General features: G+C 42.1%; 5 protein-coding genes across 10 annotated transcripts; 3 read left to right on the plus strand and 2 right to left on the minus strand.

The window, feature by feature from the left end:
* The first annotated feature begins 8,442 nt into the window (after positions 1–8,442).
* On the plus strand, positions 8,443–15,699 carry SRP9 (signal recognition particle 9). The gene is made up of 3 exons (XM_027713019.2): positions 8,443–8,552; positions 11,264–11,332; positions 13,166–15,699. Exons 1-3 carry the CDS (start codon positions 8,481–8,483, stop codon positions 13,283–13,285), a joined length of 261 nt encoding a protein of 86 aa, XP_027568820.1. The 5' UTR covers positions 8,443–8,480; the 3' UTR covers positions 13,286–15,699.
* An 8,353-nt stretch (positions 15,700–24,052) lies between these two features.
* On the plus strand, positions 24,053–49,859 carry EPHX1 (epoxide hydrolase 1). 4 transcript variants are annotated; one of them, XM_027712978.2, is made up of 9 exons: positions 24,053–24,135; positions 37,360–37,544; positions 39,360–39,540; positions 41,695–41,922; positions 42,963–43,092; positions 43,771–43,985; positions 46,117–46,225; positions 47,186–47,311; positions 48,784–49,859. In XM_027712978.2, exons 2-9 carry the CDS (start codon positions 37,365–37,367, stop codon positions 49,007–49,009), a joined length of 1,395 nt encoding a protein of 464 aa, XP_027568779.1. In that variant the 5' UTR covers positions 24,053–24,135; positions 37,360–37,364; the 3' UTR covers positions 49,010–49,859. The 4 variants fall into 4 exon arrangements, with proteins under 4 accessions (XP_027568779.1, XP_039234608.1, XP_039234609.1 ...); XM_039378674.1 differs by lacking the exon at positions 24,053–24,135 and adding an exon at positions 24,492–24,576; XM_039378675.1 differs by lacking the exon at positions 24,053–24,135 and adding an exon at positions 27,753–27,864.
* Positions 49,860–59,659: 9,800 nt separating this feature from the next.
* TMEM63A (transmembrane protein 63A) lies at positions 59,660–94,541 on the minus strand. 3 transcript variants are annotated; one of them, XM_039378677.1, is made up of 24 exons: positions 94,524–94,541; positions 94,340–94,400; positions 90,552–90,748; positions 88,242–88,321; positions 86,675–86,738; positions 85,461–85,498; positions 84,192–84,334; positions 81,707–81,758; positions 80,389–80,497; positions 79,934–80,004; positions 79,079–79,159; positions 78,298–78,421; positions 77,794–77,927; positions 75,461–75,598; positions 73,531–73,684; positions 72,680–72,786; positions 70,890–70,976; positions 70,213–70,275; positions 69,130–69,292; positions 67,883–67,988; positions 65,876–66,043; positions 62,388–62,503; positions 61,361–61,423; positions 59,660–60,770 (listed from the first exon to the last, which is right to left on the minus strand). In XM_039378677.1, exons 1-24 carry the CDS (start codon positions 94,524–94,526, stop codon positions 60,600–60,602), a joined length of 2,493 nt encoding a protein of 830 aa, XP_039234611.1. In that variant the 5' UTR covers positions 94,527–94,541; the 3' UTR covers positions 59,660–60,599. The 3 variants fall into 3 exon arrangements, with proteins under 3 accessions (XP_039234611.1, XP_039234612.1, XP_027568772.1); XM_039378678.1 differs by having other exon boundaries at positions 61,354–61,423; XM_027712971.2 differs by lacking the exons at positions 94,340–94,400; positions 94,524–94,541 and adding an exon at positions 92,571–92,633.
* A 14,065-nt stretch (positions 94,542–108,606) lies between these two features.
* LOC113983639 (left-right determination factor 2-like) lies at positions 108,607–113,164 on the plus strand. Its single transcript, XM_027712974.2, has 4 exons — positions 108,607–109,378; positions 110,284–110,530; positions 111,334–111,573; positions 111,885–113,164. Exons 1-4 carry the CDS (start codon positions 109,114–109,116, stop codon positions 112,222–112,224), a joined length of 1,092 nt encoding a protein of 363 aa, XP_027568775.2. The 5' UTR covers positions 108,607–109,113; the 3' UTR covers positions 112,225–113,164.
* Positions 113,165–120,049: 6,885 nt separating this feature from the next.
* On the minus strand, positions 120,050–128,198 carry SDE2 (SDE2 telomere maintenance homolog). The gene is made up of 7 exons (XM_027713025.2): positions 127,893–128,198; positions 126,182–126,299; positions 124,440–124,551; positions 123,741–123,910; positions 122,916–123,027; positions 121,775–122,300; positions 120,050–120,338 (listed from the first exon to the last, which is right to left on the minus strand). The coding sequence occupies exons 1-7, from the start codon at positions 128,181–128,183 to the stop codon at positions 120,120–120,122; spliced, it is 1,548 nt and encodes a 515-aa protein (XP_027568826.2). The 5' UTR covers positions 128,184–128,198; the 3' UTR covers positions 120,050–120,119.
* Between the last annotated feature and the right edge of the window lie 14,982 nt (positions 128,199–143,180).

Genomic DNA, 143,180 nt, shown 5'->3' on the forward strand with positions numbered 1-143,180 from the left:
ATGAACAGAATACCTAATAAGATTTATGGGGCATCAAACTGATCCTGCTCCTAAGGGGAAAAGCATCCGCTTGCTAAAGTTAACATCGCCACCAAGGTGTGAGGAGGTTCCTGTGTCAACCAGGAGACATCTTCACCTCACCTGTAAGCGACCTGCATTACCTTAATTGCTTTAGTTCCCTTACATGCCTAAACAACAAACCACTTGTTTACTGCTCTGGCCCTGGATTAGATCATGGTTTCATTACCCAAAAAAACTATCAGTGTCAACAGATTCTCAGCTTCCGTGAAACTGGTCAGGCTGGAGTCAGGTAGGGCAAGACTTATCCTCCTAGAAAGTACCAGCATTTGATTTGCAAACAGCCTTCAAATACTACTGATCATATTCTTGATCTATAAGACTAGATTTGTCATTCAGCCTACAACTCCAGAACTGAAATGGAATTGCTGGAAAAATTTGCCCACATATGGAGAAACGTGTTGCCCCACAGAAGAGAAATAAGCATCAAAATCTACACAAATTCACATGCTTTTGCTGTTTGCAGCTCGAGAGACGAGTTTTCCTTACCTCCAAAAAGTAATCAGTCACTTCAGTGGCAGATATTTGTAAGCAAAACTAATTAACTTCCTAGGTCCAGAAGAATCCCCTCCCAAAAGCTGTCTCAGTGGGATTGGAGAAGGATAGTACAGTCCTAGCTGACTGGGAAGGATCTCTGGAGAAGTACATATGATGCAGATTTCTGTCTGCAAAAAAAACAGTAGTCTGCTAAGATCTGGAAGCCTCAAAATCCTTTCACTTCTGCTGGGAATTTAGTTCAAAGCAGCTGCATGTATATGTTGCATAGCAAATGCTATGCTGGCAAACCTTTCTCATGATTCTTGTTTTTAAATCAACAAGAGTAAGCTATATAGAAGCTTTAGGGCAGCCAGATTTACTCTGTTTTAGAATAAAAGTGAAAACAACCCTACAGAAAAAAAAAAAAAAAGAAAGAGATTTGAAATATGTATGAGCAGCCTCAATGCCCTGCCTCATCTCTTTGTGCTGCATAAAGGGGACACAGATTGGCTGAATCCTTTATACAGAGAGATCAGGTACAGAGATTCATCAGAAAACATGCAGCTACCATTTCCAGTTCCTCTCCCTCCCAACCAGGAGTGGGTAAGAGGCAGGGAGACAAAGCAGGAGGGTCAGCAGCAGTCTGGGAATTGCCTGAAGGCCCTTCATCTTTCTCCAGGGCCTGAAACTGTGAGAGCAGTGAGTGTTTCCTCCTTCATTCACATCCACTGCCTGTGTGTTCCTGGTATCTGTGCGACCTCTCAACTTTTGTCTCATCTAAAAGAAAGGAGAATTTTGTCATTAATTCCTGAAGGAGGAAGATCACTTCAACCTTTGACCAACTTAGTGTTAAGAAAAATGAGATCAGTAAAAGTTGCTAATGGAGAGGGAAAAAACACCGCAGCACGAATGCAATGGTTAGGGCACATTTCAAATCTTATTAGTGGTTATCCCTTCAACATAAAGTCACAGTAATAGAGTGTAATTTATACAGATATTCTCCCTGCCCCCACTCCTAAACACCACCTAGAACTCCTTTCATATTTTTTATCTACTCCAAATCTTATGAAAATGCTAAACTTAGAGATTTGAGGTTAAAATTCCTCTGCAGATCCAAACCAACCAAAGGGCCAGGTAAATACTTGCAACCTCTGTGACGAGGATCTTAACAGCAGCACCATGTTGGAAATAAGGAAGCTCTTCTCAGCACAGATCCTAGCTCTTACATATGCTTTATGTGGGCCTGCAAACCCATGGCTACACAAGCTCTGTATCAGACATCTTTTATAGAAAGCTGCCATACTGCAGACATCAAAGGAATGTGTGTGCTCGTAGCTGTTCCAGGAATTGGCAACACTAGAATTCACTTTTACACTAATTTGACCATAATTCGGACCTCCATCTCCACCAATGTTTGACCAAGGACAAAGACTCGAACAGGAGAGCTTGAGGAGCTTGCAGAAGCTCTATTCTGCTGTGCATTCTTGGCCATAGCTGCTTGGTACAAAGTTCTTCTACTGTTGTAACCATGGGAAGGGGTGTATGGGAGAACAGCTGCACTGCTGTGGCTTCCCGAGTTCCACCTGCCCGCCAAGCTGCCCAACACTCCTGTGTGGGCGCAGCTGGTGTCCTCCTCTGCCTGCAGCCAAAGGATGGGAGAAGCTGCTGATTCAGATCCACTACCCCTGCTCAGCCCGTCCTGCTTCTTGTGGAAATTACTACCTCTTCGGATCTGCCTGCAGAGTAGGCTCGTGTGGACACCCCCTAACCTACTTTGGTCAACCTGAGCCAGACTTAGCTTAAATGGATTAAGTAGGAGGTTTTTGCTAACTCAGTTTGATTGAAGTGGGTTAAGGGGCACTCACACAAGCATCTCTGCAAACACCCCATGAGAAGGCATTAATTCCTGGGGAAAGGCAACAACAAGTGGCTGGGACTACCAGTCCCTTTTACTAACACAGCTAAACCAAGAGTCCATTGAAATGAGGTCTCCCGACTTCAGGGACAGGCATGAATTTACTTTGTAAACAGTAGAAGTTACTGTTTCCCACCAGCTTCAGGTTGCTTGGCTTGCCACAGCATGGGGGAAGGGGGAGCAGGTTACTCTAACTTAAGCAAGAAGTTGGCAGGGTTCACCTGCCAGGAAAGTCCAGACTTTAGCATTACAGCAGGTTAGGAGCTGCTCATGTCTCCCTTTCTGCAGGCTGAACTAAGAAGGAAGCAATTTCCATTTGATCTGGGCTGAGACATGTAGTTTAGAATTAGAAGCCAACTTAGTTAAAAAGTCCAAAAGCCTTTCCACCCCAGCTGCAGTTACACTGCTCCAGAGGCCTTCGGAAGGTATCGCTACAAGCATTTAATCTCGCTTGTCTGTTCTGGTTGTTTGTACTCTTCAATTACGTCAGCCACGGCAGTATGAACAGCACAGGTAAACCAGCCTTAAGTCATGCCTATCAAATAAAAAGCTTTTCTACTTAAAGATTAATGTAAGAAATCAATGTGCTTCCAGTGTCTGCCAGCAGATGATCTAACCCCGTCTTAAGCAGGCTCAGAAAATCCACGTAATGGTGATACAAAATCTATGAGTGGTTAACGCTGAGAGTGTCTGTCTGCTTCCCGAGCGCTTCCAATGCTGGTTCATGAGCTGGCTACCAGATGTGCTCTTCTTTTCCCTGAAGGCCATCACGAGGACTGCTATTTCATTCTCAAACCTCAACAGGCAGTGAGTGTTGTGACAATATAGAGTCTGCTCTCTAGCATATGTCTCTTGCATGACACCAGATTCATTTGAATATGTTATCATGCTGAAGGGACTAAACTGACCACTTAACAGGAAGGGATGAATCTTTCTAGCTATCAAAACCAAGCAGCTTAACAAGAACGCTGTCAGAACAGCATCCAAAAATGAAAGGGCAGTTTTCTACTAAGGGCAGAAGATAGCCACATGCAGGAACGGCTCTCTTGCTACAGTAAGGGCTATTGACATCCACACATATAAACTCCCTCACATAAATCAAGATCAGATTAGACCACATTAAACGACATTTTCTTTTCTAATAGTTAAAGCAAACCAGGAAACAATGCTGCCTTGGGCAAGGTCATTGCTAAAAGGTATGGCAAGTGTGAATCACCGTGTGCGTGAGGCTGTGGGCTCCCCAGTGGCCCTGGTCAAGGACATGTTTGGAGTGTGCTTCCTTTCAAAGGAGCAAGGGCACTGGGGAAAAGGAATGAGCATAGCAACAGGCATCCAGGTCTCACCCTGCCTTGAAGCTGTGACTTGGCTGTGACAGAGACCAGGATAGGGCCCCAGAATCCTGCTGTCCACATACAGCCTTAACTGTCCTGAACTGTCTTTTAACAACAGTGACACCACTATTGTATTACCCTGTTATGACAGTATGAGCCTGAATCACTCAGTAAGTGCAAAAGAAATAGAAAATTAGCACTGATGTAATTAACTGTGTATGGCTCAACCTGGCAAAACCATCAGCCAAGCTGCGTAAAACATAAAACCCACAGAAAGGAGACGCGTGTTTTGTGCTCCTTCAAGAGCTGTGGAGTGAAACCTGTGGCTCAGTTTGGCATGTTATAACCCATCCAGAAGCAAATCCAAACTGCTTCTGACTGCAGACTTGGTTCTCATGGGCACTGAGATGCAGAAGCCGGTGAGATGTCAAAGACCTTGGATCTTAGTGTATTCAAGATTTATCTGCACCCCTATGCACATAAATGCCCTTTCAAAGCAAAGAATAACCCTGTGTGACTGAAGTCTGCATCAGTACAAATCCCAGGCTGGTTCAGACACACAAGAATGGAATGTATAATCACAATGCTCAGGATTCTCCTCAACTTTACTGAGGGATGGGTTGAAGCTATTTTGAAAGAAGCAACTATATCTCCTTTAAGCACTAAGCATTCCTGGCAGTAGTAATTGCCTTGTAACTAACTCCTCATTAACACTCTCTCAGACCTGAATGACTGCGTTGACTTTCTGTTGCTCCTAGTCCAAGAACAGGATTAACATCTCAGCACCAAAGTCTGCTCTTAATTATACTGTTAAAGACACACACACACAAAAAGCCAATCAAATAAACTGAATAACTCTGGATTTACAGCAGCATGACTGAGATCAGAGTTTGTGCTATTGTTTCCCATCAAATCCATAGTTTAGCTTGACAGAGTACAGTGTTCTATACACACCTTCTTTTAGCTGGGCAGACCAGCTTTTTATACCCATGGTGATAGATAACTATTTTAATGAATTTAATACTCTTATCTTAGTTTCTTATCCAGGAAAGAAAAGTAGTTTTGCAAATAAGAATATGGCATCTGCTTTGGATCGAATAAAAACTTTAATGTGAAGAACAAGAAACCAAATATCTGACCCTGAATGATGCTGAGCAGCTGCAACTTCCACGAACTTTGTAGGAGTTGCAAGAACTCAAGATCTCCGTGGATGATATTTTAAGATATGATGCAAGGTCTTTTTCTCCTCTTTTATTTCAGTTTGTCATTTATGCAAAGGAAGATTCTAGATAAAAAAACCTAAAGAAATCACCATGTGCAATCCAGATGCCCGAATGTTACTTTACGAAGCAAAACTTGCAGTGGCAATGCATGTAGAAGCTTGATCAAAGAGAGGTCATTAATCATGTACATACAGGTTGGATGAGGGGAAAAGGCCTGAGGAAAAACCACATGAAAAATCTTCATCACACAAGTACTTACGTTATTGCTTCATAGCTTTTTATGGTCTTAAATCCAAGCAAAAAAAGAAATTATCTAGGGTGGTCTAGGGAATACAGCAAGGATATACAATGAGAGACTGAGGAAAGGGTAAATGAGGTTTTATAGCATTCCAGATTTGACTTGCAAGTGATGGAATGGCCATTAAGACCATTGGAATGATTTCTTGCATGGCAGAAAGTAGAAACTCAAGAAAAGAAAGCAAGATAAGTATGTATGTTTTAGCAGAATTCTTACTAACTACTAAATTATTATTGGCTGCATACCAAACACTCCACACAGTGATAAACAACTGTTCATTTTATTTCACTAAACAGAAAGCCCATTGAAAGATTTCTGCTATTACTGCATTCACTGGAGCTCACTTGAAAAATACAGTTTTGGACATACATCAAGTACAACTTACAGCTGAATAACTGCAGTGGTCTAACTTACTTTCCAAACATGTCAAGAAAATGTTCTGTTCTCCAGGCAAGAGGAGAACAACAGAGCGAAGCAGCACACTAACTACAGGTATGAGACATTCCCCGAGGCTCAGAAATAGCTTCTCTAGTTAATTGCTGAGATTTCAGCAACTGGCCTTGCTTTCAGGATAACCGGGAGTGGGGGTGGTTTCACATACAGTCCCTCTTTTTTGGTGGCAAGCCAGCAAAAACAGTAGGAATTCCCATATCCTGTCTTGCCACCAAAAAAGGTACGTTTTCAACAGCTGTGTCAGCACAGCAGTATGTAAGGCCACACAGTAAACTGGAAAAACGAACTGATCTCAGTTAAAAAAACGTGTTGCTAAAAACGGTGCTGCTTTTAATCCCAGCACTGGTTTGATCCCCAGTGCAGTTACAAACAACTGTGGCAGTGCAATGCGAGGCCATAGGTGGTGGTGGCAGTGGCAGGGAAGACAAAATCCTTAAGATCTGCAGCCAGGAACCAGCTATGCAGCACTGTGTATTAGGCTGTATATAACTGTCATAGTAACACATCACATTTTCCTCAGAGGCAAGGCCAATTACAAAATCCCTCTCTCTGTTCCTTGCCCTGGCTGCTGCAGTTTGTCACCTGTAAAGCTGTGCATATAGAGCAGTTTTAGAAGATCCATCCTGAAATGGATCACAGAAATAATCTAGGTAAAGGAAAAAGAAATACCAAAATGGATTTGGATTTGTTTTTTAATCTTGCTTTGTTGCATTAGCTCAACTGCAGACATGGTGAATTACAGGGCTAATGACTGGACATTGGCAAGCTCCTAAGGCAGCTCTGTATCAACACATAAAAGATCCTGAATGTTTAAGTCAAAACTAAAATCCTCCGAAAAGCAACTCTAAAGTGCTTATGACGGGACAGCCCAAAACTGAGACTCTTTTTTCAGAAAGAATATCCCTGTCCCACTGGAAAACCTGAATCCAAATTTGGTGAACAATGGTTCTGTAAAAAGTTATACCTGTTGTGCTCCCCCACATCTTTTGTTTTCACATATTTGCATCTTCTACATGTTTGTAAAACTCTACCAAACACAATTCCCACTTTGTTGTTATAAATAGCTACCCAAAACCTAATGTAGTGAAGAAACAGTCCCTCCAGTGCTTCCAGCGTTTGGGCTGATTGCTTTAGGCTCTGTCAATGCCTCTATCACCTGAATGAGATCTGTTGATTATCAGCATCTCTGAAAGACAACTCTTATATTTCTACAGCTGAGTTCTCAGACACACAAGCATCTAAACTTTGTGAGCTAATCTAGAAAGAAAAAAAACCCCAGATTCTTAAATCTTTCCACTCTCCATAACCTCCACTCATTGGTGCAAAGCCCTTTAACAGAAGTGTTTAGGCCGCATAACACCCACAAGTTGCAGTTTATGAAGTTTGGCAGCCTAATCGCTGAAGATTTTTTCAGAGTTGATCCCCACAGTAACAATTATTTTCTGCTTTACTGACTCAGGGAAATTCATTCTAGTTTTTTTCTCCTTACCTCCCATCCACCCTTTTATTTCTATGCCACATTTCTTCGTTTTCTCTTGGGCCTATTATGCCTTTTGTGGTCAAAAAAACCTCCAGCTATAGTATTTCCCCATGTTGCTAGTGGAGACTGCAACAGCCTGCATAATTTGTCCCCTCACATGCAGATCTACCCTAAACCTTCCAGATTATTTGTTTGGCCACACTGTTGAGGTTTCAGGCATTCAGTAAAACTAAATTGAAGTTGTGAGTCATTATCAGGAGCTTTTGGGTTCTCAGTGTGTCCCCATGAAATAGAGAATAGAGACTGCAAGTTTTACGTGTTTATTGTCATCGCAGCAGTTACACAAGCTGTGTGACATGATCAGAGCTTAGCTCTGTGGCTGGCTACAAGCTTTGTGCTATGAAGGCATAAAAATCACTTCAGGAAATGGAATTTTAAAATATAATGGGAGAAATCTTGGAATTTTTTTCCCTCTCCCTCATTTCCCTTTTGACATGAATGTTAGTAAGTTTTATGTAAATGCTTTACACACGCACACACACAACTGAAAAGCAGGGCTCCCCAAGACCTTATTTCATAATTTTATTTTATGCCGCTGAGCCGCTTTCCCAAACCAGCAGCTTCAGTTCCAGTGCAATCCTTTCCTGAGCACCTCCCAGCCAGGACCAGGGAAACCTGCGAGGGCTCCTAAATACCCTTTTTGTTCCATACAAAGCCAACATCCAGCCTCAGAAAGGACCTCGCAGCCTGGGAAAACCCGGGAATTGATGTAGTTGCGAGCGCCAGCCGAGCTCACACAGCACCTCAGACACACGGCCCGGGGCCCTGCGCTCACCTCCCGTCATAACCTCCAGGCTCCACGCCGGCTCACCCGTGTGTCCGCCGCCTCCGTGGGCTGAAGGTGGGAGGCTGAGGTGGACAGAGCCCGCACGTGGCCTGGCCTGGCCTGGCCTGGCCTGGCCGAGACCCGCAGGTCCGGCCCCGGGCAGCCGCTCCACCTGTGGCGGGACTCGAACCTGCGGCCCCGGGGCCGGCAGCCCTCCCGCTGCCGCCATGCCGCCGCGCCTCCAGGGGGCGCTGTGGCGACGAGCGCCGAGTCACGAGCATCGCGATTGGGCGGTGCTTTCCCGCGGGCCAATGGGAGGCGCCGTCTCACGCGGCCGCCCCCCCCTCCCCGCCCTGGGCGCCATCTTTCCGCGGCCGCGGGAGCGGAGTGAGCCCGGCCATGCCGCACTTCCAGGCCTGGGAGGAGTTCACCCGCGCCGCCGAGAAGCTCTACCTCGCCGACCCCATGAAGGTGGGACAGCCCGGGTCGCGAAGGGAGGAGCGCGTCCCGGCCGCGGGAGCGGCGCTCCGTAGGCGGCCCCGGCTGCGCGCAGCTCGGCGGGGGCGGCGGGCGGTGTCGGGCTCGGGGGGCTTTCTGTGGTGCAGGGCTGGTGAAGGCACGGGGGAGGCAGAAACACAGAATCACAGGATGAATTAGGTTGGAAAAGACCTCTGAGATCATCGAGTCTAACCTATGGCCTAGCACACCACCACGTCAACCAGACCATGGCACTCAGTGCCACGTCCTGTCTTTCCTTAAACACCTCCAGGGACGGTGACTCCACCACCTCCCTGGGCAGCCCGTTCCAATGTCTAATCACCCTTTCTGTGAAGAAATTTCTTCTGATGTCCAACCTAAACCTCCCCTAGTGTAGCTCGAGGCCATGTCGTCTTCTCCTGTCACTGGTTGCCTGGGAGAAGAGACCGACCCCCACCTGGCTACAGCCTCCTTTCAGGCAGTTGTAGAGAGCGATAAGGTCACCCTTGAGCGTTCTCCAGGCTGAACACCCCTGATTCCCTCAGCTGCACCTTGTAAGACTTGTGCTCCAGACCCTTCACCAGCGGTGTTGCCCTTCTGTGGACTCGCTTCATAACATCAGTGTCCTTCCTGAATTGAGGGACCCAGAACTGGGCACAGCTCTCGAGGTGTGGCCTTACCAGTGCTGAGTACAGGGGTAAAAGCAGCTCCAGGGACAGGTTACTTGCTGGTGTTGCACCTGACTGTCCTTTTCTACAAAACATGGGGCAGTTCTCGTTTATCACCCCAAAAACGTGTTTTGGGTGGTGGTGTCAGCAACTGGGATGAACCTTGAGAGCCTAACTTCAGAGCCATTGTGCTTATTCACAGTGTACCTGTCTGGTAGAAACCGAGGTTCAGTTCTGCTGAATGAAGAACGTATCGGTAATTGGTTTGTTTTATGAGTTCACATGTAAGACTGTATCATTTGAATTTGTCTTCCTGAAAAAGTTAAAAGAAAGCTTTTATTAGCTCTTACATTGCGTTGTTGTCTGCAGTGACGTTTCAGACTGGAAGGTGTTTGCTTCCCAAAGAGGAATTGCTCAAGGATTTAACTTCTTGGTATATGTGACTGTTTCTTGTTTTCAGTGACTTTTTCTGGAGTACTGTTTTTATATAAATATTAAAAGTAACCTCAGTCTTCAGAAAAGGCATTATAATTCAGCTACAAAGGAGCGCAAAAATGTAATGTGGAATTCACACCTGAGAAAACTTCAGTAAAAAAGGCCTAGTTTCCTTCACCAAAAATAGGTGACGTGGAGTAACCTTCAGAAGATTGAATTAACATCTGATGATTTAAGGCAGATGAACATATGCCTTTTAATTAGCACAGAGACACCATATGTAATTGCCACCCATCTGTGATAATAAAATTGCCCAGTTTTGCCTTCTTGTGCTCTGTGACATTTGATTAAGTGAAAGAGGAGGGATGTCTCTGCAGCCAGGAGTTGCTCTTCCCCTTTTCTTAAAGGAAATCTCTTTTCATCCATGGCAATAAACTCATCTATTTACAAAGGAGTTTATATGGGCCCCAGAATCATAACACAAGTACCCTCCTTTTAATTTGGCAAAGGATTAGCCTGAGGAGCTTTTGTATGTAATTGAGCTTGCTGGGAAACAGAAGGAAGAAGAGCTGGGGGAGGTGGGTGAGTGTTCTCCACCCAGGCAATAAGTGGTCTCGCCTTTGGGGAGAGCAAGTTCTCAATGTATCAAGTCTGTGCCTGCTGCTTGTGGCAGCCTCTCCTGTGTATTAGGGCCTGCTCAGCAGGGATGTGTTCTGTGGTCAGAAGGTGACAGCTTGTTAAACAGAAAGGGTACATCTGTGATGAGATCCATCCTGGAGCAGGAATTTCAAAATGTGTTTTACAGTGAAGGAGCTGGTTGACTGTTAGCAAAGTCCTGTTTACAGTGTGAGTTCAGAATGTTCTCAAAGGCCACCTTGCTTTGTTTCTAGTTACTGGTGCTAACTGAGGCTAGAAACAATAGATACAAAGTCTCTATGGCTGTCTGTGCTCAAGAGGAACCATTTAATAGTCAGAATCTGAGGGTGTGGATTTTTATCGCTGTGGCTTTGGGAACTTTGGTGATTTGAGGGTCCAGAGGCACTGGGTAGGTTTGGGCTCAGGGCAGATGGCTGCAGGAGGAACTGTGATAACAGTTCAGGTACTGTAGAAAAGTGGTGATGTTGAGCTTACCTCATTCAGTTAATCCCTTTCAGGTCTTCATGAAGAGCTAATTTTTTTTTTTTTAAGTATTTCAAGCTTATAAACACAAGCTTCCAGTTAGTTTTTCTGTAGTGCGATACATAGCGAGGGGGTGTCTTGTATCGACTGGCTCTCACAGTTTATCCTGCCTGTCACTGAGGTCTCTGCAACTGCCATTGCTGTTTTGACTGTGCTTTTGAATGTGCCCAATGTTAACCTTGCTGATGCTGCTAGAAAACCAGTTTAACGTTTTAGGCAGGGAAATGTGTTGGCTCAACTTCCACACCACCCTGGCTGTAGGATTAGTGGCCACCGGAGCTGAGGACCACCACAGAGGTGGTGAAAACAGGAAGTAGTACATAATTATAATAAAAGGTAGTCTGAATGTGGACAGATTTCCTTCAATATGTTCTGAAAATTGTTAGCTCTAGGTGCTAATTCTTGAAGTGTTTGTCATTTCAGGTGCGGGTTGTTCTGAAATACCGACATTGTGATGGGAACCTCTGCATCAAAGTAACAGATGACGTAGCTGTAAGTACAGAAACATTCCCCTTTCAGGGTTTGTTGTACTCTCATAGACTTGCATTTTGCTGTCAGTCAACTTAGGAGCTCTTAGCCACTGCCTTGGGAGTGCCTGACAGTTTTCTAAAACCTTTTGCTCAGCCTTCCCTAGTTGCTGTGTTTGTGATTGACACTGACCTGTGGTTCAACTCTGTGCAGTCCAGGAAAGTTCTAACACTTCACTGTTCTTTATAGATTTCAACAGAATTATTGTAGGATTCTGTCAAATCAAGGAAAACGAGCGCTACAGAAATCTTGGACTCACTCCATCTGAACTTGCTTCATGGAACAACATTGGTAGCTTCTGCTGAAGCAATTCAGGAGCATTTTCAAACATATGTTTACTTGTGTGAGTGTGGGCCTTATTTGCTTAGAGTGGTGACAGCTTCCAACCACAGGTTCAGCTCCTTCTTTGTGATTTCAAAACTAACCAACAGTGGTGTTATAGCTGAGGAGCTGTTTTTCTGCAGTCCAGGGTGGGCAGCAGTATTCTGCCCTTCTCTTCAGACTTGGAAAAAATCAGGTTTCTTCTTTCCTTGACAAGTAGTCTGGCATTGGTATTTCAAGTGCCTGAGAGGGATGTGAAACTACAGTAATGGCACTTCTTGGTAGGGTAATAGGACTTAATGTGGGAGAGATGTGGAGTGTGGGGTGCTGATAACAGGGGAAAGTGAAGGGCAATTTCGCTGAAATCTTCCATAGGGGAAGTTGGAGTCAGGTGATTCACAAATGTGAACTCTTCCGGGGTATATATAAGGCTGCCTTACCTGCTTCCATTCACAGATGTTACACCAGGTGGGGGGAAATGGGGATTGGTTTTGTTTTTTTGGTTTTTTGTTTGTTTGTTTGTTTTTGTGATGGCTTTGGCAGGTTTTTTTGTTGTTGGCTTTTTTGGGGGGTGGGTTGTTTTGGTTTTTTTGTGTTTTGTTGTGGTTTTTTTTTCTAAAGGTGGTAAAGGAAGTTTCCTCAATGCTCAATCTGTAGAACTAATATAGCTGAAGGACAAACTGTTTCCTTCTGTCTTCCTCTGAATTAAAATAGGAATTCAATGCTGACAAAAGTCGCTGAAGAATGGAGTATTCTGGGTGGTTTTGGTTTTTTGCTACATCAGCCTGGGCAGTCATACTCATGCTGTACAGGTATAAGGAATTGCTTAGTCTCCAAGCAGAAAAACAAACTACCACAGTCTTTCTGTGATAAGTCACTGGCATATTACCCTTGTCCCTTGCTATTAAAGGCATGTCACATGAAGCAGTTTCTTTTTATCCTAATCAGATGCTATGTTCCTTATTTAGGCTGTCTTAGAAACAGATCTTGTTGAGGGAGGGGATCCCTTTCAGTGGGAAATACTATCTGATTTTATGTCCCTGGCAGTGTAACATTAAGGACTGTGAAAGGCAAAATGAACTTGCTTTCAGAATACAGAGAATAGGGAAGTAACTTCAGTTTTAAAATCTGGCTCTATGTTTAGACAACACAAAGAGGAGTGTCTTTAAAGACAGCTTTAAATCCCAATCTTTAACAGACTTTTTGAGCTAGAAGAAATTAGTATAAATTATAAGCTTCCCTGTTTTCAAAATGGAAGGCATGAATGTTTAGGAGAAACTGAAATGTGAACACTGATAATGTGTATATGTTGAAACAGCGTGGATGTGTTGCTGCTGCCTCATGGTAACAACATGCCACAAATGAACATTTAAGTACTCTCCTTGTTTTGTGTGTTCTAAGCACAAATGTGTTGCAACTATAAACAAGATAAAACAGTTCAAGTGAAATGTGATACTCAGCAACTTTCTCTTGCAGTGTTTGCTGTACAGAACAGACCAGGCACAAGACGTAAAGAAGATCGAGAAATTCCACAGTCAGCTCATGCGGCTCATGGTGGCCAAGGAATCCCGCAGTGCTGCCATGGAAACAGACTGAATTGCTGAAAATAAAATGAGTGCTCCGGTCATATTTCACTGGAAGAAAATATCTCTTGGATTTGAACGGATACTGGGACAGGAGATGCTTTTATGTACTGAAGTGGACCGATGACGTGTCTGAAGCGTTTTCGCCCCTCAGGCTCCGCTTTGGAAAACTCGGAAAATAAATGCTTTCAGTTGAAAGCTTATATTTATTTTTGGGTATCAAACAAGCAGCTATTCTTACACATTAGGTATGCTAAGAAGACAAGTAAATATTTTAAATCTGCAGTATGTTAGTATGAATTTGATGGGCCACAAGCGTATCTCTGTAAAGATACTATAAAATTTCATATAGATTTCATTATGTTCATACCTTATGCTGGTATATTCTTACAGTGAGACGGTTTATTAACCTAATACTGTAGCATGATGACTGGACTTAAAAAATATTTACATAAATTATATTAATTGGTGGAGTTTAGAGGAACAGATGTTTTCTGAACTGAAATGATGAAATTGCCAATCTGTATTACCACAGTCACTAGCAACATTTTAGCTTTTAGTATTGCTCTTGATCATAAGTTGTGCAGCATTATCCGTGATGCAGTTTACAGAACTGTTACATTGGCTAAATAATTAAACTTCTGTATTTTAAAAATTAAAGTAGAACTTCACTTGAATATTGCTAGAGATGGATGAGAAACTGAAAGGGTTTTTTTTTCTGCTTATGCAAACACTGTTACTAAAAAAATAGTCAGTTGCTTTTTAACATACTTGAACTATTTTGTACTAGCAGGGGTACCTTTTCCCATCCTTGCTTCAGGCAGGATTGAAGTGTATCAGCAAGATAAATTCCAGAAGTTCTTGCCTATTATGTTAATAGAAAGAAATCCAACCAAATGCTATCCAGATTCCTTAGTTTAGCAGCTTGTTAATTGCATTTTCAAATGTTACATGTGGCAGATGGATGTCAGCCAACTGAATAAATGGATGAAAACCAGCTTAATAAATACTTAAATACCACTGTCAAAAATAGACCAATGCTCCTGTGGCTTAGACTTGTTTCTCATACTTACCTCTGGTAGGGTGATGGAAGCCTTAATTGTCTCTTGCAAAGGATTTTGCTTCACAACCCAGTAGCTAAAATTGATACTTGCTTTGACTGCTTAAGACCAGATGAACATTTTCATGTAATGAGGCCATTGGTATAACTAGATGTTTTCAGAACTAATGTTTTGGCTTAAACCAAGCCATGAAAGTAAAGCAGAGGCATACATGTAGTGGCACTTATATATAACAAAACAATCTACTTAAATAGCTACCTGCTGGCACTTACATAAAAATAATGGAGCTACTCAGAAGTAGTACTCCATGTGGAGTTTCCACATTTGCCAAAGGCTTGGAAAAAACCCCAGGCTGGAATATTGCATTAGAGGACCCTTTTAGCTGAACATAAAATGTTGCACGTTGTTGGAAAACACTGCAGTGCTAAATTCCCAGTGACTACTCAAGTTCTAGTCTACAGGAGTGACTGGTATGTATGTAACATTTTTGTATTGGCTTTTGAAATGCAAATAAATCCAGAGAGAAGGCTGGACTGTGTTCACTGTTAAACTTTTATTAAGATACTATAATTCTGATTTTTTTTCCTTGATGGTCCAAATTACTTTCTTAACATTTTCAATATAGTATATGAAGTACTTAAACCACTTCTGTCTGAAGCACTGTTCTGCAGTATAAGTGGTTGCTACACCAAGTCATAAAAGTGGAGCTGTTAAATTGGCAGATGAAAAGGCTGCAGCAATTTTGGTGTAACTTCTGGACCTGTCCTGTAAATTGGTTTGGCAGGTTAATGTGTGAGCTGAGGTACAGGAAGCCTTCAGTGGTATTGCTTCTGCACAGAGGATCAAATAGAGACGAGACTGTGGACAGACTTGGTGTACCAAGTGGCTGAAAGGCTTAAGCTTTATACTTAAGCAGGTTTTAGAGAGGGGCAATTACAATACTATTTAGCAAAACAGGCAAAGTTTCTAAAAAAAATTTCTAGTTTTCTAAATTGAGAAATTATTTCCGTAAAACCATAAGGAAATATTGATGCTACTTCTTTAAGAGTATGTGTTGTTAAGCTTGTTCTTCATATACTGACAGAAAAACTAGAATGGTTCTGTGCCATCAGAATACACAAGAAAATACGATAAAACTGCTGCTTAAAAAAAAAATAAATGTTTTGGAAACTTCTTTAGGAACAGACAGGTGCTTCTTTACTTTGTCCTGGAATTTTCAGCAACTTCAGTACTGTGTTCATGGAGCAGTGGAGAAGCTCCAAACTCCAAGCTCTGTCTTTTCATGCTTATACTGTTGTTGAGAGTGTGCTCATGCTTTTGTACACGGATCGCTGTCCTAATAAACACTCAGTGAGTTAGTCCATCACATTGCCAACTACTTGAATGTATCCCCTGGTATGTGATAAAAAAATCAGTTTAATGTGGCTGCTGCTCCGAAGGGGTGCTTGAATGCCTGTGTTGGGCAGCCCAGCATGTCAGCGAATGCTTCTGATCACCAGCCAGGAGCTGGTGCCAATTCCAGGCTGCAAACAGGCAGTGCCGGAGCAGATGGGCAACCTGTGCAGTTACAGACAGGTGACCTTGGCAGAAGTGAAAAGTTGTTGAAAAAAGTGGGACACTTTCCTCTGCTATAGCTCGTTTTGCTGCTGCATGTTAGTTATCTTCAGCAATTGTTCTGTTTTGTAGGGATAGTTTAATAAAAAATACAGGCATTTTTATTGTGCAAAGGAATTGGGTTAGTTTACCCATGGAATTTATTCTGTTTTTCTGGTGTTCTCATTTCCTGGATTCTCTGAGCATTTTGGTTTCAATTCTTCCTTTGTGCACAGCGCTTAAGCTGACTTTGTGTCTGAGCTCTCTCTTATGTGCAACTACACCACTTCTGTTTTCCATTTTAGGGTTTTGAACCTTGAGCTTCTCTGTATGCAGTCTGTTGTCGAAATGTATTCTGGATTACAGGAAGATTTAAAAATTATTTGTAGAAGTGAGAATTTGGTTTCAGGTCTTTTGTCTGAGAGCCTTATGAAAGAGACCTTTCCAGTAAAGTCCTGACTTAACACTTTTAGGAGTCTGTCAAAATGGGAAATGGAACTGAAGCCAAGCAGGGGCTTTTAAAAGTGTTTTAACATGTCAAAATAATTATATTTCATCTCAGTAAGTTCCTTCCTGCAGTATAAAAGTGGGTAATATTCAACGTGAAGAAACCCTGGTTTCTGCCAGGTGTGGTCAGTAGGACTTGGATGATGACTTATTCCCATAGGCTGATCTTAAAGAATTAGGTCATCTGAAAAGTGTGTTTGCTTCCTGCTGCAGGCAGAATGAATCCCCTCACTTCAATTACCTGGAAGAAGGATGGCAACACAGTTACCCCCAATACACCTGGGATTTTTTCTCTTCTGGCTTAGGGGAAGACAAAACTAAAACATGGAAATTATACTGTAACCACCTTTTAAATGAAGTTTGAGATCTGAATTGGATCAGATCTCCCCCCACCATAGCAAATAGGTGGGTTTTTTTCTGTGAATTTACCTAGTGTGCAGATTATGCACAAGTCCAGTTTCTTTCAAGAGTCTGTGAGCATTAGCATGTGTCCTCAGGAAGGAGGAGCAGCTTAGCTGAAAACTATTTTTCTTTGTACAGAGCTCTGTGTTGAGGTAACTTCTAATTGACGGAAACAAAGCAATTTTGATCAAACCTAAGGAGTCCTTTTGATAGATTACTTTCTTAAAGGTTCTTCACTTTTTTTTTTTTAATAGGAAACTAGTCTATGAAGAACTATATCAACTAGTCTATGAAGAACTATATCTAGTTTTTTGCTTAAGAGTGTTTTGCTTTTCAAGACATGGGGGTGTCTGTTCTGAAATGTCGATAGTCCTTTAAAGGTGGATGCTGCATGACTCAGATGTTTGTTTATAAAGATACTATCTTTTAGGAAGGCTTTGAGAGTTCAAGGATTGTTTAAGTACTAGCAGAAGTTGAATTGTCTTTGTTGCTGGGGAAGACATAAAAACATGCCTTTCATCTCTTACTGCTTTTACATAAGTAGATCTTTAGACTAAGTAGACTCTTTAGACAGGCTTCCAGATAAACATCCCCACCATGATGCTGGGCTGAAGTATTTAATTTGAATCACTGCAGACTGGAGGCAGATGTGGGCTTTTTAGTCTATAGAAATATTATTTTTGAGATGAGAATGATGCCACAGTATTTTAGAAGCAGATTAGTTACTCGGCAGAATACAAAGCGTGGTAGTTTGTTAGCCCCTGCTTACTATGCAAACCTATGTGTGTGTGTCCTGTAACTATTCTACCGGACTAAATGCTCTGGGGAGAATGTGGGCTTAAATTGGACCATGTGAAACTGAAGTCTGTGGGAACTGAACAAATAAAAGCATGGTCATACCACGATAGCAGAATTAACTGCCTTCATGCAAGTACAGGCCCATGTCTATGTTGAACATAGTCTTTGTTCCTGGTGAGGATGTATAAGTCCTTATTTTCTTACACTGTGCCAAAGTTAGTTATAGGGGTGTGTTCTCGGAGTCCTGTAATGGGAACGCAATTACTCTCTGCCATTCTAAAAGCATCTTAAGTTCTGAGTGCCATCTCTGAGTGCCCTTACGTGGAAATGGCCAATCTTCTAGCAAAAACCAGTGTACTTGACCCATTATTACTCCTCAGACAGTTTCTAGGTGTTGTAAATATTGGTATTATAAAACTAAGAGTATAGTGTTTCTCTTAAACTGCACAATATGTTGGTATTTCTGAAAGTGTTTTCTATTAAAATCAAGACCAGCTCTGATGATATTTTGCTTTTTTAGCAAGTTTTGATTTTGTGCTCACATTCTTCTGTCTCTCTTTTTTTTTTTTTTTTTTTTTTGTGGTAAGTCTGACTAATTTCTTTTGGAACTTAAAATATCAGGCATACCGAGAGGTCCAGGACAGATTGATCTTTTTATTTCCTTTGAAGTTGTATTTGCCTGCTGGGTTCATTTTTTGTCTAGAAGAAGTGATATCTGTTCATAAAAGGACTAGTCTGCATTGTTCTGCTTCTACTGAGCAGAACCTTTCTGAGTACAGGCAAGTGTTTATAGCAAGATTTCAAAGACTGTTTTTGGGGAGAGGGGTTTGAGTTTTCTGAACACCTACTGGCTGTGCTGACTGGTAGTGAGCAAAGGAGAGTTTGCTGGTGCTTTGGCTAGCAAAAATATGCATTTTAACCGGATTGCTCATGCATGTAAATACAGCCACCTCTAATGCAGTTCTGCTATCATTATGTGGCTGAAAGATGAAAGGCTTGCCTCAGGGCGCTGACAAATGAGCTCTGGCAAACGGTGTGTGGCTTAAAGATGTTACTTTCCAAAGGCATCTGCTCCGTTAAGGAGTCAGCAGGCAGGAGGGTGAACTAATGCCTCAGACATGCCCGTGTGAAATTCAGTGTCTTATTTTAAATTAACTTAAAAGATAGTTTTTAAATTTGGGGTCAGGAGGGAAACTGACCTTTTCAAGGAGCGATTGACAGCTGGGGAGGTGTTATTTATTTTTTGAGCACATTTCTGTGGCAGTGCTACCATATAGCTGAGGGCAGTAACCGAAGAAATAAACAAGTTTCATCGGGGATTGTTCCTTTGTGCCCAGAGGCAAACCTTCTGTGCTTGGTCACACAGCAGACCCAGGTAACACGTGAGTAAAAACGTGCAAATGACCAACCATAATTTTTAGCAGAGCAAACAGCTGCTTTGCAAATAGCTTCATAACCACCGCAGATGTTGATCATCTAATAAATGTGCAGACTGGGATTCCACACCAGCCTTGGTCAGTATAACAGCTGGCTCCTGACTCCTGTTGCCCCTTGCATGGATTCCAGTGTGCCTCAGAGCCTCAGCTGAACCATTTCTATTTACCAGTGCATCAGAAAACCCCTCCCTGTTCTGGGGAGCTGCTGGTTTGGTATTCTGCCTGGTTAGTGTGCTGAGATGGCTTCACAAAAGGTCAACTGAGCGCTGCAGGGAGTGAATGTTGAGAGCTCCCAAGAGGGGTGAGGAGAATGATGGGAGTAAAAGAACCAGCAGTTAGATTGGCTTAGGCTGCCATGGAACCACAACCTAAATAACTTGCACTTCGGAGCTTCTCTCACTTGCTTGTAAAAACCTCCCATCTGACCCATTACATACCCTGTAATGTTCATGCTATACAATATTAACCCAAAAACTAGATATATCTAACTCGTTTCTGTATTGTTCTAGTTGGTATGGATGATACAGAAAGTGTGGAACCAAAGGTTGTAGATTTTATTCTTCCTAAAAGCCTCTAACACTCTGGTAGTCTCTCAAACAGAGTAGCCACAACTGAACACGATACAAGGTGAAACTTATATCATGGATTTATCAAACTGAGTTTTAATTCTTAACATTCTTAAAGTGCCGATGTTGGGGCAGGGGTTTGAGAAGGGATCAGCATGTTTAAAGGCTTAAGTGATTCCAACAGTAATGGTTCAGTGAGCTGTAGCTGCTCCAAACTATAAATTCTTAAGATGCCTCCAGAATACATCCAGGTGGCCAACCCTTGAAACACAAATCCTGAAACACCTCGTGGATAGGATTTCAGTGGTGGTGAGAACGGACTATTCTGATTTCACAGAAAAGAGTTTTTCTTCCCTCATTCTTTTGACTTCTGTATTAAGCTTCCTTCTTTTCTGATTCTTCAGTACTTTCTTCATTTTCATTTGTTTTAAACTTATTCTTTCTCTTTAGATCTTTCACATTCCTCTTATTTTCCTCTATACAGTTGATGATAGTGCCTTTTTAGTTGGCTTAGGAGAAGAGGATTGTTATACAGTTGCATCTTTACCACCTTCTACTTGTGGGTTCTGATAGAAGATTTCATTCTCAAAGCTGATCTTCAGTAGAGGGAGATTCTGCATTGTCACATTTGTGAAGAGCATGTGTGTAGGTGTCACAGAAACATTAATAGTAAATGGGATGACCACCTTCCTTATCCAATAATAGTATAAGAAAATAGTTTTTCTGGATATAAACAAACAACACCTGGACTTTAGTGAATAAAAAGATCCTTCAGCTCACACTATGTGTTGGAGAATCTACCTAGATTGTAGCAGTTCATTTACTTTCCTGTAATGCAAATTGCATACTATACTTGGCATTATTTTATTTGTCTGATGACTGTCCACCAGTCTACAACTTGTAATTATTAGATATCAGCACTTCTCCATGATAATTTCTCATCAATATCTGTCTCACAACATAAGGAATGATTTTAGAGATAAAAACTGTTCTCCAGCCGCATCTGTTGTTGTCAGTTTCTCTGTGCTTATACGGATCTTTGTTTGAACTCCCTGCAGTTCCCCTCACACCAGCAGTCCCATAAGGTTCTATAATGGCCACATCCTGCCCTTAATTTTTGTAACAAACTCCAGCTGCGCTAAAGGTGGATATAATGCCGTGTATTGTTGCTCTACCTCAGCTCGACTCTTAAAGCAAAAATAACTTTGAGGAATGCCAGACCATGGAGTTGCTAATGTTTTCCATTTCTCTTATTTAAAATAACAGAATCTCTCAAGTTGGAAGGAACCCATAAGGATCATTGAGTCCAACTCCCTGCTCCTCCCAGGACTACCTAAAACTAAACCACATGACTCAGAGCATTGTCCAGATGGTCCTTGAGCTCTAGCAGGCTGGATGCCATGGCCACTTCCCTAAGGAGCCTGTTTCAGTGGCTGACTACTCTGTGAAGAACCTTATCCTAATGTCCAATCTGAACTTCTCCTGATGCAGCTTCATTCCATTTCCTTTTATCCTATTGCTGATCACCAGAGAGAGGAGATCAGCACCTCCCTCTCCACTGTTCCCTGTGAGGGAGTTGTTTGATTGTGATGAGGTCATCCCTCAGACTTCTCTTCCCCAAGCTGAACAAACCAAGTGACCTCAGCTGCTCCTACTAAGTCTTCCCCCTGAGGGCTTTCACCAGGGTGGTCACCCTCCTCTGGACACACTCTTAGTTTTACGTTGTTCTTACACCGTGGTGCCCAAAGTTGCACACAGTATTCAAGGTGAGACCACACCAGTGCAAAGCAGAGTGGGACAATCACCTCCCTCGACTGGCTGGTGATGCTGATGACTGGCTGGTGACTGGCTGGCTGATGCCCCCCAGGACATGGTTTGTCACTTTGGCTTTAGCGGCATTTGCATCTCTGTATTTTCCTCTGATAGGCTGTAGGAGTTGTACAATTTTCACAGTAAGCAGCCCAACCAGTTCCAGTTAGGAGGAATGCATGTAGGAACTAAACCTTATATAAGCTTCCTCTGTTCTCACTGTGTTTGAGGTACCAACTTTGCTCATTGCTTCTTACTGCTGCTACTGCTATAGGGAATCACAGAATTTTTTAGGTTGGAAAAGGTCTAAGATCATGAAGTCAAGCCATTAACCTAGCACGGCCGAGCCCACCACTAAACCATCTCTCTAAGTGTTCGGTCCTGTTAAAGCACAGAAAAAAACTAATATTAAGTGAATTGGCAATTTACGAGGGTGGACACCCACAGGAAGACGTGTCAGAGGGATATCTGCACAATACGTACTTTAGGTACTTTGATTGACCCTGTCCACTTCAAAAAAGGAAGAACTGTAAGGCCATCAGAGGTAACAGGGTACCTTTCTGGATAACTGAAGACACCTGTTTCCAGAACATGGGACAGCCTGGATAAAATATGACACTACCTCTTCAGCAACCTGCAGAGGCTGGAGTTACTGGCTAACTAGAGATTGGAATTGGCATCTTTATAACAAATAGGGGATAGAAGAAATGCAATTTTTCATTAGTTAAAACAGTCCAATAGAATATTGTGCTGGTTTTGGCTGGGGTAATTTTCTTCACAGTAGCTAGTATGGAGTTTTGGTTTGGATTTGTGCTGGAAACAGTGTTGATAATATAGAGATGTTTTTGTTATTGTTGAGCAGTGTTTGCACAGCATCAAGGCCTTTTCTGCTTCTCTCGCCATCTTACCAGCAAGGAGGTTGGGAGTGCACAAGGAATTTGGAGGGGATACAGCCAAGCCAGCTGACCCCCACTGACCAAAGGGATATTCCACACCAAATGGCATCATGCTTAGCATATAAAGCTGGGCGAAGAAGGAGGAAGGGAGGGGCATTTGGAATTACTATTTTCCCAGTAAATGTTAGATGATAGAGCCCTGCTTCCCTGGAGAGGACTGAACACCTGCCTGCCTATGGGAAGGCAGGTCTTTGTCTTGCTTTTCTTCTGTGTGCAGCTTTTGCTTTACCTCTTAAAGTGTCTTTATTTCAATTCATAAGTTTTCTGACTTCTCCTGTTCTGATTCTCTCCCTGATCCTGCTGGTGGGGGAGTGAGTGGCTGCATGGGGCTTGGTTGCCAGCTGGAGTTTAAACCATGACAATTATCTATACGGTAGCTGTAATAAAGTGTTATGACAGTGGCACATAATCCAATTGCATTTTTATCTGTCATCCTATAAAAGTTATGTTTACTGTGAAATTCAACATAGTCTTATTTGTACGTTTGTGAAATCCCTGTAGTCCTACAGAAGAAAGATGGATTACTACTAACACTTTTGGTGTCTCAAGAAAAGTACTATGGAGCTGCTTGTGAAGACAGATGCCCCAGAAGGGGCAGAACTCAGCAGCACATTTGGTGTGGAAGAAGAAAACAACAAAAAAGGACAAGCCTTGCTTGCAGAACAATTTAGGCATGTGTTGCTTTAAAGCAGATTACATTTTAAATTTACCTACTATTGCTGCTCATAGCAAAAGATCATGAGAACTACACCCAGTACTCTGAGCAAAGGACTACTTGAGCAGACTGGGGTGATTGGATACAAGAGGTTGGAAAAGATGTGAAAGGAATCATTGTCTGTGATCACAAGTCCATCTGTTGAGCCTTCCACAATACAAACAAGAGAACTGAGATGGCATGGAGGTGATGAAAAGAGGAAGATTGGAATTTAGGAGTGAAACGATAGATGAAAACTGAGATTGAATGGAAAAACCTTGAAGAGTCGATCAAGAATTTAACATTTTCTTGTTATGTTTTTACTGATGGGCTTAGTTGCTACGGCTTGACCTTCTGAGGCTTGCTGAGATCTCCCTGACCAAGTTTGGAAGACAGGCCTTGAACAGTACAGGTTCAGAAAAAAACCACCCTGTCAGATGCATTCTCGGTGTGTTTTCTGTTGGGCACGTAGTCATGCTGCAAAGCACAGGAGCTGGGGAGGTGCAGCAATCTAAAACGTGATTCTCTCAGTCAGCCCTACCACAACAGTCTAAAACGTGATTCTCTCAGTCGGCTCTACTCCAGCGCACCGAGCGCGGGCGAGATTGGCTGGGAGGCCATTTAGGAAGCTCACAGGTGGCACCAGTTGGTGGCTGCCCGGCCGTGCCCGAACTCTGGCATTGCAATGGTAGGTCAGTGTTGGCTGGGCTGGGCTCTCTAACCCGCCGGGAGCCCCGTGCTCCGGAGCCCAGGCTGAGCTCCCATCTGCCTGAGAGCTCCAGGGATCCACCAGCGCGGTGGACAAAGGGGACAAAGCCTTCGCATCCCTGGGCTCGTCCGGGCACAGCTGCGGCAGCGGTGGCCGGGAAGAATCCCGGTCAGCGCCCGGGTCGCCCCGGAGCTCCCGCCCCCGCGGCAGGACTACATCTCCCGGCGGGCCCGGCCAGGGCCGTGCCCCTCTCCCGGCGTGCCGGGGGCGGCCCCGGCGGCAGCCAAGGGAGGCGAGGGGAGGAGTGGGAAGCGCGGTCCCGACCGCGGCAGGTGAGAGCGGGAGGGTCCCGGTGTCCCCCCCGGGGCGGGTCCCGTTATATCCCTGGGCTGGGAGCGGGGGGGTCCCCGCGCTGCTGCGGGGGTTGTGGAGTTCCCAAACGGGAGGCGAACGGTGCCCCGGCAGGCGGAAGAGCCGCAAACTTCCCATCCAGTAAGCGGAATTACTTTTCCAAGCGATTCCGCGTGCCGAAGCCTGCGGGCACCGAACTGCTGGACAGCGGGCGCTGCGCCTGCGTGCCGAAAATGCCAGTGTTTTGGAAAGCGAAGCCGGAGGTATCCACGCATTAACAGTGCGAATTACTGAAGTCTGGATAACCCCGGGTGGGGATACTTAGGTTGATTTGGGAACAGGAAAACCCTAATCTGCGTTTCTGTGGGGAGCGTAGATGTGACATTCCCGAGGGCTTGCTGCAGCCAGGGATGCTTGTCCAGGTAAAGGTTCCCGATAAGCTGGCCTTAATGCTGACACTGCTTACGGCAGCAACGATTTTATTTAACGTTCCTTGGGAATGCGGCCTGGTTTCCCAGTTTAGTTAGAGTAAGTTGCTTAAACTATTGGCATATAAGTGGTTTTGGTTTGGTTTTGTTGCTCATCTCAAAATGGGGATATGAAATTGAACTTTTATTTGTTTATTTAGTTTATGGGTAATTTGCCAAACCTGAAAATTGTTTGATTGAGTACTGTATACATAGTTCCCTTTGCTGAGCAAGGCTTTTAGGGATGAGAAGAAAACCTTTTAAGTTTAATGAGCGTATTTTGTTGCGTAACTGAGCAATCTGCAAAGACTAAGCAAATGACATACTCCCCTCAAGTTTGGCTCAGTTTGTGAGAATTCAGTTGGGATTTTGACTGCCCAGCAGTTATAACATACCATAATCAAGTACATTGCTTAAGTTTCCCACTCTGTTGAATTAAGGCGCTCTCTCTTCTCTTCATAGCATAGCTTTATCAAAAATAAGACAACTTGCCTAGTTATTGTAGGTGAACCTACAAGATAGGATCAGTTTTAGAGGCCAGTGTCTCAAGTTTACTTACAGAGCGACAAGTGCAGGGTTAATATTTTGATTGGCATTACTCCTCGGAGAAGCCATGCCTCTCCCCTGAAGCGGATATTACTCCTGTCTGAAGTAAGCTAAAACTGAGACTTGAGTGCACAAATTGCTAATGGTTACTGAAAATCGATGGAAGATAGGCCCCAAAAGCAATTAAGCAGCTTTGAAAATCGATCCACAGTTGAAGTTGTCCAAGGACAAGGATTAGATCTTTGTCAGGGCTGAAGTCCTTGTGGGGAAGGTCCTGGCACAGTGTCAAGTTCGTGGCTCTTTGTTCTACATCTTTTTCAGTCTGATTTCATATATAATAATGTGCGTGTGATTTGCTTAAACTCTGCTTCTTTGTTATTTCTTCCAGAGTTTGTTATTTTTTTCATATGTGTAATCATGGTGTTGAAGTAAATAATTTGAAATAGAGCATAGTTGGTAATAACCAGTGCAGCCAAAATCCACATGCAATTTGTCTGTATGAATTGTCCAAAATAGATTTTTGATTACTGGGTGCTTTAAAAGGCCTTTTTCCCCCCTCCCCTGTTGGTCTACTGTACTTTATATATTTGGTCATTCTGTAGGGCAATACCGTGCTTTCAGCCTGTTTGTTTATTTGGGTTTCAGCAAAACCTTCAGGCTTACCTAGTATTTTAGGCATAAAATGTCAATGTTTTAATCTGGTAAGCACTGTGAAAGAAGCTCAGGCTCCTTAGTAGAATATACATGGCCAATTTGTTCTGAGTAATTACAACAGGTAAATAAAAGGTTTGGGGTAATAATTCTGGAATGGTAATACTCCCAGAAATTCTTGTTGCTTCAGTAATAGTTTGTCAAGTAATTTGTCAGTGGAGAAGTAATAAAGCAGGGATGGGGGTGGTAGGTGAAGTACAGCTTATAGCTCTAGGCAAAATGAATTGATTATCTCACATATTCCTATGCACATTTCATGTATTTTAGTTGGAGTAGTCAAATTTTGTGGCCATATGAGCAGAGGTAAAGCCTCTGCCACAAGAAAGAGCGTGAAAGAGGTAAAGAGATGAATAACCATCTCTTGTGGCAGAGCGTGCACTACTTCATTGGGCTTGCAAGAGTATTTTCTTCATGCAATGAACAATCCCAGAACCAGGGCAGTCTTCTTTAAAGTACAAGCTCCGAATGTGGCAAATACTTCTCTAATTACTGTGTGAGTCCCTAAAGAAAAGTCACTTGGAAAGTAGAGCATCTTGCTTCTCTCTGAAGAGCTTTGGTCTGCTTGTAATTAATGTTGAAAATACTGTTTCCCCTTCTGAATACTACTGCTGGAAAAGTCCTGGATTCTTCCTCTGAACACATTATTTTTAATTAAAAGCATCATTGTGTGTGTAAATGGATATTTACATAAATAGTAAAGCACAAAAAAACCTACCTCTAAAATGACATTTGCTTTAATATCTTAGTCATGCTAGACATAGCAGGATGGCTGACAGTGATTTGAATATACCCTGGGGTTTATGGTTGTTTTTCTAAAGCAGCATTATCAGCTTTTATATATATATTTAAACGTATTGTTATTGATTGAATGCTTTCTGACTGGCAGGGCTGGGAATATTTCTGTGGGAATTGTGGTAGCCATGCTTTTTTAAGGTGCTTTTTTCAATAGTGTATTTGCCAGAATGTTTATGAAGGGATCATAAATGTTTATGAAGGGATCCTGCTGGGTTAAAAAAGAGGAGCTGTTTTCTAGATTTCTTCTCTGAAAAGTGAGCTGTTCTTGAACATTCCTCCAACTTTTTTTTGGAACATCTCTGTTGGAGATTATTAGGTGTAACCCACAACACAAGTAAACGCTCAGCAAACTTTTTTTTTTGTTCTTTCTTTATCTCAAGCAATTCTTCTCATATTTATTGCACCCAGCAGTAAAACTTTTTAATCTTGTGAATTCTGTAATGAAGACACGTAATTATTGCTCTCCCAGTTTTTTCTGTGTCTGTAGCCTGTGTATGTTTTGCTCTCTGATGGAGGACAACTCTTTCTCAGGTTAAATGGTGATGGGTTATGAATCAAAACCAAAGCTCTGTTGAAGGACCTAGTACTCTTGATTGCTTCATCAAGAGTGTTAATTGCTCTAATCTGGTGGGTACAGGTAGTGCACTGTTCTAGATGAAGCCAATAAATCCAAAGAGAACTTAAATATTTAGTTGTTATTAAGAGAGAGATAAAGTAGCAAGAATTTTTCTTGTTACATGTTTACTCTGGCACATCCTTTTGGTGTTGCAGTTATTTGACAGAAGATGATGACTACCATCTGTTCCCCTCCTCTGTCATCATTCAGAGTTCCTTTTCTCATTGAGAATGAAGTCTTCACAGAGAGATAACAAATTTTGATCTCTTCCTGTTTCCATAGACACAATTAATAATTTTTTTCTTTTTACACTTATACCTCTGGGCAAAATGAATTGATTATCTTACGTATTCTTATGTACATTTCTTGTATTATAGTTGGAATATTCCAACTTTGTGGCCAGGGAGTCTGACATTCTAGAAAAAGAGGAAATCAGAAATAATAGAGGAAGGAAGGAGTCTCATCACAGAGGTAAGAATGATTATGGCATCATGAAGGAAGAAGAGACTCTGGCATCCAAGAGGAAGAAGAGAGTCTATCATCACAGAGGAAGTAGAGATTGTGGCATCACAGAGGTAAGAGGGAATCTGGCATCATAAAGAAAGGAGTGAGTCTGGCAGGATTGAGGAAGGAAGCAAGAAAGGAAGGAATCCGTGATAATAGAGGAAAGAGGGACTCTCATCACAGAGGTCGGATGGAGTCTGGCATCATGAAGGAAGGAGAGAGTCTGGCATGATTGAGGAAAGGAAGGAAGGAGTCTATCATAATACAGGTAAGAGGGAGTCTGACATCAAAGAGGACGAGAGGGAGCATGGCATAGAGGTAGGAGGGAGTCTGGAATCATAGTGGAAAGAAGGAGACTTAGAAAGGTAAGAGGGATTGTGGCATCATGAAGGAAGGAGAGAATCTGGCATGCAAGAGGAAGAAGAGAGTCTGGTATCATTGAGGAAGGAAGGAGGCTATCATCATAGAGATAATAGGTTGTCTGGCATCATAGAGGAAGGAGGGAGTCTGGAATTGTAGAGGAAGGAGGGAGGCTGGAATTACAGAAGTAAGAGGGATTGTGGCATCATGAAGGAAGGAAATGAGTCTGGGATCAGAAAGGAAGAAGATAGTCTGGCATCATCTAAAGAAGGGAGAAGTTGGTCATAGTACAGGTAAGAGAGAGTCTGGCATCATAGAGGCAGGAGGGAGTCTTGTGTCAAAGAGGAAGGAGGGAGTGGCATCAAACAGGAAGGGAGAAGTGTGGGATCGTAGAGGTGGGAGGGAGTCTCATCATAGAGATAAGAGGCATTGTGGCATCATGAAGAAGAGAGTCTGGCATCACTGAGGAAGGAGGGAAGGAAGGAGTTTATCATAATACACATAAGAGGGAGTCTGGCATCAGAGAGGATGTAGGGAGCCAGCCATCACACAGACAAGGGGTTTCTGGAATCATGAAGGAAAGAGAGATTCTGGCATCATAGAGGAAGGAGGGAATCTCATCACAGAGGTAAGAGGGGGTGAGGCATCACAGAGGATGTGGCATTGTTGCAAAATAACTGAAGTTTAGTAATTGGTAGTAGAATGGCTAAGGCTTAGTAGGAGAGTAGGCCTAGAAAGCAACACTCCAAAGTAGTAAGTTAGCAACCTTGTTTGTGAGAGTGGAATGTACTGAAGAAGTGGAAACAGTAATCAAAGGATTTAGTCAAGCATGTATATAATGATTTGTTACCTAGGATGTGGTAAGGGTCTGTTAAACAGTTTCTAGGAGTAAGACAACATAAGCAGATTTATGATTAGAGTAGATGATTATTAATTGTTATCAGAATGAAGTATGAGCTTGTTTGTAACTGTACCTGGTTTGCTGTGGAAACTGTAACTGTTTTGCTGTGGAAACTGCTCGTAAACTTGTTTGTGTATAAAAGCTGAACTGAGAATGAGGGTCTTTGGAATCCTGACTTGGGACGCTAGTCCTCAGATTCCCGGGCCCCGAATAAAGCACCGCATAAACCGGCACTCTGTTGGTTTGTGTTTTTGGTTACGGGCAACAGCATCACCGTCCCTGGAGGTTTTTAAGATGAGACTGGATGTGTTACTTAGTGCCATGGTCTAGTAACCACGGCGGTGTTGGATCAAGGATTGGACTTGATGATCTCGGAGGTCTTTTCCAACCTGTTTGATTCTATGATTCTATGAAAGAGTCTGGCATCATAGAAAAATGAGGAAATCTGGAAAAATAGAGCAAGGAAGGAGTCTCATTTAAGAGGGATTGTGGCATCCTGAAGGAAGGAGAGAGTCTGGCACCCACGAGGAAGGAGTGAGAGTCTGGCATCACTGGGGAAGGAGGAAAGGAAGGAAGGAAGGAGTCTGACATGACAGAGAATGAAGGGAGTCTGGCATCGTACAGATAAGAGGTATTCTGGGATCGAGAAGGAAGTGGGATCCTGGCATTATGAAGTAAGGTAAGAGTGTGTCATCATAGATGTACAAGGGAGTCTGGTGTCATAGGGGAAAGAGAGTCTGGCATTGTAGAAAAAGAAGGAAATGGGGGGAAAATAGAGGAAGGAAGGAGTCTCATCATAGAGGTAAGAGAGATTGTGGCATCAAGAAGGAAGGAGAGGATCTGGTATCCAAGAGGAATAGAAGAGTCTGGCATCATTAAGGAAGGAAGGAAGGAGTCTGTCATCATAGAGGTAATGGGATGTCTGGCATCATAGAGGATCAGGGGAGTCCGGTATCATAGAAGTAGTAGGAAGTCTGAAATCGTAGAGTAATGAGAAGGAGTCTGGCATAATAGAGGGAGGAGGGAGTCTGATATCTTAGAGGATGGAGGTCATTTTGCATCACACAGGAATGATGGAGTTTGACTTCAATGAGGGTGGAGGTAATTTGGCATCACAGAGGTAACAGGGTGTCTGGCAGCATGAAGGAGGGAATCTGGCATCACTGTGGAAGGAGTCATGGAGGGAATCTCATCGTAAAGGTAAGTGGGAGACTGGTGTGATAGAGGTAAGGGAAAGTCTGGCATCACAGAGGAAGGAGGGAGTCTGGTATCATAGAAGAAGGGTAGAGTTTGACATCATAAATGTCAGAGAGAGTCTCGCATCATGGGGGAAGCAGCACGTTTTCATTCATGCTGCTCTTTCTACCTGGAGTCACGATCCTCATTTAAATTCGCAGTGCGCACCTCATCTGTTTTGCCTGTTGCCAGAAAATTCCTCTGGCAGTCTTTATATTCATCGTTTCCATCTCCACACCTTCTTTTAACTGAAAGATTGTCATGTACTCTCTTGTTATGTACTTCAAACTACTTGCACTCTTCCCCCCCTGCCAAAGCACCACATATACGTCAATTCTGCATGTTTTAATAATTAAAGGTTTTAGTAACACAGTTTTCTAACAGTTCTAATTCAAAAAGCTTGTAGATCTGCCAGTAAAAGAAGATCTTTCACTCTCTAATTTCATGGAAGAATCTTAAGATACTTAGACTAATGGAAAATCCTACAGGAAACAGGAGGACACATGCTGTGCTGTACCACAGCAGTGCGGGATGAAACTGAGTCTTATCTAGAGATCAGACTGGGCAAAACATTAGCAATAATACCATGGCAGGGAAGGAAGGTAACCTTTTACTCTTCAGTACTGGACGATTTGGTGAAGCTAAAAATAGAGCCCTTATTTACCTTAAGGCCTGAAGAACAATTACCTCGATCTCATTTCCTTATCTGTAATATCTTAGCTCTTTTGGTTCATCTGTGATTTTTTTTTTTTCCCTACCCTCACTGTAAAATGCAGATACTGGCATAGTATGAGGAGGTTAACCTCAGTATTGCTAGAAACTCTAGTGGAAAGCAAAACAGAACAATGTGTTATTCATCATTTCTTTTAAGACATTAGGTATGAAACATTGAAGTAAAGCTCAAGATGTGTTTTGGACTCTGTTTTGCTGGACTGTGTAATTTAGTTGGCTGGATACTGGCTAAGAACTGTTTTAAAAACTTCTTACTGGCATGATATCCTTCCCTTTTTTAACATGTAATTTGAGAGAGCACTCTGTCTTGGAGACCTGGCTTTCAGCTGTGTCCACCCTCCAGTTGTATGCCAGGCTTCTGTGGCTTCTTTGCATGGATGCTAAAAACCTCTTCTTGTTGGAATTTGAGGGACATGGAATAGAGTAAACACTGAATATGATAAATAGGATAAAATCTTTGCATGATCTAACCTTAGTGCATTATTATGGTAGTTTAAACAGTTGTTTCACCCTGAATACATGTTCAGGGTGTTCACATGAATTATCGTGACTGAACAGTGGTGATTTAAGAATCCTGTTGTTGCCTTTCTGTCTTAAACAGAAATTATTGCGGATGGAGAGTAGATCTGCTTTCCTCTGAATCATGCACAGTCATTAGGTCACAATAACAGGCATCACACAGATCCCAAGTTGGATTCTGCCAGTTTGCTTTTCTGTAACCCAGAGGCTTTTTTTTATACTCTTGGAAGGAAGTGGGTTTGTTGAAGCATAATAGAAGCGAAATAAGGAAAATTGAGATAAACAAGACATGTTTTTAAGCAGCACGGAAGAATGTGTTGGGCATGGCTTTGAAAGAGCAAGTAATGTTGCTAAAATAAGTGTTCTTGTAAACTGAGTTTTTTCCTCTTAAAAATGTGGCATGCAGTATTTTAAATTATGATTGTGATATGAGCTTTGACCAGCCAGTGGTTACATAAATATGCTGACTCTGGGTGAGGCAAAGTGGATAACAGTGAACTTAGTCCCATACTACTTTTCTTTCATGCTTAGCTGTGTCTTGGTGCCTGTCAGCTTTCAGTGTAGTACTGGAGAGTTAACAATTGTCACAGGATCATAGGAATATGTTGTCTAAGGTGCTCAACTACTCCCCTGGAATGACGTGCCTCAGGGACTAACTGCCCTAAATAAAACTTCTGGGTGATGCATATGGGAACCTCCGGACCCTAAACTGGCCCTGTTGATTGTTCCTGTTGTCCAAGGGACAAAGCAGTGAAGAGCTGGCAGAGAGCAGTGCCTCAGTGCCACAGGTGTGGGGTGTTCCTCAGCAGTGATGGAAGTGTACCCCTGACCCTGTCCTGGGAGCAGCATACCCTGCTCCTGGGAGAGGCCTGAGAGACTGTGGTTTCCCCTGCTTTGGGAAGGTGACCTCATTCCTTGCTTGTAGCCTTCTAATTAGGTTGCTGCTGTACTGGCTAATTTCTGATTGTGAACGGTCTAGAAAAAGACTGTAAAATAGAATGATATCATCTCTTCCTGCTGTTTTGGAGATAGCATTGTGTGCCACCTCCCTATGGCAATAAAAAATGTAAATGCTAAATTTCTTATCGAGACAAGGCAGCAACTCTGTTGGATTTGTACTTCCTGTCTTTGATTCACTTCCCAGCGTAGGATGCTTTATTTCATCTGATGCCTACCTCTCCTCCTTTCCTACAGTGTTAATGTATCATTTTATGCTCACCTGGGAGATGTTATCAGTTGTATGCAAAGCAATTTCTGTGTTGCTAAGCTATTTTGAAGCTTGTCATAATGCTCCATAGACTACAGAAATAGTAAGCTTTTCTTATACAAGTGTCTTGACTTGATGATTTTCTGCCTGTTCCTGGTGCTACATAATGACAAAAACGTGATGCCTGGAGATGGTAGCAGGTAGACTGAGGGTGAAGCTTCGGGGCCTGTGCCATGTGTTAGTCCCTTTCAAGCTGTCAGTGCTAAGGGGCCCTGTTACAGGTGCCATGGACTTTTGAAGTCCTTCCGTGGGTTGTTTTTCCTTCAGGTCTCTTGGGAAGAGTAACCTGCAACTGCTGCTCTTCAGGCAAACCAATGGGTAAACAAAGATGCTGCAGCAAAGGGTTGCCTTTTCGGTAAAACCTAATGGGGGACTTTATGTAACAGAACAAAAATAAACAGAAACATCACTTCTAAATTGAGCTGTTATTTCTCCTGCAGAGTAATTATTAATCAATAAACCTTGTGTCTGACAGCATCAGAGCATGCCAAGTGCTCTGAGCTACCTTGCAGTCTGCTAGTAAACCAACCCTGGAGGGAAAATGTTACTAACCTTAAGCCGTGATTACCTCTGGCATGTGTCTGAACGCAGCACGGTCTCTCATGTCTTTTGCTTAACCCACACCCCACTCATAGGGTTTGATAGCACCACTTGGAGTTGTGGGTATTGTGCATCATTCAGGCCGTGGTAGCTGGGTTGCAAAATGGGTTTCCAGTGTTAGGTTGAAAGTCTGCACAGTTGCTTATTTCTCCAGTAACACGTGTCAGATGTATTCTAATGCTGCAAGGCAAAGATGGATGGTTACTAGTAGGATGAGATGGGGATTTTACCTTTAAGCTATTTCAGAGGTGACATCTCTAAAGATAAATAGCAGTGTTCTCTGGGGCATCTGCTACTGGGTACTGATGAAGACAAGGTGTGAGACAGGACGTAGCTTTGATGTAAATAATAATTGCTCTGTTCTGTGGAGCTCTTAGCTCTGCTGCTAATGCACGAACAGAGGACAGTGCAAATCAAAATGCAAAAAAGTGCCGAAAACCAAGAGTGTTTTCAAGAGGGAGCAGTATCTTTACTGTAAGAAAGTTTAGGGGTCTTCTTGCAAACGCGTTTCTTGAGATGCACTTGGCCTTCTTCAAGAGGAGCTAGTTCTTAGGCTATTTTCTGAACCCATCGCATTTCAACATTTTTCTTTTAAACCATGGTTTTAAAGCAGCAAACCAAAAGCATTCTTCCTTGAACTCTTTAGGATAAAAGTACTGTCTAAGGTATTTAAGGGCTGTCTATAAACAATATCCACCCTGGGGTACAGCAAAGTCTCAGAGCCTAAGTACTTGACCATGGAATAAATGGAAATATTTTGTTCTAAGGTTTTGCCTTTGTTGCATAAAAAGAGGAAAAAGCCAAACCAAAACATGAACTCCCTTTGAAGTACTCAGCTATAAAGGCAACATGCCAGTGTGGTTGCATGAAGAGACTTCAGAAAATAAAAACACCAGCACTTTGTTGTTGACATCTCTGAGAACTGTGAATATAGAAAAGTGTTATTGTACCTGTTTGTCCTTCCACATTTGTGGTTGCTACTGTGTTGCTGCACCTTGGAACAAGTGTAAGGAGCTGATAACTTCCATTTCACAACAGATCTCAGTAATGATTAGCAGAGGAAATTCTGGTGCAGATGCATCACGACTGAGGCTGCTTTATGCCGTTCAAATAACACACCAGAGTTTTAGAGAACCAGCTTGAATAGCAGACTTGGGAAATCACCGAGTGCATTTGCTCTAAGTGGTCTCCTCTCGGCACAGGCTGGAGCGGTTGGTAGGAACATGCTGTGTTCCAGCAACTCATCACCAGCAAAACAATCCCTTTGAGCGTGCTGTGAACTGGTGCAAGTCAAAATACTGCTGACGCACTTTGCCCTTTTCTTCCTGTGCACTCAGAAAAAAAATGTAGCGTAGTTGGAGCTCTAGGCCCCTGTGCTTGTTGTAATGAGGAATTTTACAGGCACTTTCAAGGGAAGTGAGGTTGGATATAGAGGGTCTCTCTGTTAGCAGAAAATAATCCAACCAATATCAGAGGCAGCTTCTTCGAGTCAAAATGACATCTCATGCAAATCAATTTGTCACCAGTCCCAATTCTCTGCAATAGGAGACAGAATTGTTGTGAGACCTGAAGATGATTTTGGCACTTATTGCTGGTTTGTAAACAAGCTCATCCTCAAGTCTGTTTGGAATTAATTGCAAAAATGGGTGTCTGTTCGCACAGTGAATTCTTTCCACACAAGGTCCAGGGTGAATGCAAAATAAACATATTTGCGTGCAATTCCTCCCATATCTTCTACTGCAAAAATTCTGGTTTCTCAAGTATCCTTGAGAGCAGATGGGGGAAGCAGAAATGTTTTTTGTAGCTCTGAGGACTCCGGTGACTTAGGACATAAGAGTTTCTTGCTAGAGAATGGGCTGAGGTTCTGTTCTTGGGCAGTTCTGCATTAGGTGCTGTGCCTCTGTCACTGTGTTGGCATAAGCCAGGAGAAAGAATCCTCTGTTTTTCTAGGTACCCCAACCATTCTGCCTGAATGACAGGGCTGGCGCTGACAGCAGCTTTTTTGTTTGTTGTGGGCCTTTGTAAACGTCTTGAAGTTGGCCAAGAGTCTGAATTTTTCTGTGTGGTGTTTACACAGTTATGCTGGTGAACCTTTGTAGTCTAGGCATGGCCTGAGTTCTGTTGTGATTTCAGGGAAGTTGCTGTTTTTCTCTATGAAGACTTAGTAGTAGAACTGTCATTAAATACTGTAGTAGGTATCATTTCTATGTGAAGTGCTTTGACGTTTCTAGAAGCCCCTCCAGTTGTCCTTTGCAGTAAAATTTAATTGTGCTCAGGATGTTCCTAGACTACGCTGGTTTATGTGTTGAGGCAAGCTGAAATTGGATAAACTTTTTAATTCTGGGGTAAGTTATAGCCTGAGTTTGGTGAGGTGGGAAAAGAGTGTTGTCTTGTGCTCCAGAGAACACGGTGAAGAAAAACAAGCAACAGAAATTATGGAAGCACCAGTGAAACAAGTAAACATTAAGTTTTCTCAGTGCCCATCATTTCCAATAGCTCCAGCCTCTGAGGATTCAGGCACTTTTCAAGGGTGAAGCACTTGCATATATAAGCAATAGATTTTTCTGTAGCTTGCTGTCCTATCTGCACAGTTCCTGACTTCTGTACAGATGTTTTAGTGGGTGCTTATTTTTACCATTTATTAATTTATTGTCAGCCATAAGAAAATTAAAGCCAAGAAGTTGATTAAAATGTGTCCTGTCACATAAAGGCACTTACCACACAGATCAGCTTCATTCCTGCTATAATCCTGTGAGCTCCCATTAACTTGTGTTAAAATTTCTGTTTTGATGCAGGAGTAAATTTGGTGCATTCTTGATGACTCTTTGAGCCATTTCAGAGCATCAAATTACTCTGCAGCAGTAAAACCAACAAAACCTTCTGGCTCTAGAGAGAATGAAGACATTCTGGGTCATAAAAAATCCTTGCCCTACAGAAGTTTTGAAATACTTCATGTCTTAGCAATTCCCCAGCAAATGAATGTTTGAAACACAACATTCTTTAAAATTATGCATTAAAATGATGACAGTACTGTTCCCCAAACCACTTTATAAACGTTTCTTATACTTAAAGGCATGCTTGAAAACATTAATTATTAAAGACTCTGAATATTTTTTTCTACTTGCAGCATAAACCAGTTCAAATATATTTAAAAGGGATTATTTTTTTTTGCTTAGGTGTTCTGTTTGACTGAAGCACAACAGCCCTGCAGCTGGCTTATGCAGATGTGCTGTGAAATCAAGTTCTTCTTCACTTTGACAGAATTTTGTCACTTGGGGTAGTGATCATATTCTAGAGCCAGGAGAGCATGCATGTGGTTTTCTCTTTAAAACAGTTCAGAGGGAGAAAGAAAGGGAAGGTCCTATTACCCTTTGCACTGGTGTTCAAGGGTTATGCAAATATATCCCCGCCCCACTCTCCCAGGGTGACTGGAAGGTACAAGGTGGCTGCCTTCATGCTCTTCACTTTTTATTCTGTATATATATATATGTCTTGTTTTTCTTTCCCTACAGATTTATAGCAGTAGATATATAAGCCTTACTGAAGAGATGCTCTGCATTTGAGTTTGTGGGAAGTATAGAGCTTCAGAGGAAGAGAAAGCATTAAACCTCCTTTACCCTTGAAGCTTAACTGCAGTTGTGGACCACTGAGGAAGCCAACGTGGCATGTTTCATCAGTGAACTATTTGATTATGAAGCCATCTCTTGACTTGCTTTGAGTTCTGTTTTTGTTATATGTCTTTTATTTAAAGCAATTCTTCCCCACTTGAGTTGCGTAGGCTAAAACATTCTATTTCTGAAATTTTACAGGAGTGTTGATACACTGCGAGTGACAGAACTTCATGTAGATGGAATCTTGTCTAAAAAGGGAATAACCTTCTATAGTCTTTACAAAGTATGTGTGTGTTTATTAACTGATTAGGTTTACCCCAGTTCTATTCTTCTCTTGCAGGCATTATGCTGCTTGAAGTATTCCTGGTTCTGGGGACAGTCATTATCTACTTCTTATTTTCCAAGAAGAAAGAAGAGACATTGCCCTTCAAAGATGGATGGTGGGGCAAGGGACAAAAGCCTGACACTGAAGAAGATACAACTATTCGGCCATTTAAGGTGGAAACTACAGAAGAAGAGCTGAGTGTAAGCAAATCTCTGGGCTGGGGAGAGAGAAATAAGAAATGGCCAAATAAATGCAGAACTTGCTTGGAAGTAATTTTTAAATTGAACCAATAGTTACACTTGTGAGAATGAGCAATGATGTCCAGGTCTTGGGGGAAGGGACTTCTAGTACTTCAGAAAATTGGTATGGATAGGCAGGTTTTATACACTGCTGTACAATTCTGTTCTCAGCTGGCTGTAGCAAGATTGCTGGTAAATAAACCTACTCTGCAGAGCCTAATAAACATAAAAATCATATTACAGATTACTCAACTCTGTTTTTCTGTTTGTGCACTTTGCTCAGTTTGTGTAGATGAGAATAAGAACAATGTCTTTTTTTTTTTCTTTCTTTCTTTCTTTCCAAAGCAATTACGAATACCTCATTTTCTTGACTGCTTTATGTTTGCAGCTGTGTTGGATGCTGATTCTTCTGTAATTAATAGTCTACTTTGGTCAACACTAAATTACTGTGGTAATTACAGTAAACATGCGTTGCAGAATTTGTTGGATAGAAAGATTTTGATTGTGTGTGTTTAAGCCAGGGATTGAACAATTTCACAGATCTGTGTGGAGTCATGGTTTAAACAATACTCATGGGATTGCTCATATTATTCATTTATAATAGCTTCCTAATTTCTCAGAAAGTCCTGGGTTTTTTAACACTTTGCTTGCCCTTCATAGTAATATCAATGGACATTGATCTCCATTATGTTTTCCCCTTACGCTGCAGACATTAAGCTAGATAATTTCTAACTTACAAATATTTTTGAAACATGCCATTCTGTATTGTGACAGCTCTTGCAACATAATCCATGGGTAGAAAACTCTGATTTTAAATATAAACTAGGAGTTAGTTGTGCTAGTGCACGTTACTAAAACATTTTAAAAGGTGTTGAGCATAGAAAAAAAGCATGTATGTAAAGACATGTTAAAAACTCCATTTAGAAATCCATGCTTTCTGAACATGGATTTCAAAACAGTGAGTTCACGTTCTGACATCTTCTCTGGGCTGAGACTGCCTGTTCAGTGAGGCCTGAGCCAGTGCTTACATTTAACTCATCTTGGTCAGAGTGGGAGTTATCTCTGTTGCTCTATTGGAAAATGCTGTTCAGGTTTAAACCCCAGCATTGGATTTCCAGACCTGCCTTCCACCCTCAGCTGCTCTGTTCACAGTAGGAAGGGGCTCTGGGCTGTCCTTCCCTGCAGAGTGATTTTGGACTGATTTTTGTCAGCATCCCGTGTAACCTTGAAGTGCAGTGGGAAGGTCACTTACATAGTTATTCCAGACTGGGAAACTTTAATTTCAGTCTAGTTTCACCAGCTTTGTGTCCATGCAAAATCCTTCAGAGTGTTTCCCAATGAAAACATCCCACCCCTTGATTTGGGAAGGAAAACAAAAGGTTTGGGCCAGATCCTTGCCTTGATTGTGACGTTGGGCTCACAGGTAACCTAGGGAACAAAGTACCCTGGAAAGGCAACAAGACTTAAACTGGGAAGCCACAGTAGTGTCAGCAGAGCATATTGCCCTCTGTGGTTATCAGCCTGGCAAACAGGTTATCCAGCCCTGCAGAACAAAGACAGTGTTAAGAACAGCTGTAAATGGAAGAGGAAGGAGGCCATCTGGAGGAGGAAAAGAATTGGAACAGCTGATGGAGCATCAGCAAAAGGCACAGGTGTCTAATTAGAGATGTTATTTTCATTGTTCTCATTTCTCTTGGGCATTACTAGAAACCGTGCACGGGAGAGCCCAAGACAGCAGGCACAAGTGTTTTAATGTCTCTTTCTTTTTCCCTGTAGGACTTATTTAGGAGACTTGACCAGGCTCGGTTCACTGAGCCACTGGAGAACAGTTGCTTCCATTATGGGATTAACTCTGTGTATCTCAGGAAGGTTGTCTCCTACTGGAAAAACCAGTTCAATTGGAAGAAACAAGTTGAAGTCCTCAACAAGTACCCACATTTCAAAACAAAGATTCAAGGTGTGTAGCTTTTCCCCTTAAAAAGTAAACAGTAATACTTAATCTTATCTGCAAGGGATCTTGGTGGTGAGAATGCTCTGGTTGTGTTGGATGGGCCTTCCCTCCCTGGCTGCCCTAGAATGGATCATTGGCATCACTGCTGAAGCAGCAAGAAATTCCTTCATTGTAACTGAAGCCTTTAGGACAAGGAATGACAAATGGAATTCCCTATGCATGAGTGGGTTGTCAGCTGGTGTTAACAGGAGCCAAGCACGGGCATTTGGAAACAGAACTGGATCTTAAGACGTACACATGTTCCCTGACTTGCATGCAGTCATGCAAAAATACCCACAGATGTCTCCTCATGCTCCGTGTAGTTCCCCAGCTGCCGCTGTCACAGCGATGCCTTCAGCCTGGCAGCCTCCTCAGCTGGGTGTGCTGGCCACTCAGGTTTGTCCCTGCTTGGCAGGACAGATGTGCTCTGCTGCACCATTTCAAGCATTCGTGGACTAGGAATGCAGAATGCCTTTCCCTTGGGGTTGATGTGCTGCCAGGTGTGAGAGAATGGTTTGTCTTTTTATTCAGAGCACACACACGTGTTGGAAGAGGTTGTTCAGGTAAGGTCTGCTGGTGCTGGAGCTTGGTCAAACTGGGCGTTTTAAGATGTTTGATTTAGGGTTGTGCTTGGGTCATTTGGGAGTGCAGCTGTAGATCTAGAGCACAGCAGGCAATTGTCTCACTTGATGGCAAAATTCAAGCTTAAGAGTATGTTGTACACTTTTGCATCCATAATTTTGTATATTATTTCAAGTGGTGCAGTTTGCCATAATATTTAAAATGGATTTGGGACAATAAATGGTTATTACATAGTGGTTAGATCATAAAGCTTTTATTTAAATGTATACAACATGGTTACTGCTGAAAAAGATATAACCAAAAAAGTTTTCCCTTAAAAAAGGAAAAAAAATACCTGAGACAAGAAAGGGAGAAGCAGCTAAGGACATTGCACTATGTATAGCAATGGGAAGAGCAATTTCAGTGTTAGGAAAGATTACGGAGAGGAGACATGAAAAGACAAGGTCAAACTTGCTGTATATCAGATTCCTACCTTCTGTCATCACTTGAAAGTTTTTCAGAGAATACAGAGATTCACAGAATTGTCAAGGATGGGGAAATCTCAGTCAGTGAAAGAAGGTGGGATCACTTGTGACCTGGAGTTGATGTGAGTAAAATGTGCTTAAATACATCAAGCAAATTACTGTTTCTTGGAAAGCAAAGCCCTGAATGGGGCTTTGGGAAGAGCAATTCACCTGAAGCACATAGTGCAATGCTGTGTGAAGCCTACTGCTTACTTAGAGAAAGGATCACCGAGGAAACTGGACTGCAATTTTTACCTTTTTACTTAACCAGGAAGAGACTGCTACTAGAACACAGTCTCCTGTTATGGTTTACACACTGAGAGATACTGAAAGCTTTGGACAAAAGATAGAAAAGAACTACAAAAATTAACTCTCTTTTAGGAAGGCATTTTGTCAAGTCCTTGATTTGGCATGACTGGTTTATCTGGCTTGATTACAGGAGGCCTCCATAGACAGAGAATTCCTTTTGCTGTAACATTTAGGATCAGTGGCTGGAGACAGAAGCCAGACATGTTCAAGTGTAAAGTAAGGCATGCACAAAACGAGGAAAGTGATTAACACCCCCAAACAAACAACTGCTAGTTGAGATGAATTCCCTATCTCTTGGTGCCTTCAAGTTGCAATTTATGCCTTCAGGAAGAAAAATCTGGGGTTGACTGGAGCCTATCCCATGCCATATAGGGACATTTGGGTAAAAATTTAAGGGCACTTGGACGAAATGATGTAATTGACTCTTCTGCCTTTAAGCTGTGTGAGTCACTGTGTTACCGTTAGTAGATTGGCAAATTAAGACATAGCAGTGAAGCAATTTATTTTAAAACAGAAATACACCAACCTCATTTGGCTGCTGTGATGCTTAATTACCCATCATAAAGTACTTTAAGGTCCTTGGATAAATGTATCCAGAGAAGTGCAGTGTTTTTGCATCCTCACTAAAAAAAAGACTTCAGAAAAGCTTTATTCTTAATCTGTTCTGTGAATAGTTTCAGCGCTGTGGTAAATTTGAGCATGCTAATTAATTATTTTATTTTTACAGGCATTGATATCCATTTTGTTCATGTAAAGCCTCCTCGTTTGTCTGAAGGCCAGTCTGCAAAGCCATTATTAATGGTTCATGGTTGGCCTGGCTCATTTTATGAGTTTTACAAAATTATCCCTCTCCTGACGGATCCTGCAAGCCATGGCCTCAGTGATGAACACGTTTTTGAAGTCATTTGCCCATCTATCCCTGGTTATGGTTTCTCAGAAGCACCCCACAAAAAAGGTATGATGCACGAGGAGAAACTGAGCTACCACAAACCCGGTCTCACAGTGAGATGGCCCCTGCTAGCAGCACAGTAACTCCTCTTACACACTTTTTGTTTTCTCACTGTAGAAACAGAGATCCTGTGTGTCATGTGGGAAGAGGGAGATAAGAGGGTGACTTTAGGTGACATCACTGAGTTGTTTCTGGAGCAACATATAGATAAGTTTAAAAGAACTATAAAAAGCTATGAAGTGACAACTCAGGAATTGTAATTGAGTCGGTGAATTGTCTGTGAGTGAGCCGGCAGAGTAAATTTAATTTATTACTGTTCCTTTTGGGTGTTTTGAATTCAGCGTTACATTCAACGGCATTATACAGGTAGGTGAGAAGCATCAGTTGAAACAAATCAGGTCATATTATCTACAAGGCACATTGCAGCCTGCTCATTCAGCTTGTGCTTTCAGTTATGCAAACACAAGCTGCATCAAATTGAAGCAAGGTAGTATTTAAAGTCGTACTGAGTTTCGTATTTAATTATGTGTGCAGGTGAATGATGTGGGGAAGGTTGGTTTTGCTTTTCTCTACTTCCCCATTTACAATTTATGTCGTCAGTGTCTAATGAAGTGGAGAACTGCATTACTAGTGGAAACTTAGAGTTTCCAGCTGTCATTAAGAGGAGAGTGTGCCCACAGTAGACAAAATAGAAACACGCTCCCTGGGCAATGCTCTGTGCCTCTGATGGGGCTCAGCTGCAGTATGACCACAGTTTAGTTTAAAGGGAGTCTGGCAACCCCTTGGTGGGGCGAGTGCATGGGCAAGTGGTGGGATTAGAAGAACACTAGTCTGCAACAAAGGCTGGACTTGGTCCTTTCTGCTTGCTCTCTAGACCTTGCCTAGATGGTGTGCAAAGGCTTCCGTATAGTCTGTTGGACAGGCGAGGAGAAACGGACTTGTAGCTTTTTAGGAACTTGAATGTTGCCTTTATGTGGAGAATAAATGCTGCAGGGTGAGCATTGTAGGTGGAATTAATACAACAGTGTTCTTTTCTTTTAATGCAGACTTTAATTCTGTAAGTGCTGCTTCTGTTTTTTATGAATTGATGCTCAGACTGGGATTCAATGAGTTCTATGCCCAAGGTGGTGACTGGGGCTGGCTCATCTGCACCAACCTGGCCCAAATAGCTCCCAAGTGAGTATCCCTTTGGTGGAGCACTGCAAAGCTGTTTTATTCTGTGAGTAGTTATTTCTTGTGCACTTGAAAGTTCCTCTCCAAGTCCTCACATGAGCACTGCGTAATTTCTTTCATTGCCGTTCAGTGTTCAGCAGTGATCCAAAATTACATACCTTAATTTATATTATATACCTGTTCTTTCAAACTGTTGTGCAGTAGTTTTGTAATGGCCCCGCTGATGTCTGGAGTGGGATAAGTGCTTGTAAGTTAAAAAAAAAAAGAGGTTTGTGGCTTAATGCCCAGGAGTGTGTGCTGATTACTGACTGTTGTCCCTTTGACTTGTCATTTTTGTGTGAAAACCACACTGGAAAGTACAGCTGAGGTCATGGTGTAATTAGCAGGTTGGAATTTAAGGGCATGCATTTTTGTTAATAACATTTTAAATGTTAGTGGTCACAGCACCAAGCCTGCCAGAGTTCAGAAACATTTGGACAACACTGCCAGGCACATGGTGTGATTTTTTTTTTTTTTTTTTTTTGGTGTCATCCTGTGCAAGGCCAGGAGTTGGACTTCAGTGATCTTTGTGGGTCCCTTCCAACTTGGGATACTCTATGATTCTCTGATTCTAAATGTAACAACTTTAAACCCTTTCTGATTTTTGTTAATTTGTGGGGCTTTTTCTGTTTTTACTTTTAGCCATATGAAAGGTCTCCATTTAAATCTAGCGTCGGTTTCGAAGATGGGATTCACTCACCTGCTCTCCATTCTGCTGGGCCGCTACTTTCCAGGGCTCTTTGGTTTCCAGGAGGAAGATATTAGGCGGATGTTTCCCTTCTTGGAAAAGGGGCTCTACAGGATCTTGTCGGAGTCTGGCTATGCTCACATACAGGCTACAAAGCCGGATACTGTTGGTAAAACAAACAAGCAAAACCCCAACCTTTTGAGCTCAGAATACTTAGTCTGTTCATTTTAGCTGTACTTCTGTAGAAACAAAATGTCCCATTTAAAATACGCAGAAAATATTTTTTTTCTTTGAAGTGGGAAGGTTGGAGGTTTTAAAAGATGGGCTCTTTTCTCTATCCAAGTCAGAAAGGGTTACATATGTGTATATAGCATTACACTCACTTCTGCATGCAGAAGCATCGTATCTGCACATCAAAACTGAGCATGCTCTAAGTGCCACTGACCTCATTTCTAGTTTTCATAAATAAAATAGATTGTTTAATACTTTTCCACTTCTGCTGCCACTGGGGACTGTAATTCCATTTCAAACGCAGCTAGGCTGAGAGCAAAAGAGAGTTTCTTCTCAGAGAATGGATCACATTCAAATGATGTAAACCATGAGAAGCTTTTAGCTGTCTCAACACGCAGTGTAACTTATTTACTATAGAGATAAGTAATATCTGAGAAGTGAAATCACATTTCATTTTCACTCATTGTTCTGAATCACTTGCAGACTTTCAAGGAAAAAAAAAGTGTGGCTATGAATGTTCTTCCTAGATGAGCTAGTCACTCAGATTGCTTAACTACTTTAAGTATCTGGATATTAAGTGTTTCTATTTTAAAAACATCTTTTATGACTGAATTGGACAACCGAGTCAAGAATACTGACTACATTTTAGTTTAGTGCAGGACCAATTCACTCATGGATTTTATTAAAAACATAGCTAAGGAAAATATTTCTTAATGGTCTTCCATAAGCTTACCTACAGAGGCAGGTATGTTCTTAAAATGTGTAGGCAAAATGATAATTTTATGGATTTAAAATAATTTTGCTCCCACTGAGTTTTGATTTCTAAAACTTGCTAGTCTTTTGTACTTTAGGAAAGAGGGGGAAGCTGACAGCCATGCTCCCTCTGCTGTGCTTTTTTGGCTGATTTTTGTCCCTACCAGTAGTGTGTGGTCTGTCAGAGCAGACTGTGCAGACTGGGAACCAGCAGCCACTTCATGCTTTGGGAGCTGGAGCATTCCTGCAGTTCTGAGGACAAAGGAGAGAGGAGTTGTGTACAGTGGCAGGTTCCTGTAAGGAGGAAATCACTCTGAAGAAGGAGATGTAAGGTTGCTGGAAGCTCCTCTTTGGGAAACCTGCATGGAGAGTGGTTTCATTTTCAACTGAGGGAAATAGGCAGCACCTGTATTCCAAGTGCTGTTAGGATCAGTGCTAGTTTTTCCTATATGTAAACAGATGTCCTCTTCTTTACTCACAGGCTATTGCTTTTTAGTTCAGCAGATCTGGAACATGTGCTAAATAGAACTTTTTCAAACCCTTGCTATTTCAGTTATCAATATTGGTTGTTTGATAACTGAAATTTCACTGTCATGTTTAAATAGCAATTACTGATGACATTGTGCCAACTGCAGTGTTAGGCATCTTTCAGGAAGGTTCAGTTGCATGCATGGAACTTCAAATATACTGCTGTTCCTTGGGAACAGCTTTTTCTCAGGTTTTACTGAGCAGCTGGGACAGTTTATGGTCCCTGTATTTCACAGCACTAGAATGTGTGAGCAGAGTTCCAGGTGCAGGTGTGTTTTTCCTGTCCAAGCAAAACAAACTGTAGAAACTATATTAATGCTTGTTCTACATGAAGGCAGTTGGTTGTTGCTAATTCAGAAGATGGACTTTTAGTCAAGTCTTGCTCTTCCTTAATGACTTTCTAATAATCCTTAAAGTGTTTTTGCTGTTAGGTAATGCTGCAAATCCTCCTGGTCATGTGTAGGCATGTGGGGTTTGGCCCTACAATACTGTTTAATACATGACAACTTCCAGATTAATGGAAGCAAACCCTACTTGGCACATAGAGCTTAATCTTATTAGCTTACAAGAAAAAATAAAAAGCCAGCAGAAATCCAGTACTGTTACATCAGTGCAGGATTAAGTGGTTCCAAGTCATTGCACTGTTTTATTTATTTATTTCAGAACACAGCTGCTGGGAGACCTTTGTCAAGTTACATCTGCTGTATTGTAACAGGCTGCTTCTATAATAGTCTGAGTTCAGTAGCTGGATATCACAATTTCAGTTAATTTTTCCTCCTCCTTTTCAGGCTGTGGTTTGAATGACTCTCCTGTAGGACTGGCTGCATATATCCTGGAGAAGTTTTCTTCCTGGACTGATATGGAATTCCAGAATTTAGAGGATGGAGGGCTAGAGAGGTAAGCCTTTTCTCTTATGCCATTTTGGATGAGGTGACTCAGCCCCGAGTCATAGCTAAAGAGGTTTGTCTGATCGCCTCGCAGGGAGCCTGTGATGACCACAGATGGTGCAGGGCTGTACTACAGCATGCAGAGAAGCAAATAGGCCATGGAGGCTGATGTATTCCCTTCCCACTTTGATCTCCTAGAAAAAAAATACACCCTGCAACTTCGGGATATTAAAAACTGACTTAGGGGGAAGAATCTCATTAGGATAAAAAATCCAAAAGTTTAACTTCCATTAAGATGCTGGGAAACAAAACTCTTGATTTGTTTTAATACTAATAATTAACTCTCTATGAATTTGCTTTGGATTCATTGGTTTTGCTTCATCTACCTACCATTTGCTAATACAGGACCATTCTTAGTGTGCAGCAGAAATCCAAGATGAAATCCCATTTGAGAACTACCTGGCAGGAATGGAGCGAAGTGGCATGTTATGAAAAGGCCCATTTGAATGGAATGTTTGCACTTCATACAGCTAATAATTATATATGAAACATGCATTGTTTACAGCACATGTTGGTGTGTGATGGCTCTGTTGAAGGCTCACGGTAGCATTTCACATTATCATTAGTAAATGGCACAAGCTGTTCCATGTGCTGTTCTGCTCCCACCCTCCCAGTCTATGGACAGGATAGACAGCTATGCTGGAGCATAAGGTGCTCATTGGAGTCTGCCTTCCGTGTAGGAGTTAAAATGTCACTTCCCAGTTTGTGTCTGAAAGCCTTTAACATCCTTAATTGGTCACTGACAGACAGGGGGAGTAGTACACTTCACCTCTCCACTCTCAACCAAGTTAATTGTTTTTTTCCTGTAACGTTTTTTTTTCTTGCAACCAAACCAAAGTCAAGCCCCTACTAAAGTAATGCAAATTGATATTCAGTTCTAACTAAGCAACCTCTGGGCTTACCTATTCAGGAAGTTTAACCTGGATGATCTGCTCACCAATATCATGATCTACTGGGTGTCAGGCTGTATAGTCTCCTCAATGCGTTTCTACAAAGAAAACTTGCAGAAGGGGATAGGCACACAGAAACATGAAAAGTAAGTGGTGTTTTTTTTCTCTTTAAATATTTTGCCCTGATCTTAATTTTATGGTTGCAGACAGACTGTTGCCTTATAGATGCTGCAGGTTTCTGAATGTATCACAATGTTCCTCTGCAGGACAGGCCTGGTAGTTGATGAACTGTGTTGTGCTTGGAAAATGCAGTAATTAGGTAGGAATCCTGAACCATCAGTAAGAACACCTGACTGGAAGTGCTGCTTGAGGACCTCCCATTCATGGCATATCCATGTACTTCCAGATTTTATTTCAGCTACTAAATTAGCCTGTGACTGACTCATGCAGTCAGTTTTGTTTAGTTTGGTTTGTAGTTTTAGTACTTTTCTGGACACACTTTGCCTATTTCTGCAAAAGTCTTAAGTCCTGCCTTTGGAAGTCCAGGCTTCAGCATACTGACAAAAGGGGTAAGTCAGAAGTCAGTAAGACTGATGTGCCTGCTCCACAGACACTAAAGACAGCAGCTTGGTTGCATATACTTGTGTCAGCTTGAGTATTAGTGAAGGCTTAAACCTGCCCTGAGGTACTTGCACCGACAGCTTACTGCTATGGGATTCATTTAGCTGTGAAATGATGCTCTCAGGAAGCTGACTCAGTTCTTGGAGCTGTAGTGGCTACACTGTGAGCAGTATCTTGCTCTGGTTCTGCCTCCATGAGATGATGTATATGAGCTTCTATGTGCCTAGAGGACAGTCTCAAAGTCTTGTGTAAAATTAGGCACTCTGATCTCAGGCTTCTAGGGGTTATGTGCCCAACACTTTTTGTATCTACATTTTAAAGTCTGTCACTTCTGACAGTGCAGCTTATGTGTATGAGATATTTAAACCTAGAAAATGTGTCTCTTCTTATAACAAGCACACATCGTTTCCCTTTCTAAGAGACTCTTTCCCTCAAATCCATTTGCTTTCTTACACTTCCTAATGCACTGAATATTTTGTAGAGTGCATTTGTGCCACTTAAAAGCAAGAGCTACTTTACAGGGTAAAGTCTCACATTCAGAAGCATTTCTTCTGACCTAGTCTAGATTTACTCTCTGTTTTCTACTCCTCCCTTCCACTTTGCAGCACTTTGAAGTAATTCTTCCCTTGCCTACCCTCCAAGTTGTCCTGCCAGGGTCAACATGTTTGAGTTGTAATCTTCACTGTAAATCTCTTGAGCATGAGTGCAGCATGAAGAAATTTGCTGCCCACCACCTCCTAGAGCTCTCTTCTCCATTTCCATGCTTTTAACTCTCATGCCCTTGAAAAATTGCCTTAATGTAAATGTATGCCAAAAAAAAATATTTTTTTTCTTCAGGAATTACAGTCTTGTCTTCAATTTTAGGATCTGGAAGTCAAATTATAATTGTCTAACAACAGTGTGCCCAGCTGTTTAAGAACACCATTTTCTTGGGACTTTTCACTTCTTGCAGATTTAAGTGTTTGAAAGATTAAAACTATTTTCTCTCCTCTCTCAGGCTCACAGTACAAGTACCTACTGGCATTGCCTCCTTCCCTAATGAAATCATGCACACACCCCAGGCTTGGGCCCAGAAGAAATACACCAATATAGTTTCCTTCCATTTCATGCCTCGAGGGGGCCATTTCGCAGCTTTGGAGGAACCTGAACTTCTTGCTAAGGATATTCTGCAATTTGTTGGGAAAGTAGAGAAAGAGCAACTTTGGAAAAAGAAAAGGGAATAACTTCCCGTACAAACAGCAGGGTAATTACTTTTAGCTTAGCACATGTACAGGGCTTACTAAGTCTACTGTAATCCATGTAATTAGATCTTATTACTGACCAGACATGAGAGAGGACAGCAAGAAAAATGGAGTATATCTCCATGAGATACTGTCATAGGGACCTACTGATTTTGGTTGTTTTTTGTTTTGTGGGGGGTTTTTTGTTTGTTTTTGTTTGTTTTTGTTTAGCTAGGCTAAGAAAGCAGCAGGAAGATTACTTGGCTATCTTCTAAAATGTGTTCTGTAGTATTCCTGACTCTTGCTTTGAGATTAAAATATAGACCTTACAACATAACTAACAACAGTTTAATTGTTATGAAAGGCTTTTTTTTTTTTTTTTCATGGCAGCAGTAAAACTTGAGTTGCTGTAAGCATGACGTTCCTCACATAAAGAATGGGGAGCAGCCTAGCAAGCCCTAACTTGCATGAGTGCATCAGGTAATCAGCATCAATGATCTACAGTACCTTTAAACGAGCCCCTTGCCTACTGCTGGCTGCCTTTCTCTTCCAGCCTGGGCTGTTAAGCAGCTTCCTGGCTGTGAAGAAGCTCAGCTCCTCTGTGCCAGGCTCCTGGGATAGCACCATGCAAAGAGCAGCTGGAACACACAGGTGCCTGTAGGTCGGACCAAAAGGAGGGGCTGGGTAGGAGTAATTATAGCCCAAGCTACCTCTGCACTGAGTTTGTACTCGTAACTTAAATCATAGCCCAGGGTAAGCTCGACACACTGTGGTTTTGCACGGCATTGTAAATACTCTTACTGAAGAATAAAAATTTGGTTAATTTGAAATTAAAAGAAATTTGCATTAAAAATTTGAATAATTCCTGTGTGTTTTTCTTTTAAATTTTTAATAACTGAGATGATTTTTTTTTGGTATCAGCTAAGAGTAGCATCAGTTCACAACCAATCAATTTTGTACTGCGTCTGGCACAAAGATCAGATGGAAGGTAAACTACTCAAAGTTGAACTTGAAGAGCTGTATCGTTTTGCCAGCAACTGCCCTTATTGTGCACAGTTGAGCTTCAAAGAGTCTTAAACCATATCCAGATGACTGATTTCAGTTTGGTTTTGTTCTGCAGTCACTTCTGATGTATTTCTCTACTTCTGCAAGCACAGGGAAATACAATTTACTGATAACACTTGCATGGATTAGCATTATTTCACAATATGAATTGAAATGGAAGCTGTTAAATAAGAGCTGCTCCAGCAGAGCTCTGCTCCATCCCACAGGGCTTTAGACTCAAGCATGCCATGTAGTTTGTTTCACAGAAGGCCAGTGGACACTCCTGCTGGGCACGTTCAAATCCTAATGCTGAAAGCCACCATCAGCTGTGACAGAAAATCGTTAGGGCAGACGGGTTATGTACCAGCCTGGATCAGTTTTCTGATCAGAGAAGAGACCTCTTTTGCTCCCCTTCCTCTGCCTGCTGCACCTGGGTGCCCACAGAGCGAGGTAGAGGAGCTCTCAGGTCTCCCTCCCACATTTGACTCTCAAGTTGTACTTGAATTCTTTAAGACTTCACCTGCTTCCAGATTAGTAGTGAGCACTAATTCTATGTTTACTTGTAAATGCTTTCATTAGTCAAAATATGTGTTCTCACTTGCAAAATATTGCGTGATTCAGTCCAGTCTGTTTTGAACAGTCAGGAAAAAAACACAGAATCATTCACTTTGAAGTAGACTCTTCTCAGAGAAGAGCCATCCCCAGACTTGTTTCAGGTGCTGTATATTGAGAGAAGGTTGCTTATTCAGGAGGAATCAGCTCACCTCTGACTACAACATCTGTTTACAGGCACCACTATGCAGCCTCCTGCACAAGTCCTGATCTTTGACCATTTGGTTTTGCCTTTCCTCTGTCCCCTGTGTGGCCTTATATTTCAGAGCTGGAGACCATCCCCTCTCATCTTTAACGCACATGCAGACATCTGCTGTGGTGCGAGGGAGCTCTGCCATATACTGAGATAACTGAACACTTCCCCAGGGGCTGCTCAGTCACAGTGCAGATAAAGGAAGTGGGAAGGAAGTTTGCTATGTGATACCTGCCAAACTGATTTTCAGATGTGAGTCGAAGGCTTGAAGCGTTTTCTCTCTCCCTTCTGGAGCAGATCTGCTTGAAGGGGCCCAGACTCAATGAGAGGAGGCACAACAAGATTCTGTTTTGTGATCTTACATTACAGCAGCTCATCCAGGCTCAGTCAGTCATCAGTGAGAGCTGGACAGAAAAACAACTGCCTGTAGAACCTTTCTATTTTTAAATATGCCTCTCAGTGCTCAGCACTCTGTTCATGATAATGAACAGAGGCAGTACATGAGCATATCCTTGCCCTGCTCTGCACACCAGGTAAGGGCACTTCAGCCAACTACAAACATGAGCTGTCCCCACTGTCGGTATAACTGGGTACAGGAGATAGGCACCAGGGCACTTAAATCCAGCACAAAAATGGGTTTGATTAGCTACTGTCTGAGAGAGAAAAAATCTGGACCTAAAAGGTGTAGACTTTAGAAGCTTAAAAATTATAATTAAACACCTGATATACAGCAGTTTATTCTGAATTCTTACATCGCACTTCTGAAACCTTAAGTCCACAGCTATCAGCAGCTGTAGCTCTTCACTTGCTTACCTAACTTAGATACAAAGATACAGTGAAATACTATGACAGTGTGAAAAAGTGTAAAATTCAGCTGTGTGGCAGCTGTAAAACCTGCCATCAATTCCTCTCCCTTTTTCAAAATAATCCCCTGGTTTTAGCACAACAGCCAATCCCACCACCTGTAGTGCAAGGTTTAATACTAATGAAGTGTCTGTGGGCTAGTGAGAGCATCTGCATCTTGTCCTGTAGCGAGCAACTCTCCCAAGAGCCTGAGATTTGGATTTGACAACCACCTTGAGTGAATCCAGATTCACTTCTGATACGCTCTGGTATTGGCTAACAGGCAGTTATTCGGTACAGATAATCAGAAACAGTTTTAACATTTCTGTTAGCAAGTAACTGCATATCAGGTTATTGCAATAGCAATAAGCAGTACAAAAGGACTCCCTGCTCTGTTACAATTGTTCTCATTTATGTGAGCCAGCTGAGTACCTGCCATTCAGACAGGGAGTTTTCTCTAACGAGGCCAAATGCGCTGCTGTTGGGCTGGCTCTGAGCAGTTTCTTGGGAATAAGGCTCTGAAAGAGTTGCTACAGCCTCCAAGAGAACCCAGAGACACTTTGACACTCAAAACATTTTGTTTTGCTCCAGAGCCATTTCTTAGTGAAGCTTCCATTTCTGGACCAAAGTTGCCCCAAAGTCCCTGCCCAAAGAAATTGCTGTCCTAAAAGCCATGCCACGATAAGTTGCTCCAAAACATGCATTTATCCCACACTGAAACCAGAAGTAGCTGACTCATACTCTGATTCTTAATTACCCAGTTACAGTCCATGAAGAGTCTAGATAAGGGGTTTGGAACCACGGAGATGTCACTTAAAATAAACAAACTTGCACTCTGTCTCCCCAGCTGAAGTGCTTTGGAAAGTATCTGCTTCTGGTATGGAAAAACACAAGTAAGGTCATAATGTTCTCATACAGCTCCAGCTAAACTAACTTCCACTACACCCAAATTGGACTTCTGATTTTTAAACTACAAATCATAATGTTCTGAAAGATCCAAGCCACTGTATGCAGCCTGTGGACATCTTACACAACTACACAAGATAAGACTTCATGTACATTAAACAAAAAAGTCAGGCATTACTCAAATTATAAATGAAAGAAATACGAATAGAAATCACACTTTCATATGAGAAAGGAAGTTAAACCATCATTTAGTGAAAAATAGAATCTGTTAAGCCTAGCATCAGCATTAGCTCTAGATCCATGAGAGGCACTATTCATCACCACTGAGTCAGCTGCAATTGCTTGGGGGCAGGACTGGGGTTCAAGAGAGTCAATCGAATATAAATTCTGGTTTACAGCAGGTGCAATACATAATATGCATTAAATGAAGACACACATTTGTCAGAAAGAGGAATGGAAAAATCCTTCTGGATACTGTGGAAAGAGACAAGGAATAAATCCATATTGATTTCAGGGTAGCTTATTTTAAAACACCGAGAAATGATGCCACTTGTTTTACTTGCTGTAATAGCACTTCAAGGAACATAATTCACACTAAAACCGTCTTGCTAAGGATTAGTTTTCTTTCATGGAAGAAATATCCTGTGCAGCGCCAGACAGCCCTGATGGTGTTATGCCAATGCTGGTAGAAGAATTAGCCCCATTACAATTGTCAGTTGTCTTCTGGAGAACAGTATTTATAAACAGATCTGTGCTGAGTGACAGCTCTTTCCCCTTGCTAGATGTAGTCCAACCATCAGTCTTTGAAATACCTTCCTGACTGGATTTAAAGATGCTGAGGATGCTCATGCTCTCCCCGTGTTTAATAACTGAATGTCTGCAGTTTTGAGGATATGATGAACAATAAAAGAGATTTAAATGATGAGTTTCCATCTTCTTAAATGAAAGATAATCCTCCTTTGCAGCAGTAGTTCAAACCACTGCAGATGATCAATGCTGAGGGAGCACAGTAAAGGGCGGAGGTGAACAGAAACACAAAAAGACAAAATGTCCCTCAAGCTCCTAGTACTGAGTCAAAGATACCAACGTGACAAACATTAACTGTGTGTGAACAGTGACTCATGACTGTTTGAGCAGCAGAGAGAGGTGCAAGGAGGGAGGCTGACTGCTCCACCTTGCCTGTGCTGCCCCTCCCAGCAGCTGCAAGGGGCCCAGCATCCTGCCTGGCCCCCAAGGCCTCCTGCCCCCAGCCCAGCTGCCTGTCCATTGCAGCACCAGCAGCTGCCCCCTGCTCTGGGCCCAGGAAGGGCCCGGCCCTGAGGGCAGGTGAAAAGAGAAGACATACCTTTAGCTCTGAAATTCCTGCCAGATCCTTACTTGCCCCCCTCTGGTATCCACTCCACAGCCAAGGCAAAAACACCTTTTGCCCATCCTGCTGATACTGGCTTCCTGATAATACCCCATCCTTCCTTCTTAACCTGATCCACCTACTGTTCCTTCACTCCTAGTTGTCCACTGCAGAAGGGAACATGAATGTGTCCCACCTGAGGCATTCAGATAAGTGATGGGCGTAAACAACTTCCCTCTGCACAGGGGAAAGGCCTAGCCCAACTAACATTGTTCCCACTGTGTCTGTATGGCATTCCTTACTCAGGACAATTTCCTGAGCTTGGGTTATAGCTCTGCTCCAGCTGTGCCAAAGTAGTCCCACTCACTTTTGGACTATGGCCATTGCTGCCTTGTAGGATCTCTTCTCTGCTCAGTAACCTTTCAACTTCCCCAAAGGCAGGAAAGTCTGAGAATAGCTTTATTTTCAGCAGTTCTTAAATTCTTTTGCAGCCAAGCCTGCATTGTTGGGGTGGTTTTGAATGCAAACAGATTTGTACCTCTTGAGTTCTAGGAATTCTTGTACGGACCCAAGGGAACTGAGGTCCACCCCTGCATTTTTGTCTCAATGGAAATTTTCTTGTTTCACTCCAAGTCTTTTGTGGCTGATAAAGCCTTTTGCAGTGATCAGAAGATATTCATAATGTTTTAGAGAAACCAGAGACAAAGAAGGTTTAAGTGAATATCTCACACAAACTAAGCAGAAGAACCCACTGCAGAACACAGATGATGTAATTCTTCCAACTTCACCACTATGTCTTTTCTTTTTTGAAGCTAAATAACAGAAATTATTACTTAAATGATTCCTCTTAAAGGTGCTCAATTGATTTAGTTCTCAATTTTTGCCCTTTTTTCCCCATCAAATTCTGATTTCTCATCTCAGAAGGGAATGAATTTTTCTTATTTTATGAACATTTTTGAAGTTACAGATGTCAAATATAAAAGAATAAGAAAACCCTACTTCATTTTCTAATGAATCCTGTCATAAAAACATTCAATGCCTGCAACCAAATTATGGTACTTAGCAATGCTTTAAATCACTTCTTTTTCCATTTCTGTCAATGGAGATAGCTGCTGGTTTTATTTCTCTATGTCTATGGATGGAGGGAAAAAATACCAATAATTTGCCTTAGGAAAAAAACCCTATTTAGAATTAAAAATAAGTTTTGACGTGGAACATCTTCACTTGAAAGAAGCAACTTGGTGCTTTACATTTCAGGAGAGCAGGCTATAAAAAAGCTAATGAGTCTGAAAAGCCAAGTATAAACCACAACCAAATGCATGAAACATCTTCATACAGAAGGAAGGCGAGCTGTGTACAAAAATACATCTCTCTTACGTTCCCTCAGCTCTCAGTCTTCCTCCTGTACTGCAACTTTTTTAAAAAATGTCAATAAACATCTGAGAAGAACAACAGACAGATACCTTTCAAAACCGGTCACTAACTTCCATCACAAACTTTTGCCCTTTTGTGTCACTACATAAAAATGGGAGGTTCACAACCACACAGCAGTAATGATATGAGACAGCAACAAATTCTGGCTCCTATTTTATTCAGGAGTACCTTATGACATACCATACATTGGACTTTCAGAACTCTATCTTCAACATCACTTTTGAGGAGAGTGCCTTCATTAATTATTAACCAGCACTTAGTTAACCACTGAGTCTAGGAGCAGATACAAAAATTTCCCCCTCTCCTTAGCTATTTACAGTTCCATTTCCACTTGAATATCACACATAAATCTAGGACAGAACATTCAAGGATATCAGATCTTGAAACCACTGTTCTGTGACTTCTCAGAAAAAGCTATTTTATTTCAAGATCTAAACTTAATCATCAGTCTGGAAGATAAAAAGTGTTTTAATGCCCTAAAACAACACTATCATGTCTGTGTTACATGTATCACATATAATTTCCCTAAGAAGTGATAGATAAGATAGGATGAAGCTCAGGACTGCTGTAGAGCAGAAACTTTGCATCAGTAGACATTTCCAAACACAACTTTAATGGAAAGAGAACCCCATCCCAAATTGAAGCTGGAAATATATTTAGCTCATTAGGTTCGTGAAATTCTTACTTAACACACAGAACATTACCTTCCACTAGCCATAAAAGTTGCAAGTCATGAGGTGGGACTTTCAATCCATTCAAAAGTGAGAAGATCAGATTCATGTTACACTGGAACACACCTAGGAAGGCAGGAAATAAGCTGCTACAGAAGGGAAGAAATCCCCCTCCAGGAAAGCAATGTATCTCTTCAACCACGAGTCCAGAGTCAACCTGGAGGCTGCAGGAGTCTGCAGGCTCCTGGTTGGAAGAGATTAGTAATGGAGGCACGCTGAGTAGGGAGAAGCAGGTTGTTATACTACACCAGTTAACTTGTGGGGCCACATTCATTGTTTCCTCAAAAGAATTAAAAGCTAACTGTGGTACATATTCTAAAAAGAGCTGATCTTGACATATCTTCTCCCCAAGCTACAAATGGTTAGGCTCTTCTGACAAAGAAAGGTGAGGATAACTTAGGAGCTCTGTGTTTGAGCACAGAAAACTTGTGAAGTTGCCCCTGCTGCAGTTGAGATGCTACATTCTAACCAACAGGATGTGTGATACAAAGCAAGAACCAGGAGTTAACCCAAGAGCAAAAAGTAAAGGGAAGAATGTTCCATTATAATGACCCAATTTTCAGTCTCTCCATTTTGGTAATTTCCTTTCTGTTTTTATCCATCAGACAGCTGGCCTCAGAAAGAAAAAAAAAACAAATTCTATACCTCTGAAATATCTGAAACAGGCACTTGCAGCTGCTGCAGACAGGTGACAAGCAGAATCATTCAAGAAGTTCGTCTAGATAAGACAGAGAAGGAATTTGCAAGACCGCTTTAAGAAAATAAGACACATGACCTTGGCCATCATTTGGAGTTGAAATTGTGTATTTCCTTATATTGTTGCAGTTTAGAGACAATAAAGTGTCTTTTTTTTGTACTCAATAGACTTGGGTTTATGTTAGTGACTGAAAAAGATCCCTCCTCCCCTAATCTTCCCATGCCTCTCACCTCACTTTGGCTAAGACCCAGGAGAAAACTCTGTGGTCCACAGCTTCTAAGACAAGCCCACCTTCTTGAAGACGAGAACAGTAAAAGACTTCCAAACACTCATAAACAAATTATTCGTAGAACAGACACAAGAAAGCTTTCAGTTGTGCTGCCAGCATCTGTGGGTAAGCAGAGCTGGGAACTGGATTTCTGTGAAGAGACAGAAAGAACACGGTCTAGTGCTACACTAGAGCATTTGGAAACTTAGCCAGCACAAAGATCTGTTTTTGGCTCAGGATATGGGAAAAGCCCAAAGGAAAACAAAGCATGAACATGTGCACCTAATGCAAATGAGAAATTGCAATAATTTGGGTGTTGAGGATGTGTTGTAACAGGGCTGGAGGTGAGCCAGGCTGGCCTCGCATACAGAATAAGCTCTAACTGGCACAGAGCTCCGTATATCTAAACAAGCCAAGGTTTTTGAGTCTCAGAATACCATGTAGCATTTCCTTCACTATAGAAGAAATTCATCTTTACTGAAGTCTTTGCAGAAGTGTACTGAATTGTACAATGTCAAATGAGCTCCATTCTTCAAACTGTAAGAGGTTGCCCCCTCAGCTGTGTCACAGAGAATCCCATCACAGACCACGCTGTAGGGCTGATTCATGCTTGAGTGTCAGACTTGTCCGGGATTCCTGCTCCCCAGGAGCACTGCTGGTGGCGGCTGCTAAAATGCAGGAAGGACTTAGCAAGGAGCGAGGTGGGGGAGGCGTTGTTCCAACTGAGCAATGCAAGGCAAGCAGCAGGCGCTGGATCTCAACAAATATGGGAGCTACAATCAGTAACTCCAGCTGGGCCATTTGCTTAGGCTTCCTGCCAAAAGGTTTATAAAAAGAACAGTAAAGAATGTGCCATGGCTTTAAATATGAATTTCAAATACAGTGCAGCCAATATCCACATTTGTTGAGGCTTCCATCCCTCAGCTTTTCTCTAAGGCTCAGTAAGGAATGCAGGGAGTTTCTTGGGCTGATCTAATTTTATCCTCTCAGAGATATCCACCAGCATGGAGGAATGAATTAGAGCCAGTGCAGTTTCCTAATTACTTCCAGCTCTCAGAGAGAGACCCAAAAGGTACTAGGGAAGCAAGCACAACACAGCAAACAGGATAAACCAGCCTGTAATTTGTGTTGCTATACACTGAGATGTTGTGATAATTTACTAATAGGTGACCCCAGCCTTTTCTCCAACTGGTGCATGTCCTAATATCATAGACATTTCTATGAGCTTAACTCAACAAAATACAGTGGCAAGCAAGAATGGCTGCTACATGATAAGTGAAATAGGCAGGTGGTTTCCCCATCAGACATGAGAACTGGTTCCTCAAATGCCAACAATGACTATTTAGCAAGATGTAACTTTCCATTACCTAGTAGGTTTTCCGTATTCTATATCTGAAGTGTCTTAGCATGACTGGAGGTGGGGTTTATGCAAGTTCACAGGAGAGATGGCCCTGCCTGTACTGAACTCGTGCCAGCCACAAGGAGCTTCATTATCACAAAAAGGAAATCAAATCATTCAAGGAGCTTCTGTCCTCAATATGACACATAGAACCTCACAGAGAATATCGAAAGTCATTTGTTCCAAAAAGTTAGTTATATCACAGGGCATAAAAATCTCACAGCGTCAGCAAAGTAAACAGGTCAAGTGTGGTAGCTGAATCATTTATTTGTTTCCTCAATTAGTACACACACAAGCAACCACTGCTGCTGCAGACAGCTGTATAAGATGGGGTACTGCAGCTAGAAATGAGATGGAACAATCACAGACTTCTGATCTAATTAACACAATGCGCTGCCTCTTCCTTCTGACCTCACATCTGTATGAGAAAGTCTGAGCCGAGTAAAGAATGTGGAGTCTGTTGGTTTTCTTTTTTCTTGGTTTGAATATCAACCTTGAATTGCAGTGTGTACCCAAGGTACACACCACCTCTATTAGCATCATGATTGCTAAAAATCAAAAGGCACACTCATATGCCCAATCCCCCAACTAAAATGCATCACTGAAGTGAGAGTATAAAGTAGTCTGTCACAAATCCATGACCCCCATTAAACAAGGCTCCTCATTTGCCTTAATAACCAGGAATTATGTGTACCTTCAAGCAAAAGATGGGCTTGTCATCAGGGGGATTGGAGCTCTGCAGGGTCCTTCTTCCAGTGGGGCAGATCTCATGCTCAGCATTTGTCCAGAGTGCTGGTCTCAGGAAGCTGGAGCCAGTTCTGCAAGACACTGAACATCTGCACACTCTCATTTATGGCACAAAGTCTCCTTCAGTCTCATGAAGGAAAGATGTTGCTGCTTCACAAACATGCTAGAAAAGGTCAAGTTCAGGAACTAACAGTTTAACAACGAGCAGGCAAACAGAGGGCTTGGCAGGGTCAAAACCTTCTCTTACAGAAAGGTCACCAAGATTCATCCCCTAGAGAAATTTAAAAGGATTCATATTTCTCATGGGATGAACTGTCATTCTAAGGCTCATGGCAGAGCTTTTATGAACAGTTCATGACCATGCTGTGAGGCAGATAGCAAAGACTGTTTCAACACACAGAGAAAAGAATAAATAAATCAAGACAGCCTGATTTTTTTCTGAACTCAGTGTTTTATTGCTCAGTGAGTATTAGTTACACTTTGACACATTGCACTTTAGAATAAATTGGCACCTATGACATAATTTAAAAACCTAGTATCTTACAACTCGTATAATTGCCACTATAGAGAAAACCCAGAGATCTGTCATTTTGACCCAAGATTAAAAGAAAGATAAAATGTTTACATCCTTTGCTGTTGGCAGGTGAACTTGCATTGTGGAAGGCCCTTAAAAATAGTGAAGAGAAACTAACAACCTAAATGCCCTCCAAAAAAAAAAAAAAAAACCAGTATCAGATAAATCACTCCCTTCTTTACACCAGTCTTTTTGTTTTAGTACTTTTAGTACCCAAGTGCACAGTAATTCCCTCATCTCTTTCAAGGAAAAAAGTAACATGCTCAAGTCTATGCTGACTACTTTGGGTGACGAGAGACTCCCACACATCATTCTCAGAGCCCATGCAAACAGCATTTTCATCAAAAGTGACATTGTCTCAGGATTTAACACATCCCAAGAGGTTTATAAATAATAAATGTTGGGGTTTTCTTTTAAAAAAAGGAAGAATTACTTTGAATAAATAAATGACAGCCGTAATAGCTGCATTTGCTTTGGTGACCACTTATCTATATGCAGCATAAGTTACTTTCATAAGGCAAGTGATGAGATAGCATAAGTGAAGTCCCTGAGGATTGGCATCTCCCTGTTCAACACATTTGTTTCACAACACGTGTAGACAGTCTGGAAAACAATCAGTCCCAAGGCATCTGCTTTTTAATCTCTGAGCACAGCTGCAGACCACACAATGAATTATTTCTGTACCTCTTCTGCAGGCAGGAATACGTAAATAAAACAGAATACTTAGTAGGTGGTGGCAGGGAATCAGTTCTCCTAAAGCTGGACCAAGTGCTCCACCTTGTGTTAGTCCTCGGCACTCAAAGCGAACCTCTCGACGCCTGCTCGATAATTGAAGGTTCAGCGGAAGAGTTTATGTCTCCTTCTGCCTGGGAACAAGTGTTGTCCATGGTGCCATATGACTGATGCTCCTTGTGGGCAAGCACCGTCCTTTCTGTGGGGTGAGGACGCAAAACTTGGGGGACGTACATCTGAAATCACAAGCGTTAAGGATTTTAGTCGTCTCTCAAAGTATAATGCTGGGATAATTCACCCAGGGTTATTTTTCCCCTTGACACTCTTCTTTTCATCCTTTTCCCATTCTTCACTTTAACACCTGAGGCCTTTTGCACCCTGATGGAGGCTTCCTGGTGCAACACTCACCTGCATTTGACGACTGTGGCACTAAGGCCTTTCCTTCTACTTGAGTCCTACATCCTTTTCAGTGACATGGCAAGTAAGACCTGTTTCATGTCACAACTTTCAAAATCAAAGCAGCGGCACCTGACTGCATTTGGCAGCTGTCCAGATGTGAGGCTCTGTCTGGTGCAAGGCACAGAACATAGCATACAGAGCTGCTGGAAGGAGCATGTCTCAACTACTCCTAAAAAGTCAGCTGAAGGTACTTCTGGAACACCACCTGGGAACAGTCAAGGAGCCCAGCTGCAGAACACTCAGGTCCCACATGCATATGGGAAAACACACAGTCCATTCAGCCTTATATGTCCTACACAAGCTCTTTGGTAAGCAGGGTGAGCAATTAAGAAATATAAGAGAATATTAGTAACTCTTAACTTCTTACAGAAGATGTTGGGACAGTTGGTACATCTGGGTCACTTCCTTTATCACTTTGTGTGTCTTCTATCTGTAACCAGCAACAGGTGGAGAAAGGAAGAGAGACAATATCAAATTAGTGAGAGAAAGCAATACAAAGGATTATAAGTACCTAAAAACCTGCACAGACAGACCAGTGCTGGTACTCTCTCCTCCAATCCTCTTAACTGAGAATCATAGAATGGTTTGAGTTGGAAGGGACCCTAAAGACCATCTATTTCCAACCTCTCAACCATGGGCAGGGACACCTTCCACTAGACCAGGTTGCTCAAAGCGCAATCCAACCTGAGCGGGAACAATTTCAGGGATGGGGCATCCACAGCTTCTCTGGGCAACCTGTTCCAGTGTCTCAGCACCCTCACAAGAAGAGGATTTCTTCCTAATATCTAATCTAAACCTACTCTCTTTCAGTTTGAACCCAATCCCCCTTGTCCTGTCATTACATGCTCTTGTGAACAGTCTCTCTCCATCTTTCTTGTAGCCTCCCTTCAGGTACTGGAAGGCTGCAATTAAGTCACCCCTAAGCCTTCTTTTTTTCCAGGTTGAACAAACCCAATTCTCTCAGCCTTTCCTCATAGGAAAGGTGCTCCATCCCTCTAATCAGCTTGGTGGCCTCCTCTGGACTCACTCTGACAGGTCCATGTCCTTTCTGTGCTGGGGACCCCAGAGCTGGAGGTGAGGTCTCACCAGAGTGGAACAGAGGGGCAGAATCACCTCCCTTGACCTGCTCGTCACACCACACTTCTTTGGATGCAGCCCAAGATACTTCCATGCTTCTCTTTGCTCCCAAATTCAGTTCCTGCAGACACTGACAGACTTTCCACTGTGCTACGAAGCCCACCCCTACTACAAGCCCTCTTCAGCCATCTTACCAGATGGACCTTTGTGAACACAGACATTGCCAGAGAGAAGGCATGGACAACCCAGCAGGAACAGCTGGTGCTACATCAAGCACAGAGGTAGGTGCTGAAAGGCATCAGGTATCCATCACTTACCTTATAATTCAGTGGACTCAGGTACTTGAAACAGCCAAAACAAGTGTAAGCCAAGCAAATAACAATTGTGATGTTGACAACGAGGAAGGTAAACATGGTCGTAGGTGCTTTAAAGCCTAGAAAAAATATCCAAAGAATACAATATAAAAATATATAGCAGAAAAAAACCAACAAAACCAAACCAAACCTGTATTTATCCTCCCCATTTTCAGAAGACTCGTGGATTTTTTTTTGTCCTTATAGGACTGGGCAGCCCACTTCCAGCCACAAAGAGGAGAACCTCACTAGGCATGAAGCTCCTTGACTGGTAAAACTGCCAAGCAAGATGTTCTCCCAGCTTTCTTAGAGGCCAAGAAAGGCTGCTGCAATACCTGAATGATAAACAAGGCACAGAGCGATTTTTCTCCTCTCAGTGATCCATTCTGGACCCACTTCTAAAATACTTTCATAAATGTAATATTAATTACATTTATTAATAATGATGACAGCACCAAATTGGATGGCTTGCAAATAGCTCAAAGGGCAGGGGGAAAGAATCAAAATGATCTTGGTAGATTAGACCACCCCACCTGCTTTCAAGGATCAAAACAAATAACAAACAGCAACATAAAACTATATGTAGAAAACTGCAAATAACTACAATTTGGAAGGAAAAATGAAATGTAGGTATGAGGGATAACAATCCTGTAGTGCTGCAGAATACAACTAATGGTTACAAGCTGGAAATAGAGTGTGATGTTATCATAGAACATGGGAAGAGAAGAAAATGAAAAAAACAACAACAAAAAAAAACAACCTCCCCCCCACAAGTCTCTGGTACCTATAAAAAATAATTTGATGCCACTGAGCCTTCAACTTGAGCAGCCTTGTCTACAATAAAATACGAACAGAACTAGGAAGAATCCAAGGAAAATGAACAAGAGAAGAAACTAAGTAAATATCAACTAAACTGAAAGGTAAGTTTCAGTTCAGAGAGTGCAATAAAACTATAGGAAAGGGCATGGTTGCAGCCTCTAGTATGGAAAAAGCTACAATGATTACAGTGACTTCTTATTCTCCAGATTCACTATGGAAATATTCTGAAAAAATTAATCTCATTTTGCAGCAAAGATTACTTGAATAAGATATTAGGGTAAAATAAACACCACCACAAAACCTAGCTTTTTCCAAGCTTCTTCAGTCAAAAGACGCAACACCAAGCCTCAAACATTTTTGTGGTAATCCCAGCATATGCAGTGACACAGAACAGACAAGTTTTATATTTCAGCAGATTATATAAGCTCTGCACAGGTCTGTTCACGAGGGGAAAAACACCGCGCACACGTGAAAAACATAACAAAAAAACCCCTACAAACATGTCACTCTTCAAGTCAAAAACAGAAGTGAAAAAACCTCCCTACAAGTATTCTGGAATGTCCTTCAGAGGAGGTTGTTTTTATAAGCATAGGTAACACCAGTATTTACCAGCTGGTGAGGTGTGTCTACATCCAAGCCAAAGTACGGTGTGAGCCACAAGGCAAATAGCAGAGATCAGGGAGGAAAAAGTCTCCAAGACCAGTTTTTCCTGCCCTGGGTCCTCAGGGCTCTTCCCTGCCAACAGCTCTAGAGAACATGGGACTCAAGTGACTATCCCAGGAGACGGGGGTTGAACTGCAGATAGTACTGTTGCCTCTTCTGTTGTGAGAGGCCCAGTGGTGCTGCAGGTGTTGGATGGATGGAGGGATGGATGGATGAAATGAGAGCCAAGGAAGAAAACAGTAACTGAGAGGGAAATAAATGACACCAGTAGAGCCTATCACCTTCTGCATGCAGTCAAGCGGTATTTGATCCTGACTGAGAACTGGGAGAAGGGTCTTTCCAGCTTTATGTTGATATCAGGAGTGAGAAAACAGAGTATTATCACTGGACTCTGCAGCGAGACTGAAACACCCATATCAGGCGAACTATAAAAGTCAATGACTAAGCAATCAAGCTTTACACCATAAACTGATCTATTCTGCAGATAAGGAAGCAGAGCACTCTTACCCTTCCTTCCTTCTCTTTGGCACAAGAGGCAGCAATGAAATCAATGGCAATGAAATAAAAATATCAAGTTCCTACCTCTCAGACTGCCCTGTACACTGACAAACCACCGAACAACATCCTGTAAACAGGATCTTCTACACTGCCCAAGCCAAAAGTGATAATCCAGACTGTATTTTCCATTATTAAGGCGTGTGACAAATGATGGTTTTACCACAGATGCAGAACTAGAAAACATTATTATAAAGATCTACCACACCAGGATTTCCTTCATTATAATTAGAGGTGCATCAGTTGCTGTGTGTTTGGAGTTGATTTTTCTAAAGCATGCTCTAGAAATTCTCCTGTCAGAGGACATAGATTTGTTGGTCTTCCTGGTTTCAAAGGCAGCTTTCAAAACAAGGGAAAAAACAAGCTCTCAAACATACCAGTAATGCAGGAACACTGCTCAAACCCAAGGACAGCCCAAAGCAATAGTTCCGAATGACTTTCACATCCACAGGGAGTTTTCCCTATAGCTTTAGCTATCCCTAAAGTTAGATGACAGCCTGCCAACAATACCTTTCTGACTACTAGAAATGCTAGAAAAACACAATGCATGGTCATTTGTCATCAGGGCACAATATGATTAGAAATCAGGAGCTTCCTTCCCAAGAAGGGAAACTCAATTCCTTTCAGCACCACTGACATCCCCGTTCCATGCCAAATGCTTCCTCCTGTATCATGGATAAAAAGCCATAAGCTGTCTCCTACCTTCTCTGACATTAAAGCTGTTAATACACCACAGCCAATAAAATCAATGCCAAGTATTTGCAAAATACAGAACGTCCCTCCCTATTTTTAAAATAAACTTCACAAAAAACACCAAGTTTAAACTAAAATATGGGGAAAAGAGTCACCATCTCACTGCAGTCTTCCATGTAAAGTTTGATGGATGATGTAGAACACTGTATGACTAGCAATAGGAAGAAAAAATGTTAAAATGTTGGCTAAGTGACACAGCTGTACAACCGAGGCAGTAGCCAATTTGCACAGGGCAAATTAAACTTATGCACAGGCATAAGTAGTATAAATGCAGGTAGTGAAGCCAGAGGCCATCCTACTACAAAGAGCTAATTCTGAACAGATTTTTTGGTTTATGTAATGATTTTTACTGTCTGTCACTCCGAAGCCCAATTGGCCAATTCAAACTCTACAGATTTAAGGAATCTCCTGCAAACTGAAGAAACATGGAGCTCCATGCTAACAGTTTAAGTTAACATATCAGCCATCTCCACCAAAGGATCTTATGTAAACTTGTGTAAGCTGCAAACCTTGTACAGTTCAGTGCCCCAGGTAACACCATGAATTCCCCTTTATGGAAGCAAAAAGGAAAGCACAGAAAGCTTCTGAAACTGCACATCTAATTTAGGGAGGCTGGCAAGTGAGCTGGGAGCAGCTTCTAGGTGGAAAAAGGTAATACTTACCTAGCCGCAAAAATGAATAAAAATAGAGCCAGAAAAGGCAGAGAATTGGAGCTGCAAGGGCCTGATTCACAGCTGCAAAGTGCATCTTCTTCTCCAGCTTGGCAGGGAGATATGCGTAGTAAAGGTTATGGCGGTCAACCATGTGCTTCAGGAGTATGTATATTAAACCTGGAAGGGAAAATGGGAGAGCCAAGGAAAGGTTGTTGGAAACTGTACAAAAAGCAGCAATTCTGTGAGGAGATCTACGTTAAAGAAGTGACTGAAAATCTAGATACCAGTGGTGGATACAGCCCAAATATGAATGGGGTACAGCTGCATGACAGCACATGCTCCTCAGGTTGTTGCATCTCCATCCTTCCCCTCCCCACACACTTCTCTATGGCGCCTCTTGTGCTCCCAGGGAGAACCCAGAGCTCCTTCCTAATGCTGGCACATGAGGCCAAGCCAGTAGGGAAGACTTGCTAACTCCTCTACCCCTGTAGTGGTAAGGAAGAAAGGTCTGTCAGTGGCTTAACTAGCCACTCAGCCTTCAGCACTTTCAAGTCAGTTATTCCTTATCCCAAAAAATAGCCAGCAACTGCTGTGGCAGCTATGAATTGCAACAGCTCTGGTATGCAGTAGCACATTCAGATATTTACAACTGCATGCAAAATGAAATGTAAGTAAATATCAATTACATTTGTTACATAAAAATTGGCCACATTCTCCTCATAATAAGGTTGTTGATTAAACCAGTTCTGAACAATATCTAATTTAGATAATTATCTTGTATCTAGCTCTGTGAAGATTTGAATTAGAAAACAAAAATACCAACTATATAAAATTATTTAGTACTACTTATGTCTGATAAACAGATCTCAAGTGGAAATATCTGTAGCTGTTGAAACGATTCTTTATACGTAATTCTTACGACAGTCTATAATCTCTGTGAATGAAAGACGAATGAAAATAAGACATAGCTCATGTCACAGTCACTGAAGATGGACAATTGTACACGAGTTCTAGACAGATGGCTAAGTTTCTTGCATACCCATACAGCATTTAATGGCTGATACAGGAAGACAGAGGTAATCAAAGATATATAGGCAACTTGAGGCAGAAATGTTGTTTAACTCATGGGACAGAGATAAACCAACTGAATAACTAGAAAAAGGTCTGTGACTCAGATCTGGAGACCTTCTCAAGGTCCTACAGGACTGTAGCACCATCTACACCACAGGGCAGCTGTGTCCCACCCATGTGCCCTAAACCAGGAATTCTACCAGAGTGTCCAACATTTCCTTTTTGGTCAAAGGGCAGCTATGGGGTTCACCTAGACCATGTCCCAGCAAAGCAGCCAGCAAGTTGTTAGGTCACATCCCCGTGGTCAGCACCACGGATCATAGAGCTGTCCATAGCACAGTGATGACCACAGCCCCTTTCCTCATTCTCATTCAGAATGTGGAATTTTAGATAAATGGTTTGCAACACAGAAGAGCTGCAGCAGTGTAAAGTACAGTAGCTTTCTAGTTTGTTGGTGCTGGACCAACACACTTATTTTTGTGTGTTGGTCCAGCTGTGATGTACATACATCAGACAAACTTTAGGACAAAAGCCTAAAGGATTTGGGGATCAGAATGTCTTGAGTCAAGTTTGGTTGTTTAGAGTGGACTTCCAGGCTGGGTATCCTCTGCAGCTTGCTTCTCCCAGACCTCAAGAACCCAGAGTTAAAAATAATCCCCTCATCCCCAAACCTACCTAAACCCCTAAACACCAACAGAGCCAATACATTCAAATTTGAGAAATAAAATAAGCATCTAATAGACATTAAATACACTCAACTTCTAAAGAGCTATGTAATTCACCATCTTCTGCACTCTTTTTCCACAAGAAAGAAAGGAAACTTGGATCCAAGTCCTAAGCATTATCAGTATTTGAACTGGAATAAGAATGCAGAGCTGGGCCTTGCAAAACTCCCACATGCCCCATCTCACTCCCACAGTGCCCACAGCTCATCAGAAAACTTACCAAATGGGACAATGATGGGACACGTGATGCTATAGGCCATGATGACAGTGAACACACACAGCATCCAGGCATACATCGCTCCAAATTCATATTCAAAAGCTTGTTGCTAGGAACAAAAACAAAACACCCAAAACTCTCAAGTCATCCATCAATGTGTCAGGAGTTAAGAATAGATTCACTAACACAACAATTCACCTTCTCTCTGTGAGAGAATTCAACTCTCTCTGTGAGAGATCAGTTATTTCCCTAAGAGGCATAAATTACATAATAAGATGAAGTATTATGCATTTTAAGTATCTGCACATACAAAAAAGATGCTGCTTCTTCAAATGCCTTAAAGTAATTCTTCAGGTAATCTGTTTGCATCTACAAGAAGCAACTCCTTAAAACCATAAGGCAGAAAATAATAGTACCAAACTCAGAACTTTCATCTCACGGCAGATTCCACTGAAACTGTACTGTTCCCTGTGTTGGCTTTTGCAGTAGGGAAAGCTCAAGATATCAAAGTTTTAGTGTGGTAGTATTCCCACTTTTCCCTCTTGGGATGAGGAAATCAGTGTAAGCCATTTCAACCAGAGTAAGGGGTAATATGGAACAGAAGTGAATCTGTTCTAAAATTTCTAAAAGAATCTTTTAGAAATGGAACACACCAATCCATTAAAAAAAAAAAAAAGAAAAAAACAAGGAAATAAGAAAAGGAAGAAGAACAGGGGCAGCTGTATACAGATATAAGTTCCCATTGTAACACCTGGAATTTCAAGCTGCAAGATGACACATCACCTGGAAGTGAAAGTCCACCACTTAAAATGGAATATAGGCAATAAGTATTTAGTTTGCTAGGTGTATGTTCAGATAAAGGTTGTACACACCCGTGGGCTGAAGAAGAAACTAACTATAGACAGATTTGAAATAAAAAACTCCCTGAAGTTTAGACTATAAGATAAAATCAGAATCATCCTATAAAATCCAAATCATAAACTCTGACTTAGGGCTATGAAGAGAATAATATCTCAAGTTCAGAGCTTGGGCTTTGATTTTTGACCATCTCTGACTTGAACAAAAACCTCCCCATTATCTGTGCTGCAAATGAAGGGAATATGAACCTGCCATGGATAAGCGAAACAAAGGCCAAAAAAAAAAACAACTGCCAGGAGATAAGAATTAATGTTATAAAGGATGGGAGCTCCTACTGTTTCTGATAGGGATCAAGCATTTAATTTTCTCTGGCTAAGGAGGGGCTCTCATACCTGTTTAATATTTTTCCTTTCTGCTGTGGACTTGGCCATTATCATGCGTATGGTGTAAAGGATGAGGCCGGGCAGGCGCAGCAGCTCCATCCCATTGCCAACGAAAGCAGAGGCAATGACATAGTTCACAAAGAAGGCTCCCTGGTCAGGCAGAAAGACACATCTGCGAGGAAAGACATCAGACACTGACTGGAAAGCAGACAAATATAACATATGCAATGGAGCCCTGAGCACTAGACACTATAGAAAGTGGCTAGAAGACTTCTGATAATCTTGAGATTATCAGAAAGATTGGGAAAGATTACTGCACAGCTACAAATACAGTGAGTGTAGTATGTAAGGGCCTGGCTGAGTTGCAGTTCAGGTGAGGAATAAACTGTTCACAAAAAGACATAGCAGTCTGATGGGAGGCTGATAACAGACAAGAGCATCATTTGATGTCTGCAACAGCAACCTAATACAAGATGAGATAAGACTGCAATAGAATAATTGTCTCTCCTAACTCAGTCTCTCCTAATTGTCTTCCTGTTACTGATTTTGCAACAGCACTTGGAAACCTATGGCCTATTAATCTCATTCTATTCTTTCCCTCCAGCCACAGTCACAAGAGCTTAAAATAATCAGTATCTGCAAATTCTCAATGCTGGTGTAAAAACATACATGTTTGTTAAAATCAAGAGTCATTGGACTTTAGAAAGAGAACTGCTGCAGCTATTCGGTCTCATTGTAATCCTTGGGAAGATCCCCTGTCCATGATATGCAACAATCCTCACCACAATTTCTGGTCCCCTCTCACTTGCATCATACCATCCCATCCTTTCTTGTCATCTACTAAATTTGTAAAGTTTTGGGAAAATAACTATCCCTTTATTGAAAGTTTGCATACATTAGGTAGCAGGAAAAAAGTATGGATTTTTGCATAGCAAAACCACTTGCATTCTCTTCCCCTTATTCAGAAGCTCAGCATCATCCCACAGAGTAGCAACCTTGAGCAAATCTGAACAAACACTAACCAAGGCTAGTCAACAGCAAAAAAATTAAAAGTTCTAAGTATTTCTTTAATGAAGAATTGCTAATACTTACTCCAGCCTAACTGCAGAATCAGATGATTCTCTGTCAAACAGCCAGCGGAAAAAAAAATCAAGGCTGAAAGAAAGATGATTATTGTAATTCAGTCTCCAACAGATTAACACTGTGTAAAATTGCTTCTCTTTTTAAGTAGTTAAAATCAAGATAGTGCATAGAAAGAATTTAATCAAATCACTACTTTAGCTTTATCACAGTTACTGATTCCTAGAGATAAGAAAAAAGATACAGAATCAAACAGAACAGAAATATCTACTTCATACTAAAGTTTTAATAATTCTTTTTTAGCAATTATTATACAGATAGGACAAATATATGTCACCCAGTTAGGCAGGGAAACAGTCAAATACTGTAGAGGTGGAAAGAAAAGGACAACTCTAACTCAAAGACATAGTCAGGAAACTGGGTTCTCAGCTGTGATGATGAGTACGGGCAACTTTCAATTATTCATTGAGCTTACAAGTCTTAAATTTCTTTGTACAAAGTCAGGCTTTGGGAACTTTAGGTGCTCTGATGCAAAATGAACATTGAAATCTAATGCATAATGACAATATAACCACATGCAACTGGAGGGGAGTGGGGGTACATCAACTATACCTCAACTAGAAAACACAAGTAAGATGCCTCATAATAAAAATATTCAACCATTACTTTGTTAAACTACGACTCTTTACCTGGTCAGACCAAGGGAGGGCAGGATCAATACCATGAAGATCAAAAATATGTAGACTTTATGCATCATTATTCTGTTCTCTGCAGATCTACCAACATAAAAAGTCATTGAGTAAGAAACTCACATGAAACACTTCCACATATGAAGGATCTTGCCCAGAGAATGTCAGCACCTGTCAGACTTCCAGCTCCCCTTACCATATCACATTGCTACAACATGCTCACAAAAGAAACATCTTTTGAGATATTCACCAATTTGGACCAAGCAGACTTTTAGTATCTTCTTGAACATTATACTGGACTCTGGATTAGCATCACTACAGGTCCGTACCACAAGCACAGGGATGTGTGACAGCCACAGCTGGTCTCTTGTCCACAGAAACTCAATCCTGCAGCAGCTTGTAAACAAACAGCTCTTCAAGTGTCATGCCAAGAGGGATTAGGCAGTTCGTAGAAGGGCACCACTGCCAAGAAACCAGACACTTACACAACCTACTTAACTGTCCTTGCCAAGCGGCAAGTCTTCAGGAACAACATGACACTGCTCATGCTATACCCCTACTACAGTAGCAGGAACATCGATCTGGTGACACTGTTGCCAGAAAAGTGGAGCCATCACTATAAACAATTCAGACTGTTGAAGGTGGAATCTGATAGGGTTTTAAAGCCACAGAGGTTTTGTTATAGGATCATGTAACCCTTGGGCACTGCAAGACGTGTCAGTGTAATTATACCAATGCTGGAAATCAAATCTGTGATCACAGATGACAAATTTTAATAAAGTCACTAGTGACTTTGGAAAACTATTTTAACTGATTGAGAAGGGCTCAAAGTTCGTGTGTGTAGTGTAACTACCCCCCCAAAAAAAAACCCAATTTGATGAAGAGCATACAACTGTGATGAATAAACAGTAGATTCTGGACACTATGTCTTAGAAAGGAATGGTACAAAAAGTTCAAAAGTGAAAAATAATTGACCTTAGAATATAAAAACAAACCAAAGAAATGGCTACAAGCTTTGTGGATAAAGATTGAGTGAAGTTTGAGTGAAGCAGGGATTCAATGTGCAGTACCATGCTTTATCTGACTGCAGGTAAACTGGGCATCAAATCTGGTATTTCAAACCAAGCTGTGCTGAGTATTCCAAGTTAGCAGCACATCAGTGGGCTTAATGTCTCCAGAGTGCTCTGGTTGTATTTGAAAATCTTATATCAACACATCTGCTGGGTACTGATCCCATAGATCTTCTCAGATCACCACTAACAATACCCAATAGCAATTGAGTTGTGCACCAAGAGTTACATCCAGACCATTTTTGTCATGCCACACAACAAAAAGATGGATGCCCCTTTTATAAGTAGCATGCTAAGAGCTGGAGCACTTTCTGTCAAGTGGGATTCTAGGGTTCTGTGATGTACTCAGTCTGCAGGGTATCCAAATCCACATGGCCTATCTACCCAGAGAGCAAGCTAGTTATGGGATCAGAGGCATTTCCCATGCTCCTGTTGAAGCATCCTGAGCCTGATCACACATTTTTTTCTGATAAAACAGAAAGAGAAGTGGGGTGGGGAGCAAGGGGAAGCATAAGCAAGTCATGTGGTTAGATTACACTTGCTGTATGGGTTAAAAATCACTTAAACCCCAAAGTGTGGTTGTAACACTAGAAAGACAAGAACATGACATTCCCTGCTATGAGAGGTCTGTGGATTTAAGAGCTCCATGAAAGATAAACAGTCTTCATTTCTTTTAGTTATTCAGCTGGTAAGGCAAAAACAGAAGAAAAGCTTGCTTACTTTGTCCAGTGGGACTCCAGCAAAGTTGAGTAATAGACGATTGTTGGTAGCAAAGCTGAGAAGGACCAGAGCAAGAGCGTTGGGAAAAACTGGCTGACGATGGGATTCTAGTAGGGGAAAAAAGAAAGAGTAAGTATTAAAAGCATTTTAATGCAGTTGTGGAGGAACAGAGGCTGCAATATTTTGCTTTTTGTAAATTACAGCAGGATAAACTAGGGAAATTATACTCAGGTGGTCTTAAACTGAGCCGTGAGTGATTAGCACTGCTGTGCAAGACAAAAAAACAAAGCAGGATTGGGAATTAAATTCCATGAGAGTGTAGTCTCCCAGGCAGTCTTTATGTCATTTACGCTATCTTGGAGAAGTATTTAAAAAGAACAGTTTGCAGGAGACTTCAGCTGCAGTCAAACTAGGATCCGAGATATATATATGCTATGTTAATTTGAACCCAATAAGCAAAATAAAAACAACATTTTTACCTCAGAGTTTAAAATCTGAATTCCTTCCATCTTATCATAAAAATCAAAATTCAAGTTGGACTCAAAATTCCATTTTTTGCAAAGCTTTTTGATTACAACATTTAGAATTATGTAAACATGGAATGCAAATTTTTACCACAAACATAGAGTTTTAGGTGAAATTAGTTCAGACTACTATCCAGGAATAAAAGAGGGCTAAAGATCCAGTTATGGCTGTTTGTTTTTCAATAAGCAACTACATAAAACAATCCTGGGAATTTCAACTGAATTTGACTTAAAGGTGTGTAGTAAGAAAATGAAACTATGTCTATCACAGTTTCCCAATATTTTGGTTTGATCCACGGCTATATCCAAATGTATGGTGGTACTCACATTAAGGTAGTGAATAGGTTTAGTGACATTGAACTTGTCCATGGTTGAGATGATTATAGAAGGAGTAGTGAGAAAAAACAGCACAATAAAAAGAAGCAAATTAATGCACACCCATCTAAACCACCATTTCAGTCCATGCACTGAAAGATTTTTCCTGGAGAAAAAAGTAAAAATAAAGGGGACATTAAAACAAGCAGTAAGCATTTGTTGCTAAAAATTATATATCCTATCTGTCAAGTAGCAGGTGGCACTGTTTTTTGTAAACTGAGCTTTTAAAGTTATATAACAAAGCACTACACAAGTTCCAGCTGCTATTAGAAATAAAGAAAACTGCAACCTCTCTTGAATGATAACATAAATTGTGCTTGCAGAAGGACGTACTCAGTCTTTCATTACAAAAACATAAACGTGTAACGTAATTAAGGTTTGGGATGAAACACTTCTCCTGTCCACTAATGCAGAAGTACTAAACAAAGAACAAGAAGAGACAGAGATAGAAGGTACAGAGAACTTCTGCAAGAAGAACAGCTATCAGAGGCAGAATCTAACAAGAAACTGTGATTTGAAAAAAAAATAATTTACAAACGTGGCATCTCTTCCTGCTATATTAAAACAGCAACTGCAGATTTTAAACATGTAAAGTTCTTAAATATTATCTGAAATGGTTCCCATAAGGACTGGAATGATTTGAACTCCAGCCAAAGCCAAGTATTTAGAACAGACAAAACAGGGATACAAAGGCTTAGTAACTTCCTAATTATGACAAGTCTTTTTGTGAACTTGGAAAATCTCTGTGCTTCCTCTTCTTCAAGGGGGAGAGGAGAGAAGAAAAAGAGGAAAACAACCCAACCCAAATTACCAAAACCCCACCATCTTCCCCTCTTAAGAGATGTTTAGAAAAAAGTTTTGCAGGGGCTTCAGTCCACTGAGTCTCACAGAACAATTCCTGTGTCCAGTGCTTGAAGAAAGGAAGAGGAAATGAAGCACATACACACGGTAGAACCCTTTCATGAAAAAGGCACATTAAACCGACCCTACCTGGAAAGCAGCTTGCAAGAGATTTTTAATTCATATCTCAAGACTGCTGCAAAAGACACAGCTAAGAATCATAGTTGTTTACTTCTTGGTTAAAGATTCTGTACTTTATTCCCAACTGCAGAATTGTAGTCCTAGAGAAAACCTCTCAATTATTAGAAATTGATGGCATAATTACCTTAAGAGTAATGTTCTGTTAAAATAATTGAGAAAAAAGTGTGCTTTAAAAAAGAAATTACATGCAGGTGAAACACAGCAACTTGTGCCTATCTGTGTCTCACTTGCAGTTTTGGGTTGGGCAATGGAAATGTCACAACAAGTTCACTGTTACACGAAGAAAGGATTATATTGACCCCACCTGAAGTTATTTGCAAAGCAACTGGAAAATGTTTAGATCTTTTTTAGCCTATAAGCATGACAGGAGGCAGAACAGGAACAGTTTAATTCAAAAAGCACTTATCTGGGAAATGTACTGGATTAATAAAGATGATGTCAGAAGATAGACCAAAGTTCACAGAGTAGATCAAGTTATACTTATCACATGTCAGCTCCAAAAACTTGGAGGACACTTCGCAGTAACATCAAGTTGCTTTCCTCAGATCTCAACAGCAAATATGCACTAGCCTCCAAAAACGGAAACTCTGAGAGACAGACTCTAATAAGATTAGGGTTTTTTTAAAATCTGGGGTGGCAAAACTCTGGTCAGCCTCAGAGAGGCCTCCTCGAGGTCAGTAAGAACACCAGTAATGAAAATAAAGAGGCAGATCAGCCACATGCAAACACTACATAAAGCCCTAGTTTAGGATTAAAGAAAAATGCACTCGTCCCTGTTTCTCCTATGCCCATTCTAAACCTACATTATCATCAATAAATAGATGTAAGACAGGATTCTTACCAACAAATATTCTCAGGATAAGGAGCATATGTAACCTCCCAGTTTGACACACACAGGTCCTTGCTGTAGGATGATGGCTGGGGCTCTCCTTTACACTTAATACTCTGACATTTGCAGGCATTGAAGTCTTTGAGGATGCTGTAAGGAAGAAGAGGAGGAATTTTTCCAAATTTTTATACCTGAAAATGCTGAATATGTAATGAGAAAGACTGGGAATAATGAAGAAGGGTTTTCTTAATTTTAATAACCTGTGATCAAGATAGTACTTAAAAAGTAATGTAATACATTTTGCATTAATGACAACTATATAAACAGTTGCTACTACAGGTCTATGAGATCTGTTTTGCTGGAAACAAAAAGCAGCCTTGGTTTAAACTGTTCACTTCTTCTACCAATGTGAGCAATCGTATTAAAAAAAAAAAGTAAAAAAATAAATCAAAGTCTGAGAGCACTGGAAAAAAAGACAGACAGTTCCCTAAACACATCTTTACATAATTACAACTGTTTTCAAATCAAAGTAGACTAATTAAATGAGAGTACAGACTAATCCTTTACAATAGTATCAAATCCAGCCAATTCTCAGAAAAATTTTTAGCACGCTGCTATTCCCACAATTCAAAATATCAGCCTCTTGCACCCACTCCAAAAATAATCACAGTACTTAATTCTATCTTCTAATATTATGAGTTGACTGACACTCAGTGTATTTAAAGAAAATTTAAACATGCCCAGAATAAATGCTTTCAAAGATTTCTCAAAGGACAGCACTAGAAGGGCTAGGAATACATTCAGAGACTATTCTATTACACTAGCATGGAAACAGTATATTTTATATTTAAATGGGTAGACGGTAAAATCTATGAACATGCTTGTTTCTCAGTTGTGCTCTTAACATAAAGAAGACAGAGAACCATATACATGAATGCCAAACAAACAAACAAACACAACCCCCAAGCCCCAGATCTTTACCTTACCAGAATTCAAGTAGTGATGTCAAATTGCCAGCATCTTCTAGCAGCAAGTATTTAAGGAAGTTAATTATCCTTTGACAGTTGATTTTAAAAAATACACACAGAGCAAGCTTTAGCCATCATAAAACAAGCTTCTACAACCACCTAACATGAACCTCAGTTCTGGCTTCCTGTTTTCCCATCCTATTTCAGGATTCTGTGGAGCAGAGAGTACTAAGGGCAACAAGTAACTCTCTAATTTGATGGGAGCCTCAGTTTCACATCTAATCTAATCTAATTTGACAGGAAATGGAGTCCACCACATCAATTCCAAGCTAAACAAATTAAAATCTTTTCAGGTCTTGATAATTCAACTCAAGAGATGCCAGCAGTGCAACTCAGAACACATGCCCAAGCAGAGACTATCCCATCAAAATTGTACACAACATATGAGCAGCTAGACAAGGAACTTCAGTGCTTATTTCTTCTTTCAGTTTCACATCTCAAAATGTTATTTCATTACAAACTTAGGAGAGGAGGTAGATTTCATCACACCATCACTACTCAATTAAAGAGTAGCAAGCAAAACTTTCTCCAACCTATCAAATTCTTGCAAGAAATTCTACACCCTGGACTTCCCTGAAAAGAAGCTGAAAGACTGGCTCTCTAACACGACTTGAAGGCCAAAAGAACGCAGACAATTTAAATCAGAGAATAAAAAAAAGCATGATGTGTTACACTGTAATACAAATATTATTCTGCTTCCTTTTACCCACTCTGTGACAGTGAAAGATGCTCTCAGTGTGAACAGAAAATGAGAGGCTACATGCATTTACCTCTACAAATAACTGAATAAAAAAATACTGAACAACTTCTGGCATTAGGTCTACACACATATCTGTAAAAACAGGTAACAGAGATACAGAATGTGTATCTATCACCTATGGCCAGGTCAGTCACTGACCCTACACTGTTAAGATGACTAACTAGCAGTGTAATTTGCACTCACTGATAGTTTGGTCATTGTAACATTTGCACAGTAGAAAATAGAGGAATCAGTAACTTGTATTCAAAAGCCAATTAGTCTGGCCTACTATTAACCTACACTGATGGACAGGATCCCACACAGAAGAGAAAGGTTCCTCATCCCAATAAATGTCCCAAGCCTTTTAGTCTCTGAGATAATTTCTTCACTCAAAGCACAGAGGCTAAAATGCACACTTAAGGGAAAACTTACCAGAAAGCAAAGCAGGCCAAATCCATAGAATGATGAAAAAGAAGAAAGGAAGAAGAGCCAATATAAGCAAACAAGGGACACAAACAAGAGATCAGTTGTACTATTACAGTTAAAAGAGAACAAACAAAACAGAAGACAAAACTTACTAGGTTGCCATGGATTTCTCTTGAAATGTTACAAAAGCCATTCCCAGTGGGTTATTATGAACAGCTTGTTCCTCTTTCGAATATTCTTCCATCAGTTCATTTCTAACTTTGGTATAATAATCTACAGCATCCTCCTGTCAGAAAATTGATGACTGTTACATCCAAGCACCAGATGGCTAATATCCTCATTAATTAATATCTTCATACAGCTTACACAAACCATAGTCTCTCTTCCTCAGACTACTTCCACAAATTACAAATGATGTTGCAAGGCGAAGACAAACAAATGTAAGATTTTCTTGTACTTCAATTTTTTCACTTAGATTACATTTCAAAAGTTTTGGGGAATTCCTTTTCCCTCCAGTGTAAGAACATGACAGATGAGCTATTAGGAACGAACAAATAAGGAATTTTCTGAAGCTCGATGAGATGTCACACAAAAACTATTCTCCACCCTTCTAACAATCTACCTGGCCATAACTAAAACAGAACACAATCTCTTACCCTTTCACATCCTCTCATTTCACAACAGCAGAACTGACCACATGGCTTAGGGTTGATTTGGACCCGCTTGCCATACTTCTGATGCAGGTGTTCATAGTAAGTCAGGCTTTTTTCTGCCTGGTTTCTGGACAGAAAAAATAAATCTATAACAATTTGCAACAAAAAAAGTATAAACATCAAGCTTAGGAAGAACATAGTCCTCAAGAAAAAAAGTTATTATAAGGATTGACAGCGAATGAATCAGTCATCAAAGTTATTTACATTCACTTTAATTTTAGTTACTTATATATATGAGTATAATTTATTTTCAAGTCAGTAATAGCTTTATACAACCTACACTTATAGTAAGGTTCCAGATTAAAAAAAAACAAAACACAATGCTATTCTTGATAGCCCAGAAAATAACACTTCTCTCTCATGAGATCATCAATCTGGCCAAAGAAGCAGGGTTAACAGAGTTATTAATTTAATAATTCAGTTTTTCACTTTGTACTGCCTGACAATAAGTAACTAACTATATACATACACACAGAAATAAATAATCAGCCAGTAAAAACTTACCTTATGCAACACACAACATATCACACCCACAGGAGATGGGCTGAACCCCACAACTCACTGTAAACCACAACGGAATCTAACTGAAGTCGAGACCAGATCTTTAGGAGCAGAATTCATCCTTAGTATGTGCACGGTTAGTACTGCTGGTATGTGTTCATTAAGGACTAGCAAAACGTTTGTAAAATTATGCTAAAGTCATGTAGATTACAAAAACAAGTACCTTTTTTTGAATAGATAAATAAGCTTGGCGACGTCATAACACAGCTGGACCTCCAGCACAGTGCAGCTTGGGTAGGCATCCCTGAAAGGAAGCAGCACATGGCAACAATAAGAACAAAAAGTACAACGAAGAAACTGTTTCAAAGAGCACCACTGATACCTAACTGACATCTCAATCAGTCATTTCATTTCTGCATGACGTATCATAGAGCAGAGACTTCCAGAGAGACATTGCTGAAAGTTACTTTAACATGAGATGCACAGCATTATTCCAAGTAAAGGTCATGTGGGAGCATGAATGGAAAGTGTGGATACAGTACAGCCACTGTCTTACCTTCTGATTTTAAGATCAGCTAACTAACCTCACTGAAATATAGTCTTTTCTCAGCACTGGCTAAGGAATAAGATATGCTTTTAGAACACAGATATACTATAACATGAATTTTAAACAGTGCAAAATTCAAAAAACATATCTGCTTGGTCAGGTAAAACTACTAGGACAATTTTAAATCTCCTGTTTTTTATAAAAGATGGAGAGAGGCTTTTTATCAGGGCATGTACTAATAGGACAAGCAATAAGGCTTTAAACTGAAAGAAAATAGGTTTAGATCAGATATGAGGAGGAAATCCTTTACTGTGAGGCACTGGAGGCACTGGAACAGGTTGCTCAGAGAAGCTGTGGACTTCCAGCCCCATCCTTGGAAGTGTTCAAGGCCACATTGGATGGGGCTCTGAGCAACCTGGTCCAGGGGAAGGTGTCCCTGCACATGGCAGGGGGGTTGGAACTAGATGACCTTTAAGGTCCCTTGGAACTCAAACCATTCTATGATTCTAATAACTCAAGTATGGAACTTACGTGAAATGGCTTTGTATTATCTCTTCATTGGCACTTTTTGGAATACCAGTTATAAACAGCGTGCGCTTAACCTGTGAGAGAAAATGCAAGTCAAATTTTGAGAAATCACGTCACAGAAAACAAGAATATAAGGAAGGTAGTGACACAGCACAAGCAGCTGTGTGGTAGAGGGGAGAAAAAACGTAGGAAATTTTGGGTTTGGTGGGAGCTGCATGTATTTAAGACAGCACCCTCTACACTGATAATAGGTTACAGCAAAATTTCACAAATCCTTCCCCAAACCCCTCCTCTCCTTCCATTTTCACAATTGACTCACTATAACACTGCTTTCAGTGAATTCCTTCACATTTATGTCACAGCCTAGCACACAGGAGCCTCTTAGCAATTTGCTTTTTTAGCATTATACACTGGCAAATATGCTCTATGTTTTCCTTCAGCCCAATACAGAAACTTACTATGTTTTCTTCTTTATATGTGACATACTTCATGTGATGTCTCATGAAGACAACAGTCAGAATCAGGTAAACAACAGCAAAAACGGTGTGCAGCCAAAGAAGATTATTGCTGTCAGACAAAATGTTATGAATATGAAAAACAGGAAGAACCAACTGTCCAACTGATGTAAGTAGCTGTCAAAATGCTAATCAGATCAGAACCTTTCACTGAACACAAAACAGGAAAAAAAAGTAGTTACTGGTAGTCAGTCATGCCTATGCAGATGCCTTGGACAGCCAACAGGGAGAGTTACTTGCTTATCATACTGTTCTGTGGGTAGTTAACCTACAAAGAAAATAGTTATTCTATGACATGGACATATTTAGGAAGTGTTTGGCTGCCATCTTCCCAGCCAGATGGCCAACAGCACACATGATGCTATTTGCCAAAATGGTTTTAATTTGCCTTATTATTTACTGTGTTGAGTGCATAATTGAACTCTCCTTGAACACAGCTGAAAACAGCCTCAACATAAATTCTTATCCTTGATAGCTCCTTCTTCAAAGCTTAGAGACGTTCTGGTCTCTGAACAGTTCTTCAGTTTTGTGAAGAGCACTAATAATTATAATTAACCCAAAATACAGGAACCTATTTCACACATTAAAAAAACCAAGCACCAAGCAAGCAAAAAAATCCCTACTAGTTACTAAGTTTCATAACATGGTTATAAAAACAAAGTGCATTGGCAGAAACTCTCTTGGACATTGTATCATGGATGGATGTGGATTGATCAAGTAATAAACCAGAAGACTTATACAGCTTTGTATTTCAACTGTTTTACAGACTGTTTTTAAAACACACAGAAGCAATTTTAATTGCAATCTCAGATTAGAGAGATATGCACACACAGAAATCTAAGATAAGGGAATTTATATCATCCAAGTTACACATTCTAGTAAAGCGGTCAGCTTTACTTTCTTTATGAAACATTTCTTTACATTTCATACATTTCTTTATGAAACCATGAAACATGGTTTCTTTTAATGTGGAAATTTCTGAAAATAATATCACTAGATGTGCAGTCATTAGCCAAAAGAAACATGTGGTGTAAGAAGTAAGAGCTGAGTGAGCAGAAGCCAAGTCTCAAGATTTCTTATCAGCACTGTAAGTGCACAGCCTGAAGCAGAACATATCCCAGTTTCAGTCAATCAAGTGTGAATAAGTTGTGAATAAGTTACTCTGACCCCAGGAGCCACCCTGCAAGTGTCAATTCTTGTATTTAGAGACGGTGGTAGCAAACTAACACAAGCATAAAGGTACTCTGCAAGACTTACTTACCCAGTTTGTAAGTTCACTATAGTTGTTCTTCCAAAACTATAGGGATCTTTATCTAAGAACAAAAAAAATTAGCATAATTTGCTGGTGCAACATTCACAGTAAACTATCAGAAAGTCAGCTTTTATTCTAGTTTTTAAAGATGATAATATATTTCTTTTTAATGCTGAGCAAGTTCATTGATAAAAAGATTCAGAATAATAATCAATGCTGGTTTACTCTGTATTGCATTTTAAAGTAGGAAAAAAAGCCCCAGGATTATACTACATTCAAACCATGAAGAGAAGTAGTAGATTGTTTTAAAAATCTGAACAGTACATCTTTGCAGCAGTTCCCTTTCTCCCTTCAGTCTCCTTTCATGTCCATTAACAACACTGTTTAGGGATTGAACATACTTCCTTCACATTTTTCTTCCATCTTAACTGATTTCTTATCTCAGGTTTTTAAGCTGCATTAATTCAGTGTTGACAGAACAGTGCTGATAACCTTGCTAAGGTCAAAAATGAGAGAGTTTATATGACATTATTTCTCTAAACTGTCAAGTATTTTAAAAAAATAAGGCAAGTGAGTGAAAATTGAGTAAATGCTCACAAAGGAAAAAGAGGTAAGTGTATCTGGAAAGGTAAACAATCCTCTAGCATAGATTGTTAAACCACATTTCAAGTTAAGTCATCACAACTGAAAGAACTGCAAATGCACAAAATCAACTTACAGTGGAAGGGGAGGAAAAAAGGGAGAGACACTAAAACTTTTTTTTTCAGCTGTATTTCCTAGGATCACAAAAGCTAATGGAGAAAAACAGTAGCTGTACTCTCCTGCTTTACAAAACAGAAAGGAACAACAGGAGACAGTCCAGATAGATTGAAACAAAAATTCAAGTCATGGCTGATGATTTTATGATCAGCCAAATGGAAAACATTTCTCATTAATGACCAAATTAATTGGTCTGGTTTACAAAAAAGAGGAAAAAGCCCAGAAGAATTTATAACCCTCAAGCAGCTACAAGGATTTTGCAAAGAAGAAAAGAATAATCTATTATCTCCAGTGACAGGTCAAAAAAGTGATTTTAAAATGCAGCAAAAGAGGTTCAGACTGGATACTAGAAAGAGATTTCTCGGCTGTGACAACGGTTTCCACTGGCAATCATCACCAATAAAAACACAATGAGTGCCTAGATAAACACCAGGTAAGAGGGCATAGGTAAAATTAATCCTGCCTTGAGCCTTTTGAGTCTAGCCATCTATGTCTGCACGTGTTCTGCAATCTTGTTTCTGGCAACTGCTTAAAGAACACCCTGTATTCATATAAATTTCACATCAGACTGAGGGGATGTGTTAGGTTTGCTTGGCCAGGTTTTGGTAGAGGGGGGGTCACTTCTGTGCAAAGCTTCTAGAAGCTTCCCCCATGTCCATCAGAGCCAATGCCAGCTGGCTCCAGGATGGACCCACCTCTGGCCAAGGCCAAGCCAAGCAGGAATGACAGTAACACCTCTGTGATAACACATTTAAGAAGGAGAAAAAAGTTCTCGTGCAGATGTAACTGCAGCCAGAAAGGAGCAGAGTGGGAATACATGAGAGGAACAACTCTGCAGACACCAAGGTCAGTGGAGAGGGAGGGGGAGGAGGTGCTCCAGGCGACTCCTCTGCAGCCCATGGTGAACACCATGGTGAGGCAGCCGTGCCCTTGCAGCCCACAGAGGTTCATGGGGGTGCAGAGATCCACCTGCAGCCCGTGGAGGAGCCAATGCCTGAGAGAGGGCTGTGAACCCGTGGAAAATCGTACTGGAGCAGGATCCTGGCAAGAACCTGCAGACCCATGGAGAGAGGAGCCCACACTTGATCAGGTTTGCTGGCAGGACCTGTGACCCTGTGGAGCATCCATGTTGGAGCAGGCTGTGCCAGAAGAACTGCACCCCGTGGAAGAGTGACCCATGCTGGAAAAGTTCATGGAGAATTGTCTCCCATGGGAAGGGCTCCACACTGGAGCAGGGGAAGGACTTTTCACCCTGAGCTGTGGCAGAACGTGTGATGAACTGACAATAATCCCCACTCCCCACCTCCCTGCGCCGCTGGGTGGGAGGAGGTAGAGCCCGGGAAGGAGGGAGGGGTGGGGGGAAGGCGTTTTTAAGATTAATTTTACTTCTCATTTTCCTGCTCTGATTTTGTTATTAATAAATTCAGCTAATTGAGTTGAGTCTGTTTTGCCCATGACAGTATCCAGTGAGTGATCTCTCCCAGCCCTTATCTCAGCTCAGGAACCTTTCACTGTGTTCTCTCTCCCCTGTCCACTTGTGGAGGGGGGGTGACAGAGCAGCTTCAGTGAGTGCCTGGCATCCAGCCACAGTCAACCCACTACAGGTGGGAAAACACAACACCACCTTATAAAGTTTACTAAAAAAAAAAAAAAGAAAAACTAAAAGCTTTTACAATGATATAAAAACATAAAATTCTTCTCAGAATAACAACAAAAACAACAACAAAATTCTTACCAAGGAGATCACCCGACAGGTTGACAGGTAATATCACACACACAGACAAAATGCTGACAGTAATCAACAAGCAGATGATGTGGCGCTGGAAGGCAAGGTAGTGAATGGCATCTTCACCACACCTCTCGTGAATCTCGTCATCGCTGCACCACAGACAGAAAAGCACGTGGTCAGTCTGCTTAGTCTCTTTGAGGGTGGTTTATATACCCATACACTAAATTCTCAGTCTACCCAGTGACATCCCCATCAGTCCCTACTCATTTTCAACATGGCTGTGTCCTTGCATGCATAATTTCAGGTTCCAGAAGCGTCTTTTCTTGTGTATCACCATATAAAAATTAGCACGAGGTAATTTAAGATGGAAGGACATGGAATTCTTTTTTTATCAGACTAAAAGAGGACAAAGTAATTTTCTGTGACCTCTTGTTTTATGATAGTCACAAGTCTAGCTCTCAAAATTTAAGATCATGCTGTGACAAGTATTCACTCATCGCCGTAAAGGCTCCCCACAAGGAAAATTACAACAGAATCACCTTACCCTTATGACACTCAGTTAACAGAAGATATAATAGGTTTTGGAATTAACTCTCACCATCTCTCCACTTTCAGCAGCATCAATCATTAAAATAGGAGAGGAAGGAAAAGGAAGGACCTGAACTAGTAAAAATGGAGAAAGACAGGCTGAATCCCCACCTCTTTTTTATTTAAATATACCCAAGTTCTAAATTGATTTTTAAACACCATGATCTACTAAGACCCAAGAGATACAGGGAATGAACATCACATCTCTAACAGCTGGTTTCTGGGAAACAGTGGGATGGACTTTTCCTAGTTAGTCAATCCAGCCCCAAATAAACCACCAGTTCTCCATAGAAACCCCTGCAGGAAAATCCCACTTCCTGCCCGAAGCCTTGGGCCTTCAAACAGGGGAACATCCACAAGGTACTCTTTGAAGAGGAAAAGTCTAGAGCATAATTATTAGCTCTGAATCCATATAAATCCCATAGATTCACTTAGGTTCACACACTGTCCTAAAATCGGGAAGTCCCTGGGCTGCTAGCAGGACAACTATATCCTGGAAAAGTATTCCCATAAGTTGACCTTGTTTTCATTTTCTTTTCTCTCCTGACCAGACACACCTATATAAGCGCTTGTATTAAATTCTATCTATCTAAAAAAAAATCCCAACATTTTTTAATGAAAACCACCATTTTAATTAAAAAAGATCAAAGCAAACCACAGTTGACCATTTCTGTTTCATATACTTACTGCATTCGAAAAGCAGCTGTCATCCAAGAACAAAACCCCTACAAATAAAGAAAGAAGTTTTTAGGAGCTAACTTAGAAAAAAATAGAGTCTCTAATCTGTATAATAAAGAGTTTCTATAAAAGCAATCTCTTCCCTAAAAAGCTGGTAGTTTGTTGCTCTGAAACCATCATTTAGAAACATACAGAAAAATACCTAATACTCTACATATTTTTCACAAGGTATTTAATGTGTCTGTCTTCAGAGAGTATTTAAGAGTTGGGTTTTTTTAATTACTTTCACACTTATCGCTTGGGCTTCTTAAATTTATACAAGTCTGCCCAAATCCCAGTGAACACAAGTTAAGATTGAGGCTTCTAAAGAATTTTTTTAATGGTTTGTTTTGGAGCAGGAGAGGTGATTATTTTTCCAAAACCATTTCCAGAGACTCTCCAATTTCAAGGATAAGCTCCATGAGTCTAATACAAGTTAATCAGTTAAACAGTAATTAGAAACAAGTCTGTGATTACATTAACAGAAAGGCTTCTTATCTAGGTTTACAAATCCTCCTATGAAACTGGACAGCAGAGAGCACATCTCACTGAATGTTCCAGTATGGTTCAAAAACCCTTCCCTCTCAAAAGGCCTCTTCTTTCAAGTGAACATTACTCAACTAAATAGAGGCATTCTATTCAACCGCTAAGGTTGCTTTAGGGTTTTAAAAAGATGAAGAAAACTACACAAATAGCAGAGCAATCCTGATCAGACACTAGTATGCTTTTGATGCTCACACAAATAATTAGTTGCAAGGCTAGATATTAAGCTGATGAATGTATAAAATGCTGAAATGTAGGCTACCACCACTGGACAACTCTTGCGTGGTACATTCTGAAGGTGCAACACAAAACCACAGAGATGTACCAGCTCAAAGACTCCAGAAAGGTCGTGGAGGAAGCAATTAAAAGTTTAGTCAAAAAATTATCTTCCACTCCAAACCAGTTTGATTATTAAGAGTACAGAGCACTATTATCAGCCTCACACTCACATCCAGTTTTCTCAACTTTGTGAGGAAAACAATGTACTATCAAGAGCAACTAGGTATTATTTGCAATGTGAATTTATTAGTTTTTACATATAGATGGTCTTCCAGTTTAATGACTGGCTCACTGGGCTACATGGAATGGCAAATTAGAGCACATTCCATTAAACAGTATTATCAAAACTCTAAAATACTTACCTTATCATGTTCAAGATCTTCAGGTATTGATGAAGATGTTGACAATCGGCTGTATGTGGATTCACTAAAACACATTAAATGATGCTTTTAAGTATCTTTAATAACAGTTGATTCTGCAGAATTATTTCCATTTTAAGAACTCTGAAGTAACTAGGGAAGGAGTACAAACCACTTTTTCACTTATGAAAGCTGTGGTTTTCAGCTTGTAGCACATGCCAGAAACTTGTGTATGTCTTATGTTAAAAAGGGAGGACACGTGAGCTCCTGACATGAGAGCACATAACCGAACTGGAAAGAAAACATTTTATGAGGATATTAAAACTGCAGTAAAGTAAGAGAGTGCAATACAGGTTTGGGAGCCTAGCACGGATCAAATTTGTAAGCTGGCTTCCTGTTCAGACTTTCCTCATTACAAGACATTGCCTCTTTTTCCTCCACCTTTCTTGCTCCATCGCAGAGCCACTAGTCAGAATTGCTCCTCCCAATTAAATCCCTCACCTGCAAGGCCACCTCCTCACACAAAGAGTTCTGTAGCAAGGCCACAAACATTTAGAGACTCTGTAGGCCTCAAAAATAGCAGAGTACCTGTTTTCAGTTTGTTGCTAAAAAGAAACAATCAAATGTTGCAATGGTGATGTGCCCATAATTACAGGACAACACATGTTAAAATGGAGTGCATTCACAGGTATATCTATAATTTTGACCAGCTGGCTCAGGTCACAGTCCAGCAGGGACAATAACATGGGCTCCTGGGTGTCTGACTGCTCAAGGGCCTCCACAGCCCACGTGGAAGTCTATGCCAGAGCACCTTCATGCTTGCTGCCCGAGCTATCTGGATTAAAGACTTCTCAGTTATTGCCCATCTTATTTTACGTCATCTACATTTCACAACTGTACATGGATTACACCTAAAAACAGGCTTTGAGTTCTCTGCTGTTGCTCAGCTGTGAATTTACCACAACTTGGTTAAACCAGTAATACCAGGAAGAGGCTCACTGTTAAAGTTTACCCACTTCATAGATAGTTTAGCTTTTAAACATCACAACAAATCACCCTGCAGAAAAAAAAATACTTAAAAAAATAATAGTCAAAAGCTCATTTGTAGTATTACTATAAATCAGTGAAGAATTTCAGAAATCTGCAGTGATATATTTTTATTTTTGAATCCTTCAGAAATTTTATGGCGCAGGCTACACAGATATAAGTCTTGAGCCAAGATAAACAAAACAGCATCCTTCTATCACAGAAACACACTGCAAACATCAGTGTGCAGCACGTTAGCAGACAAGCAGCCTATTTTCTTACCTCCACTTCCTTAACTCACAAATGCAGAATGAAATTCATGACAATGGCAGACACACAACTTCTGACTGAAACCACAAACTAACTCTGTGAGTGGGATGTGTTTCACACAAAGCAGCGTGAGGACATTTTTAACAAACATGTGCATGTGATTACAAACATATCTAACTGATACAAATGCACTTATTTTAAGCCATTTACTGTACTTACTTCCACATTCCCCAAAAGGTTTCAACAAATCAGTCTGATTGCATTGCATGTTTACCTTTCAACTTCTGACACCAGAGCAACACGACCGTAGTCCCAGAATCTCTTTCTTATAATGGAAAACAGTAATATTAAAATCTAGAAAATAAAAAGAAATACTTTTGAATATTTATTTTTCCTATTTCATAATAATTATTATAAGAACTGTCAAAAAATGCTGTCCTAGCTCCTAAATCAATTATCACATGCCAGCCAACACATCACATGCCAGTCATGTTGGTCTATAACCAACCCATCTGGGATCAAAGGATCAGGACATCTGCCCTCCTGTTCTAATTTAAAAAGGAGGAGAACTGCATGCAAAACTAGTTCTGAACTGCAAGTGCATGAAGGTTTATGACAGGAAAAGGAGCAAGTAGCACTTGAGAAGAAGTAAAAACTTTCATGCACACACTTTTACTATTATTCATCACTTAATGACCAGAACTATGATGGGAGACTTGCAATTTTACTTGACTTTCAAACAGTGATGTAAACAGGCTGACGGGAGCTCAAATATTTTCGCAAGTGTAAGAATTATTTTTATCCAAAGTAATATATTATTATAACTCTCAAACCCCAGTAACTTATATTTGATCTCTGCAATGTATTTTTTAATTTCCTCCCGTATTTTCGCTTTTTGAAAGCGACTAAGAAAACAAGGAGAAAACCTCATCATTATGTATTTCATAGATACATTTCTTTTTTTCTTTTTTTTTTTTCAAAGAAAGAAGTTGCTCTACACAAAGCAACGAAGCTGAAGTAACAAGGCCTGTTTTCTATGCATATGTAGCCTATGCCCTCACCTTCCAGTTCTTCTTACATTCCATACCTGTTTGGCTAGAAAGTGGTGTTACTGATGTAACTTACTGGGATCAAATACCAACCGGGCAGCCAGGACCCATGTCAGGATTATCTACATATCAAGATTACACAGCTAATTTCCACATTTCACAATGAATACAACTTTCTTATGAGAGCCTTCCACCAGCAGGGAAGATTAATTATCTTCCTCCTTCATCTGACCATTAAACTTGATGCGAGCAGGAAAGTTCTCTAGACTCTGTGACAACTGTAGAATATTTGGCTACAGTATTGAGTATTGGCTACAGTTATGAGGAGGGATTGCCAGACAAAAATGTGAAGAGAATGCAATATATAAAACTCACTTCCTCTGGAAACCAGCCTACTCCAGAAATCCATCAGCTGACAGTTACTAAAGGGATCTGCATTAAATGTGTCATGAAAATTGAAATACAAGAGTTGCTAAATAAATTGCAGTACTCGGTACTTGAAGAAGAGAGGAGTCTTCTACAATGCCTATAACTCTCTACCTTATGCTGTTGGAGACCAGAGTTCAACAGCAAGGAACTTTAAAGCTGAGACTCAGTGTCTTAAAATTCAGTCACAGCTTTAAAAAAAGAAAGCCCCTCCAAACACTTCAACTAAATGCTGTGCCATGAGGCACAGAGAGCTGTAAATAATGTACATCCTCAGAAAATAGATTTATGGTAGCATGCTGCATACACTAAATCAATAGCAAAGAATCCCATTATGTAACTTTTAGGAACACTCTCTACATTCCTACAGAACTACCAGCTCCAACCTTACACAGGTACTTTAAGTTTCTTTACAATAGCTTTCTAGAACTCAGGAACTATGTCATCCTTTTAGTCTGATTTTACTACCACAAACACATTTATCAGGCCACTTTGCAGCAGGTCTGCATCCCTGTTTCTGGGGGCTGAAGACCACCTAGGCCAAACTTACAGAAATAACCATAAGTTTTATTGCAGTCTCAGGTCTGTCCTGGAGCTCCAGACAGCAACTCATCCCATTCTACCTTTTGTCAGAATTGAGCTGATCAGTACACTAGTTCCTCAACAGCTTCATGAAATCTAATTTTAAAAAAGTTGGTGAAATGACAGATTTTCCGCACTTTATTACCTTTTGAACAACAATCAAGTTAGCAATGGTGTCCCCTTCCTGGAAAGGTACCCAGTACTTAAACCCAAATGTTCTTGCAGTTAAGATAAAACATAGAAATTTAAGCTACCACCACAAAGCTCACCAGGACTCCATATACAGATGTTGCACTCTCCCTAAATCTACACATCCAACATACAGTAACACTGTCATCCCACCTGTATGCAAACATTTATCAACACTTGAAAAGTGCTCTGATGTTCCCAGGATGGCCGTAGCTCATTTCTCATTCTGAAGACTCTCAGAAACAAATCCCAACCTGATAAATAAGACAATTCTGAAAATTTTAACTTTTGAAAAGGCCAGAAGTATTTTCAATACAAGAAACACAAACTGGGCTTACAAAAAAGAAGGTTACATCAAGCAGCAGGACCGTCGGGATTCCGCCAAAAGTTACTCCTTGGAGCACCGTGCTGCCCTGGGCAGTGCTGTAGCAGTAGGTCTCATTTGTTGAGTTGAAAAATTCACTTCTATTTCGGAAGTGGACCAGGTGAGAATGTCCAAAACCCAGAAAAAAGAAAGGGTTCATTTCGTCTTTCCCTTAAAAAAAAAGAAAAGAAAAGAAAAGAAATGAAAAGGTGAAACAACCTTGTGAAAAGCCTGATTGGTGCTCGTGAGATGTACTAATATTACAAGTATAACAAGTGCAGGAAGATCCAACCACGAAACTACTTCAGAAGAGAAGGTGTCTTTGACAATCTTTCCCCTTCACATGTAAGGTATTTCGCAATAACTGACAGGTTCAGCTACCAGCAGTGCCCAGTGAAGAATTCCAGACATCTAACAAACCACATCCTCTACAGACATCTGAGGAAGACTACAGAAGATTTCCCCCTCAAAAAACCTTCTCTATTATTTAATCTATAACATCAAACTACTTATTCCAGCCTGGATTCTGATTCTGGGGAACACAGAGGGCATTAGACATTACACCAACAGCAGTTTGAAGATTTTGTGCCTAGTTGATGAGCATGTGAATGCACCAGATTGTGAACTTTGTACTCAAATGTCAAAACCTTGCGATTATTGACAAATAGAAAAGAACTACTACACAAATACATATGGTCCTCTCTCTTGAAATCCTGTGTGATTTTCCTTTCTCAAAATAATTTGACTGAAAGAACAGCACAGTAATTACAGCATATCACAAACAAGAAAGGACAAACAGTATTTCTAAGAGAACAGTCATCTACCTCACTTTAGTCAACCGACCTCCTCAGATAACGTAGTAACAAGAACACACAAGATTTGCCTATTGATACAAAAGGCTTTTTGGCATAGTGAGGGCAATTTCTTGTTAATTTTGGGGCTTCTCACTTCAAATATTTCTTTTCATGGATCTCATTAACTTGATGGTTCCCATGTAGCGCCTCATGTAGAACAGACTTCTGACCGATAAATTCGTAAGGAAACCATTCCCCCAAAAAACTGAATCCTTCAAAAGCAAATATCGTAGGTCCTCATCACACAGGTCCCGGGACACTACTTTTGGGATACCATGCCTCTGTAAGAGGAATGCACGTCTTTGACGACGGCACTATTCTGGACACTGAAAACAAAACAAAACAAGAATACAAATAACTACAATTTCTCCTTTCAAACAGCAGGAAAACAGCACGGAATACTCCTCTCAAAAAAGCATTTACTAAATGCTAGACTGTGCGACACGCTAGGGAAGAAATTTTGTCCCAACCGATGTGTTTTATCGCAGAAAAAAAAACAAGAGAGAGGGGGAAAAAAAAATCCCACACGAAAGTTGTACCGTTGCTTTCTAAGCGCTGAAATTTAGTGCTGGCGGAAGAGAAGACATTTTCGAAGAGACTTTGGAAATGAGCACAACCGCAGAGCTCGTAAGCAACACATGGGCTCTTATCAGAGTTTATCAGACCCGGCTTCCAGTTCTCGAAAGCCATTATTTTTAAGCAAGTCAGCTGCCGGGAAGATAAAGGGCAGAGGAAGACCTCCCACGGGCGGGGCTGTGCAGCAGCAAGGGGGGGTCCAGACACGGGAAACCGGCTCCCGCTTTGGGTCAGGACCACGGTAGCGTTCCCGGCTCCCGCAGGGCGTGGAACCGGGGCGGGCAGGGCCGGTTTTCCCGGGCACACACTGGAAAGCCCCGGGCTCGCCACTGGCGCAGGGACCGGTCCCTCAGCTCCAGCAGGAGGGTGGGATGGCTCAGCCCCCTGCGGGAAGGGGGCGGCCCGGAGCTGCCCCGCCGGCGCTGCCCGCCCCGAGCCCGCCGAGGGCCGGGGTCCCTCTGCGGAGGCCCCGGGCTCGCTTCGCCTACTCCCCTCCTATCCCGTACCGTACCATACCGTCCCGTCCCGGAGCCCCGCACAGCGCCGCTCCCGCCCTCCCTTACCTGCGCCGGGGCGGCCTCTCCTCTGCTTTCCCCTCCCCTTCCCTTCTACCCGTCCCGTCCCGTCACCGCACGGGCGGTCCCGGCCCAAACTTACGATCCCCGGCAACAGGACTCTGGATCCGCGCATGCGTGGCCGGGCCGGGCCCCAGCGGGCCGGCTGTCAGCGGTCACCGGCCCGCAGCCCTCACTGCCCGCAGCCCTCACTGCCCGCCGCCCTCACTCCCCGCCGCCCTCACTCCCCGCCGCCCTCGCCTCCTGCTGCCCCCGCTCCCTGCTGCCCTCGCTGCCTTCGCCGCCTGCTGCCCTCACTCCCTGCTGCCTCAGCTCCCTCCTTCCCGGCCCCAAGGGTCTCTGGCTGCTCCCGTCGGAGTATTGCTGCCCCTGCGCCTCTCCAGCCTTCTGCTCCTAGACCCTCAAGTGCCTCCCTCAGGGAAGGGACGCCCAAATAACCCCAAGTAACAGGGAAAGCTGCTGTTCAGCCTGGAGAAGGGGAGGCTCCGGGGAGACCTTGTAGCACCTTCGAGTAGCTAAAACCAGAACCAAACAGAGCATTTTATAAGCCCCCGCCCCCTGCACCACTCTACTGCATCCTCAACCCCCCCCAGAAAAAAAAAATAGAAAAAGAGGTTTCCAGAGAGATTTCACAATTCCAAATCTGATAAAGTGGGCAAGCGTACAGTTACAAGTGGAGCAGGCCACACACTACGGTCATACAATCATGGAATAGTTTAGGTTGGAAGGAACCTTAAAGATCATCTATTTCCATCCCACCTGCCATGAACAGGGACACCTTCCACGAGACCAGATTGCTCAGAGCCCCATCCAGCCCATCTTTGAACACTTCCAGGGGTGGAGCATCCACAGCTTCTCTGGGAGACCCGTTCCAGCACCTCACCACCCTCACAATAAAGAATTTCTTCCTAATATCTAGTCTAAACCTATCCTCTTTCACTTTAAAGCCATTCCCCCTTGTCCTATCACTACCTGCTCATGTAAAAGTCCTTCTCCAGCGTTCTTCTTGCCCCCTATTAGGTACTGGAAGGTGCAGTAAGGTCTACCCAGAGCCTTCTCCAGGCTGAACAATCCCAGCTCTCTCAGCCTGTGTTCATAGGACGGGTGCTTCAGCCTTCTTTCCTGGCCCTCCTCTGTCAGGTTCACATCTTTCTGGTGCTGGGGACCCCAGAGCTGGATGCAGCACTCCAGGTGGGGTCTCATAATGGCAGAATACAGGGGGAGAATCACTTCCCTTGACCTGTTGGCCACACCTCTTTTGATGGGTAACTCTGAAATACATTAAATGTAGTAATCTGAATGTTCCATGAAATATGTAAAGCTCCTTGTGTCCACACAGCTTTGAAGATAGAAATTCCATTCAAATGTTATAAATTGCAAAAAACCCCATAACCTAGGGAGTTTAAGTTAATAAGTCTATGACAGAATTGGGATGAGACCAATTCCCAGACATCCATAAGGACATGTTATTCTTTACAGGAGTTAATTGCTTCCAGACAACAGGTCAGAAACACTGTACAGCAGGTCTCTGCTGTCCACCTCTCCTCTACTCTTTATTTTGGTGTTCCCTCAACAGTCATTTGATACCTAGCATTGCAAACCATCCTCATCGCCCTCTGTCTTCATCCTTTGTCCCTGACTGGCATGACCTCAATGAGCAGTGGTCATATGAGGAAGAAGAAGATTATGATAATGATAAAAATGTAACTGGTCACAGGGAACCAGGGATCACTTGCCTCCAAAGGTTTGCACCCTACCTGCAGTCTTGTGGATGAAGCAGTATTGATGTCTCAGAACAGCAACCCATTCTAAAAACAACTGAAAATAAATAGGACATTGCAAGGTTAGGTCTGAAAAAACCTCTTAGTTATCTGTTGACTTTTATGTTTGAAAGAAATTAGTGTTCCAGCTGCTAAGAAGCCAATATCTCCTCCAGCTGACCATCCTGATCCTGCCTCTTCAACTCCTCGTGTTCCTGTGTATTCAGACGATGGGGATTACTTAGGGCCCTGCATGAAAAGCTGCTTTCCTGCTCGTGCCATTTTATTAATCCACAATTGTTTTCCTCTGTCAAATCCTTTTTTCACTTTTCAGGAGCGCCTGCTCAGTGGAGAGCAGCATTTGGCTGTGCGTGTGCTATGTGCCTTCCCCCCTTTTCATTCAACGAAAAGGGAGAAGTTCTGGTTATCTGCAGCCACTGAGAGACATTTCAAGACAGAACTTCATAATTTATCTAGCAGATGCATTGTGGATAATCTGTGATTTTAAATTGTCTGTAACAGTTATGTTAATTAGAAAATGGCACAAAAGTTCTCAGCTCAAAGCAGAGTGGTTCAGATTCACTGCTGGAATAAAGAAATCCCACTGTTGTTGAAGGGTGTTAATTATTTTAACTTTAAATCACATTCTCTTCTGCTTAGGGCTATATTGGTGGAAAAGTTGTTTGGCATGAGTGTAGTAGAGTTATTATTCCATCCTGCCTTTTCTGGAAAAACTCTTGTTTGGTTGATTTTCTCACTGATTTCCAAAGCTGTTCGTACTTTTGATTCTTGCCATGTTTTTCAAAATTAGGAAGGGCTTGCTCTGGCTAGACTATCTTACTCTGTAGTGTAAAATAGGTGATATCCAGTAATCTTGACATTGCAATCTTGACATTTTTCATTCCGAAGACTTTTGCCTAGCTACAAAATAATTTTTCCCTGTCTTTCTCACAAGAATAACATCAAGCTTTTGTAATTTGTTTTTCTTCTTCCTCTGTCTAGACAGGCTCTTTAGCTAAGTGGTGTGATTTTGTTTATCTGTAATTTCAACAGCAGAGCCACATTTCCCTCCCTACCTCTTGTAAATAGGGTTTTGTTTACCACTGTCTGTTCTTTTGGTGACAAAAGCCACATACTGTCATTAGTTCCCAAACGTTTAATCATGTTGCTAGAGCAGATGGAAAACCACCCTCAGGACCTAGGGAGCAGGTCAATAGAATTTAAAATTCTTCCATCTTTCTTTTATTTTGCATCCTCCATATCCACTTCAACAGCTCTTTAGCACCAAGTTGAACAAGTGTGCGGGGTGTTTACACTTATGTGACTCTTCCCTTACTTTATTAAATGACCTTATGGCTGAGGGACTCCGCTGTCACTTTAGTTTGATTTATCACAGCAGGACATCCCTTGATGGGTGAACTCCTAACAGGACATCAATAGTCTCTGGAGGTGAGTAGCAGGTGGCCTGATGCTTTGCCATGCGTGGCAACTCTCACCATGATTCCTTCTCTCTGAAGAAACTCATCAGCCCAGATTGCCCTTCCTTACTTATCTGCCTATTCAAATATAACTTAATGGATTTAATTCAGGCTTCTGGCCTGGCAGCCCTTTGCTATCTTTTAATCTTTGCCTTCATCTAACAATGTGTTTACAAGCCTCAGTATAGCAAAGGATGCAGTGTGGGCATTATGGAGTCTTCCTTTGAAAGGTCTGAGCATTAATAAGTTTATAATAAAAATAAACAAATTGAAAAATCTAGACAGATAGATTTAAATGAACTCTAATCATAATACAAATCAGCAAGCAGCCAGTATTGATTTAAATTAATGATCTATACTTAGTAATTATTTTTGTAGTGCTGCTTCTTATCATAGATAGTATGTTTATTTTCAAGGTAGAAATTGCTTTGCACTGAAGTTGGGATGTATTTCTACTGATCAGTGTAATTGACCATTATGCAAAATATTTAACAAAATATATCTAGCAATATATGATAGTAATTTGTGTTTTGGGGAGTTTTTTACATTTTCTGTCAGGTGGGTAATGGTGAATGGAACATTGGTATTGATGCTTGAGCATGATTCATTTTTCCTCTCATCGTCAGCAAGTTATACTTGGATGAAAACTGGAATTTTATTAAAATGCACAAGAAACTGCAATCGAAAACAGCAATACTGAAAAGTATGGGGGGAATAGTAAGAATATTGCAACATAATTTGCATTTAAACTTGATATATGAAATGGGGAATTATTGTCCCTACTTTGTGCACGGAGGTCATTGCTTTTGATCATCCTCATTGTGTCTAAAAAGGTTGTGTCACAGAGGTCCCTGTGAGTGCTCCTGGGATTCTGTATGGATATCCCAGCTAGAAACACTGCCACACCCAGCTGCAATGACTGCCAAACCTTGCCATAGGCTGGCTGATGCTTACCAGGAGACAATGCTTACCAAGGGATTCCTCATCACTCACCTCTGTGAAGAGAAAGATTTAAACCTCGTTCTTTAGGGTAGTCGCAGCTGTAGAGAATCTCTTACTGATATATAGGATTTTTAGGTTTATTATTAACTGGTTGCAATGCAGCTGCTATTGATGTGCACACTTTGGTACAAAACTAGGGCAAGGTGACCTGCAACGTGGATGACTTCATTCTTTTCTGAATATAGGTATTACCTTAATGCCTATGTGTATAGCAGCTGAAGGGAGTCAATGCATAGGTGGCATAGCACTAACTGTAATTAAGAGAGCTCCCCAAGAGAGAGAGAGAGATGGAGGAACTGTCTGTCACAATCTGGTCTCTCCCAGCACCTGGCCACCTGACCCATTGGATTTACGTGCCTCAGGGAGCAGGTGTGTTTGTCACCAGTGTAAAATAGCAAACCACTGAGAGCTTGTACAGTCTTCCCATTTTTGAGTACAACAAATGTTAGTTTTAGTGAGGAACTCCAGTGTCCTCAAGAGCTTCTGTGCTCCATAGCTGTCCTGACTGACTCTTGGTGCCCCAGTGCTGAGGTGACACCTGGACCGACATTAGCATCTTTGCATTAGGTTCTGCTTTCCCTGGAGCAGAAAGCTGGATGATTGATTGTGCAGGAACCACAAAACACTCCAGGAGTTCTTGCAGTCGAAACCATTGGAGGGTTTGCTGGAACCTTGGATTGAGAGTAAATTTTTGTTAACAAAGCTCTTAAATCTTGGTTTTCTTCAGAATAGATCAAAGAGGAAAGCTAGTTTTCCTTCCTCTCTTTTTTTTTTTCTTTCCAAATACTACTCAGTTTGACAACTTTGAGAAAGCTAGTTATTAAACTGGTTGGTCTGCTATATGCACTCTATCTGCAAAGAGTCCAGTGAGATCCTGAGCTTTTAGATGTAAGAACGGAGTTCCAATGCCTTGGTGATGACCCCTTCTGGTTAACTGGCTTGATTTCCCTTTAAATGTCAGCATCAAACACACTGTTTGATCATTTATAAATGTATTTTACAGTATTTTTGAAGCGTCAAAAACTTAACCATTATAGATGGTTATATTTACAGTAAGTATATTTTTGAAAAAAAATAATATAGTTGAATAGCACTCTAGATTAAATAATTTTTAAAGGACTTTAAAAATGAGTAATAGTTTTTTCCCTTGGGCAAGAATTCCCCCTTCCTATTTCCGGATTTACAGGTGAAAAAAATTCAGAGTGCCAACTAGGAGGATTTCAAAGAGCTTTGATTTCATTTTAATCTCAGGTTAAATCTCGAAATAGCAGAACTAAGTTACTTTTTTAGCCTCTGTGTTCTGCCTGGGAGTTTGCACCAATACTTATCTCTTGTTGGTTTCTGCATCCCAGCCTCTAGAAATAGGTCTGTTACATTCAGATTTTGGCTTTGCAAGGAGCTGAGGAGGTCTCTGTTACAATTTCCACTGCAGCAGCGACTTGACTCCTTTGCAGTTACACGCCCCGGCGGGCGAGCGCGGGGGGCCACTAATGACAGCAGGATGATCCTGGTGAGCCCAGGCAGGGGGTCAGGTGCCGGGAACGTGAGGGGCAAGTGTCGGGGGCGGATTGGTGTCAGGGTGCAAAGCGGCTTAAGGCAGGAACCTGTGAAGAGCTGTCGCAATGGCAAACAGCCACGACCGAGGGCAGCGTGGCCTTTTCCAGCACGGAAGTTCCTGCACCCAGGGCCTGGCTTTAACAGAGCATGACTGGAAATGGTGGGAAGCAGCAGCATACAGCCAGTTTCAAGTGCATGGCTTCTGCTCAAGGCACACCACAGGCATGTGGGTCATCGCTGTGTGCTTTTTGGCACCTCCACTTTAGGGAAGCAGAAGAGTTGCCTAAATCTGTCCATTCCTTAATATGGACATATTATCACTATAACTTCCAGCTTTCCCCTTCTTGTGCCTCCCTATCCACACTCTCATTCCTCTTTCTGTAGTAGTTTATTTCCTCCTCCTCATTCATCCTTTCTCATATTTCCTTTTCTGTGATGATTTCATTTTCTCTGGATCACTTTCTTTTTTTCTGCTCCATTTTTCTCCTTTCAAGTGTTTGCAAAGGGTATAAAGGTATTCCCTCATATCTCTTCCAGCTGGACTTGGCATGTTTGACATTGCCTCAGGAGTGAAGGTGTGGCCTTATCTGTGTAGAAAATAAAAGTATGTAGTCACCGTGAGCTGAGCTTGAACACACACGTGATCTATGGATCAATGGGCAACTTTCTTCCCTGTAATTAAGTAGTAACAGATGGCAAGAGGAATATTGCTTGTTTTAGTTCGATATTTTACGTACAGTAATTGTTAGAGTCTATTGGTGATTAGAGTTTTGTTGGTAGAAGCTGTGGTTGGCTGGTGCCCTTGAAAATCATCTTATTTATTTTCATGTCTAAATATGGACCTCAAATTTTCGCCAAAGCAATTTACTCAAGATAATAATCTGGAGGGTACAGAACAGGGAAGGCAGCCCCAGTTTTTTCAGCTCTCCTTTCCTATTGGTATTATGTACAGTTTTAGTAAAACAGATGTTTATGTATTTAGATTCACTAAAGCAGATATTCAGATTATATACCAGATTATAATTAAGTGAGTGGTCATAATTAATCTGGGAGGAGTTAAAAGTAAGTCTTGTAAAGTGGCACAGCCACTTTGTGGAAGTTTCTAGAATGACTCCAGGAGAGAAGAAAGGTTCAGTGTTACATGGGAACAACTTGGCAAACTATTTCTGCCTTCAAAACATGGTGTACCTTTTCTGGCCCTGTCTGGGTCAGTTGCTGGGACTTGTATGGGCATTTCTCAGAGGACATCCAATTGTGTTAAGGAACCAGTTCCCATCCACTTAGCAAACAAGACAACCGTATTCTGTTATTGCTATGGTTTCTAGATCCATTTCAAGGCAAGCCCAAGCAATAGTATATTTACATATCCCATTGGGCATTGAAGTATTTTCTCATTTAGTACAGCATGTGTTTAAGAGTTTACCAGCCTGGAACATGGTGAAGGTCAGAGATAAGCTTTCCTACCACAAGGGACTTAAAACAAATCAAGTGGTGCAGCCTCCAAAGAGTTTTAAGAGCCAGCCTTCTGAGTCTGCTTCACATTGTAATTGTCAGATTCCTTCCATTGGATTTGCAGAACTTGAACTTCATTGAAAACACTGTTTTCCTGTAATCTGCCTTTGAGATCTTCCAACAGATCTTATCTATTAAGTATCTCAAATTAATTCCCATGTCATCTATGTCTCCGCTCAAATTGTAGTAATTATTTCCAGCTTTGCTGTCACAGAGGTAAAATATTCCTTGCTCTATTTTAGAATCAAAGAAGGGAAGAGAGACTAGGCACCCAAGTTTTGCTCAATGAAAAAAAGACTCTGAATTTCTTCTCATACCTTTGAAAGTCTTCTCCACGTGTATGATTTGTCAAAAGACCCTGGAATCTGCATTGGCAACTGGTGAAGCTGAACTGAAGCAGCCATGCTGCATAAGTAAAATAAATTTTGGACATCATGTCTTTACTCTAGTTATTCAGCCTGGAAAGCTAACAGATACCAGCTTCAAATGCATGGCATTTCCTGCAGAATCATGTGTTGAATGTAAAATTAAGGTTTGGAAATGCATTCAGTTGCTATATGGAAATTCTGACCACTCCTGGATTAATGCTTTTGCATAAGCAAATGGTTAGGTAAGAAAAGTGAAAAAAAACCCCAAACAACTGGAGTTTGTGTTTCACGCTTCAAGTGACCTGGCCAAGTGTGGCTAGATTCCCTTTTAAAATCAAATGACCATGATGCATCTCCCAGGGTCCTGTAGTATGAATGCTAAAAGGATTAAAACTAGTCAGGTCACACAGCTTTATTTTGCTTTTTATAAGGGCCATGTTATATCCGAGACTTTATACTCCTTGTTTACATAGATATGAGTGCATGACAGGAAATTACATAATTTAACCTGTGCCATGAAGTAAAATACCCTTTTGTGTTCTGTTTTGAAGTCAAATACACAAATAACTGTATTTTCTCCAGTTCTTTTCTACTGAAGTCTTTTTCATGAAAAAGTAATAGCATTCAAAAAAAGTTACAAAGGCAATATCATGATAATATAAATATTTAAATGAAAACACCTTTGTAGTAACTGCTTGAGTAGAAGCAGTCTATCCACACATCCTCCTTTCTGAACATTGTTTGAAAACAGAAGAAAATTAGAGGGATATTTTGATATTTATTATTGTGTAGTTCTCAGAGCTGTAACAAGGTATCCAGTCTAGACAGAAGAGGAATGGAATAAACAGGATAAATAATGAATCACCATAAATAGTAACCAGATCACTAGATTTTAAAAACTATTTAATGAGTTAATGCTAACAGTTTGAAATTTTATTAACGGATCTAAAATCTTTTAAAATGCATTTTAAATAGTCTATGTCCCTTTAAGACCATTTTCAGAAGAGATGTCAGAACTTTGAAGACAAGGAAAAGATGCCTGTGAAAGTTCAATACAGTGCTTACAACCAGTCAAGGCTACCTCTTTCTGTTTGAAAGGAATGAACATTAAACATCAGAATGAGGGATTATAGTCTGATCCAGATCATAGCTTCCAAGAAGATTGTTTTGTTCAGTCTTGAATCTCCTGCCTCCCCCAGAAACCTCTCAAACATCTTGCACCAGTATCAGCCCAGCTCACTCAGAATGCAGATAAGGCAGGCCTGGTGTTGTTGCTGGACCCATTCAGAATTCCACTTCATCATCCTCTTGAACACAGCACTAGTGTGCTGTTAACATCAAGGAGAAAAGCCATGTGCAAATAATTATTTTGAAAGTGAATACATCTAAGTTCCATGGTGTAAACCCCCTGACATGCAATAGCCCCAAAGCCACTTTACCAGCAGATGTTACAAATGGAAAACAACTATATGAGTAGTTCAGCTCATTTTCCTGTTGTTGCAGATATCTTTTTGCCTACCAGTGTATTTTCTAAAGCACTGCTCAAGTTAATTTTAAATATCTCAGTGAGGACTAGCGGAAGCCTTTGCACAGCTACTCTGCACTCTACCTGATGTACCAAATTAGAGACATCTAAAGTATTTATCCATTTTTTCTTGTCATCTCTGTGCATTTTATGACTTAATTTTGTCTTCTACAATCTTGCACTGGGTTTTGTAATTTCCTGTGCAAGGAACAGCCCTTTTCCTTTTTTGCACTCCACTAACAAATTACTATTTTGCACAACAGCTCATCATGTTTAGCAGAAGAGGTTCCCTTTAGATCTCACTCATCTTGACCTTTCATCTTTATTTTTGGCTTGCAAAAAAAAAATATCTTCCAGCAAAGTTAGTAATCCAAATTATTCAACTTGCATTAACATGTAGTTCATAATCTTTCCACCTTTGCAGCTTCTCCTGGTAATAGAAATAAATTTCAGCAGCTAGAATATAGAGTTTTTCTTTTTCTATCTATCTGAGTTGGGAAAAAGTGATTAATTTTCTCTCTTTCTTAGCAAAAGAGGAAAGTCTGTTCAGTGAAGCAAAAGTTATTAGAATTAAAATTAATTGGAGGAAATACAATCCATAATTAAGCCAGGCTACTCACTGCCAGAGATGCAATATGAATAGCATTCCAACTGTATTAGCATGACAGGAAAATGAGGACATTTTTCATGTTTTTTTGTGTAACCACTTGCTACACAAACTTGGCACAGAATCGTTTAGGTGGGAAAAGACCTCTAAGATCATTGAGTCCAACCACTAACCCAGTACTGCCAAGCCCACCACTAAACCAAGTCCCCAGGTGCCACATCTTAGCCTCCTGGGCACACTGCTGGCTCATATTGGGGGACATGCACCAGACTTTCAGAAGCCCATAGAGCTGAGAGCTGCGTTGATGTGGAGCCCAGCTCTGTTCTTAGCACCATGTGCATTAAAACCTTTGGCTGTCACACTTTGCTCCAGCGTGCCTGAGGCCTCCCTTGCACTCAGGTTCTCTTCTGCTGGACGCATGTGCTCTGGGACAGACAACTAAGAGGGTCACACGTTGAGCCCTCGCCGTGACATTCACTGGAACACGTTGGTTAAAGCCCAACTCGGCAGCAGTCACTGCTAAGGCCAGGGAGAACTTGTGCAACCTCTCCTCACCAGCCTGCTCAGAACAGAGGTGGGAACTCACTTTCTCATTAGGGCAGGAGAAACATACTCTTAAAAAAAGCTGATAAACTTTTGCAGTGTAAACACACAGCTGCAAAGAAAAAGCATCATTTTAATTAGGCAGATAGGTGAGCTCTTATTAGAAAATTAAGTGGTGCTCCAACAAAATACAGCTATTTCTCAGAAATGGGGACATTCCTTAATGAAGTGGACTCTGGTGTAAAGCAAGCAATTTAGGATCCTATGCTTGTTTATCTGATTCAACTGCATTTGCTAAATGTCAGCGGTTTTGCTTAGCAGCCTATTCTGCAGCCATCTGGGTGATAACAAATCCTGCTTCCCCAGCTACAAACAAGGCACAGACTAGGGCAGTGGGGAGGAGACTGCTGAGGGGACAGAAAAGGCTGTATTTAAACAGTTGTGTTTGCTTTTCTGTAAAAAAAAAAAAAAAAAGAAAGAATCTTGAAGATCTCTTTTCTGCCAGAACACTGGCACTTTGCAAACACTGCCAAAACAAACCCTGCAAGTGAGCCAGCTGGCATCAGCTGACCAAGAACATGGTGGTACTTTGGACATTTTATCCATCTCTCTTCAGACACACAGCCTTTTGTCTGGGCCATTTGAACAAAACAAGCCCGTGAGTGAAAGCAGAAGCTGCCTATGGAAGATGTGCTTAAGTCAATGAAATCTGAGATACACAGCGCCAGAAATTAATGAATTCAGCTCAAGATCAAACCAGGTTTTCAATATCTCTCTCAAATAAAATGGGGGTTTACCATGCTGGATATATTGTGGGATAGACGCATAAGGGAACATTATCCCCATTGCTGCCTGGGGCTTCAGCATTTGTGAGCAGAACCCAACAGGACATGATATCTGTAAGGTATTTCCTTTGGAGATCCCCATTCCAGTATGGCCTATACGAGTGATGAGGAAAAACATGCTTGTGTTTTTACCTAGATTAAATGAACTGAGTACTTTCTGTATAGCTCAGATTATTGTTTGGACCACAATACTTGCTAGTGAAACTGGCTCCTTGGTTGGCAGGCAGAGTAAACACTGAGGACTGTGGTTGCAGTGCCTTTGATAGAGATCTGTGCACTATCAGTTCAGAGTCACCATAGTTCATCTCAGACATGGGATGTGAAGTTCTCTTTCCCAGAGTCATGTTAGTCAGTGCTCACAACACAGATATGAAGTCCCTTTTATGATTTTATGCTCACTGGAGGGTGGACAGGGATGATTGGAAGGCAGGGAAGTCACGTGATACCTTATTGAGCACAAAACCATTTGGCACAAAAATTAACACGGCCAAATTTTTGCAACAAATCACAACCAGCATAAAGGATTTAGTGCAGATCAACACACTACACTGAGTGGCTCTGCTGTTTTCAGTCTGGCCCTGGGAGATGGATAAAACTGGATGTCTTGTGTTACCAGGATATCTCTTCTGAAACTTTTCCATGCCACATTCTTGTAGAGCAGGCTGAGACCATGGGGAGCACACACACAAACTCCAGTGAGCTATACTGGCCCCACGGAAGTCCTGGGTGCTTTTATTCTGTCTCTGTACACTGAGCAAGCTATTCATGCTCTCCCAGCAAGACAGGGTGAGAGAACTAGGGGTTGTTCATCCTGGAGAAGAGGAGACTCTGGGGAGACCCTATAGCACCTTCCAGTACCTAGAGGGGGCTTACAACAAGGCTGGAGAGGGACTTTTTACAAGGGCATGTAGTGATAGGACAAGGGGTAATGACTTCAAACTGACAGATGGGAGATTTGGATTAGAGATGAGGAAGAAATCGTTTACTGTGTGGTGAGGCACTGGAAAAGGTTTCCCAGAGAAGCTGTGGGTACCCTATCCCTAGAAGTGTTCAAGGCCGGGTTGGACAGGGCTTTGAGCAAATTGATCCAGTGGAAGGTGTCCCTGCCCATGGCAGGGAGGTTCAAACTAGATGGTCTTTGAGGCTGCTTCAAACCCAAACCATTCTATGATTCTATACACTAACAAAAGAGTATCTGTCTCTGGATGTAGAGGAGGATGGAAAGTCATTGCCCTGGCAAGAGAGTTTCCACTATCTTTCAACAAGCATATGCCATTTTCAAGGAACAAGTACAGGACAAATTAGAGCATTTCTAGACCAGGCCAGTGGCTGATGATGTTTGGAGCTAAAGTGACAAGCAAATGTGATAGTAACCCTGTGGCCTGCTCACTTGCTCTTTGTGTCAGAGGAATTTCTCAAATTTCTGAAAGGTCTTGCCTCTGTGGAGTAACAGAGTCTCACTGAGTAACTACCACTGGTCATTTTCCATTGTCCCTGGAGTCACACAGGGTTGATGGAGTGAGGGATACATCACTTTTCGCTCCTTGTAAAGGCACTATGGGCACACAGGGCTGCCTCTCTGGCAGGGGGGCGAGTGTTGTGCTGCGTTGCCCCCTCAGCCATGCTTGCACCAAGGGCAGGCTAAGCCACCAACCCAGAGAATGTCACCTCCTGCTCTTGGTGACACCTCACTCTCATCCTGTGCTGAAAGGACTACACAGCTTCAGAGGTGGGAAATGGAAATGCTTTTTGACTTGGCCACTATTTAGAAATTGGTCATAAACCCATTTTGTGTGAAATCAGGCTGCTGGCAGTGGGGCAGCTTTCCACTGGTGGGCTTGTGAGCTCCATGCTTGCTGTCTGGACCTGTTTCACACTGGGCCAGTTCCTGCAGAGGAACAGGGGTTCCGCCGCCAGCACAGACCATGCCAGTCCAGAAAGAAGCCAAAGATGCCAGTGAAATCCCACTTAAAAGTGTGTAGCCTGGGTTTGCTGGTGGGAATATTCAGTTTGAAGCACTGTCAGGTGGCTGATGAGACACATTGGTGAGGCAGTGTGAGAAGGGCATGCCTTCACGCATAGCTTGCAGTTCACTTCCAGTTTTGAAATTCCTAATCCAGCTCTTCACATGACCAGCCTCTTCTGCAGTGTTTTGTTAGCTAAGTAAAACATGATGTGTTTAAGGCTGAAAAAGAATACCAAACAGAACTTATACTTGAATTATTTTTAAACTTGGTATGTTTATATCGGCATCTTAACCACTACTATTTTTACTTCCTCACTCCTAGATTTAGAAGGCCCTAGCTTTGGGGAAAAGCAGACTAAAATCTCCATAGAGTTGTGCTCCCATCTCTGTACAATAAACTTGTGGCACAAATATGGGCAAGTCTTGGACCACACAAAAATTTTTATCTTTCGCATCACTCAAGCAAGGGCTGTTCTCATATGAGCCCAGCTGCAATACAAAAGAGTTGTGTCCGTGACAATTCAAATCTTGAAAAGTTAAATATTCAGATCCTCAATATTGCAAATACATTTGAAAAATTCTTGTTTCCCAGGATAATAGCTACATAATTAGGGTAAGCCTTTGACACTTTGTCTTTGAACCCACTGGATTCATTTACCAAAAATCATTGCATTGGATATGCCCAGCAAATGTCTTAGAGAACTGCTTATAACAAAATTAAAAGCTTAGAGATTCTCTCTCTGCTAGGAACTAACTGGCTTTTATTAAAACCAGGACTTTCTCATACTTCATCCCTTGCAGCCTCTTCAAATTCTCTGTTTGACATTTTGAATATGCCATGCAGGTTCTAATACACATTACACAAAAAGAGCTATTATAAAATTCCTGACTTTTTCTTGTTTGCATGACAAAGGTGGAATGGCAAATCCTCCAATTGGACCAGATAATCACTCTCCTGTGAAAAGCCTGCAATCCACATCCTCTGTTTTCTTCTTAGTTGATCTTCCTAGCTTCAACTGTGTTTGGTCAATAATTTTATTTTAGTTGTGAAGTCCATAAATCACCTTCCAATACACATTGGACAGTGGAGAGTCCTGGTAGATTTGGCATCAGCCACGGGAGAAATCACATCCGGATACCAGAAAGCTGGGTGCTGCTGGACCAATCAGGCATTTTCATTTCATGTTATTGTGGCTCTTTCAAGAGCACTCACTGCACAGCAGGACCACTCTCTGGAGCAAAGACTAATTGGATGGATAAATAAATATGGGATCATATCTTTGTGACATAAGAGAGAGACCATTACGAATCCATGACCTGCAGTTTTATCCAGGTGACTCTAATCCTATGAACACAAATTCATTGCTGGAACTGAGCTGGCCAACACTTATAGAATCTAATATAAGAAACTTTATCAGCCACCTGAACATTGCTCCGTGGGGTTTCCAACCCAACCTTCTGATGCAGTTCATCAGTGTGGCTGCATTTGTCCCAGCCCCTGAGGATCAGTAATGTGCCATTTAGCTGGAGAAGGAGTCCTGAGGGAGGGAACGTGGAGTATGGAGCCTTCCAAAGGGGCTGAGAGGGTCACAAGGATTTCAGGAAAAAAACCTTCCCTCCTCTTATTTGCAAAAGCAGGAGTTTTTTACATGAGTTGAAGCTGAAGCGGTCAAATAAAGTGGGTATTTTTGACTGCTATTTGTGTCTTGGGAATCAATATACTTTGAATGAATATACAAACGGACATATAAGATTCATCCACAGAGAAAGATGCTACATAAAGGGCAAGATTAAAGAATGCACTTCCTTGAGCCATGCACAAGCTGCTAGTTTGTAATCTGTTTCCATTTTAGCCTTAAAACTCAATTCAGCTAAATAAAGTACCCTTTTAACATCTAGCAGAGGCTTTATCATGTTTAAGGAGACAAGTTTCTTAAAAGGTTGTAAAGACAAAGTGAGCTGTAAGAGAAGTGTTTAGTGAGGCTCTTTCAGACGGTTTTATTGCCTTCCTCTGCTACAAAACAGGCTGCCTCGCTGACACTTGTTTTAATGAGGGATGAACCACAACAGGGGTGCTTTTGTACAAGTTCATTACATTGAATCCTCCAGCCAGACTGTCCTCAGGGCACACCATTGGATGAAACTGGACCAGTTTTAAATCATTTACAGAGGTATAAAATCCAAAGAACCTCCGATGCTGAGGACATCTGTGTGTGTGCTCGGGCATGTGAGTGCTGGAGAGGATGAGAATTTCAAGTGCCATGCTCCTTCGCACTTTTGTTGATCACGTTCTACTTTTTCTATTCACTTCTCCTGGGATTGGTGTCAAAAATAGATTTCCACATCTTATGCCAGCAAAGGCCAGGGAAGAAAATGATGTGAGCTTAACGTTTAAAGGTTGACTTCAAGGCAAACATGCAGCCTCCCCATGCCAACCTCCAGGTCAGCTTCACTCTCCAGAACCAGCATTCTATTGTGGTTGTTAACAGCATCCAAAATACCAATATTCCTCATCCATCTTGCGAAAGAGTGTAGCGGTTTCTCATATTCACTGAAAGGTGATCTGCCTTTACATAAAGACCTTCTTCTTCTAAGCACAAGTATTTACTAAAACCCACAGGAATCCATAAAGAATGATGGGACATTTTTCTAAAATGTCATGCCTGTACATCTTCCACCTTCTGTGATTCAGAAGTAGCATAAAAGGACATAAATCACTCAACTGCTGTGATTCACTGCCTTGATTCATACACTTGATGCAAATATCCAGAGATCAAAGTGGTACCTCCTTCCTCCCTCCCCCCCCTCCAAGATTTAAATGATTTTTTTAATGCTTGCCATAAAAGTGGACTTCCAGCTAAAGCTTCTCCTGATTGATATTGGCTATTTTAGGTAGCGAGTCTCCTGCAGTAAAAATTGACACTTCCTTTAAGAATCATATGGTGCAGTACCTAAAGCAATGTACTCTGCACATGTGTTTCCTCCCTTACCTAGGCTGAACAGAGGACACTGATAGCTCAGGGTGTTTCTGGGCAAACATTTACAGGGAATTAAAAAAAGATGGAAATTTCTCCCCTGTGAAGGAATCTGGGAGCCCCCCTATACCTTCTTGTATTAACTTTGCAGTGGATGAAGGTGTTAAACTGGCATGTGTCTACCAACAGGGGAGTGATCCTTTCAAGTCCTCTGCTTCGTCCCCACTTGTGAAATTTGTTGTGCCAGTGGGACGAGGCTGGCTATAAAACCCCAGTGCAGGGGATCTCTGTCCAGCTCAGGCAGCCTGCCAGCACATCTCTGCTGAGAGCAGCCCCAGAGAGATCCCCCCTTCATCTCTGCCAGGCAGGCAGCTGCTTCGCTGACGGAGGAGGATGGACCTGAGGTATGCCTGGATGCTCTGCATGCTCTGCCTGGTCATCACGGTCCAAACATTTACCCAGGAAGGGTTCAAGGAGGCATTCCTGAAGCAGCTGGGGCTCTCTGAGATCCCTAAACTTCATAAGAGAGACTTGGTGGATCTGGTTATCCCAGATCATGTCAAGAACAAGTACATCTCCATGCTGAAGCGCCAGAGGGTGAAGCGCCGAGCTTTGCCGAGCCTGGCCGGCATCCTAAGGGGGATTCCTGGCAACGCAGGTAACGTTTCTGGCGTTGGGAGCGTCTGTGCCGCTGGCAGGGGGAGCTGCCCCCTCTCTCGCGGCCGGCCTCAGGATCGGCAGAGGCAAACCCACGGGGAGAATGAGGTTTGGGTTTGGCTCTAAAGCTCAGTTGGGTAGAAGAGGTGCATGTAACAGCACCTTAAAGATAAAAGAGCAATAGTAACTCCTTGCACCTGGAGAGGGAGTCCCACAGTCCTTGCAAAAGGCAGACTGCTGTTGGAGCTTAATAGGAGAGGAAAGCCTTGGTACCCAGCACCAGTCTGGGCAGGTGGAAAAACGATTAAGAAAAATAAAGGCAGTAGAAACTGCAGAACTTGCAGGTTTGGGGTCAAATCTACAGCAAGTCCTATAACAGGAATCAATCTCTTTGAGGATGTTTTGCTCTCCCTCATCTGTTTTTTAGATTATTTTTTTTTGGCTAGGAGAAATATGAAGGAGGCAATCAGCTGTACAGACATCATCGTGTACAATGGTGGCTATACAAGGACATGTAGAGCTTATTTTGCTTTCAAAAGACATACATAGCACTCTAGGCAGCAAATGAAAATACTTCTTTATTTCAGGTGGTGCAGTTTCTTGCTTTTATGCCCAGCACTGGCACAGAGATGCACACCTTTTGGGGTCTGCTCAATTTGGGGTCAAATTATGTAGGACATTTTATTCCTCCAGTTTGCAGAGAGACAGGAGAAGAATTAGGGTATTTGCAAGACATTGGATTCAAATATGCATTAGAAAAAGTGTGCTTAGTGGCTGGCTCTACCACAAGGCTCAATGCGAGACCATGGAAGAGGTGTGTTGTGATGATAATTGTGTATGAAATGTGCAGCCTTTGCTCATCAGGATGGCAATGACAGGCCACCTTTTTTGTTCCCAACTGCACAGGTATGCCAGGAGAAGTCCTCTACTCAGACACCACCACGCGCCAGAACCTGATCTTTGACATGGAGGGCAGAATACCTAAAAACAGCGAAGTCACAATGGCTGAACTAAAACTCTTCAAAAAGCCTCTGGACAGAGCAAACCTTCCTGCCAGGCAGTCTCACAGGCCTGTCTCCAATGCCAGAGTCAGCGTGTACTGGGTGCAACGGCAGCACGATGGTACCAACAGGACCTCTCTGATAGACTCCAGGTAAGAAAAGGCAGGACTCTAGTTATGGGCTACAGGTCCTCTGGGTTGGATTCGGGTATCATGTAGCTGTGGCTCAGGTCAGTCTGACAGGGTTACATCTGTAGAATTAGGCTCTGTAGCCTCTAAACCCAGAATGAGTTTATAAGAACAGATATTATGCTAAGGCTGCAGTATATGAAGATTCATTGCAATAATCTAGTTCTGTGTCAAATGATGCCATGTACTGCTAGGTGTTCCCCTCTAAAACCCTCCACCTTGTTCATTTCTCTTTCACTCTCTAACTCACGTGTGTTAGGTTGCTGGTATTCTTTCCATTGGCCGTTTCATTATCTAGTCTAAATAAGTAAATTATGCAAAAAGCATCTGATTCTGTAGCCTCGAGCTCTGTGGAAGTTTTACACTCCCTGAAGGCATTTTCTGAGTGGCTAGAGATTTAAGTTCCTACTGCAGCTAGGACAGGAGCAGTGGGAGATAGTGGTGTTTAACAGGCTGTCATCACTAGTACTGAGGTTGCATGTAATCCTGCACCACCCTATTTCTGTTTGAGCATGAATGAATACCTTGACATGAGCATGCACAGAGGGTTTTATTTAGCCCTTCAGTGTCTGTTAGATATGTATACTTCTTTTTGAGGTGTCAGTTAATTTCTGTGGGTGCTTGCCCAGAGTGCTCAGCAAAAATGATTGTGCAATCAAGGCATGTGACAATCTACAGGAAGCAAATTATTCTGCTGCAATAACAGCTCTGCAAGCCCAGGCTTTATCTGATGGGCTTTTCTCTAATGCCAAGTCCCTGTCGTGCAGGCTGGTTCCTATACGCGAGTCGGGCTGGAAGAACTTCGACGTGACACAGGCTGTGCATCACTGGCTGCGAAACAAGAGGCGGGAGCCAATGTTCCTGGAGGTCTGGATCGAAGGAGAGAGAGTGGGCAGCTATGCCTCGGAAGTGGCCAAAGCCGTGCGTTTCACCTCTCAGGACCCCAAGGATAAAGCCCTAGGCAAACCTGAACTGGTGCTTTACACCCTCAACTTGGAAGACTATGAGTACGTATGAAGCCTGAATCTGTCTCTGAAGTAATTTTGCCCCTGAATTATTTTGTGTGCCAACCCAGGGTGGGCAACTCTTGCTCTCACATGTGTTAGTTAGAAAGTAGGAGTTAGAAAATTGCTGCTGAATCACCCCTCTCCTCTTCCCATATTTGTTGTCTGAATACTCAAATGAACCCTGAGCTTGGGCCAAGTTTCATCTCTCAGAGCCCATCTGTGCTATTAACAGGGGGGATTATTTGGATTATTTCCCCCACTTCACCGTTTCCAGTTACAGCATCAGTTCTCGTTTCTCCCTTGGTACGCAGGGGCCCCGGGGACTGCAGGGAGGAGGCGATGTTGGGGAAGTCCACCTGCTGCCGGCAGGAACACTACATCAGCTTCCGCGAGCTCTCCTGGGCGCGGTACTGGATCATCGAGCCGGCAGGGTACCAGGCTTACCGGTGCTCAGGGGGCTGCCTGCAGCCCCCCAGCCCCCTGCGGCACTTCGGCTACGGGGAGCGCACCTGCGCCGTGGCGGAGAGCTCCTCACTACCCATGATGTACCTGGTCAAGAGGGGCAACCGCACCGAGATCGAAGCGGCCGAGTTTCCCAACATGATCGTCGAGAGGTGCAGCTGTGTCACGGATGGCATGGCGCTGGTGTGAGAAGTGGGTGGCATGGGGTCTCACCCAGTCCCCCATTTCCCTGCTGGCCTGCCAAGAGCCACCCTGGCCCCCAACCCTGGGGCCAGTGATAAAGGTCCTGGGGGGGACATCTGCCTGCAAGGGTCAGCAGCAGCTGGGGCTGGGGCTCCCCCCGTGCCCTGCTACCCTGCAGAGAGGGTGCACTTGAAGGCGCTGTCCATACAGGTGGGCTCAGAGGACCATGCATCTTCACATATACCTGTGTAAGGGTACCTACGGAGCCTAATGCTTCTCAGGGCCCCCTTGATGCTAGATAAATTTCACTGAATTTGGTGGAACTGTGTCCAAGTTATTTCAGTCTCCACCCTGGAGTATTGCAAACAGCTATAGGCAAAGGAACAGTGACCATCACCAGGTGAAAAAGTAATGCATGGGCTCAGCTTTTCATTCTTAGACTCCTGGGTTTAGCCCTTGTCTGTCCAAGTCATGTTTATGGTGAATTGCAGAGCAGAAGCACTTACATGTATATAATCTATACACACACACATACACACATGCACATAGTATATAAGTATGTGTATGTATTGTCTACATACTGGATATATACACATTGACTACATGCATATATGTACATATATGTACATAAAGTATTGTCTACAGCTCAAAGGGCATATATATATGTGTGTATGTATTGTATGCATATATACATATCTACACGTACATAAAATATTATCTGGAACTCAACAGTTTATATTTTTGGTGCCTGCACCGTGGGCTTAGCACAGTTTTAGGCAGAATTTAGAGTCCTGGAATCAACAGGAATATTAGGACTTAGGTTTACTCTCAAGAGTAACAGTTTGTTTTTCTGATTCTGTATTACAGTTACTTCAATTTAGGGATATTTTCCAAGTCTTCTGTGCTTTCAAACTCAAGGAAATAATAAAATATAATTACTAAAGTAGCCATGTGTTTGCTTATATTTATTTTTAGGTCTAAAAATGGAGGGAAAAAAATCTCAGTGTCCAGCTCTTATAAATATACACACAGTAACAGCTCTTCTCAGCTACCTATGTGATCCTGCCTGCTTCTGGTAAAGCTTATCTACTCACATGGGCACTGGGACTGGGCTGAATCAGCAGGTGGAGCAAAGCCCACACAGCCAGCACTTCTCCCTGAGCTGCTGCGGAGTTTAAGTCAACACTTGCTTTAAGAGAAAACCTAGAATCTTGTCTGACAGCAAGAAGTGATACCCTCCCCTTGAGCTGCAGCAGTGCCAGAACCTGCAGGCTCAGCTGCAGCTGTAATGCAGAAGGAGATGAGCTGCCTCCCAGCCTCTCCCTCCTCAGGAGAATATTTTAACTCCGTCCCTTCCTGATGGACATCTGACCAACACATCCCCCGGAGAAACACAATGATAATGTTGTTTAATCCCTTTTTGAACTGTTCTGAACTGCTGACCAGGGGTGGGTCCAATGATAATGATTTCCACTTTCATGTCAGACTCCTCTCCTCAATTCCAAAGCTACTGAGATACCAGCGGTTCTGGGGATGAAGTGATGGCTGCTGTACATCTCTGTGGGTCTGTGGGATGTGGCCCCTGAGGCTCTGGCTGAACCCACTGTTGATAGAAGGACACCAAAATGAGTTTGTCTGGCTAGACAGGATGGCCACGGACCGGGTGAAAAGGACCTGTTGGACTCTGCAGAGGCTTTGTGTCATTCATCAGGAAGGCTGAGATGTGAAGTGCTCCTGCTGCCCTGCAGGACCCCAGGTCTGAGGTCACCCAGGCATCCCTGCTGTCACCTTGGCCTATGGGTAGGCTGGCACCTTGCACTTGTGTAAATACCTGTGGCAAAAGGCTTTAAGGGCAGAAAAAAAGGCAGAAGCACAGACTCACCATTCACCAGCAGTGGGCTACAGCACCATGGATTACTGGAATCAGAATTGGATGTGCCCTAATGATCTCTGGTCGTTTCCTTCTCATGACTATGTAACATCTATCTTAATGGCATTGGCATTCCTCTCCACCCAGATCGGGGCAGGGCATAGCCTGAAGGCCGTGAGATCATCTGTCACCAGGAAGAACAAAGTTGATGATTTAGCCACACACTGCTCCTGGGAAAGAAAGTGTTTCAGCTGGTTGCTGCCTGAGGATGAAAAGCATTAACCCTGGCTCCTCTCCAACCTTCATCACTTCGATTCCAGACATCATCCATCCCCCAGCCCTGGAGAAATCCCAGCCAGTGCAACTGAGCCAAATCCTACAGGAAGTGGGGAGCAGAGTATCACAGCAGGGATGGACAGTGAAGAATAGCGGGGTGGACAAGGCTGCTCCCCTCCACCAGAATCCGGTACTGTGTCTGTCTCCCTTTGCTTTGCATCTGGCTCCCTTTGCTCTGGTGTCATGAGGACACAAAGTACATAAAACCAAACAGTGGGGGAAGAGGAGGAGGGGAGGGGATGGCCAGGGAGGCCTGGTTTTACTGTGAGGAGAACTGTGGGTTTTGCAGGGCAGAGACAGGATGCAAATCTGTGAGCGATGAACTGCTGCCAGCCCTGCTGCCAACATGGGTACTTATATTTATTGCTAGGGCAGCCACACAGATGTCACAGCACCTCTGTTAGGGCTAGTTTTTAGCCCACATTTGGATTGAAGCTCCCCACTTTTGGGGAGACAGGACACAACCCCTCTAAACTCTAGCTGGCTTTGCAGTGAATATGTTGTTGGCTCAGAGTTCAGGCTGATGCGGGGAAGGCTCCAGAGATTTCTACAGTGGAAACTCCTAGGCAGAAGGCTGTGGATGAAATACTGCCACACCTGAGGCTTCTTCAGACACCAGCCCGGGCTGCAGGAAATTATCTCCCAGCCTGTCGTTTTCAATCCAGGCTGCATTTGCTGTGATACCTTCTGTGTGTTACTTGTATCGGTACAACTTATAACACATACAGAGGCTGCCAAGCTGTCATGTTCTCCTTTCCGGCTGAGCAAGCACCACAGTCTCCAAGGAAAGGCAAAACGTGCCTTACGTACCTGGCAGCAGCATGGATCAGCATTAACTTTGATGCTGTATTGTAAAAAAATAAACGGAAGAGCAGTGCAGGGGCGTAACGAAAACATATAACCAGAAACGATTTCAAAAAATGTAAAGGTGTTTTAAGGCAAAACCAGCATTAAAACATTGGGCATCCTCCTGCACTACTGAAAGTGTACAGCCCTCTGGTGCTGCTCAAGGAGAAGGCAGTGTGTGCTCTTCGCATGAAGGACTCCAACAGCCCTGTTAGTCCCGCACTTAAAGTTGAACCCTTGTGTAAGTATCCACAGTGGCAGCACACCCGAGCTAAAGCTTATCACAAGTGTGAGCTCTGGCCAGCCTTTGTGGAACTGCTCACAAGATGATCTGTGAAGGCCTGCAATAGTCAGTGGAGCTGGACACGGGGGCAGAAGCTGGACCTATTGGTCTCAGGAAAGCTTTCTTTAAGAGCCAGGCTTGGGCATGCTAGCAGCACTTTCTCTCTCTGTTATCTTTTAGTTATCTTTTATCTCTATCCATTATCTCCATTTTAGGGGAGAAAACAAAAGTTTCAAGCCACATTAAATGCCACTCCTAGCAGGGCTATATCGCCCTGTCTGATGTTTCCACCGTTTCATTTGAACCGAGGCTGCTTTTCAGTTTTCTTTTCTGTGAGAAGTTGCAGCTTTTCCCTGCTGGCGAGACTTTATTTCCTCTCCCTCTCTTTTTTTTCCCCTTTGCATTTCACAGACTCCTTTCAAGAGTGTCTGACACTTTGCCTTTCAGGCCAGCCTTCTAATTGCCTGTAGAAGTGGAAAGTCAGATGCCCAATCCACATCCCAACAAAGGTGATAATCAGGGAACTCCTCTGGCTTTGGCTGGAAACAGCTGGAGGCTGGGAAAGGAGAACTCAGGACAAACAGAAAAGGTGGAGGGGAGGTACTGGGTGGCAGAGATCCTGCAGGACTTTGATATTTTTAGAAGACTTGAGCTCCTCTGTCCATTCCTGGAGCAGGTGCAGGACAGCAGCATGCACAGTGTCTGTGCATTTCAGAATAAAACTGAATAAAAAGCCAATCATTGCTGCTGCCTCTGGCCTGTGTTCTGGGGGTACATGGGCCCTCCAGAGCTGTTGGGGTGCCAGGGTTTCCTACAGTTAAACCAGCAGGTGCAGAATAGCTCAGAAACACCATGGCAGGAGATAAGTTATCTGGAGATACTGGGCACTGAAAGGTCATGTCAACAGTCCACAGCTCTTGGCACACTTTTTTGATAACTATTAAATCAGGGGGTTAGAGGTTTTTTAAAGCTATTAAGTAATCTCATTTTAAAGGTACTCCTAATATTTATTTATGGGGTTTTTTTTGCTTACAATTTTCCTTCTAATTTTCTCGGTGATGACAAATCTGCCCCTTTGCAAGCCCCTGTACCTGTATCCCCTTTGAAAGTCTGTTTTCTGTTTGTTGAAAATGAATGCAATCAATTTGTAATCACTACTTCTCAGGGGACTGCCAACTTCCAGCCCAGTGGTCAATAATTCTGTCACCCTCAGGAGGTCTCAGCTAGTTGCTGTATGCTGGGTATAATATCACACAGGCCATAAGCTACCATCTGTAACCACCAGACACCATACAATCATCTAGGTTGGAAAAGAACTCTGAGAGCATGGAGTCCAACCGTTAACCCAGCACTGCCAAGCCCACCACTAAACCATGGCCCCAAGTGCCACATATACACAGTTTTTGAGTACCTTCCAGGGATGGCAACTCAACCACATCCCTGAGCAGCTCATCCATGTTTTCACTGAGATGTGTAGTGTTTCCAGCAGATGTTTCACAAGCCAGATGGCTCCTTAAAGACTGCTCTTCTTTCCTTACAGCCTAGACATGTCTTTTAAGAGCTTCTTGCTCCTTTTTGTGCTCCAGGTTTTGTCCAAATTCCTGATTCCCTGTGCCTGGTTAGAGGCACACAGCAAATGCAAAAGGGAGAAGCAGGACAAGGCAGCATGCGCGTTCAGGCCACTGGGACATTTCCCAAGCAGGCACAGCTGCTGGCTCTAAACCCAGACTAAACATTAGCCAGCCCCTACCCAGCCTCCAGCAGTGTAGGAAAGCAGCAGTGCCTGTCCATCCCCTCCTCAGCAGATGGAGGAGGCCAGAGCAGTTGTCACTTCTCTACCTTCAGGTTCCATTTGGCATGTTAATCTGCAAAGCCCCTCTTACTGCTCAGCTATAACCAATGGAAAGCCGGCTGAGGTGGCTGTTTTAACTAACAGGGGTGCAGTCATTACCATCTCCTGTTAAATGCCTTGGAGGAAGCTTTAAAATTTAAAAATAGCACCTTCCTAAGAATAGGCATTGCTACAAACAAACCTTTCAAACGTCAACGTTCTCCAGAAAGCAAAGTCTTGGATAAGAATTAGTTTGGGGGGGATTACAAGGATTAATTGTGACCGTTTCTGGCATAAGCAGAACGACATAAACGTGACCCAATATCCCTGCTCCGCAGTGGCACCGTGTGCCTACGGCCCATGGAACAAAGCCATGGCTTCGGGTCAGAAGCTCTGTGCAGAGGGCTGAGGGTTTGCAGCGATGCTGGAGCTGGACACGTCTCCGCGTTAGCTCAGTGCCACCTACAGCAGCAAGTGCAGAAGCTCTCGCACTCGGCAAGCCAAAGGGAGCAATTCCCGCACACTCCAGCAGGTGGCGGGTAGGTCAAAACGCTTAAGTGTTTTTTAGTAACTCGTTTATTAGGACCATACAGGTGAGGACAATGGGAAAGAAACCTTTTAGTTGAAGGCCGGCAGCTATTGTGTCTGCTGGTGATGATCTTTCTAAACCTCCACAAGTTACTTCTCTCTGTGACCTGCCCCGTTCCCTGCTATGTTTTGTGTATTAGATGTACTTATCTTTCTTTCAAGGGAAGAAATGGATCCATATGAAGTGAGGAAAAGCCCCCCCTTAGGTTTGTGCCAGTGTTTTCACTAATTATTTCTTTTCAGTCAGCAACTCTGAAATGCCAGTGAAACACAGGCAGTGCTCTAGATCTTCTAGACGGTTGAAATAAATGCATTTAAAATGACACTTCAAAAGAATTCTGTAAATCACACCACTTGCTTGTTGGGGAAGTGTTTGTGTGGGAGCACGAACCTTTTCTCTAGGAAGATGTTCACAGTTTTGGTGCATTTACAACCAGAAACATCTTTGAAATCTAAAGCTGCATTAATCCTTGGGAAAAGAAAGACACAGGCAGGGTGCTGCAAATTCTGCATTATCCTCTGGCCCTGGACTAGAAAGATCACCTCTATTCTGAGGCTGTTCTGTCCTGTGGAAATAGCTCATATAACATTGGAACAGTTTGTTTATATATTTCTTTTAACTGTTGACTTTTCTGTTCTTGTCCAAATTCTTAAGAAACCTTAAAGCACTTCACCTACTTATTTCTCTTCTGCTGACAGATCAGTCTGAGTCCTGTTTGTTGTCCAGCTGTTTTCAAGTTGCCCTAAGGGCACATGGAAGTCCAGAACTGCCTTATGGCTCTCTAGACACAGTAGACATATTATTGCTCCAGGTTAATCCTTCAGGTGGGCATAGCCCAGAGCAAGTGCTTGCTCCTGTTTAGCTCAGCAGGAGCTAAACAATTCTCAAATAAATGTGCCAAAGGGTGGAGCTAGTTCAAGGTGCACCTATTGTCCTTTAAGACAGATGTAGAGTATTTCTTTTAATTCTGGCACTACTGAACACACGGTTGATCAATAAAGTGTTTGGTACTACTGCTGGCTTAAAATATTCCAGTCCTCCTTCACGAACCAGTGTTTATTCCCTACTTTATGTAATGCTGCTTCAGTTGTGCTGGCACAAATTTGCTAGAGCGACATCATATGCCCCATCAGGGGACTGATCTGGCTTAACCAGGAACCCACAACAACAAAAAAAGACAACTAGGTGACGCAAGGGGTAGGCTGGGAAATGGCTGTGTCACTGCAGCTGAGGCAAGAGCATGAATGCAGTGAGGGGAAATAACTTGGCCAAGAGCTGTTGTCATAACACATCATTAAAATGGCCCGTTCATTTTTGGCCCATGCTACCCCTGCCATGCTACATAGGAGCTCGAGTGTGTGTTCATAGAGCTGAAGGCCCTCCCGACCCAGGCACTGTAGGAGAGCTTTAAGAGAACTGGCAGTAAGCACACAAAGGTTTGCCACCCAAGCGGGGACTGCTGCCGGCATACAACATTCCCAGCTGATGCATTTACACCAGCAAAACCTCATCATGCCAAGGTGACCTCCCAGGCACCCTTCATTCCAGTTTCCTGATGAAACACATTCAGTAAACAAACCTATTTCCTTTCTATCCCGGGGTCCACTTGTCCTGTCACAACCCCCATGAGATCTGATTAGCAGAACCTCCAAGTCTCTCTCATCCCTCCCTCTCCTTTCACCCCCTAAATTTTCCAAGACTCCCTGATAGATTAAACTGTCAGCCATGTCACAGGCTTTACCTCCACCAAACATTTTCTTACCACCATTTGCAGCACTTAAGTCACTCACTGCTCATCATATAAACCAGATTTTACTAATGAAAAGCTGCAAACTGCTAAGTACATTCCTTTTGGGTCCCATACCTAGGTAAACAGAGAACAGTTTAAATGTGCTTTAACAATTTAGCCCTTAAGTCCTACAGTTTATATTTTCAGAACACTGTGTCAAACAGATCCACAAGAGCTGGGTCTGAGTATGATGATACATTTAGCACCTGCCCATGCTTTTCGTAACTCCTTGGGATGCTAATGAAGCTTATCTTGTGGATGTGAATTTACAAGCTGGGGATACTCAATTGAAAGGATACCAAGAACTTTTATTTAATGACATCAAATACACATGCGAAAAGGTAAACGGTCTCAAATCTAACCAGCAGTTTTCCCTTTAGAGGGCTTTGCAAATAGGGATGGCTTGATCTGATCTCTAGACAGACCTCTCACTGAGAAAAGCCTTGCTGCTCTTTCCTTCAAAGTGCCTCCACATTTTAGTCCTAAAGCCATCAATCCCATCTTCAGCTTATCTAAACCCAGGGCTTCCAATTCAGCAGCAGAGTTGAACGCCAGTAGGTCTATCGGTTCCACCTCCTGCAAAGAGAAAAACATGCAAGAGAAATGAGAGTTCAAAAAGCATTTGAACAACGTGCTCAGGCACACGGTATGACTCTTGTGCAGGACCAGGAGTTAGACTTCGATGATCCTTGTGGGTCCCTTCCAACTCAGGAGATTCCATGATTCTACAATTATCCCCAGGAAAGTTCACTACTCCCAAGAAAGCTGAATTAAAAACAGCCTACCATCTTGCATAGCAGTTCAGTAACTTAACCTTGACTTTCAGAGGCCTGGTAAAGCTAATAGCTCCTTTTTAGCCTGATGCAGAATACAACCAATACACCTCCAGCAGGAGCAGGAAGATGAACAGTTATATCTAACATAGTTACACTGTAATTAAAGAAATAGATATAAAAGCACCTCTTTTTAGTAAGACTAACCCAAAAAACAAGTTCTGAAGTTCACATCTCATCTTGCCACAAAAAAAAAAAAAAAGAGGATTAAAATTTCATCTTAAAAGGAAATTAGCATATTTGCTAATTAATTGAGGGCAAAAGGGACCTCTACAGACTCTGTAGTCCAAACCCGGGGGCCTGGATAATTCAAATACCAGATTTTACTAACATGCTAAACACTAACACCAAACACTAACACACTAAAAAGGACACCAAAATCTATGCTCATTTCATTCAATACTTGAAAGCACAGATTAGTCTTATGGTATGTATCAAAGACCCCAGAGCAAGTAATACCAGCAGTGGGAATGAGACCACTCTGTTATGCGCTCAGCAAAAGCAATTCTCGCTAGCAGAACTAGAACCTTTGTCCTGCTAAGCATACAAAAAAATGACTGGTTGTATCATTATTCTCACCCTACTTAAAAAAAAAATAAAATCATCAAGGACTCCTATAAAAATATTTCCACCTGCAATAACAATCTGCCACAGCATTGGTGGAGTTTCCTGTTTTAAGAATAGAAAGTCTCGCAAATACTGAGCAAAAGGTAAACAGTGAAGAATGGTAAACATCCTGTATAAAATCTGCCAGCTCTAACAGTACAGTAGATGACAAAGTTCTAATTGATCAGGTTACATCCTTGGTCTTTTTTCCATTGAACTGTATTAAACTTTCACATATGAGAAATCAGTCATTGGCAGCTGATGGCAGACTTTCTGCTCAAGCTGAAAAAAGGTAGAAAATCCAAGCATTTCCCTAGCCTGGAAAAAAAAAAAAGCCATACTTTGTTTTATTGCTAGAACAAATCTAGATTCATTACCCTCAAAAATCTTTATTAGTAATGTTATGCAAGGAGCAATGAACCACAAGTATTGGCACCCTTTACTGCCAAGGATCACTTGGGCTTTCATCAGTCCAGCGGGAAAAGCTCCATTGCTGTAGGTGAAGCTTATTTGCTTCCTCAGCTGTAAAAGCAGCTGAAGAAAGACATATGTTTTGTACAGCTTCATACTTACTGTGCTCTGTAACTGGTTTGTTTCCTGTGCCTTAGAAGAAACATTTTCTAGTTCCTCTTGTTTCTGAGCTTGGGTCACTTCTTTCTCTTCTTGGGCCTCTTCCTTCGGGGGCTTTGTCATTTTACTATTTTCTTCAGCCGGAATTTCATTCTGCCCACCTGTGCACATCTCTCTTTCTACATCTCTTCCAGTACCTTCTGGCTGCTCCAGTGGTTTCTCAGTTGCACTGGTAGATGGACTACCCTCTTCTGAAGCAGAAGCTGCACTGGTAGCTGGACTATCTTCTTCTGAAGCAGAAGCTGCACTGGTAGCTGGACTATCTTTTTCTGAAGCAGAAGCTGCACTGGATAGAGGGATAGAAGGACTATCCTCTGCTGAAGCCACGGCGCTGCTTGAACATTCATCTGAATTTCCAACATTTCCATTGTATCTGCTGCTTGACAGACAACTTCTGTCAGATGTACAAGGGGATTCATCTTTGTTGTCATCCTCACAGCCTGAATTGTTGGCATCATCCAATCCCAGCCTGGCATGGGGAGTATGTTACAAGTTAACACACACCTATTTTAACTTTTTTTTTTTTTTTTTAGAGTAATTTATTTAATTGTCATGTTTCTCTTTTCAAAGAGATATAGAGAACTGACAGTTATTTAGGACAGTTTAGTTAGAGGAAGAGCTGCTGATGTTGCACAAGACATACGTACCCCCAAAACAGATATCTCTTTACAGCATTCCCAATACAGAAATGACTGGAATCAGTCATTCTGTATTCCAGAATTCCATGGCTTCTCTTTCATGTTACATTAGGTTAAAGATGCCAGGAAAAAAAAAATCTTTAAAGTTCATTGTAAATTTAATTCATTAATGAAAAACAGGACAATGGGAAGCAGTAGAATATAACCATATTAGAAGGGGAGGTAGACAAAAGTGCCTATTTTTGCAAATAAAGTCTGTCTGTTCCAGCTGGGACAGAATTATAGGAACACAGAAATGTTTATTTTCAGTTCTTTGATTTAATCAGTTTGATTTCTTATTCCTATTTCAGTCTACGTCTCAGATTTTAATCTGCTTACTTGTACCTATCTAACCTTTCATCCTGAAGGCTTGAGACTTGAGTATAGAACCAAGGCATAACACTTACCAAAGACATTTTCTTTTTTCAGATTTTGTTCCACTCTTTCCAGGTTCACCGGGACGTTTCCGACTCTTGCCACTTTCTGATGACACTGCTTTCCTGGCAATAACCTGCAACCCTTCAAAACAAAATTGAAAGTCTCCTTCAGCAGTGCACAATTCCTATATGTTGTAAATTTCAGTTTTCATTTCAGATGAAGTTTAAAACACTAATGGAAAAGAATCACTACTGGTGCACATTCATGAAGACTCAAAGCTTCATAATAACCTCAGTAGCAGCAAAAGCTTTCCTACATGGATCTACTAAGGCACAGAGTCAATTAAAATTGGATTCCTGAACTCTCAGGTTCTACATCCCATTCAGCCTCAGTTTCACCACCTAGCTGCCAACAAGGGAACAATCCGTGGATAAATAAAGTAACTACAAAAACCAGGAAGTGAAACAAGGTATTTTGTAGCTGGATTCAACATCTAGTTTTTATGTAAGACCCACTTATAGTTTCATCATTTTACTGAAACTGATAATGTAATTCTTAAAGTTCAACACCATCTTCACAGAATTTGGCTCTTATCACGAGATGACACTCGCACAGCAAGATGAAGCATCGCTTGTTTTACGTTACACTGTTCAATGCAATTTAAGAGAGACTGCAGGCAAAGAGGAAAAACTAAGTCAAGCACATTTTACTGAATCTTAAAACTTTCTTCAACTGGAAGAGTTACCATCAGCAATTTATTTTTTTTTTTTAAGTTTTCATGCTGGAGTGAGGCTAGAGAGACTGTCAGTTTGCTCTATGTTTTGAGGACAGAAAGCGAGGCTAAGCTGCAGTACCTATACGGATGGACTCCTCCTGCCGCTCTGCCATCTCACGGTACTGCCGCTCGTACTCCGGGTCTGTGAACGTGTGCCGCGGCTCCGCCAGCTTCCGCTGCAGCCTTTCCAAGCGCCTTTGCTCCTTTTCTGCTTCCCTCTCTGCCTGCTTCTTCACCCATTCAGCCATCCTGCAGGTGACAGAACCATGAAAATGAGTGTTTCCAGCATTTCATGTAATGCCAGTTGGTTGCTCTGCATTTACTGAATGTTTTCACCACCCGCTATGACGGAGACAACGGGAAAAGTCAAGTAACAATGTTCAGGGGAACTACTCAAGGAACAGACAGAGATTCTGCTACAGAGAAGAGAGTTTATTTTGAAAGCCAGAAACAGCAGTAAGGTCACATATCCCCAATATGTGCTCTTGCAGCTTCAGGGAGAACTCTGAGAATTCCAGATGAGGAATCCAAGAGGTGCAGAGCAGTCTCTCAGAAGCAGGCTGCAGTACAATCACATCTATTTTACAATAATAGAACTACAGTCAGGAGAGTCCTGTTGGCTTCCAGTCCATCTGCACTAAAGATTTCACTTTTGCTCTTTCTAGTATTCAAAGTACCATTTCACTGCTACAACAGCCTGTCATTTGACCTCTTTTGTTAACAGTGAACTACAGGGTCAGGTTATTTTATAATTCCAACTCCCAAGAAAATGCCTTACGCTTTTTCATGATTGACATCTCGAAGTCTTCTTCCACTGAGATCTCGGCAAGCCTCTCTGTTTGTTGTCTTCTCAATTTGAGCACCAAGTGCTCGCAGCATCGACCCAAACCCTTACAGAGGGAAAAGTAATCAAGAATTAGCTAAACAGAAACAGAAGGATATGACCTAGCACACAACAAAAGAATTAATTATGGAAAAAGAATATAGTGAATTCAACGCTCTCCTCTCCCTCCATGTAACTGAAGGGAGAGTTAAAAGCTGCCACATGTTGGAGAACTGTCATTGCCCGAAATGCTGAAGCACTAAGGGAAAACAAAGGTACCCAGTGTTTACCAATCACCTTGGTTTTGTGCTCCTGGTGTCACACCAGAGACTCCAGATTTACTAGAACCTGTGCAACACTTCTAACAGGAAGGCCTATTTCTGGGCTCCCTCAGCAAAATGGTTTGAAACCTTTTTCACCCCAAATTAACACTTTTGTGTCCTTTCTAATTTAGTCGGAATGTACCTTCCCCCCACAAGACCCTTTAGCCCTACCAAGCTTAAATCACCTTTTAAAAACCTAACAAAAAATAAAATAGCTTTTTTTAGCAGATAACCTTACCTGCTTCATCAAGATGATTGTTATGCACAAAGTTATTCTGGAGAGCCCCTCAAAACTGATTTCTATACACTCCTCAGCCACTAATTACTCAAAGGCAAGACCACTACTTTCTATCACTCAGTATCACCTTATGCTGTCTCCAGCTGGATAAAGACCCTTGTTTAACAGGCTCAAAGAAACACAGTGTGGATTAATAGCAATACAATCCTTCATGCAATTGCAAAGTGCCAACCATCATTTTTTTAACTGGAAGATGAATAAATCTACAATGTCAGTGCCCTAAAATGACATCTAAGGCGTGTTATAAAGAGTAACCAAGGAAGACAGTCTACTGTATCATGAGGCAAAAAAGTATTGCCTTCAGCTAATAAACCCAATTGCTGCCACTAGTGAGGAAAATTTTGTAGCTCATGAAACATGCTACTGAAGAACGTGGACCAAGCTGCGACGCCCAGTCAGGTATGCTCCCAAAAATCAGCAGCAATGCGTTCACTAAGATTTTGAGAACTACATTCAAAAAGCAAACATATTGACTCCAACTACACTCAAATATTCTGCAAAGCTTCTTTCACCCCTCATGTTCCATTTTAGGGAATGTCCACGATGTCGGTGGCCATGTTCATACACACCTTCAGTAACACACTTAAAATATTTTGACAATACAAGGTGTCTAGCTTAGATTGAATTCTTTAGTTCTTCAGCTACTGAGATCTTGGCACTTATGTGTTTTTTAAAATAAGAGAAGAAAGTCAATTAGGTCATATAACGTAGCCAAATCACAGACTATTTGTAACTGAAACATTTGTCCTAAGAGACCGTGGATGAAACAGGATCCTAAGATAACAGGTCCTTTTCAACACAGTTTCAACTCTGAAGTCACTTTGGTGCACGATACAGATTTCTAATAGAGCTAAGCTGAACAGGGATGTGAAGAAGAGCTGAACTGCAGCTTCCCTGGTCAATTCTCAGCTTTCCATGTGCACTTTGGTTTCAGTTCAGAGACATTATATCACAGTCATACACACGAGAAGAGATCTGGTAGTATATGAGAACTCCTGCTACCAGCATAGACTATGGCATAGCAGAATTTTTTCAACCTAAGAATCTAATCAGTAGCAAGCAGTTAAAGAACAAACCTCCTTTTCCACCACAAAGTCTTGGCTCCAGACTATAAACAGCTCCACTTTGCAACACATCTTCATCACTGGCCAGTCGCCCGTTACACTTCACATACAAGTTTTCTTCAGGAATGTTCTAAAAGAAACAGATAATTGAGTTATATCATCAACTAAAAATGAAACATTCTGACAAAGAAAATCATTAGGCAGTGATGTTTTCTTCCTTCATCCAGGAACAGCAGGGAGGCCAAAATCAGACAATTTTAAAAGCACGAACATTCTCTATGGTGCTTGTTTTAATTCCTGTTTACCAAACGATTGAATACAGTCTAAATCAGCTTGTAAACATGAAAGTGGAAAAGCTGTGCTATGGGAAAAATTCAGAAACAACCTGTGATGAACTGACCATAACCCCCATTCTCTGTCCTCCTGTGCCACTGGGGGGAAGGAGGTAGAGCCTGCGGGAAGTGGGAGGGGTGGGGGGGAAATGTTTTTAGGATTTGTTTTACCTCTCATTACCCAGCTCTGATTTTGACTAGTAAAAAATTCAGTTAATTCCCCCACGTCAAGTCTGTTTTGCCCACGACAGGAGTCAATGAGTGATCTATCCCTGCCTTTATCTCGACACATGAACTTTTAGTTGTATTTTCTCTCCCCTGTCCAGCTGAGGAGGGGAGTGATAGACCAGCTTTGGTGGGTGCCTGGCCTCCAGACAGGGTCAACCCACCACCATGTGCACATATATATATATATGTATGTATGTATCATCATCATCATGGCTGGGCTTTGTGAACAAAGATTTGGGAAGGGCTCTACCCACGTTTGTTGCAAGCGCGTTGGTGGCTAAAAAGGCCAATACGAGATAGACACGTCCGGTTGCAAAAGGCACAGCAGAAAGACTCCTTAGGTGGTATATTCTGCAAGGCACGATTCTTTCTGCATTGCCTTTTCTCCTCAAGGGTGATCCTGCGTGCTTTCTCAAAAGCATCAGCAGCGTTATAGATGGTGTGTCTCCAGACCTCCCGATTGGAGGCCAGAGTAGACCAGTTATGCTGATCAATATGGCCAAGGCCGAGATGTTGTTTCAGGGAAACCTTGTATCTCTTCGGGGCTCCTCTCATGCGGCAGCCGGTGGCAAGTTCACCATAAAGCAGGATCTTAGGGAGGCGGTGGTCCTTCATCCTGGAGATGTGCCCTGCCCATTGCAGCTGTGTTCTCAGCAACATGGCCTCAATGCTTGTGACTGCTGCTTGTTCTAAAACAGATGTATTAGTCACATAGTCTGACCAGTGGATGTTTAGGATTGTGCGGAGACAGTGTTGATGGAAGCGTTCTAGGAGACGCAGGTGGTGGCGGTAGATGACCCATGATTCAGATCCGTATAAGAGAGTAGACAGCACTATGGCTCTGTAAACACTGATCTTTGTACTTTTCTTCAGGTGTTTATTTCGCCCAACTCTTACACACACACATATACACATACATATACATACACACACATATATACATATAACATCTAATATAGGTAACAGGTTATAGGGCTCTCTTACAGCAAACCCTGCTGCTCAGCTAAGCGACAACAACGCAAACAACCGTGCCCACAGGTGGGGATCGCGACAGCCCGTGAGCGCCAGAGGGCCGGGGCGGGCGGCCTGCGCAGCGCCGCCGACACCGGAAGAAGCCCAGCGCCTCCCGAGGCCGGAGGGCCTCGCACCCGCCTCCCACTTACCAGCTCCCGGGCGCGGTTTCGGCGGAGGCAGCGCACGGAGCCGCTCCCGGGGGGCAGCGGGAGCGGCCGCGCCCGCGGCCACAGCGGGTCCCGCACCCACAGCAGGTCCTGAGCGACCTCCGCCTCCGCCGCCATGGCTCCCGGTCGGCGCGTCACGTCACGCGGGGCGGAGCAGGCAGGCCGCGCCCCCGGGCCCCTCAGCCCCGCCCGGCGCCTCTCGGCACTCGCTTGTTCCCGTTTATCGCTGTTTAGACGCGCACGGTCAAGGGAAGATCCGGAGAGCCCCGTCATTCCAATTCGTGGAATCCTTGCCGCCCGCCGGGTTGGAGGGGCTTTCCACGGCCCGTCACGTGGGCGCTGCGCGGGCGGAGCAGCGGGAAGCACGGGCCGTGGCTCCCGCTGCTGGCGGCGGCGGGAGCGGCAGCGGGAGAACGGGAACGGGGAGGCTCGTGCCGCCGCGGGGAAGGGGCTGGAAGCGCCGCGTGGAAATGCGATGGGAAGGGGCAGCCCTGAATTGTCCAGTCAAACACTGCGCAAATTTCACACGGGGACTTGCAGGACGAGGGGCTCCGTCTCCGTGGCGTCTTCGCCTTGCTTACTCCTGCATGAGTTTGTGCATGTGGACGGGGAGAGGCCCCAAACTCTGGTATTTGGGGGCAGCCTTGTGGTGAAGGACTTGAGGGTTCTCGTGGATGAGGAGCTGGACGCGAGCCGGCAATGTGCACTCGCAGCCCAGAAGGCCAAACGCATCCCGGCTGCACCAAAAGGACAGCTGGCAGGTCGAGGGAGGGGTTTCTGCCCTTCTATTCCACTTTGGTGAGACCCCACCTGGAGTGTTGCATCCAGCTCGGGGGCCCCCAGCACAGAAAAAGACGTGGGTCTATTGGAGCAGTTCCAGCAGAGGGCCAGGAAGATGCTCAAGGGGGCCAGAGCACCTCTCCAATGAAGACGGGCTGAGAGAATTGGGGTTGTTCAGCCGGGAGAAGAGAAGGCTCATTGTGGCCTTCCAGTACTTAAAGGGGGTTTACAAAAAAGACAGAAGGGACTTTTTACATGGGCTTGTAGTGATAGGATGAGGGGGAACGGGTTTAAACTGACAGAGAAGAGATCTAGATTAGATGTTAGGAAGGAGTTCTTTATACAAAGGGTGGTGAGGCACTGGAACAGGTTGCCCAGAAAAGTTGTGGATGCTCCATCACAGGAAGAGTTCAAGACCTGGTTGGATGGGGCTCTGAGCAACCTGATCTAGTAGGTATTATCCTGCTCATGGCAGGGGGGGTTGGAACTAGATTATCTTTAAGGTCCCTTCCAACTCGCACCTTTCTATGATTCTATGATTTGATTACATAGTCACATAAAATTTAAATTGGGGTGAAAGATGATCTGGAGCAGGAGGCCACAGTCAACTCTTCATGATGTGTGGTAACTACCTGTATGCAGGAGACTGAAGAATTGGTTGTGAAAAAAAGTCACACCTCTACCTCTCCAGGAAAGTGTGTTTACAGCGTATGTTTACAGATGGTGATCCAGTCAGTGCAACCATTGCATTTTTCGGTAGCTTCAGATCTCCTCCATGTTTTCAGCATATCCATCCAGAGGATATTTGAAGGCGGGTTGCTGCCAGGTGTCTCTGGTGGGAACTGTTTCAAACACTACCAAAGATGTGGTTGGACTACCCTGAGATCTGCAGCATGAAATACATGTCACTGTATTTCCAAATAACAGTGTTACCTGCAGTGCCTTTTAGTTTAGTAGGAACATGGGCAAGGACTATTGCTCATGGTGTCATCTGCCCTCTTCAGGTTTGCTCCTCCCGCAAGGTGGGGGCCCCCCTGCCAGGGGGGGCACCTGGTACCCTGAAAACCCCCTGTTAACAAGTGAGACAGGCTCCTGTGTCAGAGCCTGCAGCTAAACCCAGTTCTTAAGCATGGACGCTGTTTTAGAAAGATGGGGTTTGTGTCTGAGCTGCTTGGCTGTTCCAGGAAGTTCGGGACTGTCCCACCCTTTGAGCTTGCTGGAGAGCTGTGCTGCTTGTCCAGGCCTGTGCCAGCATGGATAAGTGGCTCTTGTGCATGGCTGTCTTAAGTTGATGTGATAATAAGGAGGATGCTGGGAAACAAAGAGGCAGAGGCATGACTTGAAATGGGGACTTCACTTGCAAGTGTAAACAAATGAGTAATAATTTAATTAAGGGGATCTTCCCATACCTTTACCTTGGCCAACTCACAAATCAAGTCACCCACAATTTCTTACATTATAATAATTTTAGCTAAAATATTTTAGTAAACGATTCTGATCCAGTATAGACAATCCCTTACTGCCTTTATTTTCTATAGCAAGTTGATATTTCCAAATTACATGTCATGTTGACACAGTGCAGCCATTCAAACCTGATGTATCTGTAGCCTGGAAAAGCTGTGGTTATTTTTTGTTGGATTGGGCCCAAATTCAGTTGACATTGTAATTTAAGTCACATGGTACTGCTTGTTTCGTTTATAATCAGGTGTCATGTCTGTGGCATCCCACCTGATGCCAAATTCTACTCGATTTGGGGTGGTTTTATTTATTTGCAGTATCTGGTTGAAATGTAGTTGGCAAATGTGAGGTATGCACATATATATATATGCAGATGAATAGGTATTTTCTTAGATCTGTGGGATTTCACTTACATTCTGAGGTCATGAATCATTTCCTCCTCTGAAACTCCTGCTCCTGGCACTGAGAGTGTGGAGCTTGCCAGTACAGGCCAAATAGGCGGAGTTGTCCAGGAAAGAGTTGGGCCACAGGACTGTCCAGTGGATGTGCTGAATCAGGGTAATTCACAGGTCTCTGAATGTTTTGGTCTACTCTTTTATCTGTGGGGTTTTTTGTATCATCATGGTGAAAAGAGGACCAAAAAAGAGGGCCCACTGCACCCCGAGAGATGTACATCAACGACAGCTACTTGCCATTCCGAACTGATGCTTGGATTCTGCCTGCAGATTAGAGCTGTGATACACCTGTGAGCAGGAGAGCTGGCAGCAGTGGAGTCATACTGACATAAATCAGGCCCTCTGTAGATCATACATCACCACCTTACAGGTAGTTTTATGCTACTACTAATGCCATGCTCTCGCTGGTGCTGCGGTCTCTGGTTGGTTGGTTACACGTAGGAGACTTGTGCACATAGTCAGACTACAAGCAAGAGACATTTCATAGGCAGAGGAGTAGTTTTCTTTCAGCTCTGCCCTACAGCAGTGCTGGATATATAGTCCCCACTCTCATGATTTATGCAATGCCGTTTAGCTGGTGCCACGTTAATGTCAGTGGGTGAGTGTTCTTGTATCTCTTGTTCTTGATTACACTTCTATTCCTAGAACTCATCAAAAGTCTATTGCATTGCTCCTCACAGAAACGTCTAAATAAGTCAAAAGGGCTGTTATTATAATTTCCCATTTGAAATATATTTTATGAGAAATGTTATTCTCTTGATAAAACAATGATCACTCTCTGATTCTGCAGTGGTGTTTTAGACTTAGTTAATAAATCATGCTTGCCACTTTTCATTTAGACAGGATTTCACAGACATAATTAATTAAACCTGACAGTATCCTTGTGGGATAAGTAAGTACTCTGACTATTTAAATGGTGACACTCAGGCAAACTGGTTATACTACCTTCTCAAGTCAGTGGAAGGATCAAGACTAGAATTTAAAACTTCCTGCTATCTTGACATAATTTAAGAGATGAGACCACTCATCCTTTTTCTATTTCATGCTGATATCCATGTGTGTGATGTCTGAGATTTTGGGTGTGGTTCTGTGTCCTGCAGTATGCGGTGTGGGAGACCAGGCTATGATCTGTTTAAAATCTATTACTTGATTTAACATGGAACACAGTTTTTTGAGTCTTTCTATCTGGAACCATCAGATGTGTAACTGTCATAACACTGCTATTCATTCATTCAGTCATTCATTCATTCAAGCTTTTTGTTTCCTCGAGTATATTCCATTTTAATAGTAGTACCAGTGCTTTACTGTGCTTTTTAATAGTCTGTCAAGACCAAGATCACATTATACACGACCAACATGAAGAAAGAGTAAGGTACTCATTGGCCCTTGACTTCTAATCTGCACATGAAAGATACCTGGGGGAGTGAAGAACACAAAACCAGTTGTTCACGAGGTGCCAAGATCAGCAAAGATGGGCCAAAAGTTGCTCTGTTAAGAAATCAATGTTTCTCGCTTCTAAAAATGGTCCCAGACATAGGCAAGAGAAAGGATGAAAGACTTTGCTAGAAGTATGGAACAAATGTGTATATGTTCCTTTTAGAATATTCTAAGTGTGCAGAGATAGCAAGAGAGGTAAATTTTGTCCACTGAAGTCACTTCCAAAATTTGAAAGCATGTCTTTTAAGAGTGGTGCTTTTGTCTGCTAGGCAGTCGGTCATGTATTATCATATATATATGGAACTGGCTCCTCTGGATATATTTTCTTCTACATTTTAATGATAACCCAGAGGGTAAATTCCAAATGATGTATTTCCAAGACTTAAATGTGTTACATGCTTTTGTAATATTTTTACATGAAGGATCAGGACAGAAATAAAAGAAACCCATGTGTGCATGTTCTTAGGACAATAACTAAGAGGTTGTATGACAAGAAGGGGCATTTTTTTACTTCGGATACTATGACATCATATTGTTTGACAAAACTGTGATTAACTGTAATGAATCTAAGTTGATATTTGCAAGTGCAGTTTCCTGCCAAATGTCAGTAGTCATCTGCTCCAGTTTCTGTGTCATCAGTGCAATGGGTAGAGAGAGTGTGTTAAGATACCTGATACCGGGTTGGGAGCAGAGGGGGGGGAGAAATACAAATGTTACTTACACTACGTTTGTATTAATACAATAGCTACTGTTAAATATACTTATTGTCTCACAGTGAATGCCTAGATATCAATCTCCTAAAAAGTCTCTGATGAGTAACTATATTTTATTATTCTTATAGCCCACAGTTGTTAGTTGTACAGATGCTTAGACATAATCAAGGTTTTAAAATAATTCTAAGACCAATTTTACTCTCATATTGATCCCTTTCTTGTGTTTAGTATCTTTGAATCCATCCTATGCAGGGATACGTAAACTGTGAGTTCTTTCAGGGAATGAACACGGACTGCTCTGTACATATATATGTAATGAACCTGAGAAACTCAGGTCCCTCCTTGTTTGGCCATAAGTATCATCAGCACAATCAGCCTTGTTAGTGTTGTTAATAGTAATTTGAAATTTGGCAGCAATAATTTGAAATGAATTGACTAATTAGACACGTAGGTGATATCGCGGAAGTTAATACTTCAGGTTCTAAGATTTCTTTAACCTTGTGTTTTCTCTGATTTGCCTCAATGCCTGGATTTGGTCTGTTCTGGTTAATTTTAACTGAATACAGCTGAAGAGTGGTGAACGGGTCAGTCGTAGTGTACGGTATATTTTACAGGAAAACAGTACCAAAAATAGATCTCTGCCTCTTTACTTTTGCTCTCTCTGTAATGAAGCTAACTGCTTTTAATTACAGCTTGCAGAGACACTGTGCTGAATTACTTAATCTCTGTGCAAGGACTGGTTCTAGTTTCCCGATTGGCATCTGTATGTTTGGCAACTTCACAAAAATCCAAAGTTAAGAGTGAGCGTGTGGTACAAGATGTGTATTATCCGTGTAGTAGATCTCTATTGTCTATCAGACTCCTCACCCCTAAAGTTTTTAAGAAACAGGAGAGAGTGAACGTTCCATGGCTTTGCAATATGAACTTGTCATCCCATTGTGACACTGTTTGCAATAATTTGAAGCTCCTGCACCAAAGCTACACTCTTGAAATGATCAGCTGAAGGGGGGAAAAAAAAAGATCAAGTATCCTCATTTATTTGTCAACTGAGATGGAAGTTGATTTGGAAATGTTCCTTACTATAACTGAAGTTGCATTTCCAGTAGTTGGGAGGAGCTCCCACATTATATTACCCCACCCACATCTGCTTGCTTTCGGTTTACCTGAGGGTATTCTACAAAGGAACTGAAAGAGGAAAGGAGGACAGCAACAAAAGGGAGAGCACACAGGGCGGGTCTAAAAAGGCAGAAACTTGAAGCAGAGTACCTCAAGTGGGTAAGCCCTCATTTTGAGTTATGTTCAGTGGAGATAACATGTGGTTAGCATGTTGTTGGTGTTCAAAAATACTGTTTAAAGCAGATCGTGCCAGTGATTGTTTGACCTTTGATAAAATGTTATGAGTCAGATCCTCAGCTAGTGTAAATTTTCATTGGCTTGAGGGAGAAATGTCATAAGTTAAGGATCCAGTCTGTAGTGCGGAGAGGCCTCATTCTTTGGGTGCTGAGTTTGACGTGGTTTCCTTTTGACTGCTTCGTATAAGCCCCACTTAGACAACATTCCCATAATAGTAATATTTACCTCCTTGGGCAGGGAGCTTACAGAGGACCTACAAATGAGTAATAACAGATGCAGATCTGTGTTTGTTTCTTTTAGAAGAAATCACACAAATATTTTTTAGGGAAAGTGCTTGGGGTTTGGTTTTGTTTTGTTTTGTTTTGTGGGTTTTTCTGGGTTTTTTGGGGGTTTTTTGTTTGTTTGTTTTATATGGTAAGTTTGAGTTGGAGAATAATGACCTTATAGCATCACAGACGTGTGTAGCTTCTTGTTGACTCAATATTGGAATAATTTGCCTTTTTGTTTGTGCAACGTCTTTTTGCACCCATGCAATTGAAATGAAATTGCTAGTATGATGTTTAAGGAATGCCGCTGGTTGGACTCCCCTCCAGTGTTTCTTCTAATCCTTTCCAAAATAGAGGTAATTATGTGTCATCTATGAGGAATTTGTAATACGGCACACTCTGCCCCTTGAGGATCTCTCTTAAGTCATATGTGTGTGAGGCCTGGAAAAATCATGTCCTCACATGGTTATATTTCAATATTAGCAACATGAGGAGGATACAGCTGTACGTTTGTTCCTTCGTGTTCCTGTCTGACTTGGGCTCTGGCCTAGAAGTGATGTCGGTGTCAGAATATGCCAGATTGGTTGTTTCTCAGAGCAGGGCTATGAAGAAGTCTTGACAGTACATAAAAGTCACAGTTGGAAAAATCTGTTTGATGATGGTTGTTTTGTTGGTTTTTTGGGTTTTTTCCTCCCTGATGTTCTTTTGTATCAGGAAGTGACAGGAACATTTTGTCAGGAGAAGCCTTTGTGCCACTTGTACCATGTCTCGAGTCTGTAGAACTGTGCATGGCACCGACGTATGTTCCCTCCTGGTTTGTTCTGGTGGCCCTTTGCCTGTAAAGATTCTACAAATGATCTTGTGGGATGAGCTATCTTCCTGGCCTTCTGAGCCACATCCCAAAATTTAGGAGAGCCAGACAGCCAGCTTGTTCTTCAGGGAACCAGGGGAGAAGGGTGCTGTGTGCTTTTTGGAGGTGGGAAATGACAGTGGCTCCCAAGAATGCTAGCTGTCCATTGTGGGTCAGGGCTGGGCTGAAGGGTGTAACTTCAAGATGGAATGAAGTGTGTAATGTCAGCTTCAGTAGCATCTGATAAATTAGTCCCTCTCACAGTGGGGGATTTATCCTGCATAAGCACAACCCCTCTGTTGGATGTGGGACACAGTGCCAGCGTGGAAGCTGTGCTTGAAAGCCTTGTAGTCCAGGGGAAACAGGCTGGCAGCTTTTCCTGTGATTCTTTGTTGCTGAGGTTTCAAGCGGTGCTGCTTCTCTTCCTCTGTCCTGAGATCCCTGCCCTGCTGTCCATGTTAAATCCAACTGATGTTCTCCACTTCGGTTGCCCAGGTTGTGGCTTGTGTTTTAACATCAGTTGTACACTGTAAGTCTAAGTGCCAAGACTTAGCATGCAAAAATTGTAGTGAGTCCCCACAGAACATAAGATTTGCCAGAATCATGCAATGTTAGCACGTGCTAAATTTGTGCGCTCTCATTTACCTTCTGTTGCTTGTTTGTTTTGATGGGTTTTGAGTTGTTAGGGGATCAAGCTTGTGCCTGCAAACACAACTGCCTGACACTTTCTCTGGAATTCAAAAACAAAAGATGAGATTTTGATGTTATCACCTGTCTGCAGGGATTTGGGGCTTTTACTAGAACTCCCCAAGCTCACTGTAAAACTTCAGAGGGAATTTTGTCAGCAGCTAGGACATACAAGTCATATATGAAGAACCGGTGCTGCCTGACAAATCCTTCTCATGCACAAGCGATCACTGGAGTCCTTTAAGGCAGCTGGGCCCCATGAAAGCAGCTTTGCAGTACCCACAAAGAGAGTGAGGCTTGACAGGCACCGTTTGATCAGAAGGAACTACCTATTGCCACATCGTTCCTTTGCACCCTCGCTTCCGGCCCTCTTCTCTGACACAAGAGATGTGTGGTCAGAGCGTGTTTGGGAGTCAGGAACTTCTAATTCTGGCTATAGCACTCTCTTCTTTGTGATGTGAAAGCAGCTATGTGGGCATTTTTAAATGATTTTTTTAAAAATAGCCCCTAAGAGGGGTGTCCACACCTGGGTATGTAGTCAGAGGCATACTAGGCCTGACTTTCAGAAGGGGTGAATATCTGTGAGTCCTTTTATTCTCAGCTGGGATTGTACATATTCAACATTGAATAGTCAGGGCAAAGTATTCTTTATTAGGCTTGAACATTAATTGTGTTGCAGAAGTTTCTAAGCGTTAGGAAACTAATGAGTAGCACTAATACGAAGCCTATTCTCAATAGCAACTGCAGTTTTCACACCGAGATGCCTTGAGAGTTGTGAGTCTGAGAAGAGAAGGAGAAATGAAGAAAAATAATCTAAAAATGTGGTACAGTAAAGTACAGTCTACAGAGTGTTTAACTTACAAAGAATGTTAGGAAAATAGAAAGCTTTTATTTCTTTAAAAACCCCCAAAGCTCCACAGTCTCCTAAGACTGAAAATAACTTCATGTTCTTTGCTGATGCTTTAAGATATAATGTCTGCTACTCCATCTTCTCTTTCCCTTTTCTGCTCTCAGGAGACCACTTTCTCCAGAAAGTGGGTTTTGAGATTTGGGAGTACTTGCTAAGAGAGATGGGACATGTCAGAACACTTCACAACTGTCTTGGAGTCAGACCTCAGAAGAGTGTTTTCATTTCTGAGACCCTTCCTCAGCTGACTGTCACAAATGAGGCTTGTAAAGCATCAATGGCATTTCAAGACAATCTTATACTTTTATGAAGAAGAAGCAGATCTATTTTGAAAGCAACCAGCCTACAGAGTATTGTTCCAAATAAATTAAGATATTGGGTGTCATACCCGATATTTTGGTCTGCTCCTTGCTGTTGGAGCCTGAGTACTTTGATCTGTGCTGTTTGCATTATACTTAAGCATGGCTAAGTTTCAGTCTGCCTGCTATCCCCAGGGCCCTCATGAAGAAGAGATTCATATCTCATGAGATTACCCCACTGAGCAAAGAAATGAAATAAATAATATTACTGGTTTAGTTCTGTCAAGTATAGTGGCTCATAGAGCCTTTCAAGGCAGTGTCAGCATGGGCTAGATACTACATCAGTGCATAAAAAGACATCCTTTACGAGAAAAGCACTGCAAAATGAAGCCAGTGGGAGCCTAATGGGTGGTGGGAAAGAGTGAGCCTTTTTTTTCCCCTCCCTAGTGCAAGCCTGCAGGCAGTTATTTTCCAGCATGTGTGAGTCTTGTGGCAAATCAGCATGCTGAAATTCTTCTACAACAGGAGCTCAGAGTAAGTCACTGTAGTAGTACTACTAGGGATCTTATTTGGGAACCAATGAGAGCCTGTGTTCATTGTTTCTCCTTGGCAGCTTTAATGAATCTATCAACACAGAAGTACTGGAAATAAAAGATTTTACAGTAGTCTCCATTAGGAGGAAACCCACAGGCCACCCAGTTCCTTCCACAGTACAATACAATGCTTCAAAAGACAGAAAAATGTTGTTATGATAACTTAGCCATGTGTGAAGATCGAGGAGAGCTAAAATGAGTTAAATAATTTTACTGTACTGTAACTTTAAGAAGAAATATTCCCCAGAACAATTGCTCTTCCCTGTACTGCAGAAAATGCTGCAAAAGCCCACTTGAAATGTGTCTGTCAATGCAAACTAACTCAGACAGGTACAGTAAATTTCAGATTCTTGTATTATCATTACAGAGAATAAACTCCCTTTTCTTTTTACTTGTCTGCCAGTCCTTTCACCCAATGCCTTAGACACATTCTTATAATTAAATTTCCCATCCCGTCTCTGAAATACATTATGACATTTGCTCATACTTTATCTAAAAAATCACAGATACTCCTTGTCGTATCATATAATTCCTAGTCTTTGGCAAGGCTGTACAATAACCTCACAATTATCTGTTGTACCCTATTCCCTATCTCATGCTAGGACATGGTTTCTGTTTCATTTAACCCTTTAGTGCACTCCAAACTGGGTGTATCTGTCTAAGAAAAATAGCATGATACTGTTCTGAGAAATGGAAGAAGAAAAGGCATAAGCTTAGAGAAGTCATTAAGAAGCTGAAGTTCTCCTGACAAGGGGAGGTTTGTGACTGTGTAAACATGCAGGGCTATTTTTCTTGTCATTTTCCTTTATCATCCCCATACATTGAAACAAATGAGAAGTTGGTTGTCCAGTATTAAGCACGGGGGTCATGCCAAATAAAACATAATATAAAATAAAGTACGACTGCTTAAAAAAACTACCTCTGTTTCTGTTTAGGATTTTTATAGTGTCAGTATAATAGGAATACAGGGTTTTTTTGTGTGATATTGCAAGTCCCGTCTCCACCTTAAGATATTGAACTGTTGCATGCAAGTCCTTCAAAGCTGATAAGAAAAAAATGAAGACTGGTTACAGCTACAACAGCTACAGCTACATCATATGTACCTGGAACTGTTCTTAGCTCTATATCAAGCAATTAAAGATATCTTTAACTTCCATTCTTTAAAAGGTAATAGATTTTTTTTTACTTTCTATTAGAAAGTATACTAAAATATTATGCATATTTAAAAGGCTATTATGAACACACAAATAAGCAAACAAGATTGGAACACAAGTGGAGCTTCAGGATGTCATTATAGGATGCTCACACAGGGTTTTTTATGAATCTTTCCACCAGAAGAAACTCACTAGGCCATGGAAAAGAAAGAATTAGTGCTACTTTATGTAATGTTATTTACTCCTTCATGTTCTGTAGGACCTTATTAGAAGGATGAGAGATGAGTTCCAGCAGTGCATATTAATAATAGGTCATACAAATGAGATTACAATAAGAGAATCCTGGATGATACACAGGGAATTAGAGCCAGGAGTCCATATATAAAAGCAGGTATATACTCAGAGAAACTAAGAGCTTGGTAACTCTTCGCAGGAGAGGATCCACAAGGGTGGAGGCTGAGTCAAACTCATGAAGCCGCCTAAAAAATAGTGGTAGTCCAAAAAAGAGAAGCAAAATCCAGGAGTCCTGGATCTTATTCTCAGAGCTATCATAGGTTTATTTTCACTCTCTTAGAACTTTGTCCTTGAAATTCCTTTTGGAAAAACTTTCCATTGAAACAGTGTTAATTTACAAAAAACAAAAAACAAAAAGGAGAAGAGGAGTCTGGGGTTTTTTTGGAGGAAAAAACCCCAGATTCCCTGCTCTTGGATTATGAGACATTAGAGAAATGCAGTTTGTCTCCAAAATAGATTGTTCTGAATCACCTGCACATATGTGATGCTCAAAGTGTGAAAAGGACTGATAATTTTGCATTTTAAAGTAGTTGTCTCTTTTAAACCTTCCTGAAGAACCCATGGATTCCAATAATTTTTTTCTCACGTGGCACATATACTCTTTCCTTATAATTTAGACAGGGGACTTTCCTTAGGGATCAGTTTTCAGGGAGACACTTCAGCACGTGCGTGAATCGAAGACTGCGTATCTTCTACTGAAGTCCTTGGGACCTGAGAGCTGCTTAAAAGTAAACATGTTATAGAGTTTTCTTTAAACAGTGGGGCTCCAATGCCTGATATATGTGAAGTATTTCAGAGAACTGCAAAAGGCAAAACACATGATTAAAAGACAGAGTGAAAGTGAGGAAAAAGCTGTGTCTACTACTTCTACATAACTTCTTATCTGCATTTCCAGTAGGTGCCAATCTCTAAAGATAGGTGTACTATACAGCTGCTAGTTTTGGCTGGTGTATTTTTGGTCTCTATATTGACAGAGAGTATAAATATTCCAGAGGATAGATAAGTGTCCTGCATGATGTAATAGGCAACCCAGCATATCAAACAACTGTGCATTTCAATGGCTGCTGTTACAATGTTGTAACTGCTGTGGTATACAAATTCATGACATAGAAAGCTTCAAAACAAATACTGATAGAAAGCTATTTACACAGAGACAAAATTATTGTAAATAATTTTGAAGTTTTAGATGACTTGTACTTTCTTTAATGAGTGCCAATGATTCACACCCCTGGTAACTTCCTAGTAAAAATACTGGAAATGGTGTATTTTCATGTTTTATGTGGATGATTATTAAAGAATACATTTAAACCTGCACCAAAATTTACAGTTAATACTAAGTTAAGGCTAAAAATATTTTAATTCTGTCAAAATACACTTTAAGAGGAAGATAGTTTTAAAGCTTGTGAGCATTTTGTACTGACATTTTACTTTAATTTCCAGAAGAAGTTGTAAGTGTATAGCAGCCACAACCAGAAACTGGGTGGCAGGCCTGCCAGGACTGGAGTGAGGATGAGGCAACATAGTCCAGTGTTTTTTAAGGATGGAATTGAAATTGGCTAGGAAAGGCTGTCCAGCCTGGGAGCTGCAGAAGGAAACACAGCAGGTATGGGACTGGGACTGGCTGAAAAACTAGGGGAAGGTGGGGACCGTTTGGCATCAGAATCAAGATGATGAAACACAGGGATACGACCAAAAAGAAAGCAGAGAAAAATGCAACTGTCTGAGCAACTACATTGAATCAAGGAGGTGTGTAGGGAATATGAAATCATAAAATGGCCATCAGGCTGGGAGCTAAGGCTGTGTGAACATGCAGATCTGGAGTGCGAAGAGTGGCTGGAGGTTTGATTAGAGAAGAGAGATGGATCTGATTGACAACAGGAAGGGAGAATTGTGTCTGGGAGGAGATGAATGAAAGTAGGAGTCGGGTGAAGGTTGCAGATAAATAGTCTTCTACTCCTTCCCTTAGTGAAATGTCTGAGTAGCTTTTTACATAAAATTAATAACACCCACTTCCCCTTTATCTGTTGAGATAGAAGTAGACTAAGTAATCCTAAGTAATTTGGATGTTTAGTTTGTGCTTTTGGGAGGGAGAGGAAAGAAATATTTCTTCTTTGACCAGAGACCGTTTGGAGTTTGGTGATAAATCATATATGTCTCTTGTAGCGGGAAGCCTTTTTGAAATGATTCTCGAAGATACCTGCAAATTTTGCTTAAAAACACGCTCTGGACTCACTTTTTTTTTTGTTGTTGGGTTTTTTTTTTGTTGTTGTTTTTGTTTGGTTTTTTTTTTGGTCCGGGTAACCTCAAAAAAAGGCAAATTTATCTGCTTTGCTGTGTTTTGTTCTGGGGCTTGTAATCTGTGCTGTTGCAAAGGGAAGCAGCTGCTACAGTTGTTTGTAGATCTTCCTGCAGTCTGTGATGTTACTGGGGTTGATCTGGTAGCTCTTTGGCCAACGGGGCCAGTGCCTTACAGCAGCCTTCGAAGCTGGCTAGAAGCTATTTGGAAAGGACTTGAGCTTGAAGCCTTAGCTCTAAAGAAACATTGTGGTTTATTTTTTTTCCCAGTAACCATTTTGAAACAGTATTTTCAGATGTATTGACTGAGTTGCAACTAATCCCAACTAACGGGAAAAAAGTCTGTCTTCCTCTGCCCGGAGTCTCCTGGGCAAGGTGGGAGAGTGTTTCCCAACAAGGGAAAGGTGAAAGAGAGTATTTTGAAAAATGTCTGCTACTTGGACAGGCAAAATAAGTATGAGCTGTGGAAATCTGCCTGTTTTTTTGCTGAATGAGGGCTGAGTGCCTTCTGTGCGAGGTGCTAAACAACATCTCTGACAACTTCTGATTTGAATGTTCCTCTTTTTCTATCCATTATCACTGGCTCCAGTCTGCACCAGCTGCTTTCCACCCTAATCTTATTTCCCAAAGCAATCTGGACACGTTCGCAGCAGCAGTGGTTACACTGGGTGAGGATGAAGTGCTGCAGTTGTCCTTGGCATGTTATTGTCGGTTAAACCAGTGGAATCTCATTAGGTTAGATTCCTTCATGGCCGCTTATGGACGCCTAAGGGTGGAAGATGCCTGTGGTCTGCAGAGATAAAGGCCCTCGGGAAGGAGGAGCAAACGCTTATCAGTACTGCCAGTGAAAGACGAACGTCTGGAGTCTTTTTAGAGTTGGGCCAGCTCTTTCTGCGCTGTCCTGTGGCCACACAAATAGCATTCGTGGCAAAGCTCAAAGGGCTGCCCCAGAGTCGTTACTGTTCCTACAGCCCCGGAAAAGCACGGGTTTAATGGCATTAATCAGCGAGGATGAAACGAGGGTGCAAAACCTGGCAATATTGGAATAGTTTTTCCTTCTCTGGGCTTTCCGTGGTTTTCCGGTGCAGTGGGCAGGCTGTACACCGTAGTCCTGCCTGCGGTATTTCGTACGCACTTTAAACCATCCAGAGCGCAGGGCGGGAGCGGCGCTGGGGTCCAAGAGGAGTCAGGAAGGCTCGATCGGCTCCCACCTTCCCGGAGGAAAACAGTGTCTCGCTGTGGGAGGGGGCAGCTCGGGGCCGGGACAGCCTCGCGCCCCGCCCTGCCTGGCGTCATGGAATTCCAGGGCGCTCCCGCCAATGGCGGCGGGGCCACGTCCAGTGCCACTCGCAGCAGCCCCGGCACGGGGGGGCCCCGGGTCCCCGCTGGTGACCTCGGGGCTGGGTCCTGCCCGGCCCCGCTGCCGCCGGGACACCAGGGAGCAGCTCCTCGCTGCGGGAGAAGGACGCGGGGAGCAGCAGGGAAGCGGTGGAAGCGCCATTTCTCCCTCCTCCCCTCCGTGCAGAGCTAAAGCTGACAGGGAAAACCTATGGATTATTAACCTCTGGGCAGCTTCTTGCAGCTGGGAACTATAGCGCTTGCCGGCTTTTAACTTTTCCAGCTGCTTATCATATGACGTGTGTGTTATGTTGGGAATTGATGCCTGTTTCGGTGCCTGGCTTTTAGTGTTTACAGAGCATTGGCAAATACTCCATCGTGTAATACTGTA

This window comes from Pipra filicauda, unplaced genomic scaffold (assembly GCF_003945595.2).
Source record: "Pipra filicauda isolate LSUMZ 115617 unplaced genomic scaffold, ASM394559v2 scaffold143_size2779998_pilon, whole genome shotgun sequence".
In the NCBI taxonomy this organism is placed as follows: Eukaryota; Metazoa; Chordata; class Aves; order Passeriformes; family Pipridae; genus Pipra; species Pipra filicauda.

Excerpts from the sequence above, each read along its gene's own strand:
- LOC113983639 (XM_027712974.2), top strand. The coding sequence starts at position 109,114 with ATGGACCTGAGGTATGCCTGGATGCTCTGCATGCTCTGCCTGGTCATC. Across the intron at positions 110,531-111,333 it reads ACCTCTCTGATAGACTCCAG|GCTGGTTCCTATACGCGAGT; the intron begins GTAAGAAAAGGC and ends CCTGTCGTGCAG. Across the intron at positions 111,574-111,884 it reads CTCAACTTGGAAGACTATGA|GGGCCCCGGGGACTGCAGGG; the intron begins GTACGTATGAAG and ends CTTGGTACGCAG.
- SDE2 (XM_027713025.2), bottom strand. The coding sequence starts at position 128,183 with ATGACGGGGCTCTCCGGATCTTCCCTTGACCGTGCGCGTCTAAACAGC. Across the intron at positions 122,301-122,915 it reads GAAAAAAGAAAATGTCTTTG|GCTGGGATTGGATGATGCCA; the intron begins GTAAGTGTTATG and ends TCCCCATGCCAG. Across the intron at positions 120,339-121,774 it reads CAAACCAGTTACAGAGCACA|GAGGTGGAACCGATAGACCT; the intron begins GTAAGTATGAAG and ends TTCTCTTTGCAG.
- SRP9 (XM_027713019.2), top strand. The coding sequence starts at position 8,481 with ATGCCGCACTTCCAGGCCTGGGAGGAGTTCACCCGCGCCGCCGAGAAG. Across the intron at positions 8,553-11,263 it reads ACCTCGCCGACCCCATGAAG|GTGCGGGTTGTTCTGAAATA; the intron begins GTGGGACAGCCC and ends TTGTCATTTCAG. Across the intron at positions 11,333-13,165 it reads AAGTAACAGATGACGTAGCT|TGTTTGCTGTACAGAACAGA; the intron begins GTAAGTACAGAA and ends TTTCTCTTGCAG.
- TMEM63A (XM_039378677.1), bottom strand. Across the intron at positions 90,749-94,339 it reads CTTCATCCACAAGACTGCAG|GGAAAGACGAAATGAACCCT; the intron begins GTAGGGTGCAAA and ends TTTTTTTTTAAG. Across the intron at positions 79,160-79,933 it reads ATAATACAAAGCCATTTCAC|GGATGCCTACCCAAGCTGCA; the intron begins GTAAGTTCCATA and ends GCTTCCTTTCAG.
- EPHX1 (XM_027712978.2), top strand. The coding sequence starts at position 37,365 with ATGCTGCTTGAAGTATTCCTGGTTCTGGGGACAGTCATTATCTACTTC. Across the intron at positions 41,923-42,962 it reads AGAAGCACCCCACAAAAAAG|ACTTTAATTCTGTAAGTGCT; the intron begins GTATGATGCACG and ends CTTTTAATGCAG. Across the intron at positions 47,312-48,783 it reads GGCACACAGAAACATGAAAA|GCTCACAGTACAAGTACCTA; the intron begins GTAAGTGGTGTT and ends CTCCTCTCTCAG.